The sequence below is a fragment of the Felis catus genome, chromosome F2, assembly GCF_018350175.1.
Source record: "Felis catus isolate Fca126 chromosome F2, F.catus_Fca126_mat1.0, whole genome shotgun sequence".
NCBI classification, from domain to species: Eukaryota; Metazoa; Chordata; class Mammalia; order Carnivora; family Felidae; genus Felis; species Felis catus.
This window is the reverse complement of record NC_058385.1, coordinates 74,760,660-74,900,919: the sequence shown is the minus strand read 5'-3', so window position 1 is coordinate 74,900,919 and position 140,260 is coordinate 74,760,660. Positions and strand designations below refer to the sequence as shown.

Here is a 140,260-nt window from a genome sequence, read left to right as displayed (position 1 = left end):
TTTCTAAAACCTTCTACTCCTGCTTGACCACTTCCTTACCATTAAAAAAGCTGCGTATTGTTCTCCAGGCCCGGTTTTCCTTCCAGAACACAGTTCCAGCTAAGAGGGCAATGGGTTTTTTGGAAGATTTTCTGCTGTTTGTTCCTGGCCCATCTCGTTATTCTTGTTCCGGGTGATTTCCAACCCTCCCCTCACAGAATCCAGAGGCTGGAGAGAAGGATAGTAGCCACGGGGTCATTTGGGTCCATTTAAAAGGGTGACTCTTTTTAAAGGTTGATGATTTGAGAAAGAAGAATGTTGCTCTGTGCCGCAGGGGTGCCTGTGACTAATTAATTTTTGACAAGCCCAAAACTGCAGGGTCGAGTGAAAATATCTCTCATAAAAATTTTGGTGCAAAGAGGAAGAAAGAAACAGCATTTAGCAAAGACCCACTTTAGCAAAGACCAGCACGGTGCCAGCCATGGCATCGGTGCTTGACATACATTGTTTTATTGAATCCTCTCAATATGCGCCCATTTCATCGGTGGGAGAACTGAGCCCCAGAGAAGCATATGTGTTTCCCAAGATTGTGTGATTTATTTTTGGGACAGAGAGAGACAGAGCATGAATGGGGGAGGGGCAGAGAGAGAGGGAGACACAGAATCGGAAGCAGGCTCCAGGCTCCGAGCCATCAGCCCAGAGCCTGACGCGGGGCTCGAACTCACGGACCGCAAGTCGGACGCTCAACCGACTGCGCCACCCAGGCGCCCCTGTGTGATTATCACATAACAGGAGCAGGGTTAAAGGCTCATTGCTCTGTTCCCCACGTCTGTGCCCTGTCTACCGATTGTATCCAAGCTGGCGGGGCAGTCAGGGAGAAAGTGTCCAGAGAAGGTCTGCCCTCCGAAGTTAGCAATGGATGGGGCCTCAGTCAACCTCTCTGGGCTACGGTTTCTATCCTTGCCTGCTGTGAGGCTGGGTTTCCCAGGTGCTTTCACGGAAAGAATCTTGCTCAGGTCGTAGACAAGTCCTTGCTCTCTTTGGATCTTACTTTCTACATTCCGGGTGAAGTTTTCCAATTGCGTTCCTTGGAAGTCCTGAAGCACCACGGATCCTGCAGTGGGGCTCGAGGTAGAGGAAGTGGGGCGGGTTTCTGGCCAGGTTCCCCCTTTTACCTTCCACCAGAATAATTCCACGTTGGTTGGTTTGCGTATGAAGGCTACATGAGGTTCTTACGAAGGAAGAGACCCATTGCTACGTAAGGATGAACGAATGAACGAATGAATGAATGAATAAGTGATTAAAACAATGACTACAAAACCCAATGATTATGGAAGCTCTAAGGCCTCATCTCCCTCGAGTGCACTGGCCAGAAGTATCGTTCACCAAAGGTCTTTGTACGACGGTGGTGTCAAGGGTGTAATGTGTCCATCCAAAGCCAACGCCTGCTGTGGACTTGTGGTGCCCAAATGTACCAACAATCGAGTTACTATCCCGCTGCTTAGCCTCCTGGGGGGTCGTTCAGGGTGCTTCACGGTCTGTAAAGTACGTTCATACACACGCTTGCACGGTGACGCATGGTCAGTTCTACCGAGGTCGGGAGCCTCGTGGTAGACGATTTGGAAAGTTCCATTGTAATGGCCCCAGATTCTTGATAACATACTCACGCCAGCTCCTTCGAGCCTCTGGAGACTTCCATTTGCCCTTCAAGGTCACTTCAAGCGCCACCTTCTCCGGGAAGACGCACACACTCCCTTCGTCTTCTGGAGCCGACTTTGACCCTGGTGGAGCGTGTTCCAAGTGACGTGGCAGTTTAGCTGCTACTCATCCTCCTTCCTCCTGTACCATGACCATCACAAGAGCTCATGGCTCAGTTAACACCTGAGGAGATGAAGAATGAATGAAAAATGAACAAGCAAGGGCACAGGTACCCAGCTTCTAATATTAGCTAAGCTCTACCTCTGTGATTTCTTGAGTAAAATCAGTCCCACCCTCACGCTCACCCCATGTCACGTCCACGTGCCTGCAACTGTACCAGGTGCAAGGGACACAGTGGGGACAGGAAAGGCAAGACCCAGTCCTCACGGCGTCTCCACGTTGCTTGTACAGTCAGAGCCCCCGTCACACAGAACGGTCAGTACAAACACTGGTGTTTGCTTCTCGAAATCTCTGTGAAGACCGGGACCATGTCTTGCGTAGCTTCGTTACCCCCACACCCAGCTCAACGCCTGGCGAACATCAGGCACTCAGTGAATGTTCGGTGAATAGATGTGACCCCTCGCAAGCCAGGGGCCTCTTCCCGCCCCTGTTTCTGGGTCATCCCCAGGAGCTAGGACTAAACCGTAAACGCATTTCCTCATATTCCAGGAATCCCAGGCATTGGGGTTTCCTGAACAAGGCATTTCCTGAACAAGGCAAACTTGCATTCTTCGAGACGTACAGTATCGCCCTCCAGGCCGGGGCCTTGATAAAGCCCTCCCCGCGAGCCTGCACGAGTGTTTTCCTGCACACGCATGCACATACACCATTTGGAAACACTGTTCACTTTACGGCACAACATAAACACGATTTCATGCCACGAAAACAAAACAGAAATGCATCTTTTCCTTCTGTCAGCTCTGCCCTGGACGCCACCGAGGCAGTGAGGTGGGTGGCAGGAAGCTTATTAGCCCAGGAATCTGCTTGGCCGCCCCTTAGCGGCAAGAGCCCAGAGGAGTCACCTCGTCTTTCTGAGCCACCCTCTGTGGACCTTCAAGTCAGAATGAGGACGAATAGAGAACCACATTCCGGTTACTCACTCACCTTCGCTGGTAGTTTTGCCCAGAGAAGCGAGGGCCAGGGCCAAGGTCATAAAGGCAGGCAGGGGAGTCCAGGATGAATAGGGAGCAAGGCACCCCAGAAGTGAGGGGGAATAGCAAAGTGCCCCGCCTGTTCGTCTGTTTGCTTGTTTGTGGCAGGGGGAGCGTCTAGGAGTCAGACAAATCTCGGGCGAATCCAATTCCTGTCTTCTACTGGCTGTGTGTCCTTAGGTAAGTCGCTTCGGCATTTTGGGTCTCACTTTCGTCATCTGCAAAATGGAAACAATAATGCTCTATCTGACCTCAGGATCTATCACTGTTAGGTGCCTCCTTCCTGCCGTGGCTTACATCCTTACCTCTCTGGTTTCGTCTGCGGTGGCCAGAACAGCTCATCAAGGGTGTCAACAGTGAGCTCGAAGCATGGTGTAACACCCTCTCGAGTGGCTAAAATGTAAAAGGCAAAGTTATTAGTCGTCAGGAGGTACGGAGCAGTTGGAGCTCTTGGCCTGGCAACATCTACAAACGTAGAACACATGCCTATCCCTTAATGAAGCAACTCCACTCCGGGATATGTTTACCCAGACACATGCTTGAATACTCATAGAAACACTGCTCATCACTGGGAGTCACCCAGATCCCAACCACGGTAGAATGAGTAAGTACATGAATGGTGGCACCTTCCTCCCATGCAGTATGACACGGCACTGAGAGCACAGCCTCTATGACTACACACGACAGCACAGAGGAATCTCACAAACATCATGTTGAAAAGGAAGCCGGAGACGAAAGTAGGCACGGGCATGCATGATTCCATCTATATAAAGCCCAGAAACATTGCAAGTGGGTGTTGGGACATTGGTGGAGAGTAGTTAGTGGAAGTGATATGGCAGCAAAGCTTCCGGAAGAGCTGACCATGACCTGCTGCTTTACCTGTTTGCAGATTCTGCGGGTATGTGAAAGTTCACTCACTATGTGAGAGCTCATTCCGTCATATGTATACTTAGGGTGAATACATTTTCTGTGTGTTTGTGGATACTTTATTATTTAAAGAAAGAGAGAAGGGAGAAAAGAGAGGGAGACAAAGGTGGGAAGGTGGGAGGAAGGAAGGGAAAAGGGAAGAATGGAAGGAGGGAAAGAGGGAGGAAGGGCGGGGGTAGGAGGGAAGGAAAGAAGGAAGGAAGGAAGGAAGGAAGGAAGGGAGGAGGGAAGGAAGGAAGAAAAGAAGGAAGGAAGGAAGGAAGGAAGGAAGGAAGGAAGGAAGGAAGGAGCAAAGGAACGAAGGAACGAAGGAACGAAGGACAAACATTTCTTTCAAAGGAACAGCAGTATGGCTTACAGCTGACCTTTCAACAAAAATGATGCAAGCCAGAAGACAATGGAATGACACCCTCAAATTCCAGAAGAAATCACCAACTAGAATTCTATATGGGCAGTAGAAATCGATTTTGAAAAATGAAAATGGAATTTTTCAGAGAAGCCAGAAGAGAAGGAAATACCGGATAATGATCGTTCTTTGGGTTAGAAGCAAACGGTCCCAGGGAGAAGCATGGAGGTGTGGGGACCCTGGCGAGGGCAAACAGAGCTGAGTAAGGACCTCATGGCATGGAGCAATCATTGCCATGTTTGGTGGGTTTTAAAAGGTATGCCAAGTCAAAAAGCAACACACACACACACACATGCACACACACACACACTTACATGCACACACACATGCACACACATAGGCAGGTACACACCCCAAGGATGGGAGCCAGGCTAGCAGTGCCCGTGGGGCTGGTGAGAATTCAGTGAGAAAACACCCAAGCAATTCTTCACACTCTGTGGGGATGAGGCCGTGATGCTCAGAGAGGCCAGGGCATTGGCCCAGGGTCACACAGCAGCAAGGGGCAGAGGGGAAAGACCCCCCACTGCTTCCGGGTCTGCCTGTCTCCCCACCCCAGCTCCTCCTCAGGCCTCAGCCGCCTCTTCTGGTTCAGTTCACACCCTCCTAGGAGGCTTTCGTTGGCCTGTCGGCTCTGACACCTGTCGGGGCACAGAGTTGATACATTTTTACATAAATCTTTCACGTTTTTCTTGCCGCGATGGAGATGAGCCAGACCTTCAGCCCCGCCTCCAATCTGCTTCTCTGTTTCTTCCGTCACTCGTCTTCCATATAAAAGTGTTGCGTATCGGACAGAAGTCATCGCAAATAGAAGTTTCTATTTCATCCTTCTCCATCTTACCTGGAGTGGAGAGGTGGTGGTCCGGGAGACTCCATATCCTTACCCTGTCACAGTTGTACTTATGGCTCAGTCTCACTTTCTCCAGTGGCCCCCCCAGTGACTGCGGTGGGGGGTAGGGGTTCAATGCGGGGTCCCTAGAGCTAGATCGCCCTTAGGCACCGTCTTGGGCCTCTGTCCCTCATTTCTTTGCCTGTAAAATGAGGCAAACCGTAGGGCTGGTGGGAGGGTCAAATGAGATTATCTAGATTAACCATGTAGCAAAGGGCAAAAAATACTAAATGTGTTGTGATGGTGGTTACTGTTTTCCAGGTAATTCTCCGAGCTCTTTTTGCGCGTGGTTTTATTTCATCCTGTGGAGTCTGGATTCTCTGCTGCATCGTACGATTAAGGAAGCTGATGCTCAGGGGGGCTTGTGTCCCATGACCCAGGTCAAAGACCTAGCCTCCTAGCTGTCACACGGGAGCAGGCGGAGGGCCGTTAAACCACAGACTGCAGACCCCATGACCCAGGATTCTGATTCGGTAGCTCTGGGGCAGGGCCCAACAATTTGTACTTCTAACCAATTCTCAGGTGCAAATCCAGGAGCTAGGATTTTTTTTACAAAAAAGTTTAATGTTTATTTTTATTTTTTTTTTAATTTTTTTTCAACGTTTATTTATTTTTGGGACAGAGAGAGACAGAGCATGAACGGGGGAGGGGCAGAGAGAGAGGGAGACACAGAATCGGAAACAGGCTCCAGGCTCCGAGCCATCAGCCCAGAGCCCGACGCGGGGCTCGAACTCACGGACCGCGAGATCGTGACCTGGCTGAAGTCGGACGCTTAACCGACTGCGCCACCCAGGCGCCCCAAAAGTTTAATGTTTATTTTTATTTTTGAGAGAGAGTGGGACAGGGGCAGAGACAGAGAGGGAGACACAGAATCGGAAGCAGGCTCCAGGCTCGGAGCGGTCAGCACGGAACCCGACGCGGGGCTCGAACCCACGAACCGTGAGACCGTGACCCAAGCTGAAGTCGGACGCTTAACCGACTGAGCCCCCCGGGCGCCCCTGAAGTGAGGGAATCCTGCAGAAGCGAAGCTTCCATCCCTCTCCATCCGCCTGCAGCTGGCACGACGCCCGCCTGTCCGAGCAGGAGCTCTGGGGCCACCTCTTGCGTACTGTGACCAAACCCAGCTCCGTGCCCGCCCCGGTGGCAAATCGCCTCTCCCGCCACTTGGCCACCGTGTCTCCCAGCGTCCTCATCAGGCCCTAAACCCGCCCCCTCAGGGCAAGAGCATCGGTGCTTGTCACAGGCAGACCTCTCAAAATGAGAAGAAGAAACCTTGTCCTTGGAAGGTCTCTGCGAAGGTCAGCTGGTACGAAACCAGTGGTTCTCAAAGTTCGGCCGCGCGGCACACCACGCGTGGAGAGTAAACCAAGATGCCCGTGCTCAGATTCAGGCCCAATTGGTCCAGGGTAGGGCCAGGGTATCAGCCCCTGTGGGGTCGAGCTGGCTTGTGGATCTCCTCCTCTTCTCCTGGTGGGATTGTCTGGGTGCCCCACGTCCCCCTCTGCTCACATCGTTCTGTCCGCAAATATGCTTGTGTCTCAGCCGAAATATCAGTGAGCTGAGCGGTGACTGGCCCTGTCCCCTTGGTCAAAGCCGAGGGCAGTCAGCGAGGAGCCGAGGAGGAGGGGTGTCGTTACAGCCGGCCGGCAAAAGCCCCCCCCACCCCGCCGCCGTCCTCCCCGACAATCCATTCTAGAACCGTTTCCCCGCATGCTGCCCCTTCCCCACCCCCGGCACCACCGTGGAGCTGAGCCTGCCCCACCACAACCTGCCACAGAGTAAAAAGTAGAGTCTGGGATTCCGGCAAACCTGGGTCTGCTCAGAAGTCGGGTTGGGACAGTCACCGCCCCGCTCCGAGCCACAGCTGTCTCGCCTGTCACGTGAACGCACAGTTCCTGCCACCCGGGACTATCGTGGAGTTCACGTGCCACAGGGGCAGGTGCTCAGGGAATGCCAGGGACTTCCCCTCGTCTTGTCTGACAACCTGTGAGGTGACCTCACGGAAGTGGGCCGCTTCTCAGAGAGTGAAACGACTCTCTACAGCTTTCCCTTGGGGGACAAAAATACGAGTCGCTCCGAGAGCAACGAAGGCAGCTTGAAGCTCTCATTCTTCCATAATGAGTCTCCTGTGGGCACTCACAGCATTACAGTGACTGAAGGGCCAATCCAGGTCTCCCATTGAACAGACAGGAAAACTGAGGTCCGGGGAGAAAAATAGCAAAGCTTGGACGAAGGTACACGTCTCTCGACTGTCAGGGGAATGCCTTTTCGCGTCACCTCACCGTCTTCCTTTCCTGCCAACGTGCTCTCAAAGCTCCCACCCAGTCGGGCAGCAAATCAAACCCAGCCCAGCAAGTGTTTTGAAAGTCCTATGATGTCGTCTAGGGACTGAGGATTCCGGTCTAATCGGAACGGATCTTCACACACATCCCAGGCTGTCACCCGTCAGCTCGGTGGCCTTGGAGAAGCCACCCACCTCCTCCACCCGCCTTCCTTCCCCTCTGCAAAATGGGCACGGTGATAATTACCTCACAGAATTGTTGCAAGCATTTACTAAAATACCGCGTGGATAAAGGGCTTAGCCTAGAACCCAGCTGACTACCGGAAGTACCACACGATAGACGCTGGTGGGGTTATCATGTGGTTGGGGCCGGGCCAGGCACCGAGGTGCTGGGAGGGGTTAAACACGGGCATGGTCTCCTCCTTCTGGGGATTTACGATAACAGGCTAAGATGTCACGTTGGGGAGAACTCAAAGAACAAATGTCAGGGAGAGGGTGACGAAGTGACTTTGTATGAGATAGGGAGCAGGAGAGAGTTTACAAGACAGGAAAATGGAGAGAAACATAGATAGGGTTGGCCTCCGACGGAAATGAAATGTGCATGTGACATCTTTTATTTTCTTACTTAAAAAAAATGCACGGCATCCGATATTAGATGCATTTCAAAGTAGTTCCCTTGGGAGGTGGATGCGCTCCTCATTTTACAGAATAGAGAGAGAATACGGGCAGAGGAGCGAAGGGACTTACCCAGAGCCACACTGTTAGACACTCTCAGGGCTTTTTGTGTGTGGTTTGGTTTTGTTTTTAGTGAAAAAGGAACATTTATTGCTACCTTTTAGTTTTTCTGATACATTTTTTCCCATGGAAGTGAAATTCACATACTACACAAGTAACCGTGTTGTTTAAAATGTACAATTCAGTGATGTTTATTGCATTCACAACCTTGTGCCGTCACCACCTCTGTCTGGTTCCAAAACATCTTTCCCACACAAACTAAAATCTCTTACCCATTAAACAGTTACTCCTTACTTCTTCCTCCCCTCATTCCTGGCAGCTTCCCATCTGGGTTCCGTACGAATGCATTCACCTGCTCCAGATTGCTCATATAAATGGAATCAAACTTTCACTTCACGTATTGTTTTCCGGACTTATCCATGTGGTAACAGGTGTCAGAACCTCTCTGTGGCCGACCGATACTCCGCTGTGTGCGCATGCCACGATTTGTTCAGCCGCTCAGCCACTGACACGGGTCTGGTTGCGTCCGTCTTTTGGTCATTGTGGGTAATGCTGTTATAGGGGCGCCTGGGTGGCTCAGTCGATGAAGCCTCCGACTCTTGATTTCGGCTCGGGTCACGATCTCACAGTTCATGGGATCGAGCCCCGCGTCCGGCTCTGCACTGAGAGTGCAGAGCCTGCTCGGGAGTCCCTCTCTCCGCCCTTCCCCTGCTCATTCTCCCTCTCTCAAAAAAATAAATAAATAAACTTAAAAAACATAATGCTGCTACAAATATTCATGTATAAGCATTGGTTTGAATCCTTGCTTTTGAAACTCTACCTAAGAGCTGAATTGCTGGGTCATGTACCAATCCCATGTGTACCTTTTTGCATTCCCACCAGCAAGGTCCAAAGGGTTCCGGTTTCTCCATATGCTTATCAACACTTGCCACTTTCCTTTTTTTTTTTTTTTTTTTTTTAATTTTTATCATCATCCTAATGGGTGTAAAGTGGTATTTCATTGGGATTTTTAATTGCATTTCCCAAACACCTGATGCCACTGAGCACCTGTTCATGCGCGCATTTGCCATTTGTGTACCCTTTTTTTTTTTCAACATTTTTATTTATTTTTGGGACAGAGAGAGACAGAGCATGAACGGGGGAGGGGCAGAGAGAGAGGGAGACACAGAATCGGAAACAGGCTCCAGGCTCTGAGCCATCAGCCCAGAGCCTGACGCGGGGCTCGAACTCACGGACCGCGAGATCGTGACCTGGCTGAAGTCGGACGCTTAATCGACTGCGCCACCCAGGCGCCCCACCCTTTTTTTTTTTTTTTTAAAGAAACAGCGATTCATATGCTTTGCCCACTTTCTAATTGTGCTGTTTGTCTTTTCTCATGTGTTACGTTGCAAAAATCCTCTCTCTCTTTTGGAGACCAGACCCTCATCAGATAGATGGTTTGCAGATATTTGCCCCATTCTGTGCGTTGTCTTTTGGCTTTGTTGATCATGTCCTTTCATGCACAGTTTTGCATTGGAAGAAGTGCATTCAATGCTTTCTTTTGTTGCTGGGGCTTGTGACGTCCCCAGGGGTGATGTGAAGCCCTGGTCCTCTAGCAGGCCATCGAGGGCCCTCCCGCTGCACGCTGGCAGCTTTCCCAGGGGCAGTGAGAGATGCTTGCACTTGAGGTGAAATGAACCAGGTCAGGAGGCAGTAGGAAGCCACCAATGAGCGAGGCCTGTGAAGGGCAGTTCAAGGTCAGGGGTGGAGGCCCTGTGGTAGTCTCCTTCCTCTCTGCACAGCTGGAATGGCCACGTGGGGCTTAGCTGTAGCTGCCTAAAGGCCTGTGCCGCAAGAGGGGTTTGGAAAGGCCCCACCCCAACACGAGGCCCCACCCCAACACGAGGGGACCTTCAAACAGAGCAAGGAACTGGGGCAACCAACTGGGGAGATGGTGACAGCAAGGGAGGGGAGGGGCAGGAGAGGAAGAAAGGGAGAGAGGGACATCCAAGCTGCGGCCAGAGTGAGAACAGATGTTGGAAAAGAAGTTGCTTTTCCAGGGGTGCCTGGGTGGCTCAGTCAGTTAAGTGTCCAACTTTTGACCTCCACACTGGGCTCCAACTCAGGGAGACTTGATGTAGGCTTAGGTCATGATCTCACGGTTAGTGAGTTCGAGGCCCGAATTGGGCTAAGCACTGTCAGTGGTGTGAGAATACGCCCACTGACACAATCAAAGGAGGGACGCAGAGACTCGGAGCAGAGCAAAGCGAGGCTTTAATCGACATCTTGCAAGAGCGAGGGGGTGTCTGACGGACAGGCTCACCCTGGGCAGTTACAGCAGGCAATTTGTCTTCTAGCAGGCAAGTCCCTCCCCCGATTTCTCATTGGCTGAGTCCTGTAGTGGGAAGTCCCTCCCCTGGTTCCTCACTGGCTGAGTACTACAGAGGTAAGTCCCTCCCCCAACTTCTCATTGGCTGAGTACTACAGAGGTTACAGCCTGACCCGAAAGTCAGGTAGGCTTACATAAGGCAAAAAGCAGTCTGACTGGAACAAATGTACATTTCTTGTGGTGACACAGAGACTTCAGTTCTTTGGCCCATGCTCATTGCAAAGCCTGCAAAAATCAGCCTGAGAAACAGAAAGGGGAAGAAGAACCAAGAAGCAAAGTGTCTAAGGGTTTGGGACTCCATTGGTGGGGGGGGAGGGGTGGGGGGAGGTGGGGGTGGGGTCTTACATATTTCCATTCAGGTTGTGAACCTATTGTTAACTAGACAGCACAGCTTTTATTTGGTATTTCTGAAAATGGGTCATCTCATTTCTCACAGTGGGGAGCCTGCTTGGGATTCTCTCCCTCCCTTGCTCGTGTGCTCTCCCCCTCAAAATAAATACACTTGAAAGAAAGAAAGAAAGAGAGAGAGAAAGGAGGAAGGAAAGGGAGGAGGAAGGAAAGGAGGAAAGAAAGGAAGAAGGATAGAAAAGAACAGAGAGGAGAGGAGAGAAAAAAGAAAACAAAGGAAAGGAAAGGAAAGGAAAGGAAAGGAAAGGAAAGGAAAGGAAAAGAGAAGAGAAGAGAGAAAAGAAAAGAAAAAGAAAAGAAAAGAGAAAAGAAAAAGAAAAGAAAAGGAAAGAAAAGAAAAGAAGAAAAGAAAAGGAAAAGAAAAGAAAAGAAAGGAAAGGAAAAGAAAAAAGAAAAGGAAAGAAAATAAAAGGAAAGAAAAGAAAAAGAAAAAAAAGAAAAGAAAAGAAAAGAAGAAAAGGAAAAGAAAAAGAAAAAATGAAAGAAAAGAGAAAAGAAAAAAACCCTGCTTTCCAAACTGTCAAGCCTGAAGCCCACACTCCACCGTGGGCACTCCGGGCTGGGGGCACCCTGAGGGTACTTGCAGTGAGAGCTGGCCCGTGAGAATAGTTTCAGGCTCAGATACATGTATGCATGTGCTGAGTGTCTTTACACACGTGACCTCATTTACTCCTTCCAGCCTTTCTGTGGAAGGTTTATTTTTCTCTCCTTCATAAGTGAGGAAACGGAGACTCTCAGAGCGAAGACAATTTGCCAAAGACCCCGTTACAGACAAGAAACAGACTACATGCGGACGCTCACGTCCTGCTCCCTAGCGTGGGGCTCTTTTTGCTGTGACTCAGCTATGAACACAGTCACAGAGCGACCCTACGTGAAGCCTAGAGGTCACTTTAAGTCAGGGCCAGCAGTGCACGTGGGATGTGGCGCAGAGAGCCTCGCTACTTGGAGCGAGGTCCAGAGTCCAGAGGTCCGGCCGCATCGGCACCCCCTGGGAGCTGGTCAGAAACGCGGCGTCTCAGACCCTGCCCCAGACCTGCTGGCTGAGCAGCCGCGTTTTTCACCAGACCCCTGGGTGATCTGTCTGTACATAACAGTTTGGGAAACATCTGTCTAGGGCTATCGTTTCAGACTTCCAAGAAGAAGTTTTACTATTAGAAATAAGGATAATAGCTCGAGTTGTCGTAACTAGGCTCGGCCTCCTGGTCCAGCCACAGACAGGTCCAGAGTTTTCAAAATATCACGTGGCCGGAAAAGCTTATAACTGCTTTATCAGCCAACGGCTGACCTCAGAACCTTTGGCAAGACAAAATGTTCTGCGCTCTCAGTGAGATCAATATTGCATTTCTGGTGATGTATTTATCTCGTTACCATTTCTGACATATATTATGTAAAACCGCCCCTCTTGTTTCTGCTTTCATTGGTTTATTTGAATTTCTGACTTACCTTGATCCCAGACTACGTGGACGCTTACGCAACAACTCAGATGAGTCTCCCTCCGTGTCTCTGGTGGCCCCATGGCGGCCTTGGCTCCTGCCCTCATCTCAGAGATAACAGAGCTGTGTCCCGCCCCGATACTCTAGTAAGCAATTATGGGATCCAGCACTGGCTGAGTCCTTACTGCCTTCTGTTCTTTGAGGCTTTTCTGGACTTGACTGTGGTCCTTTCCAGACCTTCTTTCCCAACCTCACTGCGTTTAAAGAATGCTGGGAGAAAGGAGGCACCCGGCTCAGAACATACGCAGCTAATACTGAGCAGACTCTTCCTCCCCTCTCCATGGTGGGGGTGGGGCTGGGGAGAGCTGGCAGCTCAGGACCCAGGATGGGACCCAAGGAGTCAACGAGGGAAGGTGGAGGTCAGAAGAGAACGGCACTAAAAACCCAGGGCTCTAGGGTCAGTCAGAACTGAGACAGGATCCTGTTCTGCCTCTTATTTGCTGGGTGACGTTGGGTAAATTTACTTACCCCTCTGAGTTCCCCTGACCTCATTCATAAAGTGGGGATGATCCGACTTCTAGGAGTTAAATTAAATGTAAGTAGAATACTGGATCCCAGGCCTGTCATGTACACTCAATAAAAGGGAGCTGTATTTTGAGTCTAGAGTACGTCATCGAGGGACAGAGCCGACAAATGTCACGAATCTTCCAGTATTTAAAACACAAACAATCACATACACAATCATGTTTTCCTGTGTAAAATTCGAGAAAGGTTAACTGAAAACTTAAAAAGCAGGGGTGCCTGGGTGGCTCAGTGGTTAAGTGTCCAGCTTTGGCTCAGGTCATGATCTCACGGTTCAGGAGTTCGAGGCCCACATTGGGCTCTGTGCTGACAGGGTGGAGGCCTGCTTCGGATTCTCTGTCCCCCTTTCTCTCTGCTCCTCCCCTGTTTGTGTTCTCTCTCAAAAATAAATAAACATTAAAAAAACATTTTTTTTAGAGAATTTGAGAAAAGTTTGCTGACCTGGATCAGAGAACAGTCCTGGGAACATCCGCCTTATCAAGTGTGTCCTACGTGTCCAGTGGCCTTCCCAGATGGTCTTGCTTAATCTTCCCAGTCAACAGACCCAGCGAGACACCCATCATCGTCCTGTTTTACTGATGAGCAAATGGGGGCTTGGAAAGCTTAAACAATCAGACCAGGATCACAAAGCTAATGCGTGGCTATTCCTGCACTAAACACCCCACTTCTCTAAATCGATCTCTTTACTGTGAACCTTCTGCATTGATTTGACAAGAGTCAAAACCAAGAAAGGAAAATCCTCAAATGCCAAGGATCCACTCAACAGCCCGAAGGAGTTGGGGAGATCCAGGCTTGAGGCCCTGGCAAGGAGGGCCGAAGTCAGCTAAGCCAGGAGTGCAAAAGGTCTGGGTCAACCAAGGAGAGATCTGTTCAGCTGCCAGAACATACGGTTCTATAGGTTGTGCACTGCACAAAAAAAGATGAGCAGAGGCTGAAATCCAAATCACCCTCTTCTGGCCAAATGTGTTCTCTGCGGCAAGACTAGACCTGTCAAAATCAAGGGGGAATTTCCTTCTCGAAAAGCGATCACCCATTTCCCTGAGGGGTGGGGTTGTACTCACCCATCAGTCTCTAACTGCATAGAGACTCCATGTAAGCTAGCAACGTCCCGACTGTGTCTGAGGATTTGGAGGGACCCAGGTCTGAGTGGTCTTGAAGAGAGAGCCATCTTTACCTTTAAAGCACAGAGAAAGAGAAAGCAAGTACCATTCCTGGGGTTTTACAGACGGGGGTCCCAAGGCTCGAGGCGGGCCAGGTGACTCGGTGGTGGTAAAATCTGGAGCAGAACTGACCCTCGGGTTTGGCAGTCTTTCCTCTGAGGCCTGCAGTCTCTGAGGGCATATCTCGAAATGCAGAAATTAGACCGAGGGGCGTCGAAGGCGGGGCTGCAGGATGGCCCCGTGTCTTCATAACTTCTTGGAAACACAGTTCCCTGTGGTAGGAGTTTCTCAAATGCTTTACAAATGGTCATCATATTATTGACGATGACATCCAGTAGGTACCTGGTGGAAAAAAATAGCGGCAAAGGCAGCAATAAATTGGGGCAATTTTCTAGTCAACATCTATTTTCCAACAGAGTGCTACATTTCAAAGGTCTTTTTTCAATCCCTGTACGTTTCGAGCTGGGGGCAGTGTATTTTGGGGGCAAGGGAATAGATATTTACATCAAGCACGCGGAGACCGGGATGTGCCTGGGTGCGGCCCCTTCTGGACGGAGATGCACTGCGTGTACAAGGTCACTGAGCTTTACGCAGAAGGTCGGTGCACTTTGCAGAAGTCGTGCCCTATATAAGGGCAAACGTTCCTTCTCTGTGTCTTTCCGCCATGGGCCTTCCAGAGGCCTCGGCGGATTTCACCCTCATGCTACTCCTGAGGGATGATTAACGGGTTGGTAGAGCAGATTAGGCGCGATGCTCTGCAAACCCTTGGTCACCACGGAGGCGGCGAATCCACCTCCTGTCCTATCTGCCCCTTGCCCCTTGCCCCACCCCTCCACTCCCAGCCCTGCTTAGCCTGCGTGTGACACTAATTGCAGCGGGTGCCTTTGTGTGCTGATGACCTGAACAACTGGCCGGCTGCAGGTGCATCAGCGTGGACTGCGTCTGGAGACCTCCAGGGCCCCACTTGTCCTGTGCTGGCAGGCCTCTATGCTGGGGGGCGGGGGAGCTTGGGCGGGTCCCTCCTGGTGGTGTGAAATGTTCCATTGCAGACCCGGCGAAGCAGTCCTGAAACTATTTTAAACCCCAGCGGGAAGGAGGGGCAGGCCTACTATTTCCATGCTAGTTACTTGAGATTGCTGCCTCTTAAACCTGGAAAATACAGCGTGTGTGCGGGTACCTGTGTGTTTACATCTATGTAAGACGGGGGGTGGGGGGTGGGGGGTGGGGGGTGGGGGGGAGTGGAGGGAGAATGTAGAAGGCAAGCACCCGAAATTTCTTTGATCTTGGAGCCTGCCTGCCTCCTTTTTCTGCTGCCTTGTGAGTCTGGGCAAAGGACACAGACAAACGTGTATTCATTAAAAAACGCCTCTCGAGTGGCTAATTTGTGCAGGGATTTGGAAGAACCGGCATGATGAGCCCAGAAATGAGGGCAGAGCCGCGCGCTCTTCGCGAGCCGCCGGTCTTTCTTTGCCTTTTCCCCACTTCTGTGTTTATTGCGGGGGAAAATGCTGGCTGAATTGAGCGGCGCGCAGAAAGGCTAGAAGATAATCCCTCTCCGCTGTGTTCCCTTGGAGATCCAAACAGGCACACACAGGTCTAACCAAGTCAAATCCTAAGTTGCCAAGTCAGTACTGCGCTCCTGCTATGCACCCGAAAAGACAGGATTGCGTTGTTCCCTGGTTTATGCAACAGGCATTTATCCGCGAAGCCCCTGCCCTTGTCCGAGACCCTGAGCGGCGCCCAGGGCACTTAGGAACAGGTGGACCCAAAAGCTCCCCCCTCGCATAACCCAGTGGGAGGAGAGACACATACTGTGATAAATATAACACAGCGTGCTCCCTCCCCAGGCTCTTGCAAAGTGAGGGAGGGACAGGAGGTATCTGCTGGGCGGCGCCTGGTTCATGTTGCAAACTGATCTCAGCTGCAGTTCAGAAGTTCAGAAGGCGGAAGGGAAGAAAATGGGCATTAACTGAACTCGTCTATGTTCCTGGCATTGATGCGTTTCCCACACAATGTGCAGCGTCCCTCCTAAGACCCTTGTGAAGGAACAGTTTCTTCCCCTAAGCCTGCAGATAAGGACACAGAGGCCCAGAGATGACGGTAACTCGTTCAAGGTCAGAGAACTAGAATGTAGCAGATCGGGTTTGCAGTGCATTTTCCCTGGCACCAGCAGAAGGGCATAGGGTGGGAAGGGGTCAGTAGGGGTGGGGAGGTCGGCTGGGTAGAACATTCCACACAGAGTTTGCACTTTATCTTCCAGGCAAGATCCCAGCTTGGCAGCTTGGCAGACCCCAGGGGGGGGCCAAATGCGGGTCAAGCTGAGCATCACCTAGCATCGAGGAGAGAGAAGTGCACAGTATCACCTGTACAGCCACAGGCCTGTGTGACATGGGGCGAGTTATTAACTTCCCTGAGCCGCGTTTTTCTCGTCTGTGAAATAGACAAAACCCGTGTCCATTTCATACCAGTTCCCATCTCCCAGGGCTGCTGGAGGGACCCAGGGAGCTGCACAGGTTACCCTGCATTGAGCTGTGCCCTGAATGGCAGAAACCATAATTTATGTTAACAATTCTACTGGAGATGCGGCACCTATCTTGTGCTTTTTCCAAATGATCAAATGCCTTCAGTGCTTCGTTGATCTGTGTCGCCATCGGGTAAAGAAGGGAAGTATTTGTCAGCTACGGATGCCATCTTGAGGCAGGGGCATCGTTTATAAATTGAGCACAAAACCTTCTTTGACCACTCAGAAGTCAGGGAATGAGGAGAACTCACTTTCTTGACCCTCCATGAGTTTACATTTCCAGGGGTGTGGCCCTGATGTCACCCATTTACAGATGGCTCCCATGAAGTCTGCACGGGGCTTTGTCTCCGTGGCTGGCTTCCAGATGGTTAAAAGTTTCTTCCTCTCCAGTGTTGTTTGAAAAGCACCCCGAGGTCGCTGCAAAAGCTAGATACTTCTTTTTGTTCTCCCATCAGCCGTTGTGTAATCTTGGATGCGTGCCCTGTCTGTTCATTAGCTGATCTGATATTCATAATATCACATTTAATAAATGGAAAAGCAATAGAAATTAAGAGACCTGCCCCAAATTACAGAGACAATTAGCTTAAGGATAAATAGGAATGAGGAAAATACGACAGATGGGGAAGTCCTGGCCGGATCTGGATGGTCAAGAGGATTCGACACCTGCTGGGCAGGTGTATCAGACACCCTCCCCCCACCCCCAGCACACAGCCCAGCTCCTCAGAGCCTCCCTCTCCACACCCTGGAACCCTCCATGCGTTCCCACGGCAGCTCAGCCCCTCCCACCATGACAAGCTTCTCCCGGGGTCTCTGCTGCTTCCAAGGTGGGATTCCTAGAGCCCGGGCATGACCAGCATCCTTGGCCCAGGAAGTGCTGGTGAGTGGATGACCCATGAGGCCAGACCTGCGATGGATGAGAAGTGGAAGGAAGTCAGTGAACTCGCTCCCCTCCCTCCGCCCCCCCCCCCGCCCCCCAGTCTGCTCCCTGGTGCAGCAGTTCCGAGCCTCTTAGAGACTGTCCTGGTGATAAAACAATACCAAGTGGTGCCCCCCTCCCCATCACATACCCCCCACTGTGTTCCACTCCCTCCCAACTGGCCTCCCCTTTTCTCTCTCCAGCTTCTTTGGAAATCTCTCTCCTAGAGTAACGTAATAACGAGCAAGCTTTTCCTCAGCCTTTGCTCGGTGGGATTCGAAGAGAAAGTGATTTCGCTCTCATTATTATTAATTAGGATAGCTAAAAGGCAGGAGGAGGCAGAGTGTGACAGAGAGAGGGGGAGAGGGGGTGCCCTTGGCAGTGGGTGGGTGTTAAAGAAGGATCATGCACATTCCAGGAGCGGACACAGTGCTTCCTTGCACAGACTTTGCAGCCGGCCCCCCTGGGTTTGCGCACCTCTCTCGTCAGTTACAAGCCTCCGAACCTTCAGTTTCCTCATCTGGAAACTGCAGGTGAAAATAATTCTGATGTCACAGGGGTCTGCAAATATTAAGAGTACTGATATTTGCCAATGGGGTGCCTGGGTGGCTGGCTCAGTGGCTTAAGTGTCTGACTCTTGATTTCGGCTCAGGTCATGATCTCATGGTTCATGAGATGGACCCCCAGGTTGGGCTCTGTGCTGACAGTGTGGAGCCTTCTTGGGATTCTTTCTCTCTCTCTCTCTCTCTTTCTCTCTCAGCCTCCCCCCCTCCCCCCATCTCTCTCTCTCTTTCTCAAAATAAATAAATAAACTTAAAAAAAGAGTACTGATATTTGCCAACCACCTTACAGCAGCGTCTGATATGTTGTAAGTATCATTTACGCATTTATTAAACATACCAGTCAATGAACGACTCTCCCTTGACTTTGCCTGCAGGACTCTGAGGAAGTCAGGGAGTTTCTCTGAACCACAGAGAAAATAAAATGAACGGTTTGAATTAATAAAGGGCTTGGCCAGTTCTGGCCCTCCATTTTCTAAAGAGACCCCGGGCACTAATGTGAATCCGGCATCGGTTGTGGGTCAGGGAAGGTCTTAAGATCTTACATATAAATGGTCTTCAGATTTATATAAATCATGCCGTAATTAAGCCTCACAAGAGGTCTGTGAAGTTATGGTGAGTTCCCTGTATTTACCGACGAGAAAGAGAAGGCTCAGAGAGGCTAAGTGACTTGTGCACAGTGACGGAGTGAGCTGTCAGTACGCAAACTTGGGTTGTCTGGAAGCCCCACCACAGGGTACGGGTCTAGGGAAAAAGTGAGACTGTAGAGATCAAAGCTTGGCTGTTCAAGATGTGGCTGAAGGGCTGGATGCTTTCCTGGAAACAGATGATTGAATGGGCGTCTTTCGGCGTGCTCCACGGCTCATGGTTGAAAGGGTGACAGCCTCCCAGGGGTCTGGGACAGAGGTGTGAGGGGTGGATTGGTGGGCGCGCTCTGACGCAGGGTCTAGGTAAGGAAAGGAACACGTTGGGATCAGAACTCACGCATGTGTCTCTCCATCCGCCAGGTCAAGGGCACCTTGCACGTGGTGGGTGCCCAGCCCTGGTTTGCACGTGGCTACTTCTTTCCCAGAAGTTTTGGACAGAGGCATCTTTGCTTTGGGTTTAAAATTTTTCTTAAAGAGGGGGCGCCTGGGTGGCTCAGTCCGTTAAGCGGCCGACTTCGGCTCCAGTCATGATCTCGCGGTTCTTGAGTTCGAGCCCGGCGTCGGGATCTGTGCTGACGGCTCGGAGCCTGGAGCCTGCTTCCGATTCTGTGTCTCCCCCTCTCTGCCCCTCCCCTGCTTATGTTCTGTCTCCTTCTGACTCAAAAATAAATAAAAACATAAAAAAAATTTTTTAATACCAAAAAGTTTTTTAAAAATTAAGTTTATTTATTTTTGAGAAAGAGAGAGAGAGAGTGAGTGAGCAGGGGAAGGGCAAAGAGAGAATCCCAAGCAGGCTCCACACTGCCAGCACAGAGCCCAACGTGGAACTCGAACCCACAAGTAGTAAGATCGTGACCTGAGCTGAAACGGAGAGTCGGAGGTTTAACCGCGTGGGCCACCCAGGCTCCCCAGAGCCCTTCTATTTTGTACACAAATAAATAAAAATGGGAAAAAGTGGAAGTTGTATTTTGAGGTTTTGATTATTATTATTATTCTATTATTGTTACGAGACAACGTTTGCACAATTGAAAACTATTTGAGTTTTTAAAAATGTTTTAATATGAAAATCGGTAAAAAACCCATTTTTCCTTAGATCTTTCAATTCAACTTCTAAGTCTCTTTTAACATAGACTATATTTTAATAGCTACTTTCAAGGAGTCTCTTGTTTAGAGAACCCTAAATAACTTCACACAATGGGCCCAGATAACAACTGGGTTTGTTAAATCCTCTCCATTGCTTCAACCGATGTGACAAAAGCCTGCCTAAGTATTTCAAACATCTAGTGAAGCAGTAATTCAACTTATAACCAAGGGTGAGACTCTCGGATTCTTCCGAACAGCCAAACTTGGCACACTTTCTAATTAAAAAAAAAAAAAAAAAAACTTTCCCAATGAAAATTTACAAGTCTAAATTACCTCACTGCTCAGTTACATTTTAATTGGCATGATCAGACTAATCTGACTCTAATGTATCAAAACCTTTTTCTTTTTTTTTAATTATACCACATACTTCAAATACCCGCCATATGCTGATTTCCCCCCAGACTTGACTTCTGGGATTTCCTTTCTCTTCACTCCGCAGAATACATTCTGAACTTTGCCAGGGCAGAAGTGTTCGGCACCAGGAGAAGAAACAAGTTGTTTTAACATCACAAGCAAGTCCCGACCTAAACTTATGAAATTATCGACCAGAGATTTCTGGCCAGAACACAGGGGCTGAGGGACAAGGATGATTTTTTTTTTTTTTTTTCTTCACGACAGTTGGCAGGTTCAGGCTTTTCTAGTCGCTATGGCAACTAGCAACTCCAAGCCCACACTGTGCACCTGAGATTAGTTTCTGCGCTCTTGCCCCTGGATCTAAGTTGAATGATCTAACCTCTTCTAACCTGGCAGCACAGACTGCTAATTGTCCCCGAATACGTGTGTCGCACAGTGTGTGTCCCAATATAAGGACTACGTTTACCGGTGTCCCCTGCAGCTAGGCAGCTGGGAGACGGAAGTGGAAGTCCTGGGGACAATCTGTAGAATGAACTTAAAGGGAAAGGGCATGTTCTTATCTCCTTCTGGATGCCTGGAATAAAGATTTGATGTCTGGAGCTGGGGCAGCCAGCTTGGACCAGGAAATCAAGTTGGGGAGGATGGTGTGCTCTACGGTGAAGCAATGAACTGGCTGAGCCTGCGTCCCTGACCCTGTACAATGCTACACCAACCTTGTGTGCCAGGACTTAGGAAAGGGAAAAACTAACTTCTACCCAGTGAAGCCATTGTAATTTGGGGTTTTCCCCTGTCGAACCTAATCCTAACTGCTAGATACTACTGCCTGATTTGCGTAGGTGAAATTCTGGATCCTCCCCCCCCGGAGGGGATTCTTCACCAGTCAGCTATTTGACTGCCCGATGGAATTCTGCCTTCTCCCGTGTCCGGTTGTAGACCACAGTCCTAGGGCACCCCAAGTGATTTACATGATTTTACCAAATGGATGCCCCAAATCGGTAGCAGGTGTCATATCTCTTAAAGCTGAGGCTATAGCTCCCAACCCAACGCCACGGTAGATTGGGCTGCCCCCAGAATCATTAAATGCAGATCGTTAAATGCAAGAAGCTAACATTAATTTATATTTTATGAGTCTGTAGTTGAAAATACATAAGTGAGCACCAAAATACCGAGTAAATCAATAGACGCGAAAATAACAATAGTTAACGTACTGTGCACTTACTGTGTGCATGGCTAATAACCACCCTATTTATCCTAGAGGGTGAAGTCTATCGTTATCCTCAGTTTAGACATAAGGAAGCTGTGGCCACATGTTTTCCCCAAGCTCAGCCGTGGAGTCGCACCCCATAAACTAAGTGATAGAGGTGTTCCCAACCGTGTTCAGTCTCTGTACTGTTTTAAGGATCCGGCCAGAGAGAGAATAAAAGATGCACGCATGTTTGGTCTCAAGGAAAGTTAGGGCGTTCAACTACAAAAAATACAAAGGAATGATTTCAGGGCTTCTTTGTAATTTCTCCGCAACATTTACGGCACAACATTACGGCATCATCTTTATTCTACCTCAATGTAGAAACCTATCCCAAATTTGGGTGTTGGCTTGCTTTCTACTGAGAAAAGTAACTTGCTCTCCTTTGGCGGGGGGGGGGGGGGGGGGAGGGCGCTGGGGGGAGGGCATGGGGCAGAGGGACACTGAGAATTTCAAGGCCGCCACCATGGGCATGTAGTTTCAAGAAGAGAGAATTACAGGGCTTTCTTCCCCCAGAGATGCAGTTGGCCTGGCAGAACCCTGATATTTGGCAGCTCCTGTGCTGAGTACTTTTCCATTCTCATCTATAAAACATTTGCAGGAATGTTGACAAGTATAATATGCATAAGAAAGATACTTAAATTAATAATGGCCATCATTTATTGAATGCTTACTAAGTATCTGGCACCGAACTACTAATTTTGTATATATAACCTGTCTCCTTAAAACAACTCTGGGGGCCAGGTACCATCTGCCCATTCTGCAGACAAAAACCGGAAGGCTCGTGGGTCCAGAGCCCCCCGCCCCCGGCCCCGCCTGCTTTTTCCCCCACAAGCAGGCAGGCTGCTTGCTTCCCAGTCTGCCTTTCACTCAGTTTCCCAGGTTAAGGTGCTGGAGCCTGAAGTTTCTTTTCCGGAACGAAAGGGTTAACCTGGGGGGCCCTGACGGATTTCACACCCAGTAACTGCATTCTGCTTGTTTTGACGTTGCTCAGAAATCAAATCATCGAAGAAACGTCACAGAACAAAAGGTTTCCTGCCGCAAGGACCCTTAAGATGATCTAAGCCAGCAGTTTCAATCCCGGGAACAGTTTGTCCAAACGGCAATTCAAGCGGAAGGACACGCACAACGTAAGCCATCTTTGTGAGCGCCCTCTTACCCTTTGTTGCACCTTCTTTGGAAAGAACGCCCATCATGATAATTAATCGCTGATCCTGTAACACCCCCGGTATCCACCCGTGCCACGAATATTTGCTATATGGATTAATGGAGGTGGGTAGCCAAGGTGCAATCCCCCTGAGGTATGACAGAGCCCAGTTTGAAAACATGGCTCTACCTCAACCTCCTGAGCGTACAGACAAGAAAGTTGAGGCCAGAAAAAGGAAACTGTCCAAAGTCAGGTGGCCGCAAAGTCGCAAGAGCCGGGACTCGGGGCCAGAACATCCTATCAGGAAGACTTTGTCCCTGGTCCCTTTGGAATTTATGGTTGAGCGGCTGAGCGGGGTGCTGTCCACGCGGTCCTTGTAGCTGTATTACGGAAGGAAGCTGTTTCAAAAGGCAGATTCCTGGACCCCACTGCAAGGCAAGTGAATTTCGAGTCTCTGGGAGTAGGACCCAGGAATCTGAGCTTAGAATAAGCCTCCTGGAGTCATCCCTGTAGGCAGTGAACTTGGAGAAATAGACCTTACGGGTTCCTTGTCGGGCTCCAGGAGGTAATTGGAGACGTAGCCATGATCCTTCTCCTGCTTGAGGCCAGAATGAAGAGCCGCTGACCTGGGGGGGGGGGGGGGTTACCTATAGTTACGTTCTTGAACGATTGATTTATTCCATAACCATTTATTGACCATCACCACGTCCTCGGGGCTCCGACCTTGTCCCTCTTCATTTTCTACAACATCCCCAGGTGACCTCATCCACACCAGGTCCCCACCACCACCCGTTGTCTGTGAATCTAGTCCTGCAACCCAGTCCTGAACATACTACAACCTGCAGCCTGCCAACGCCTGCAACCCATCCCCTCCCTTGTGTCTGCACGGGCTCGTGATGGGGAGCGCAGAGCACAAAGATGAGGCTATGTTACTTCGGAAGCGAGGTCATAAAGGGCATATGGCTTCTACCCGGTTCCCCTGGGATGCTCCGTCTCAACATCTAGCCTCTATGGCCACGTGGAGGTGCTCTGGCCGACTGAGTTTCGTCTTCAAGTCAACTCATCCCCGATCCCAGACCCACGAGTGAAGAAGCCTCCAGACTCCAACCTCAGCCATTCAAGGTACTCTCAGCTTCCCAGACACATGGGGCAGAGATAAGCCCACCCTGCAGGGTTCCATCCAAATTCCTCACCCCCAGAACCCATGATCAAACGCAGGTAGGAACGGCCGTCTCATGCCTCTAGCTTTGGGGATGTTGTGTTACGCAGGGTTGGTAACCAGAGTCAGCGGCAAATGAAAAGTCCTGCAAAAAACCGAAATGGGACATGTGAAAACGGTTCCTTTCTCCTTCCGCAGTCCGAGGTGCTGTAGTTTAGAGATGGTCACCATCCACTGAGTGTCAATTATTTTTGCAGTTGGGTTACAAATAATAATAAAAAAAATCTCAGGGCGCCTGGGTGGCTCAGTCGGTTAAGCGTCCGACTTCAGCTCAGGTCATGATCTCACGGTTCGTGAGTTCGAGCCCCGTGTCCGGCTCTGTGCTGACAGCTCAGGACCTGGAGCCTGCTTCGGACTCTGTGTCTCCCTCTCCGTCTGCCCCTCCCCCACTGGCACTCTGTCTCGCTTGCTCTCAAAAATAAACAAACGTTAGTCACTTTTTTTTTTTTTTTAATAAAAACAATCTCATTATGGTACCTTCGAGAAACCGGGCTGAGCATGGTTAAACGTTCTCCCTCACCAAACAAGGGATCTGAGGGAAGATGTTACCAACCCTGAACCCGTTGTGAGGCCTTCGGGGATCAAAGGTTTATCTGTCAACCTATCATGCTTCTGCCGGCCTCGCCATGGGTGTTGCCTGCCCAGATGTCTCACTTCTGCTCCTTTCTCAGGTCAGACCCCTGGCCTCTGCTGGATTCCCGGAACGAACATGCCCTCCAGTCTGGACACCCCAGTGCTGGCCTCCCAAGGCTGGAGTGGTCTGGCCAGCATGCAAATGTCGCCGCGTCCCCGTTGCCTCTGCCTGGTGTGTGAAGTCTCGGAGCCTCTGCCAGCATCCAGAGCGAAGTCCACAGTCTGCTCCACCCGGCTTAGCAGGTGGTATGTGAACCGGATGGGCTCACGTCTCCTGCACACCGCACCCACCCCCCTGCTCTCACCTAGTTCTCCCTGAGATCCCTGGACACCTGTCCCCCAGGAGCTGCCCTCCGGTGGAGGAGGTCATGGGGAAGACGTGACTGCCGGCTGACCCGAGAGCTGACCCCGGGGAAGTGGAGGGCCTTCTCCCCCTCCCCTGTCCTGGGAATGTACATGCAGTCTCTCCCACACCGTTCCCACAGAGGGAGCCGTCTTTAGGGACAGGGGTTGTGGAGACCACCTCGATGGCGTATATGACCGAACCTCACAAAGGCCTCTCTCTAAACTTTTAAGATTCTAGAAGGTGGGTTCAGGTATCTATTCATCTTGAGGTACTCAAGATCAGGCTTGTAAGTAAGTTCTCTTGCTTATTCAACTTGCCAACATGGAGTGACCCGCCTCTGTCTTCGGTCTCTCCCTGTCTTCTGTGCGTGCGGTCAGTTTCAGACTACACTCCAAATGCTCCCGGGTTTGTGAACCAGCATCCTCTAACTGACCTCACTACACCCACCTGTTAGCCTGTCACAGCGCTGCCCCAACGTGGTGAAATCCCAAGCATGGTCAGTCCCCTGCCAAACTGTGGGCTCCTGGTGGGTGGGGACCGTGTTGTGCCCACCTCCACGTCCCCAGCATTTAGCACAGTATGTGGTGAATTAAGGTGGGCCCCAAGTGCCCAGTGACTGCTGTCCTTACAAAAGGAGGAGGCATGCACTCACACAGTCACACACACACGCACACGCGCACACACACACACACACACACACACACACACACACAGAGCCATGTGAAGGGATCATCTACAAGCCAAGGAAGGCCGAAGATTGCCAGGAGCCACCAGAAGCTGGGAGAAAGGCACAGGCCAGATTCTCGCTCAGAGCTCCCAAAAGGAGCCCATCCAGCGGAAACTTTGATTTCAGACTTCTGGCCTCCTGAGCTGTGAGAAAATACACGTCTGCTGTGTGGGGCCCCCGGCTCGCGGTAATTTGTTATGGTAGCATCCAGGAGGGCTGGACCCAGTGTCTACGATGTGGAGGAGGCATGGTTCTTTAAGGGTTCTGCAGCCCGGAACGGCAAAAGCTCTGAGGATACAGTGATCAGTGCTAAGAAGCAGAGTTCCCTCATCCCAGGCCTTGCATTAGACCTCTGGATGTCTAGGCTCAGAAGTTTGGATTGGCATCCTTAGACAATGGCAGCCATTGAAGATTTAAGGGTTTTGAGCTTGGGAATGCCTTGGGGGCAGTGAAGGGACTTTGGGGGAGAAAGGAACCTGGCTGTAGCTGTGTATGGTTCTCAAGCATCTGGCAGCAAGTAATAGAACCATGACCTAAAGTGGCTTAAACAAAATAATTGTTCTAATACAACAGAAAGTCTAGAGGTAGGCTTCAGGAACGGTGTGATCAGGGCTCTGGATCTACTTAGCTTCAGTTTGTCTCCCCTCATGGGTACAAGATGTCGTCCAGAGAAACTTGAGTTAAAAATACCTTCGTGTTCACGTCCAGTTGGAAATAAAGAGAAGCTTCCCAGGCCTTAGTCTTAAGGACTCTTTTCCTAGAAAACACAAATATATTTCTTTGTCTTCTTGATCCAAACAGGGATTAAATCTATGTATTCCTGAGCCAAATTCTGGCAAAGAGATTAGTGCGGTCGTGATTGGACAAGATTAATCAGCTGCCTTAGCATGGATGTTGGGTCTAACATGTGTGAATAGTGTAAAGCGTTGTGATTCTGCGAAATAGTTCTGCTGACTCAAATGCCCCCAAGATTCCCAGAACTGGAAGGGGGCTTAAGCGTTATGAGTCCTGCAGTCCCCGTAATGCAAAACGTGTAGCTCTCCCTCCACGTGCTTACTCTTCAGGTGGGCACTTGCTGCCTGGGCAGCCCATTCACCGCTGGGCTGTTGACCCAGGACCCGGTGAAGCCTGCCAGTCAGATTCCTCTTCTGGAAAAGCTAAAATCCGGAATAGATGAACGGTGGAAAGTGAAACTGTGAAACAAGAAGGACTGTTTTGACAGCTGCCCCGCCGTACAGGGGCCGGGGCCGCAGACACCAGGAACATTTCAGGGCAGAGCCTAGGACTTAGCAGAAGGAGACCGTGGGCAGGGATGGCACAGAGCAGAGAGGGGGCAAGAGCAGGGAGAGAAAGCGGAGGGAGGGAAAGAGGGACAGAGCCAGAGCCGGGAAGCCTGGCTGTGTCTCTCCTTCCGGCTTCTGTCAGTACATCCCCCTATTACCTCTTTTTATCGTAAGGGAAGTTGGGGCCCCAAAACCGTGGTAAGTAAAACCCTGCCCAAAACAAACGGCCACGTGCCCAGCAGCTCTGAACTCACCGCTGACAAGCCGGGCTGCCCTTTTCTGCCCAATCACCCAGATAGCATCAGGGCCCATTAGGATCCCTCCTTTCTGATGTGTGAAGAAAGGGGGCGGGGAGAGGATGAAATCAATTTCCTTCACCATTATTACCCGGAGCTTTGCAGTTGCTCTGAACACACGGGGGCGGGAGGGGGGTGAGCATTACATCAATGTCAGGGCTCCCTGGGGGGACTCACTGTGCAGACACTCCCAGTAATGACTATGGCGGCTGTACTAGGCAGGGCATGTTAGGAGACACTCGGGATGACAACGAGGAATGCCCTCACACACACCCCTGACACATAGCCCCGGAGGATGTGGGCTCCCCGAAAGGTCCGAGGGCCTCGCAAGTGCTGCCTCCATGGAATAGAGGACAAACCCGAGAGGGGGAGAGGCCCTGTCTGTCACCTGGTAAGAAATAACATTGCAACACAACTGAGGCGGGCGAGAAAAAGCCTGGCCGGGTTAACCCCTCCGAGACCGAGAGCGGGAAAAGGTGCAGCTGATGGAAATCTTTTTCGAGATAAGGTGATGATACATGCATGCTTCACCATAGAGTCACTTAATTAGGAATTTCCATTTTACTGTGGAGTCACCGGCGGGAACTGCCAAGGACCTAGGGCTGAAATTAAGAGCTGTCTTTGGTTCTTGGCTGCAAAGCTGGATGTTTGGGGGCCACTTACTTGCTCAATCTGGTCGTCGCTCCAGATTCACCTAGGATAAAATGGCGCAGTCTTAATTACTAATTCTTCAATTTTCTAGTGGTGAATTTTCGCACTCTCTCCTCCTCCTGTTTTTCAACCTGCTCCTTTTCTACTTCTCTATGCTCTGAATAGCTCCCTTTTCCTCCTCCAAGGCTGAAAAGTCTCCTGGACCACCCTTTACCCATCCCCCCCCCCATTGCGAGTAAGGGCCCCCGCCAGAGGGCCCCGCATCCATGAAAGCCAACTTTCACTGGGTACTTACTATATGATAAGCTTAGTTGTAACTGTTCAACATGGATGGATTCACTCGTTTATTAGAACAACCTTATGGGATAGACAGCAATCAGTCCCATTTTCACAGAAGAGGAAACTGAGGCACAGGGCTACCTAAGATCACACATCCAGTAGGTGCAAGACAAGACTGGAAGCATTAAGTCCCATCCAGCCCCTGGTCTGAAGCACACTCCGATGAATGACGTGCTAGGGAGCTATCTCCACTGCAAAAGGCTGACCTCTCCAAGGGAAGAAATGGAAGCCAGAACAATTAAGCGCCCCTTAGGCCACGCTGCGCCTCTGTCCTCTGAGCATTGCTCAGAGAAGTTACAAAGGAGGTAAAATCCCCGTAAGGGGATAAAAGCTGTACAATCACACGTTTTTAATGCCTCTTAAACCTGACGTCCAGCATTTAGTCTCTAAGACTGTCAAGTCCGTCACTGAGCAAGAAGTCTCCACTGCCCTCACTTCCCTATAAAGGAGAAACGGCAAAAGCCCCACAAACCTGAGTCCCACAGGGGGTCCGGTCCCAGAAGCCCCAGTCCCAGGTCGCCGTGGGACCTGCCCCTGCCTGGTGTCCCGCTGCCTGGCGCTCACCCTGCCCTGGACCGCGGTGCAGCCTCCGCATCTGGGAGGAAAAAACTGCGGCGGGCAGGCGAGCCGGGGCGGGGACCGCGCCGCGGTGGCTGCTCTGCGGCTCGGAACGGGGCCCAGGCTCGGGCCTTACCAGGGCCCCAGCCCCGCCGCGCTCCTCCCCTCCCCCTCCCTCAATCCCACCTCGAGTCCCGCGCCCTTAAAGGAAGTCCATGGCTTTGCCCGGTCACCAACAGGGTGTCGGCCGGCCCCTTCTGTGCTACGGTGCGGCCGACTTGGGCTCTTCAGGACACCGCCACGTCCTCTGGGTGGGCGCCCGTCGCCTCCTCCCCGGGGTTGACCCCACGGGTCTCCGGGCGATTCTTCCCTAGTCTTTCCAGCCCGTGGGCGGCGGCGGCGGCGGCGGCGGCGGCGCGGAGTGTCGCGGAGCTGTCCCCGCAGAGCCCTCCCGGGGCGGCGATCCGGTCCCCGCGCCGCCTCCGGCGTCTCCCCAGCCTGGCCTCCGCCGAGCCGGCTGCGGTCCACGTGGCTCCGGAGCTCGCAGGAAGCCCCGAGCGAGCCGAAAGCCGAGCCGAGAGAGGGCGGAGGGGGCGCGGGAGGAGGGGGGGGGGAGCGGGCCTGGGGGGCGGGCACTGGGCGGAGGAAGGGGAGGGCCGCGCGCAGCCCAGGCGCCCGCCCCGCTCCGGCGCGCCCCGCTCCCGGCCCCGGCCGGCCAGGGAAGCGGCCCCTCCCCGGCCGCCCGCCGGCCCCTCCCGTTACACCCGGGGGAAGGTGTTCCCGAGACCGCTCCCATCCTCACCCCGCCTCCCCGCTTCCCCGGCTCCAGCCTCCGCCGGCGGAGCTCCACTATGCCAGACAGTTTCGACACTTTGCAAAGACAAAGACCAGAGGGAGGAGGAAGAGGAGGACAGGGAGGGCGAGGAGGAGGAGGGAGAGGAGGACGGCGCGATGTGAGCCGGGAAGGGGGCCAGTGCTCGGGACAACCCCCCCTTTAGTCTCCCCGGAGCCCCTCATCTCCAAAGCCGCCGAAACTCCAGCGTGTCTCCGGCTGCGGTGAGTGAGCGCGCCGAGCCCAGCGCGGCCGGGGTGAGCGGGGGGCTGCGTCCGCCGGAGTTGGGGCAGTTTCGAGTGTGTTCTCCAAGTGGAGGGGCGGTTGCCCGGAGCCGGGAACAGAAGTGGTCGGGAGGGGTCTAGGAGGGCTTGACAGTGGAAGTGGGACTGTAGACCCCGGGCGCCCAGGGGAAGACACGCGTAGGGAGACCCCCCTTCCTTAGCCACGGCGACACCGGGGTCTTCGGGAGAGGGAGGAGGTCCGGGAGGAGGCCGGGGCTCCGGGATCTTTTGCCGTTATTGGAAGAGCTGCTGGGACCTCAGCGGGGAGCCTGCGCCAGGTCTGGGGCAGCGGTCCCCGGGGTGGCCCCAGTGACATTGCACCGGCGCCAGGCTGGAATCTCCCTGGTCCGGGCCGCCAGAGGGCGAAGCCGCCAGCGGGGCCGCCGGTGGGATGAGTCCCCTCGGGGTGGCTGGCTCCGGGGCTTTCGAGTGGAGCGAGGGGCGCGGGGGCCCGCGGAGGCCGCCGGTGATCCGGTCGAGCTGCGGCGGGACAGTGTACGGATCGAGCGTCCAAATCCGCTGCGAGCAGGAGCACATCCGGGAGTTGGCCGTCGCCCCCGGGGACGCCGCCGGCCCACGTTACTCCGGAGACGACCGAGAAGTTGGCGCCCGGGACGCGGCAGCTGGACGTGGCGTGGTGGGCAGGGAGGTATCGGGTGGGTGCAGGGGAGCGTGGCGGGGGTGGTGCGGGTGGCAACTCGAAACTCCGGAGTCCGCCCCAACCCCGTTAGGCGCCGCAGCTGCAGCGAAAAAATCTGACAAAAGTTAGCAACTTGTCTGCGTCTCGTGGGTGTGTGACCTGCGCGGGGCAGGGGCCGCTGTTTGGGAGAGCGCAGGGCCAGGGCAGCGGTGACCCTCGGGCGGAGCGCCCGGATGGGGCTACGGCTAGATTCGGAATCCGGACCGTGGCGCAACTTTGAGCTCCTCCTTTTCGCTGAGCCTGAGTGTGTTTGAGCGTGACCTTGCGGGAGGAAGCGCGGCTGAACTTGAGATGGGGGTTGAGGCTGCGCCCGGGCTGCCTTCAACGTGCCCCGCGGCCCGGTCTCTGGGGACGGGCGTCTGCAGCGTCTGGGTTCCGATCGGCGGCTGGAGCCCGGAGTCCTTCCAGCCTGCTACCCGAAGGTCTCGGTCAGCGCCTGCCACTCGCAGGGCTCGGTGGGGGCGCTCGGCAGGCGGACACGTGCGCGCCCAGAAGTGCGCGAGTGGTGGGGGCTGGGCGGGTCACTGCGTCTCACGGGCTCTGTATGTCCCGCAGAGGGAACCGGCTTCGTCCCTGAGGGCAGCGACCACTTTGCCGAGGGGCCGCATCAGGCAACCGCCTGGCTCTCACGTGTCCCACCTCTAGGGACTCCTGGCTCCTTCTGGCTCACCACCCTCGCGGGTCCCCTCGCCACGAGGATTTGGGCCGAGATGTCCCCTAGGGAGACAGCGAGCGCCCACCGCCGCTAAGGCTGAGCGTGTGTGTTTGGCTGGGGGGGGGGGAGGGGGAGGGGTGGAGGAGTGCGGGGAGAAGGAGATTAGCAGAGAACGAGGTTGTCCAGGAGCGGTAGCCACCGCGCCTGACACACAGTAGGGACTAAGGCTGTTTGAAAAGGCCTCTAGGTGGAAATGTGCTGGCAGGGGCCGGAATGTCCCCTTCTCGCCTTCCCCTCCCCATTTCTACCACCGAATTTACGTTCATCCCCCTAACAAAGGCTTTTAGGCCTCTAGGCGTGCCTTGAGCACCTACTACGCGCGGGGTTCAAAACTGGGCTGTTTAGAAGCTGAGGGCGGAGCCGCCTGGTGTTCCTTCCCTGGAGCTGCGTAAGGGCGCCCAGGCGGTTCGCAAAAGGCAAGGCGCACTGCCCCCTGCAGGCTGCTACGGAGACTGCTGCTTGTGTCCGAGGTGGGGAAGGGGCGCCAGTGACGGCACCTTGCCTGGGCTCCTTGGAGGTACCTTCCTGCACCTCTTCTTCCTTCCCCCAAAGCCATGGCCTGGCTGTTTTCTAAAATTCCGCAGTTGGCTGGAAAGATCGACCAGAGTTCACCATTCCAGCACACTCCCACCCTCCCCGTAGATCCCAGGTCTTTCATCATCTCCGTCTCTGACCTTCGAGCCTGAGACTTGGAGCTCCCAGAATCTCAGTTTTCATATCTGTAAAATGGGGTCATCACTATTACTTTACAAATGTGTTGCACAGAGTTACATAAAATTGTGCGAATACGTGTGCACGTGTGGATATACGCATTCACGCATTCACACTACATCTGCATATCCACATACAGTGACTCAAAGTCTGGGGAGAGGAATCCCATCTTCCAAAATATTTAGTTTTGCTGAACAAATAAATAACAGAACGAGTAGGGGGCCCCTTCCTCTGCCTTTGAACACCTCCACAAGCCTGGCAATGTACTGTCCCTGCATTTTGCCAGTCCAGCCTTTACCACCGGGGCAAGGCGAGGGCCTGGGCCGGAGCAGGATCTTCCCCTCACCTCACTGGGTGGGCAGGCCTGCGGAGGCCTCTTGAGCCCTTGGCTGACGGAGAAAACAGGAAGTGTTGCCAGAAGAAATGGCAGAGGGTTTTTTTTTCTGTTTTGTTTTTTTCTTAGGGGGTGTGGATTCTGCTCAGTGTGGCTCTGAGTAGCCCGCTTGCTGACCTCAGGCCTGTGTTCCCTTTCCGGGGGCAGGCTAGGCATTCCCCCAGCTGGACATACCAGCAACGCTCTGACATCAGGGACTTCCACAGAATCGGCTGTCTGGAGCCTTTGGTCCCCTAGGTATGGTGGGGTGGGTCCGTCTTTGGGCCTGGCAGCGAGGGCTCCTTGCAGATCCTGGAGCCTCAGGGATGTGAGGGGCTCTGTCTCCCCTCTGCACCAAGCAACCCCTAGGCCAGGATATCTCCTGGGGGCAAGTTCTCAGCCGCACCCTCCGCCCCCAGGAAGGGGTGCCTTTGAACCTCCTGGTCAGCTCACCTAGCTTGAGTCCTTTGCTGTGTGTGGCAAGCTGCTGACTCAGAGGAGTTATATTTGGACAGGGCTTTGCCTTACGGGATCTAGACCTTAACCCTCTCCCCAGGCTCCCTCCCACACCATGAAAAGCAACCAAAGTAAAGTAAAACAAATCCACCAGTGATCTCCTTATCCAGCTTCCCAATAAATCCTATATACACAAAGGACAAGCACCACCCTCCCGTGGAAGAGCTGGCCTGGTCACAGAGAATTCTAGAATAAGGCTCACATGCCCTTTGTTAAGTTGTGGACCACACGTGTAATCTTCGCTCCCCCCTTGCAGACCTAAGGCTCTGAGAGCGCTCTTCTCTAATTTGGGCACAGGAGCCCAAGCTTGGGCCCCAGAGGAAGTCCCAGAGCCAGTGCGCAATTGCTTTGTAATTTGGCACCCGTCTGTTCCAGGCTCTGGTCTCAGTTTCACTCTCTGCAAAATGAGAGGCTTGGAGTTCTGCTGACATGGCCTTGGGGCCGTTAAAGGCTTTCTTCATGAAGACAGCCTGTGCCCTGCTTGTTTTTTGCTCCAGCACCGTCCTCAGAACTTTCCGGGCATTCCTGGCATCACAGACAACAGGGCCACCCCGTGCAATGACGCCTCCTTACTCACTGCGAGTGCTCCAGACTCCCAGAGCCCACGCCCGCTTGGTGAAGTCATTCGTCAGCAATTCTCAGCACCGGACATTGAGAGACGCCCCAGAAGTTTCAGACTCCGGGGTCTGAAACTGGGCAGAGCCGAGGTGGCATTTTGAGGGAGCCCCGATGATGTGTATTGCAAACAGGGACCTGGTGACTTCACCAGGACCAATAGGGTTCCCACTCGAGCTGAAAATGTTCATAGAAGTCATTTTGTTCAATATTTTCATATTAATTCAAAAATACTGAAGCCCAGAGGGGAAATCAGGGGACCCTGAGTGACAGAGCTGATCTAGAAACCAGTTGGTCTCATAAACTCCAAATAGGTGAGTGCCCTGTGTTTTCCCTTCCCCCTACCCCCATTCTTTTCCCTGCACTGAAGTCCTTGTTTCCCTCTTGGAAACCCAACATTCCTTGGGAAGCCTGAGGTTTGACTGTTTCTTGGGTCTTGTTGGGTGGATTGTTTTGATTTCCGTTGATCCAACATTTATTAGGAACTTAACTGTGTTCTACTCACCATGCAAGATGCTGGAAATAGAGAGTGGTAAGAACTCTGATCGACCCTTGTTACCATCCCCCAGAGGTCACCGCGTGGCGGGGAGGCGCACGGGTGCACTTGAAGAGTTTGTGGCAGTATGGTTTGCACGGGGCGGGAGCACGCATGTGCCGAGGGAGGGCTGGGACAGAGAAGGGAGTAGATTCCTGTGCCTTGCGGGACCCACAGGGAAGAATTCACTGGGGAGTCAAAGCCCGAATAACTAGGGAAGTCACACCGCAGGAGAGCGAAGGTAGTTTCTTGCCTGCCTAGAACTGGTATCTAATTAACATGGTGTGCGCCTAGTGAGCCCAAGAAAAGTGAAGTGAAATAAAATAACAGGCCGGATGTAGGTCTGTTCCGCGTGGTTCTGCAGAGGTGAGGGAGCTGGGATTTCAGGGCTTCAGTGATTGGGCTCCGTTCCTGCAGTAGGCGTCGATTTCTGGTTTGCTTGGGTGGGATTCATCATTGCCGCTCAGCCAGAATGCAGGTCCCTGAATTGAGATCTTCCAAGGGTTACGGGCACTGCAGTGATGGCCTGTCAAATAGAAAGTGGCTGCTTTGCTTTCGCTTCAAGAAAATACAATTCTGTGCTTTATTTCTCATCCTTGTCCTTAAACTTGATGTCAGAATTCCATGGCTGCGTCGAGAGAGGGGGTTTTAAAAGGCGTGGCAGGCAGGTGGGGGACGGTGCCCAGGTTTTCAGGCACATGACCACATCTAATTGTGTGAGCTCAGGCAGGCCCTGCACCTCGGGGGCTAGGGTTCAAGTGCAGGTGGGTTATCTCAGGACGCACGGTGAGGATTAAAGATCCTGCATGGAAGAGTGCCTGATGCCCCAGCTAAGAGCCTGTGCGGGCGGGTGAGCACAGGAGGTGCTGCTTTCTGGAGGCACCGAATTCAAACAGAGCACTTGGGAAATAAAGGAGTTGACTGAAGGCGGAAAGTTCTGGAAAGCTCATGGAAAAACACTTGACGTACAAGGCTGGTGTTGATGTTAAACGGTTTGTTAATAGCCCCCATTGGAAGAAGCAAGGCCAGACGATGAGGTTACAGGAACAGTGTGCTTTTCTCATTCCTGTGGGTTGTGAAAATAAAAAAATAAAAAAAAAAAACTTTGAAAGTTTTTTTATCCCTAGGGCTTGACACGGGGAATTACCAGGAGCTGGAATATGGGGTGGGGTGGGGGGAGGGCGGTGGGGAAGTGCACGGGTGGGGGTGCGCCGTGCCCTGAGCCCTTCCTGCGTGGCCTGACAGGCTCAGCCGGCAGGTGCGACCTGTGTCAAAGTTGAACACACGCCGAGTGGCCTCGGTCTGTCGGGGTTAACGCTGGGACGAGTGTTGGAGACAGGACTTTGGTGTCAGGATATTTCTTACAGAGTCAAGTGGATCCAGGCGGGGCAACCCCTGGCCTAGGACTCAGGACTCCTAGCTCCTGGGCCTTATCCCATACCGCTGGTTCCCGGCCGAGGACTTAGGTCCATCACCGGACCTCTTGGAGTCTCCTGTTTCCTCAACTGGTAGATGGCCGTCTAGAATTCCCACCCTGCGTGGGACAATTGGGAGGTGCCCCCAGCAGGAAGCCTTGAACTTGCCTTATTGATAATAAATAGAGTCACATCTGCTTTTTAGTAAGCACTTAGGGTGTGCCCGGTACAGCGGCAGGTATTTTGAACAGAGAAGGATTCTGGGTCCCAGTAGCAAACACGCACTCATACACTGAGTGGTGGGTTTACCTGAGCCCAGTTACCACCCCCCCACCGTCTCCTACCCACCCCCCTCGCCCCCCAAGAGGCAGACGGAGGGATGGGTGAGGGGCCCTGGGAGTGTGGCATAGGAGCTGCTAGAAGCCTCTGAAGAAAGCCTGTCTCTTCCACCTGGCAGGGAAGAGCCTGGGAGATAACACTGCCATCTTGCCGAGTCCTGCCTGCCTTCCACAATCCTTGGGGCACCAGGAGCTGAGCCCAGCCAGCAGCCAGAGGCCAGAGAGTTCCTTACTGGGGCCTCTCAGGAGCAGGACCGCCCCGGAGGGTGATCTTGCACTCACCTGCCTTCTCATTTGATTCTGCAGCAGCCGGGGGCGGGGGTGGTCACAAGATTCCCAAAGGACAGAAGCCGGAGGCAGGAGGGGAACTCCCTTACTCCAGGCCCTACCTCTGGGGCAAGCCGGACTTTTAACCCTTGTTCTCTAGTCCCCTAGTAAGATAAAAGAATCAAGTGTAAGATACTATTGGGGCACCCAGGTGGCTTAGTGGGTTAAGCACCCGACTTCGGCTTATCACGATCCCAAGGTTCGTGAGTTCGAGCCCCGTGTCCCAGACCCCGCTTCAGATTCTGTGTCTCCTTCTCTCTGTTTCCTGTTCTCTTTCTCTCTCTCTCAAGAATAAATACACTTTCTTTTTTTAAAGTGCAAGATATTACTATGAAGACCTTTGGGACTTCTGTAGCATCTTTGAAAGAAGCAGAGTAGCCTCAGAATTAAGGTTTTGGTCTGAGGCTTATCACTTACTTCTCAAGGATCATGTTACTTACCTTGTCTGGGTCTCAGTTTCCTCTTCTGTCATGGGGATGATACTCCGTAGAGTTGATGCGAAAAATCAAAGAGTCACTCAACAAATGTTAGCTTTTGTGAACAAAGGTCAAGGTTCAGACATGTGGTTTTGGGGTTGGTGGTGATTCCTCCTGTCCTTTTAAGCCTATGTGATATTCAGATAATACTGTTTGCATGTTTTTATCTTAAAAGTTTTTTCCTTCCAAAAACATCCGGGGATGTTCTTCTGACTCTGCGTATGTGTATGTGTGTACGTATTTTTTTCTCCTGTAAAATATTTAGAAGTTCTCTAACCAAGTCTGATTCTGGAGCCCTTAAGAGAATAAAAAATGACAAGTTAAACAGCCTCAGTCATCCAGAGGTGAGCAGGAAAGGACATTCGTTCCAAATTATTTGGTGGAATTAAAAAAGAGATTGCTAATGACTTTTGGTAGGTCCGCATTTGGGTATGCAAAAAAAAAAAAAAAAATCTTTTTTTTTTTAATTCCACCAGCGACCTTCAAAAAAGAAATCAAACCCAAATGGATATCATTGTGATAGATTTTGCTACATTAAAAAAAAAAAATCCGTTTGAGTCCACATTGAACTAACAGACCAGAGTGGCTAAAAATTCCCTTCATGAATATTTACTTAGCAGAGGGCTCTTGAGAAAAACCCAACCGAAAAAGAAAAAAAAAAAAAAAAGAAAAAAAAAAACCCAAAGCAAACCCAAGCTTCTTCTCTAACTGAGAGGGTGGAATGACTCCAAAATATTGTTTCATGCTCAAAAAGCCTACAACAACTCCACATGAAAGACGAAAATCCATCTAATTGGGCATTTACCTTTTCAGAAATAAAAGGCTCAGTGGAAAGAAAAGAAAAGGAAAGAAGAAAAGAAAACCTCTTTCCTTGGAAGACTAGACTGGAGCCCAAAATAAATCCCTCGAATCGCTTGGCCCAGTGATGCGGGGCCTCGTTCCCCCTCCGTTTCTTTATTGTGCTATTGCGGTAATGGGCTAAGAGAGCTGCTAGCGGTGTGGGAGCTGAAATACCTCTTGAAACCCCTGACCTCTGCGTTCACAGCCATTGGCATCTGCAGCCCTGACCTTATTTGGACTCCATTGCAGCTCCTCTAGCTGCTACCCTGGGATTAGGGTCCTGCCCAGGTTGCAGAGGAAGTGACTTACCCAAGGTCACACGGTCTCTGCAGGCAGATCTCCCATGTGCCCACAGTTACCGACGTGCAAAGCGGGTGGCTCCTGGGAAGGCATAAGCCCACGCCTCCGACACACAACAGCACCAGACAGTGGCCTGGCTGCCCCCTCACTCATCTAACTCAGCCCATCGCTCACAGCCCCCACCCCCGCCCCTCCCACCTTGAATGGTTCAGATGAGTCCGGTGGCCTGGTCAACACAAGGGCATGTGAGCAAAGGCAGATCCCTCGGGTTCCCACGTGCCCGGGGTCTGCCATCAGCTCCTCCACGTTGGCGGGGCCAGGATGCAAACTTGTCATCAGCGACTTGACCCTTCCTTTGATACTGCTTTCCTAGTCTTTATAAAGCAGCCCCATAAAGTCACTGCTTGTATTTCCCCCCTACTCCCGTTTTACAGATGTGGAAACTGAGGCTCCGCGAAGTGAAGCCGCTTGCCCGAAGTCCCACAGCTAGAAAAGTGGCAATTCCTAACTGCTCCGTTTCTGCCCGAAGCCCAAGATCTCAGGCCTCATGTTGTGTAATTCCCAGGATCATCTGGTGTCTCTACATCGGGGGGGCCGGCAAGGGTAGAAATAGACTCCCTCAGAGGTGCAGATATAGAGCACATCGCACGGACATCTGTCCCCAAGCCCGCCCAAGCTGCGTGCCATCCCACCCAATGGCCACGGCAAAGGGACCCAGGTTCCGTAGCCTCTTCTTTGGCGGGAGGGCGGTCCTGATTGTCCTCTGCACGCTGTGTCCCAACGGGTGGGGCTCCAAGGTTTTTTCCCTGCTTCACCATTTGGTGCCGGCTGGATGGGTTTATCGAGCTAACCTTGATAGACTTGCCGGATTTTTCTGCCTCCGTGTCGGACCCTGTGTTGCTGATGGCAAGCACCCTTCCTTTGGGTTGTACTCATACATTGAATTCTGAGATCCCCATGGTGCCTGGGGATTGAGGAAGGTCTGGGAGCCCGCGGGGGTCGGAGACAGGGCTGGGAGCAGCAGGAAGGCTTAATATGAAGCTTGTCACCAGGCATGCAGACCCACCCAGCTCCCCAGGCAGGTGTCTTTGAGCGACCTGCTCCAAGTAAAATGATTAGTAGAAGTTGCTGTTGCAACACTGGAAAATTCCCTTTTAATAACATCTTCACAATGGAGAGAAAGGCCCGGTGTTGTTCTCCTGTCTCGAAAACACCGTTAATCCTACCACCTGGTGGAGAGTCTGATGAATAAAGACCTTTGCTTGGGAAACATACGAGCGGCCACAAATAAGAATGTCCTTGTGGGGGGTATTCCTGGTTGTAGCTAAAGCAAAATCTTAGATTTGAGACCTCAGTCTTCCGGCAAAAAAAGGAAAGTAAAATGAAAAAGGCGAGATTAGAAGCCAGCGAGGTGGTGCTCCCCCACCTACCAGAAATTTCCAGTGAAAATCACGCCTTTCGGAGTGGTTTGAAGAATTGGTTCCGACGTAGTTTTTCTGTCTCTACCGATGACAGGGAACAAACTGAACTAAGCAAAAACTATCTGTGAACTCTAGGATCATACAAATTAAACTGATGTCTCTACCAGGCCAAACGTCCGAACAAGGTGAAAGAATTTACTGGCCCCGGAGATAGCTTTGAAGGGCAGAATATCTCCGCATCGTTGGGAATCTGCCCTGGGGTGAAGTAAAGGAGGTTTCTCCTTTTCTCTGAGCAGGAGCCACAGTGTCAGAAGCTGTGACGGGTTCCGGAGCCGGGGCCCGGGGGGGGGTGGGGGGTGGGGGGGGAGGAAGGTGTGTTTGAGTAGATTGAATGATAACACATTACAGCCGTTGCACGTTTATAGAGCATGAAACAAGAAGGAATTGTAAAATCCCAGCATTTGCAAAGAGGCTTAGCAGTGCCCTTGTTTAACCTTCCCCTATTCCAAGATTTCAATTATTCATCTACTGAGTCATTCATTGATTCGCTCAATAAAGGTACTGGCTCTGCCGCGTCTTAGCTGTGTGACCTTGAGCGAGTTGCCTAACCTCTCTGTGCCTCCATTCCTCATCAATAAAATATGGGTAATAGTACCCACCTCCCAGTAGGTACTAAACGAGCACTAAATGAGTTGGTACTTAGTGTTTAGAACGGTGCCCTGCAGAGTGCCCACTCGAAGTGCTTGCTTTGGTCGTCATGATCCTTGTTCAAGTGTAGAAACCCCTTGCACGGTGTCCCGGGAATTGTTTCCTCCCTTCCACCCTCCCCTGTGGTTGTTCTGTGTCTGCTCGAACACCGCTAGCGATAGACGAGATCCGTGCCCCACGCAGTGACCCTTTGCTCTCTGGTCACCTCTATGGATTAGGAAGCTCTTTGCCACACAGACCTTCCAGCCGTGGAGGGCTTCCTGGAGGAGGTGACGGGGTGCAGCTCTGGGGCTGTCCGAATTTAAGGCTGAGAAGTGGTCTGGGCTTATGAAGCTTGGGGGTGGCACTGGACCCCGGAGGCACCTAAGACTTTGACATGACATTTTAGATATTCCCTGCCCCCTACTTCACAGCTAAGCAGACAGAGGGCCAACCTGTGTGATTCCTCAGCCCGTTAGCGGGCAAAGCCGGGGCGGGAAGCCAGCCCGCAGTTCACAGCTGCCAAGTCCTGCCTTTACCGCTGGGTTTCTGCCCGACTTGGGAAGCTCGGGGTGTCCTAGAGAGCGAGCCTCCCTTGTCCTCCCCAGGCCAGCAGCCAGGGACCCCAGCGGCCGGGTCTCCTACGTGACCCCCTGCGCCAAACCCTCTCTGCTGCTCTGTTGGCACAGTGCTTACACCACAGCCTCCCAGACCACCCCTGCCCACGGGCTCCTGTAGACCTCCCTCTGAGCAAGGCTGGGTTGCATTTTGTGAATTCTGGCGGCCGTCTGCCCTTTTATCCCTCCGGAGTTTCTGCTCAGGAAATACCGCGTTCTGGACATTTCGGGCTCATTTAACGTTCTAACCAGGGCTCTGCGGTCATTATTGTTATCAGTGTTTTGACAGTTGGGAAAGCTGAGGTTCATTAAAGTTGGCCGTTGGGCCTAAGGTCCCCCAGGTTGAGTCGAGCGGGGGTTGGGGGGGGCTGTTACACCCCCCCCATCTCGCGTCACCAGATCCTGCTGTGACACACCCACGTGGCAGACGTTTCCTGGGTCCAGTGTGTCTGGTCTGACCGCCCGCACTCACACACCCCTGCCAACCTGCCCCCCACCTCCCTTCCCTTCCCTTTGTTCTGAAGAATCAGATAAGAGGCCAAAAGAACAAAGCCCCCCCTCCCCCCCACTTCACCAAGCCATATTTCAAAGGGCTATAAATAGGACGGTTAATGGTGGCACTCCAGGTCACATTCAGCTCGGACAGACTCTGAGTGACGCCAGCCCTGTCCTCTGGCTCAAGGTTTCCATGGTCGGCACAACTTTGCTTTCTTCACTTCCTTCCCTTTTTCTTTCTCCCCCCCACCCCCGCCCTCCTTCTTTCCCCTCGTCCACAAACTGTTGTTCACAAGTACATAGTTGTGCCTCCCTAATTAGGCCGCCGTTGCCTGGAAAACAGACCCAGGCGTCTTATTTCACAATCCCTCCTAGATCTGAGCGCGATTCTGGGCGGTACAGAGAAGCCGGGAGGCCCAGAGGAGGCTGCTAGGCCTCCAGCGTCTGTCTCCCTGCTCTGAAGGCGAATTCAGGTTCCCCAGCGAGGAAGGCCGAGGGGACACCTCCGGGAAGGCCTGGGGCCGGAGGGGGCGGCGAGGGCCAGGAGAACACGGGCTCCGGGGCAGAGTGTGGGGGCCACCGTTTGTCATCTCTGAGACTGGGGCAGGTGACTTCCATGTCCGAGCCTCGGTCTTCCCAAGGGTGCTCTGTGGCCGCACCACCCATCTTCCTGGCTGGGAGTTGGGCTCAACAGAACAGGAGAGGACGGGGCATGGGGGAAAGCCCCAGAGAACAGACAGTCTTGAAGCTGGAAGACGGTGGGATCTGGTGACAGTGGCAGTGAGGGTGGAGAGAGCCAGCGCCCAGGGGACCTCATGGAGGAACCCCGAGACGGAAGCAGGGCACCCCCCCCCCTTCGTGTGCTTGGAGGAAGCGGGTTGTAAGAGAGGAAAATGGCAAGATTGCGGTTTGGGGGTTCTGAGCAACCTTCAATTTTTCATAGTGAGGTACGACCGAGGTTTCTTTACCTGCTTCTAGAAAGAGGCGTAGCCAGACCTGCGTTGTTGGAAAACCAACTGACTGAGGCTCGCGGCGGATGGGAGGGAGGGGCCCGGTGCTCGCGGGAGTGACGGCCAGCCGTGTTTGGGGTGTTTGCCTCGGGTGAGAAGTTCCCACGTGTTTATTTCTCTGGGCTTGGAGAACAGACTGAACTCGGTGCTGAGAACCAGAAGCTGAAGCCGCTGCAGAGCTGGGCGCCACCGATGATGTTAGGGAGCCCAGAGCAGAGGGGCAGGCCAGTGAGCCGCCCCAGCCTCCCCCCGCCCCCGCCAGCTCACACATCTGTGGGGTGTGAGGTGGGGAGACGACCTTCTAGAGCCCAGCCTGGCCAGAAGGCGAGGAGACGGGTCTGTGTACGAGGCGACCCTGACTTTGAATTGCACCTCTGCCCCTTGCCGAACCTGCGGCCTTGGGCAAACGACCTAATGCTTTCAGAGCGTCAGTTTCCACATCTTTGAAATGGGGGTCAGCCTGCCCCCGGCCACCAGAGGACTGCTGCGCAGACCGAAGGAAATCACGCGCACAGGCTGCTTAGCCCGCTGCTGGCCTCGTCGTCCACATCCGTCCATTCGCTGTGGGTAATCATAACGTCTCCCCGAAGCTGCCAGACCAGCGCCTGGCCTCCGAATTCAGAAATCCACTGGGTCGGAGAAACCGCCCCCAGCTGAAGCCCTGTCAGAGGGGGAGGGGACGCATGAGAGGACAGCCCTCCCAGGACAAGCGTGTGTACTTCCTGCCGGGTACAGTGCCCTTCCTGCCAGCCCGCCAGGCCGAGCCGGCTTCCTCAGCCCCTGGGCCGCGAGACGGGGGACACGGCTGCCTCAGGAAGGGGCCGCTCAACTCCTCTACCCTGGAGCCGGCCCAGGCACCCGTGGCTCCCCTGCCCTGCACCCTGCTCCCAGCTGGCCAGCAGCCCTGCTCTGGGTACCCGGCTCCTACTCCAGGCGTTTCTGGGTCGTCTCACTGCCCAGCTTCTGATCCGTCCCTGCACCTGCCTACATCTGGGTCGCCCGTCCCCGTGGCAGACAGATCTGGCCGTCTCTGTGTTCATCGCACTCTCCACGGTCGTGATCATCGTGTTCCGGACAGGAACTCGGATTAAGAAACCACCCACTTGTGCGCTGACAGGCTCCCCCTGGGGTGCAGGGTGGCGCGGCTGCCCGCTGTGTGCCCGCACCCCTCCCCACTGGGCGGGCTCCTCACGGGCACAACCCAAGAGTGTGCTGTGGTCCCTGCCAGGGCCGAGCAGCGAGCTCGACGGGCGCACCGGAGGCTCAGTGAGTGCCATCGTGAACTACGCCGTGCTAGGCAGGGTAGGAATTGGCTTATCACTCGGCCTCCGGTCTTGACTGCGGCCTTGAACGAGTTGCTTAGCCTCTTCAAGCCGCCAGGTACTCGTCCGCAAAATGATGCAAATAATAGTTCACATGACATCCTTGTGAAGATTAGCAGAGCGTTGGAGAACACAGGGCTTAGTTTGGGAAAGTGCCCGTGGGCCATTACAAGTGGTCTCGGAGGCGCTCACTACTGCGAGTTTTACTTCATTGCCGTTGTTGTTAAAGCGATTTCATGTTGCTTTTTATCCGCTTGTTTCGCAGTAGAGCCTTGCAAAGTAGCGGAAGCAGGTGCGGTGTCCGTTTTACTAAGGAGCAAACTAAGGCTCAGAGAAAGGCCGTTTGTCTACAGTCACGCAGCCTGGCTTGACCGGCCTCTCCTGGTCTGTCGCACCTCCGGCAGCAAGGCACATTATTTTGGAGTATGACATGGCCACCGGCCTCTGGGAACAGACTCCTGTACCTTCAAAGGGCAGCAATATTACTCAGCGGGGCCCAGTGTTCACAGTTATCCGGATCATCACTTCTCGCGTGGAGGAGAAAGCCATGATTTATTAAGCAAACCGGCCGCCCTCCTCCAGGGGTGATGCAGAGTTTTGCCTCCAGCCCCCTCCTCTGCTCCCCAAAGAAACAAAATCAGAGAACAAAACCCCCTGACGAGATGTATCGTGTTCTATTGCATGATGGGAAGGAACGTCAAAAAGAACGTCAGGGGGCTCGCCGATGGTGATGCTGTTAAGGGTAAAGAAGGAATGACTTATGGGCCCTCATCTCCCACGTAGCAGATAGAGTTGGTGGACGTGTTTCTTGCTTCCAGATCTCCTGGTTTAAACCCAGCATTTGGCTTCTGAGGGCCTGGGCCGGGAGCGGCTACCAGTTGGATGGATAGAAATGAAAGGGCGAAGGCCTGGGAGAGGAAGGGTAGGGAAGCACGTGGAAGGGTAGGGAAGCACGTGGAACGTAGGGAGATGCAGGAGGGCAGGGTGCTGCGGGAAGAGAGCCACCTCGGAAGAGGTTTTCGGGGCGCGTGTTGAAAAGCAAAGGCCAGGAGAATCTCCGTGCATAATAGCTAGGCTGCTCCCTGGGACCAGCAGGTGCAGAGTGGGGTAGTTACCTTCTCTGCGCGCTTAGCGCCCCCAGTTGTGTGTCAGGAGCTGAGACACGGAGGCCACGGAAGGTGGGCGACACCTGGGGGACAGCTGTAGTTTGGAAAAGCCGCGCAGTTGCAAGCTCGCCAGGTCGGGGCCAGGAATCCCGCGCAAACGAACGAAGGTAGGCACAGCAAGCCGCGGGTGCCCGACGGCAAGGTGGCTACCCCAGCTTGGAGTGTGGAAGGGAGCACGTTAAAGAAAACATCTCGGACGGGTGACACGTGAATGTTTCTGTTCGTTCTCTCACTCAGGAAACAGGAACTGACTTTGTCCCACGCGGTAAGCCGCGTGCCAGGTGGTGGTGGCGGAATGACATGTAGCACGGGCACACCTGTGACCCCAGGGAGTTATCAGGCCAGTGGCGCATGCTGTTTGGGAGCGCAGGGAATTCTGGGCAGCGGCGGGGACTGGCCTCGTCGAGGCGGCCGGCAAAGCTGTCCCTGGGAAAGGCCGTCGATACTGAAATCCAGAGAGCGTGTGGACAGCACAGAGGGAAAGAGGGCGCTGCCAGCTGGTGATGGGAGGGAGGAAGGTCGGGGTTGCAATTTACACGGATCCCTCCGGGGGCTGCCAAGAGCAGGGAAAGGCATCAGAGGAGGTGGGAAAGGCAGGTCCCGTCAGGAGGCCGGGGCAGTGAGCAGCTCACCTTAATTCTTCTTTCAGACAACAGGGGCTGAAAAGAAAAGTTCCATCCCGGGCGCTTGCACTTGCTGTGACACTGAGCCCCAACTGCTGTGGCTCGGGCCACTTCGCGTGTCGTCCGTGGCCACATCCCGCCCCCTCAGCGAGCTCCAAATAGAATCTATTTATTGTCAACACCAGGCGCCTTTAGACAAATCGTGGGTCAGTCTGTAACTAAATCCTGTTGACCTTACATCGAAAATAGCTCTTGAACCTCCCATATCTCCTTTATCCCACAGCCCTGCCTTAGTTCTGGCCCTCCTCCTCTCTGGGAATCACCCACACAGGCCGATCTTTCGTTTTATTATCGTGATGGTTAAAGAAAAAAAAAATGAAACCCAAGTTAGTTAACATATAGTGTAATAGTGATTTCAGGAGTAGAGTTCAGTGATTCGTCTCTCACATATAGCAACCCCAGTGTTCATCCCAGCAAGTGCCCTCCTCAATGCCCATCCCCCATTGACCTGTCTTTGTAAGTTGCAAGTTGATCGTGTTTTATGACCGTTGCCGGCAGTGTAAAGCTTACTTAGTGATTGCATCCGTGAGCTTTCCCTGCGTAACAAGCAGCTCCAAACCTTAGTGCCTTAAACAGCAAACACTTGTTATCTCTCCTGAATCTGTGGGTTGACTGGATGCTCCTTGTGGTCCTAGCAGCTTGGCTGGGACTCAGTGACGTGGTCCACGCACTGGGGGGGGGGGGGGAGCTGGGCTGGCTGGCATGCCTGGGGCCTCTCCCATGGTGTTTGTCCTCCTCCAGGGGACCAGCTCAGGGGCCAGTGTGGCCCCAGAGTGATTCCTAGCAGCGAGGAAGGGGAAGTTTTGGGCACAAGCGCCTTTGAAGCTTTTCGTCTTTTGTTATTGGCTCACTGGCTAAAGCAAGTGACATGGCCAAGTTCGGATTCAGAGGGTGGAGAAGTGGACCTCAATTCACGTGGGGAGAGGGAGCAAAACCACTCTGCAAAGGAGCGTGCGTACACGGTGGCCGGAGCAGATGGGAGGGGCCGTTACCGGACGCACGTGTCCTGGCGGCTAAGAGGAGGACAGTAGAACCAGACAGAATGGGGGTGTCCCCTTGGGGGCCGCCCTCTACCCCTTACTGCCTTTGTCATCTTGCTCAGGGTTGCTCCCAGGAGCTCTCCCAGCTCCAGCTGCCCATCCATTGAATGGGAATGATCCTGGAGATCCCAGGGATTTCGTGAGACAACGTGTGGTCGGTACATCTCTCAGTGCTTGGGGCACAGTAGGAACTCAACTGAGGGTCTCTGTTCTTACTCAAGGGTGAGGCCTTCCCAAACCATCTCCCACCCGGCCTCCCCGGTGCATCCTAGCCCTGATCTCACATACATTTTTCTTTTATCGTCTTCCTCAGAGACCCTTTCCCCAACCCTGTTCTTTTTGCCAAAAGGCGTTTCACTTGAACAAGGAGCAGCTGAAACGACCCATCTGGCCTCCTACTGGGTTGGTCATTTCTCCCTTCGCTCTGCCAAATATCATTCACGTCCTTGTATCGTGTTGCCATGAGATGCTTATTTATTTTTCTGTCCTCTCCACCAGCCTGAGCTTCTTAAAGGTGTGAACTATGGTTTACTCACCTTTCTCTGGTGCTTGGCTGTGTGCACTGAACGGGATAGGTGTTTCTTTCAAAAAAATACTTGATGTATAAATCACTGGGCGGGTGTGTGGGGCAATGGGCAAGTGGCTTTTAATCGTCCTGAGTCATTTTCGAAAGACCACGAATGAGCAAAATGTCAAAAATGACTTCAGCTTTTCTCCTCTTCCTCTTCCCTTCCAGTTGGGACCGTTTTCAGACTCCACCTTTCTGACCCGGAAATGCCAGAAGTGATCATCATCGCCAGGGGCTGTGGCGAGCAAACGTTTTGAGCTTTGTGGCCAGGACCGGAAGTGGACATTCCCTGGGCATACTTAGGTAAATGACTGCCCTCTTCCCCTTGCATGAGTGAGAGGTATTGTCTTTTCTGGTTTCTTCCGTAGAATAATCTTGAGTCGCGGAGGAGAGATGTCTTGTCTTGATCTCTTTATAATTTGGCCTGCCCTCCCCGGGGACATTCCGTTAAGAGGGAAGGCTTTCTCCTAAAGGGAAAAATGTAGGACCGTGAGGATGTCAAGTGACCTCTTTTTCTTGAAAGGAAAGCCTTCTGTGTTTTTATTAAGCAAGTACTTAAAAGCTGGATTGGGAACAGCCTCGTATGACCAATGCCTGCCATCTCAAAGAAGGTCTGTGCTGGAGCGAGCATCAGCAAACAACTATGACCCACAGGACAAAACTGGCCTGGCCATTTTTTATAAATAAAGTTTTATGGGTACCCAGCCACACTCCTTCCTCTGTTCAAGTATGTCTGTGGTTGCTGTCACAGCACACCAGCAGTGGTGACAGAGGCTGTGTGGCCTGAGAGCCTGAAATATTTAGTCTGGTCCTTAATGGAAAAAGCGTGCCAGGCCCTGGACTAGAGTTAAGCTGTCCGCAGGTAGCCACTCCATATACAGCTATTTAAATGTGCATTCGTTAAACTTAAACAAAATTAAAAATTCAGCCCTCACTCAACACTGACCACATTTCAAGTGCCCAGTAGCCACATGTGACCCATGGCTACCATTTTGGACTGTGCACATTGAGAACGTTTCCATCAGTGAGGAAGGCGGGCTTGGGGAAACTTTGATCGCCCTGCCCTGGGCTGTCTCTCTTCGACCTGCCAATGTTTAACTCAGCTTGGATATCATGGCAGCCACTGTGGAAGAAGGAAGGTTGGTGCATGTATTTGCGTGTGTGTGGCTGTTCTATATGATTATTGGTGAGGACATCTATATCTGTGTCTACCTGCCTTGTCTATAAACATGGAATTACTTTTAAAATTTCTTTGGACAGCCAGCCTGTGGTTGCTGTATATAATTCCATGTAAAAACTAAGCCGCTTGGACCTTAGGATTTATCGGTTTTATATATACAAATAGGTTGATACAAATATGAGCCTATCTGTGGTCGTAGGAAGGTCAGACACAGTATGGGGTCTCCTGAAAAGGGGAAGAAGCAATGGCCATAGTGTCTCCATAGGCTGAAGATAGGGGCAAGGGAGGTGAGAAATGAAGAGAGGAGGAAAATGAGCTAAAGGTATGATTTCTGTGAGTCTTGAGAGAATGAGGAGTGATGGGGACAAAAGATGATAGGGAAAGGACTGTGGGTTTACTTTTAAAGAACGTGTTACACACATTAATGATGATTGGGACCTTATCACATCCCAGAAATGGTCTGAGCACAGAAGACCCTTGGGGAGAAGCTTGGACTTGGCAATAGTCCCGCCATCTTGGATGGGTCAGGACTGGGGGTATAATAGGAGGTTCCTCTTATCGAATAAGGCAGTGCAGTGCAGAATAAGAGGCCCAGTCACTGAGATGCCCAGTGTTTACGGATGGGTCTGAAGAGGGAACAGAAAAGAAACCCTAGGTATCCCGGAGGTCTATAGGCAAAGGCCCTAGGTTGTGTCTTTAGGAGCTGGGCTTAGTCGACCTTGGGTTGCCCAGGAACTAGCAAGAACAAAGCAGAGATTCGGACGATGGCAAAAGATTGAATTGATATGTGTCCGTATGTGTAGATCTGAATGGGCCCTACCTCTCTTCTCTTGGTTGGTTTTCAAACTCAGCACCGTTGCAGGTGAGGGCTGGAAGCACCTGAAACGGGTGTTTCCATAACGGACCTTCAGACGATGGAGTTGAATGCAGATATGAAGTAATTAGAAGTCACAGTAAGAAAAGGTATTGAGTTTTGTGTAGTTAGTATCAAGCACATCAGGGATAACAGGGGTGATGGTGATGATATTGACAGTGATAATATCATCTATCCATTTTCAGCTTATTATGTGCTGGGTACACTGTTCTGGTAACAATAATATTATAAGAGTTTCAGATTATTGTGCTAAGCACTATATTCACTTTTTCTCAGTATGTGAACCCAGGGTATTCTTTTCAATTGATTTTTTTTTCAATTACTTTGTCTTGATATAATTGCAAATTTACAGATAAATTGCAAAAAACAGCCCCCAAAGATTCCCGGGGACCATTCACTCGGATTCCTTAAGTGTTAACATTTTAGGGGGCGCCTGGGTGGCACAGTCGGTTAAGCGTCCGACTTCAGCCAGGTCACGATCTCGCGGTCCGTGAGTTCGAGCCCCGCGTCAGGCTCTGGGCTGATGGCTCGGAGCCTGGAGCCTGTTTCCGATTCTGTGTCTCCCTCTCTCTCTGCCCCTCCCCCGTTCATGCTCTGTCTCTCTCTCTGTCCCAAAAAAAATAAATAAACGTTGAAAAAAAAATTAAAAAAAAAAAACATTTTATTATTTTTGTTCTATCCTTTCCTGTCTCCATTTTTCCCTAAAATCAGAAAATTCTTACAATGACGATACAACTGAGGCAGAAACTTAACATTGACTTGCTACTATTATCTGATCCTTAGGCCTTATTCAGATTTCAGCACTTGCCCTCTGCGAGGTCCTTCATAGCAAAAGAAAGCCCATTTGGTATGTGCCCTTCTTGGAAAACTTCCTTAGTCTTACATTTCGTGACATTTTTGACATGTTCAAGCCAATTATTTTTCAGACTCTCCCTCAGTGTTTGATGCTCCCTCGTGATCCGATTTAGATTTTATGCTTTTGCCAGGCATCCCACAGAGCTCGTGGGGTGTCCTGAAGGCCTCACATTGGAAGGCTGATGCTGGGCTGTCCCATTCCTGCATTGTTGGCTTTATCAGTTGGTTAAGGATGGAATCAGCAGTTGGTCAAGGAGCCTTGGATCCTTTCGGTGGAGAATGGCATCTAGAAATATCCTCTGGTCACAAGATGTGTCCATTGCTACTGAGGGAGCATTGCCTCTAGGCCCTCTGAGCAGGCAGAGCTGAGAAATGGGCAGTGTGTGTGTGTGTGTGTGTGTGTGCACGTGTATACATATAGATTTGTCATACATATACACACATCCGTATTTATAGACGTGTGTATACACATCTGTATATACACCCGTATACGTCATATGTATGTGAATATCCATACATAGGTACATCATCGAGATCGTTTCTAAATCAACTGATGTATTAAAAACACCACGAGTGCACACGGGAGATGCTGGCTACAACGTTCTTGATATCCACATCTGTCTTCCTGACGCTGAACAGTCACCCAGGCCCAGTGCCAATACCACAGACCATCCCATTTATTAAACTATGGATCAGGCCCTGTTCCAAACTCTTCCCTTACCGTGACCGCTCATAACAGCCCAGTGGCCCACGTACGGATGAGGAAACGAGAAAGGAGAATTAACTTACGCAAAGCGACACGGCTGGTAAATGTGGCAAGTTTACAGCGGGTGCCTGTTTGCCTGTTGGCACTGGACCAGATGGCCGGGGGAGACCCCGCTGCCTCGGATGAAAAGCCGAGCCAAAGGCGGGGCAAGTGTTCGTCCCCGTGGATCCAAGACCGCTGACACCCAGAGCAGCAGGAAGGCCACAGCACGGTGGTGGTCACTTCCTTCACTCCCCAGGAAATGTTTACAGGCGGCGTCCCTGACGGAGTCGCGAAACACACAACAGGGTGTGCAGAGATGCACATGGGCGCAGGAGCGTGCAGCCGTGGGGGACTGTGTGTATGTGTGCACGAGCGTTTTCGTGGGGGGAGGGGTGTTGTGTGGCTGCTCTCCTGGGCTTGCAAAGACCTTGATCAGGTTGAGGGTGTGAATGCGGAAGTGGGCGTCTCCGGGGGCGAGGGCATTTCCTGTCTTGCAGTAGGGGTATTCCTGGCCCAGTTGCTTAAGCTCAGAGGCTTTTGTATCCCTAGCTCCCAGCAGGACGATTGTAGGTTGTGAATTTGACGAATGCCAGTGTGAATAGCGTGTGCGTTAACAACGATGCCTGAGCTCTTTCTATGTGCCAGGCGCTGTCCTGGGCAGACAAAGGGAGCTCACGTTCTAGCAGAGAGTGGGGAAGAGGAAGAGACTGGCAGTAAGCAGGCACCTAACCATGCGGGCGGCAGGGCGGGGGGACAGGTGGGACAAGTGTAGGATGCTGGTCCAGGAGGAGCTGTCGGTGGAACCCAGTGACACCGCCCAGAGGAGAGCACAACAGTGAAGGTGAGGAGGCCCCCGATCAGAGGACCCACGGGGACTCCTCCCTGGCGTTCGCTCTGGAAAGCCAGGCCCGTTTGCTCCAGTGTATCTTTTCAGGCTCGAAGAGCCATGTAAGTGGGCATTATCCCTCAGGACTCAAGCATTTCCTCCAAAAACATAAATGTTATCAGCGGGCCCAGAGGCGGACTGGAGGCGAAGGCAGCCTCACTAGATAAGAGGCAGTGTTGGTGGTCAGAGATACGTACAGCAGTGAGACCCAGATGGAATTTCTATTGCTGATAACCTTTAAGAGAAGAGCAACGGTTGGGGAACAGGGGCTGTTCCCCTGGAAGAGAGGAGACCCGGGGGCCCCGGCTTTGAGCCTCTGAAGACTGGCCAGCACCTTGTACCCGACGATTTTAAGGAGGGCGTCCTAGCGGAGTGAGTGGAATTAGCAGAGAGGTTTCGGTTCGGGCTGTGTTTTTCCTTCCTTCTCATCCATGCGTTCGTTCGTTCATGCATGCATGCATTCATTCATTCATTCATTCATGCAGCAGAGGCTCTGGGTCCCTGGCACTATGCCAAGCACCCAGCCGGGGTGACGGGTGGGGAGGGAGGACAAAAGGGGAAGACGAGAGCTCTGTCCCTTGAGATATTAATACTTTCATGGGAGAAGCAGACAAATGAACAAGTCAAGAGTGTGCGCACTTTCAGTTTGGAGTGTGGGGAGGCCTGAAGCTAAAACAATTTGGGAGTTCTCTTTGAGAAATAACGATACGAATTATGAGTTGCAAGTGAAAGACAAGCCCCAGCTAAGTGGGATGCTGCCAGGGGCTGGGGCTTAAGCTTCCCGGGGCCGGGACCTCCTGCGGCGTGGGTGAGAGTGCTCTCTCTCCCGGGGTACCCGGAGCACAGGGGGTGCCTTACAGCAGGAGGCTGGACAGAGCTCGGCGGAAAGGCTGGGTCCTTAGGTCCCCCAAGCCCTTGTTCTTGGGCTACTCCGTTAGGGCTAAAGACCTTTCTCTTCTTAGACTTTCAAAGGCAATTTCCTTGCCATCTACAAGGGATCTGTCTACCTTATGATCCCACTTCCAGGACTGTGTTCTAAGGAATCACCTGAACTTCACGCCAGAAGGTCTGACTGCGGGTCACGTGCTCTTCTAAGAGCCCTGCGCATTGACACGTTTAACCCCCCCACAGCCACCCTGGGGGGCTCCCTGCTCTGTTTCACCAGAGATGGGACCAGACCGAGGCACAGAGTGGCTGGGTAACTTAACCGCGGATGCACAGCTGCCAGCAGGTGCGGGAGCTGGGCCTTCAAGCCACGTGGTCGGCCTCTGGAGCCCAGTCCGCTTGCTGTGGTGCCTGTCCAGCCATGATCCTCGCTGCCTGAGTCCTCTATAGCAGCGCATCAGAGACAGCCCGAGTGGCCAAGGTTAGGAGAAGGGCCAAAGTACGGTCCCAGAGCTCGTGGATCGTGGATTGATGCACGCAAGGAGCTTTAGCGACAGACACGTCCCAGGGCTTGATTGCAGGTGCGGAGGTGGAACACAGAGAAAAGGAGGGTAGACGTTAACTGCGTGTTAACAGTGCTTGAAACTCCCTCTCAGCTTCCCGCCCCCCCACCCCCCGTCCTTCCTGGACAGGCTCATTCGCAGGTAGTTTCTGAGTGCCCGACACTGGAGACGCAGCGGTAAGGACCTGAGACCTGGTTTCTGCTCTCATGCCGCTTACAGGGCAGGCTTCTGCTCTCTCCCTCTGCTCGCACTTGTTCCTGGCACATTGCACGGCGTATCTTCCCGCGGCCCCCATAGATCCCTCACTGGTCCTGGTGCCCTTGGAACCAGTGTCTCCCTGCACCTGTTACCTCGCTTGTAAAACGGAGCTGGGGACCCACACACCCTCTGGCCCTGGGAGCGCACACTCCTTACAGTTGTTGAGGGAGGTGCACTTTGCAGGCATCATTAGTATCTTCTAGAAAGGTCAGGCACCCACAGCTGAGACCGGCGCAGTTGCAGCAGCGCATGGGCCTCCCTGGGTGCTCAAAGATCCAGTTCTGGTCGACAGCTAGGCTGGAAGGGGGGAAGCAACAAGCCACAAGCCTCACCCCAAGCTCGCTGCGACCCCGCACCTGCCAGCCGCGGGTCCTTAACCCGCTGAGCCTCGTCGTTCCCTTGAGAAGATGCGGCTGGTCCCGCCCGGCAGGCGAGGTGGACCCCACAGGGATATGAACGCTCCGAGGGTTCGCTGGAATAGATCTCAGGGTGGATTGGGCCTGGCGCCTCCTCCGTCTGTCTCTCTGCGGCTCTGTGACCCGGATGCCCGTTTGTAAGGAAGACAGTGGTGCACCCACCTGCACCTATCGGGGTAAGAGGGTGCGCACAAAGCGGGGCACGGTGCCTGGCCCGTGACCAGTGCTGACCCCTCACGTCTGTGGTTATTCATAGCTGAGCCAGAGCGGGGTGAGCCGTGAGGCTGTAGCAGAATTTCTTCCACGGGAGGGTGGACGTTCTGGGGTAACCACTGCGGCCAGGCCCCGTGACCTTGATAGTACTCGTGCCACAAGAAGGGGGGCCACCAGATGCGTGGAAGTCTTCTATGTGATTCTGGAAGCCAAGCCCCCAGATTGAGTTGGCCTCAAATGACTGATGTTTATTCCACTCGTGCCCGGATGGCAAACACTTGGGTATTGACCAATAACCTTTGTTCCTAAAGGGCATTCAGTCATGTCCTCCCTCTTTTCAGTGTCCACATCCCTAATGGCCCTGGGACAGAGTCCAAATTCCACAGCAGGACACAGCTCACCATGACCTGGGCCCCACCTGGGACCCCGGCCTTATCACTGCCCCACCCCACCTTCTATGAACCACAGAGTAATTTCAAGAATACTATTAAGAGTATTAGAATGTTTTTTTTTCAATGTTTATTTATTTTTGAGAGAGGCAGAATACAAGCAGGCGAGGGGCAGAGAGAGAGGCGGACACAGAATCCGAAGAAGGCTCCAGGCTCTGAGCTGTCTGCACAGAGCCCGACGCGGGGCTCGAACTCACGAACCCTGACATCATGACCTGAGCCCAAGTCGGACGCTTGGCCTACCGAGCCACCCAGGCGCCCTTGAGTGTAGGCTGGTAAGACAGATAGTCTGAGTCTAAGTCACACTTAACTTGGGTACTGTACCATATTGGGCAGGCCACTTAACCTGTCTTGATCTGCATTTCCTTATCTGCAGAATGGACACAGTAGATGTCAGTGATGCGAGCATTAAATATGTTAATATATATAAAAACGCTTAAGACCCTTCTGGACACAGCAGTGCTAACTGCCCGTGCTGTGTGTCAAGTACCGTTCTGTGTCAGTCTTAGCCTTCAGACTGGCTGGGGCGCTCCCCTGGGCCCTGCTGCTCCTAGTGAGCCCCTGGGGACATTGCCCCTGACCAGAGTCAGTGTTGTGGCCCGGCGGCCCTCTTCTCGTTAGGATTGCAAATACCTCTCAGCAGCAACTGTGGGGAAACCTTGGGAAACAATAGGGTTTATTATTTACTAATGCTTGAGGGTACACAGCACCACCCGGGGACACACGGCCAGGTCACCAGGAGAGAGAGGGACAGAGAAGGAGTTCTGCCTTTATTGGGGTTGAGGGTAGGGCGCTACGTTGGTGCAGCTTTCCTCTTTATTGATGAGTTTATTTATTTATTTATTTTTTAATTTTTTTTTAACGTTTATTTATTTTTGAGACAGAGAAAGACAGAGCATGAACAGGGGAGGGGCAGAGAGAGAGGGAGACACAGAATCGGAAACGGGCTCCAGGCTCTGAGCTGTCAGCACAGAGCCCGACGCGGGGCTCGAACTCACGGATCATGAGGTCATGACCTGAGCCGAAGTGGGACACTTAAGCGACTGAGCCACCCAGGAGCCCCTATTGATGAGTTTAAAACGTAGAAGCAGGAATTAGGGCACGGGAGGGGAAAAGTGGGGTCTCTGGAGCCTTCAGTTACATAGGCACCCAAGGCTTTCTAAAAGCGGAACTTGATGGGTGGGGCGGCCTGCTGTTTATCAGGTTCTGTAGCTGGCCTTGCATTTCTTTGAGACAGATGTCTTTAAAGCGTTTAGGCAATCAGAGCTTAACAACAGGTGCCATCACAATCGAAAAAGCTAGTTGTCAGGTACTTGAACTACAGATAGTAGACACAGATGTGGCTATGGCTATGGATACACGTATGCAGATATAGATATATTCTATGTTTATCCTAAATAAATTCACTCTACATGCAGCCTCCGGGACTTGGAACTCGCGGTTTGCATATGCACATCTCTCCACCTAGAACACCCTTCTCTTTGTACCTTCTTTTTTTTTTTTAATTTTTTCAACGTTTATTCATTTTTTTTTTTTTTGCGAGACAGAGAGAGACAGAGTATGAATGGGCGAGGGGCAGAGAGAGAGAGAGAGGGAGAGAGGGGGATAACAGAATCCGAAGCAGGCTCCAGGCTCTGAACTGGCAGCACAGAGCCTGACGCGGGGCTCAAACTCACAGACTGTGAGATCATGACCTGAGCCGAAGTCGGATGCTTAATTTTGACAGAGCCACCCAGGCGCCCCCTCTTTGTACCTTCTTGTTTAAATCCTCCCTCTTCAGAACTCAAGGGTCACCCCTTCTGGAAATCCTTCCCCCTAGCCTGTCCCACATCCTCCCCCTGGGTCCCCAGGAATACCCCTGTATGTTTCTTGACCACATTGCCTGCCCTGCATGGCCTGTGCATGTTTTCCCCGTTAGATTGGCAGCTCCTTGGGGAACAGGACTGTGATTCGCTCTTCACGGGGACTTAACTGAAAACCCACCCGTGCCGGGCACGTCTCTGTGTCTGCAGGGCCGAGAATGGATACGTGAAGGCAGGCACAGGTGACCACTTGTGCCGGGCGCACAGAACCAGCCCCAGCTGCCGGTTTGAAAAACATGTGGTACAGCTAGGTGACCCCCCTCTGGGCTACTCACAGGCTTGGGTGCCCTTGGGGATTATTTCTCTCTTCTTCAGTACCCCCCGGGGATCAACCAGCCCTCCACACTTCTTGTGACTTCTGCTTCCAGCTTTCGGAGTCCTGGAAATGAGGGATCTCACATCTGGGGGCTCAGTGGTCCTTTAACTTTGGGATTAGCCGCTATTTCTGTGCTGCCTACAGCTCAGCCTGTTTGCCAGCACGAAGAGCTGCTGGTTATAGATGTGCATGCCTCAGGTTAAGTTAAGCAAACACACCTGCCGCAATAGCCAAGTGTACTTTCTGCTCTGCGTAATGGGGAGGAGGAAGGAGGACGTGGGAAGGAACCAAAGCCAGCCCGTCCGAAATCCATTTGGCAGGCACCGTCTTGCGGACCGTGTAAGTCCCAGGGCTATGCCACCGTGTTGCTCAACAGTCTTCACGTAGGCACTTCCTCGCGGGCCCTGAAAATGTCCTCTGTGTTGGGAGATTGGCCATCAGGAAAAGAGAAGGAAGGGGAGGCTTTGGGGCAGGAGGGATGGATGCGTTCATCCTGTTGGTTGAATAGAGTGGAATTGGCTCTCTGCACTTCAAAAGCACAGCAGATGTACAGTCACTTAACTGGAACCTCCTTGAGGGCAGGGGCCATGTCCTTCCCTGTTGCGTCGTCCATAATTGGATGGGGTTGGGGGCCTCTCAGGGGGCGCTTCTGGAGTTGACACGAACAATCGTCGCATTGTGTGGTTGTGTAGTGTTTCATCAAGTGGTAGTACTGTATGGCTTCACCATTTCTTTTGTTTTAATGTTTATTTATCTATATTTAGAGAGAGTGCGCACATGAGTGCAAGTGGGGGAGAAGCAGAGGGGGGCAGAATCCCAAGCAGGCTCCGTGCTGATCTCTAGAACCGTGAGATCATGACCTGCGCCGAAATCAAGATTTGGACGTTTAACCGAGGAAGCCACCCAGGCGCCCCAAGCGTTTCTGTTACTGCATATTTCTGTAGAATACATGCATATAATATATATGTGTGTGTGTATATATATATATATATGTATGTATATTATATATGTAATACATCATTATCATCATCATGGTTATAAATAATATTTCGGTGAGCATCTTTATGCTTTTAGCATTTTCCTTCATTTGAACTATTCTCTTCAGATAAGTTCCTAGGACAAAGATCCTGAAAATGTGTTTGCCACCTGTTACCAGCTGTGACTTTGTTTCGGAACAAAGAGAGGAAGGCAGACTGGGGGACAAGAGCTGAAAGCCCATCCCTGCTGGGGCTAGGGAAAACCAGGGCCTGGAGGCAGCAGGAATGGGGTCTGGGGTTGGCAAGGGGGTCTCCTTTCGGCTGGGCTCTGTGTCCAGGTCCCGGAGGAAGGGGGGAGGGGAGGAGATGCAAATGAGGAGACAGGAAGTCCAGACAGAGAAACCTGCTTCTGGTAGGAGAGAGAGCGGGTCCTGGGGCCCCTCCTTTCTTGGGAGCCGTGTGCCCCATGATGGGGGAAGGGAGGGCGCTCTGGGCCATGTGCAGGTGGGACTGGAGCTTGTGAGGTGCCTGGTTCATTTGTAAAACTGGGGTGTCGGTAATTCACAGGGAGAAATGTATTTCTGCTGCACAAACAGAGATCCTGACATTCTGGGCACCTGCGACATCTGCAAACCCTTTGCTCTGGTTTCTGGGCACTGTGGGCTTCAGGACATTTGTGGAACTCCGGGGTTTGAAGGTTCCACGAGTCTTGAAGCTCAGAGTGCCATTGGCCTGGGAGGGGCACAGCATGCCCACATACCGTGGAAACCGGGGCGGGGGGGGGGGGTCGGAATTCCAGAATCCCCTGGGAATCCAGAGAGCTCTGGCTCCAAAGTCATCCCTCTGAAATAAAAATAGTCAAGAAAGACGAAGAATGCACGGGAACGCACCCACAGCAGGAAGAGGCATATTGGCTGTCATAGCATCTGGGGGAGCCTTCAGGAATTTTGCACGTAGGGGCCTGGGTTGCTCTACATCCTGCACGGACAGTCCTTCATGGGCAGGAAGGGTCGGCCTGTCCCAACTGCCAAGTGCAGCCTCCCCAGGACCCTGCGGGATGCTGGCGTGGGGCAGCGTGGCATGGTCCATGGTTTATAAGCTGCCTGTGTTCAGACTCCTTTTCATTAAGGACTCCTTAAACACTACTGATGGTCCCAAAGAGCATTTGTTTACGTGGCTTATATCTGTTTTTTCTTTTTTTTAAGTCTTTATTTATTTATTTTGAGAGAGTGCACAAGCAGGGGAGGGGCAGAGAGAGAGGGAGAGAATCCCAAGCAGGCCCTGAGCTGGCAGGGGTCAATTCCATGAACCATGAGATCGAGACCTGAGCCAAGATCAAGAGTCGGACACTTAACCGACTGAGCCACCCAGGCGTCCCAACATGGCCAATGTCTGTTAATATGTTCCAGGTTGGTTATTAAAAATTGAGCTGTGCTTTTCATATGTATTCCTTCATTTAAAAATAACAATAATAGGGGCACCTGGGTCGCTCTGTGGGCGAAGCATCCGACTTCAGCTCAGGTCATGATCTCATGGTGCATGAGTTTGGGCCCCGCGTCGGGCTCTGTGCTGACAGCTCAGAGCCTGGAGCTGCCTTCAGATTCTGTGCCTCCCTCTTTCTCTGCCCCTCCCCTGCTTGCACTCCGTCTCTCTCTTCTTCAGTGTCTTAAACGAAAGCAGCTGGGTTCTCCTCTCTGCTTCTGCATTTGATCTGTGGTAAAATTCCTGTCACTCACCTCTGGGAAACTCCCCTGTACCTTTGTGAGAGTGGGAAAAGGAAATGACATCTTAATATTATTATGAAAATGGTTTGGCATCATGAACTCCCTGGAAGGGCCTCAGTGACCCCCAGCGGTCCCGGGAACATAGTATGAGAAGTGTGGGTGCAGAGGTTAAGAGTATAGCTTTTCAAGCAGGCTGCCATGGGAGGGAGGCTCTCACATCCCAGGTCCACTTGGAACCAGCTGAGTGACCTTAGAGAAGATACTTGACTTTTCTGTGCCTCACTTCCATCCTCTATAAAATGGGACAATAGGACCCATTTCACAGGATTGATATGGAAATTAAGCAGTGCCAGGCACATATTAAATACTTCGTGTGCTATATAACTTGGTGCACATATACATATACATGCTATATGTGTGTATATATCTATATACTGTACATGAACATGCATACATTTGTGTGTATACTATATATAACACGTATCATATACATACTGAAGCCAATAAAGTATTTTTAAAGATACTACAACAAAAGTCACACACTTCAAATTTTTCTTTAGTGTTGATTTATTTTTGAGAGAGAGAGAGAGACAGAGCCCAAGTGGGGGAGGGGCAGAGAGAGAGGAAGACACAGAATCCGAAGCAGGTTCCAGGCCCTGAGCTGTCAGCACAGAGCGTGATACGGGGCTCGAACTCACAAAGTGTGAGATCGTGACCTGAGCCGAAGTCCGACACACAACTGACCAAGCCACCCAAGCGCCCCCAAAGTCGCCCATTTCACATCATTTCTAAGAATCGGAATTTTAAACACAGCCATTTCTTAAGGCGGTATTTCGGTCCCCTTACCGGGGTGAGGGACCCTTTGGGCACAGCCATGGTTGGGCACAGGGAGCGCCCCACGGAGCGGAACCATAAGTGCAGGACCCAGATGAGAGGTCAGCTGTGCAGCCCTGAGGCCGGCAGACTTACGCCTCCTTTTCTCTTCGTCTGTTTGCTGGTGACGCAACCGTCTTCATTTGGCCGCCCAATTGAAAACATCTGACCACTGGGCAGGACAGAAATCAAAGCAAGCGACTGAAGTTCCCGGCCCAGGGATTTCCTGAACCCCCCGCCTGTACCTGATGGATAGCACCGTGCTCAGTCGGGGGCGCCTCGCAGGCTGGGAGCCTTGTCCCAAAATACTTTTCTCTGGAAGTTCACGGTGTGAGCCTTACCAAGGCATATGCATCCCGTTAGCCTTTGGAAATACGCGCGTAGGTTCAAAAAAATGAAAAGATAAAAGGTTGGCTTGGATTGTGTCCCCATTGCGTCGCACCTGTGTGAAGGCATCAGGGAGGTTTCGCCCTGAGATTGCTGCTCCCCACTCTGGCTCATTCATTAATTCAATTAACAAGTATCCACCGAATGCTTCCCCGTGCCAGGTGGGCTTCAGAGAGCTGGGAATGCCTCCGTCAACAAGCAATCCCTTGTGGCGGAGGGGACCTCTGATAAAACTCCAAAGTTGGGAAATGGAGTCTCATGTTTGCAGGAGGGTGAGAAGTGCTCAGAGGGAGTCATCAGAACGCTGCCGGTAGAGGGTGGCTGGGGCTGGCCACGCTCCAGAGGCTTGGAGGAGGGGAGAGCCTTGTCCATGTGTCCCCATGGGACACCATGTGTCCCCATGGGGGACAGCCATCGTCAGACCCTAAGGGGGCAGGAGCATACCTGGGGAATCTGAGTGGCAGACACCCTGGGGAGCCCCTGCAGAGCGAGTGAGTGGCTGGCAGATGGTCAGGGAGGAAGCGGGAAGGCCCGCCGTAGTGGCCTCCCTGGCCTTCGGGTGACCAACATCTCCAACTGTGACACCGTGCTTCTCAATGGACCGCAGTGACCTCCTATGGCTAATTCCCTAAGTTATTCAGATCACAACCTTGCCTCCTCTGGGAAACCACTCCTGTACCCATCTCGGGGCCCGGACCCCTCCTCTGGGCGCCCATGACATCCCACGCGGGCCTCTAGCCTCCTGTCCCCCAACTTCAGGCGCAAGTTAATCTGCCTGCCCATTGGTCTTCCCGTCAGCTGGGTCCTTCAGTTGTTTGCCTGCCAAGTGGTCCTGAATTTCATGACCTCCTGCCCCTGTTGAGGAGCACCACCACCGGCCCTCTAACATCGGACCCGCTAGGGCCCCCTGGGACCCTTCTCATCCTGTCTTCAAATGGAGCTGCTTCGGAACTCCGCTCGCGTTCTCCCCGGACCCCTCCCGGGCGCTCAGCCCGTGCTGCCTGGCATTTGCCTGTCGGATTCCTCTGGGAGATGCTAAATTCTACGGGGCAGGACGGGGTCCACGTCTGAAAGGGTGGCCTGCACTCCATGTGTGTTGCCTGCCCTGCGGCTGGAGAGCCGGGAAGTCCTTCACTGCCTGCTCTGGTCCGTCAGGATGGGGACTGGCTGCTCAGGGTCTGCCCCAGAGGCTTTGGTGCCTGGTTCCCGAACACCTGTCGCCCCCTCCACCTGCCCCGTACGTACGTCCAGCTCAGCACCTGCAGGGTCCATGTGTCCTCACGTGAGCCGTTCCTCTGCCAAGAGCCCCCCGCCGCCCCCCGCCATTTCTTCACCCAGCAAGTGTGTCTGCCCAGCTCCTGCCATCCCTGGAAAACTCACCGATGCCCCATCTGCTTTAGTGCTGGCCCCTGCCCCTCTGTTCCCAGTGGCACACCGTCCTCTTACCATGGTGGCTGAGGGGCTATAACGTGCCAGAGGGATTCATGCGGCCCCACGCTTGCAGGGGCAGCAGATTTGATCTTTAAAGGGCCAGATAGTAAATATTTTCGGCTTTGTGGGCCAGATGGTCTCTGGTGTGATGGTTCAGATCCTGCAGTGGCAGAGCAAAAGCAGCCGCAGGCATTGCGTAAGGTGAAGGGGGGTATCGCTGTCTTCGTTTACAAAAACAGAAGCCAGGCTTGACCCGGGGATTGTGGTTTACTGACCCTCGGTCTCGACTCCATCTAGGCTGTAGAGGGAAACAGCTGGATTCGCCTGTATGATGCACCGTATGCTGATTTTTGTGTCCCCCCCCCCCCCCACCGCCACCGCTGGATCTGGGCTCTTTGGGAATGCAGGTTGGGTTGAACGGAGCTTTGCACCCTCAGTGACCAGCACGGTGCCCGGCACAGGGCAGGCAGCTGGGATACGCGAGTGGGTCGGTGAGCCAGGGGATGACTGTGTCACAGGTACTGAGTCTAGTCCTCTGGGCTAGACCCGCGCCTTCCCTCCAGGCGTCTAAGCCGCCCCCCCCCCCGGTCCCCTGCCGTGGACACTCAACTAAATCCCCCTTCTCCAGGGGCACTATTTCTGGAATGATTTTATTGAGCTCCGGGTGGGGATGGGCACAGTCCTCTGGAGGTCGCCCTAGGAGGATTCTACTCAGCCCTCTAGACCCTGACATCTGGGAATGCCTCTCTTCTGGAAGCCAGTGGACAAACCCACAGATCTGTCCAGCCTTGACCAGGGCCCCCCTGGATTGACCTATCCGCAGAGCTGAGATGGGGGTTCGGGCAGGTAGAGCTTCCTATGTGCTGTTAGTCCCTGGAAAGGAGGCACCAAGCTGTGAGCCCCACCAGCGGGCGAGCTGTTTCCTTCCCACACCGCGATTGTCCCGGGCTCTGCGTGGGCCTTGAGTCCCCACGTACACTGAGGCAGAGCCCCGTGTGCCCCCCCCACACACACACACACTATCTCATTTAATCGTCATACCAGCCTATGCCCTGGGTAGTATCATCCTCATTTTATTTGGGGGAGACCGAGTCACGGAGAAGTAACTTGCCCGAGCTCCCATAATCCAGGGGCAGAGGGAACCACGTGGATCAAACAAGCTGCCGCTCCAGCTGCCGACACCACCGCACAGAGAACTGAAGCGATCTGCCCACGATCACACAGCATTTGTAGTAGAGGCAAGATTGAAAGCTGGGTGATCCGATTTCTAATCCGGTGTTTTATCCACAAGTCCGAACCCCTTCTTTGGCTTTTGACCTGCAAGTCAACAGAGCCAAGGTGCCTCTCTCCCCCTAGAGTAAAACAACCTCTCACCGCATCCTTGGCTAAGAAGCCACCCCTTCTCCTGGGGCTGACAGTGCAAACACACACCTGAGTTGGCCAGGATGCGTGTCCCGGGCCTGGGATCAGCCGGATCTGGGTTCAAGAATCAGTACTCAGGGGGGCTTGGGCAAGTCGGCTGGCCTCTCTGACCTTCTGTTTTCTCATCTGGAACCGGGGGCTGCATGGCCCACGTTGGCCGAGGTGCTCTGAGAACTGAGCGTGGTGATGTGTCCCAGTGCCCCCCTCCCCCCCGACCCGTCACCGCGCCTCCGTTCCCGGGAGATGTGGCCTCCTGTCTCCGCTTCCTCACTTATTCCCAAAGCTCCTTCACCCCGTCTGCACCGGGGAACTGCAGCACAGCCTGCCCACGGCATTCAGCTGCCAAACTTCAGCCCACGACCGCCTGTGAGTGACCACTCTGACCTCTGACCTCTGACCTCATCCCCGGCAGTGCTGCAAGTCCAGGAAACCACGCCGGGCTGTTTCCACCCCGGGGGCCATGGCAGCTCCCTTTTTCGTTCTTGCCCTGTCATCGCAGGCTTTGACAGTGGTTTCTCTGTGCCCGGAAGTCCCAGTATTCTCTCCGTTTCTCCCTGACGCGGAATTATATATCAGGAACCCACAGCGATTAGGCTCCTGGCCCCTCAGTGGATGCCTTTTTCTCTGGAGACGGATGTCTGGGTAAAAAGGAAGACATTAGGGGCGCCCGGGTGGCTCAGTCGGCTGAGAGTCCGACCCCGGCTCAGGCCGTGATCTTGCGGTTCGTGCGTTCGAGCCCCGCGTCGGGCTCTGTGCTGACAGCTCGGAGCCTGCAGCCCGCTTCCGATTCTGTGTCTCCCCCTCTCTCTGCCCCTCCCCGTCTCATGCTCTGTCTCTCTCTGTGTCTGAGTAATAAATCAATGTTAAAAAAATTAAAAGTAAATAAAATAGAAAGGAAGACATTAGCTGGTTGAAGCCAACTATATGCTTAGACAGACCCTTTAATGAGACCTCCACAGGGATGTGCTGGCTCTGGATGTGGGGAGGCTTAATGTCTTCATCAACCAAGTCTTCTAGAACAATCTACAGGAACCCGGACCCTGGGTGCTGGCTGGGGAATGAATGATGGCAGAGTGAACAGCACGGGTGGGGGTGTCTGGTGTCCAGGAGACTCCAGGGCTGGACAGAGCTGTCAGCTCAGGAGCCCAGGCCCGGGGTTTGCGTCCCGGCTGTGCCGCTTCCAGGCTGGGCGACCTCGGACAAGTTCTTAAGCTCTCTGTGCTGCAGATTTGCATCTGAAAAAATTGGGATGAGTAAAACGTGTTCAACTCTCATTCAAGAGAGGTATTTTTTTGAGTGGTCAGCGATGCCTTACCTGGGGACAGCCCTGGCCCCACCGCAGGCCTTCGGGAGGTCCCGGGAATCCCACGAGAGTAGACTGTGCATTTGACACGGAGCAGGGAGCGGGTCTGGCCGTGCGGATCTCTGCCGATGGCCCGTCTCTTCTAAGTGCTCTGCGTGAACTCTTGGCCCCTCCAGATGCGGCTTGGAGGCAGGTGTCAGTTTCAGGGCACAGAGATGCTGAGATCCTTGCCCAGGGGTCCCGGCAAAGATTTGTCAGGGCCAGATTCAGATGCCGGTGACTTGGCCCTGACTCCACGCGCTCACCCACCAGGCCTTGCTGCCTCTTGGTGTGTGGGGAGAAACAGTCTTGCACCCGTACGGGTTGTTGTGACCCGACGCGTGCTATGACAGAGGCGTGCCTGGGGGACGGGCTCTGTTAGTCTTTTGGCTAACGCAGGTCTAGATTCCAGGCTCCTCCTCTGTCGTGTTAGGAGGCGTCAAGGATCCCCCAGGAAGGGCTGTGCCCCACCATCCTCCCGCTCTGTGCAGCCCCCCTTTAGTCTGGCCGGAAGCAGAAGGCCCCAGAGTGGGGGGGAGAAGGGGGGAAGACGGGAGGGGGGGAGACCATGGAGGAGGGGGGTTGCACAGCACAGACCCATCTGTTTGGAATCAGACGGGCACTGAGCACAGTTGGCCAGAAACCGGTTCTATTTGGCCAGAAAGCAGCGTGGAAACATTCTGCCAAATCTCGAAGCACAGCCAGCTCCCCTGAGTGGCGTCCTCCTGGTCTCTTGGTCTCTTTGCTGTAATGCCCATTTCCCAGCAGTGTCCACGCGGAACCCGGGGACCTCCGGTTCGCACACGAAGCCTGGTTTCCTAGCGGGGGCCGCCTAGCAAGGCGCGTGGCCGTTGAATGCCTTCCTGGCGAGGACTTGAACCCAGGCTTGTGGATGCCGGTGCTTGGATCCGGGGTCAGCTGTGCTGTGGGGTAGAGCGCTTCGGGTCGGAAGGCACGAGTCCCATTCCCTGCTCTGTCCCCCGACCAGCTGTGTGGCCTCATGCAAGTGGGACGACCTCTCTGAGCCAGACCTTCGGCTATGACGTACCGTACGTGATGTGATACATTCCCGCAGGGAGGGTACAAGGAGATCCAGCCACAGTGAGCCTGTGTCAGAGCTTTCAGACTCCAGGAGGGACCTGTCTGCATGCCTCAGTGACAAACACTCAGTGATTAGTGCCACTAATCCACAGGCTCTTCAGCTGGGCGGTGTGAGGCTGAACGGAGCCCTGGGGAGCGTGGGAGTCGGGGACAGTCTCCCCGTGCCCTCAATCCTGGGAGCCGTTTGTGTTATTCTTATTCTTTTTTAATTTTAAAAAATTTTGCTGGGTCTGCATTGTCACACGCCCATTACCTTCCATCCCTTGCCGGCTTTCTTTATTGCTTCCTATTTTTCCTTCCTCGCTTTGGGCCTAAGCCTCTGGAAATGAAATCCCAAATCCCTGGGAGGCTTTCTTGTTAAATCGAGCCCTTGGGAGAGCTCTAGGTCAAGGTTCTGGGGAGACTCCAGCCCAGCATTGGGCTGCTAGAGAAGGTTTTAAAGGTGCCATTATTTTTTAGGGTTTGTTTTATTTTGTTTTGTTTTGTTTCTGGTACTCTTATTAAAGTAGCCATGACCACTGAAGAAAATCCTGAAAATAGGGAAAAGTGTAATGGCCCCGAGGGTAGGGAAGGGGGCAGATAACTCATGGAGCCCTCTTTCCAGAAAGTACCTACGTTAGCATTGTATTTCCTTTCCCTGTATTTTTGGCTCCTGTATTGTTGAGACTATAATTCTGATTCTGATATCATTTCTTTTGTTTGTTTTTTTTTTCCGATTTAACAGCATGGCAGATGTTTTCCTGTGTTATTTTGAATTCTTCTTCAACGTTATTAATGATGCAGACTTTTCCGTCATATAATGGGTATTTGAACATATGAGGTTGCCCTTAATAGTTTCTTTAATGTGGAGCACGTTGGCACTCTCTGGCATTTTGCTATTAAAAATAACCTGGTGGGGCTCCTGGGTGGCTCAGTCCGTTAAGCATCCGACTTCGGCTCAGGTCATGGTCTCACGGTTCGTGAGTTCGAGCCCCGCATCGGGCTCTGTGCCGACAACTCGGAGCCTGGAGCCTGCTTCGGATTCTGTGTCTCCCTCTCTCTCTGCCCCTTCGCCGCTCATGCTCTGTCTCTCTCTGTCTCTCAAAAATGAATAAGCATTAACATTTTTTTAAAAAAATAACATGGGGATAAGCCTCTTGGGCACAAACTTGTGCACATCAAGCCATTTCCTGGAGGGGAATTACAGAGTGGAAGCAAGAACGCTTTTGGGGCCTCTGATGCCCCACATGAATGGCCTTTTGTCACAGACAGAAGGCTGACGTCTGGCAGAGCTAACGGGAACACAGCCGCCTCTGCAGGGGGCTCGCGTTGCCCCGGAAGGGGGTTCAGAACCCATGCGCTCCCTACTGCCGGGGAAGGTACCCGGTGGGCCAGGCTCAACACCTTTTCTTGAAGAGGCTCTAGGAGCTGTGATGATCCAGGTTAAGTTCCTTAAAGCTGGAATGACTAGCAGCACTTGGAAGGCAGAAGTGTCCGTGCACAGAAGGTTCTGTGATGCTGGAATAGGTTTGCCCCCAGCAAGACGGAGCTCAGCATAGAACGTGCTCAGCACCCCCACCCCCATGGTGCGTGCTCCTTGCGGGGCCCCTGTCTTCCGTCTTCGCCACCGGCCTCTGCACTTCTGACCCAGAATGCCTTTCCTTCTTTGCTGATTCTCTGGAGCACCTGGGATCTAAGCTGCTTCGTGCACAAGCCTTCCCTGCTGTGGTCCCACCGCGTGGAACGTTACATTACGTGGCACACAGCAGGTGCTCAGTACCCAGGTACTGAATGAGTCAATGGTGAGTGGGGGAGAGTATAAAGACCTTCTCAGAGGTCCCGAAGCAACAATACTTGACCACATTCATTTGCTGGATTCTTTTTTTTCAATGTGTATTTATTTTTGAGAGAGAGAGAATCCGAAGCAGGCTCCGGGCTCCGAGCCGTCAGCACGGAGCCCGACGCGGGGCTCAAACTCCTGAACCATGAGATCACAACCTGGACAGAAGTTGGGTGCTGAACCGACTGAGCCACCCAGGCGCCCGCACTTCTTGGAATCTTAAATATGTGCCCGGCCTCCAATCCCGGACACGCCCCAGGTCGCCCGACGAGCTGTTTCTGTCAACGTCCCGTGTGTTTCCTGACTCCTGACACCTTGACGTTATCACAAAAACTTTTTCCTCATTTTTGTTTTATCTATGAACCGGAAGTTTTCTCCCTGTGACACATGTGAGAACATTCTGGAATGTGCTTAATGGTTTCCTCCATACTTTGGCTAGCTCTCTAATCCCACCCTGGAGTGCAGTGACCGGGGCCGAGAGCGTGCCTACGTGAGACTTGCCCCAGGACTGTGGATGGTCCCTAGAATGGCCGACCCGCCCACCTTCCCATTCGCTGGGCATGAGGCTCCGTGTCTGCACGCACCAGAGATGCTCGGCATCACAGCGCCTGCTAATGTTTTGCCAGGCTCAGAGGCATCAAGGGCTGCCTCGTCCTGTCTGCGTTTGCATTTCTTGGATCGCTAGCGAGGACCCTGACTTCTGTCCCTGCCTTGCCCTCGACCCGGCCCCTCACCACCCCCGGCCCCCAGGATCACTCTGTCTTCTGCGTGTCCTTCACAGTAAAGATAGACGCTTGCCCCTTCCGCAGGCTCTGGTCTCTGGCCTCCCCTCTCTCTGCTCCTCACGCTTCCAGAAAAGCAGGTTGAGATCCTGTTTACAAATCCAGTCCGGGGCTCTCACACCGCTGGGATCAAGGTCTGTGTGCAACCTGCACCGAGGGCCTTAGCCTCTCTGAGCCTCGGAGTCCTCCCGTGCAAACCAAGTATTAAAAACAGCACCTCGGGGCGCCTGGGTGGCGCAGTCGGTTAAGCGTCCGACTTCAGCTCAGGTCATGATCTCACGGTCTGTGAGTTCGAGCCCCGCGTCGGGCTCTGGGCTGATGGCTCAGAGCCTGGAGCCTGTTTCCGATTCTGTGTCTCCCTCTCTCTCTGCCCCTCCTCTGTTCATGCTCTGTCTCTCTCTGTCCAAAAAAAAAACAACAAAAAAACAAAAAACAAAAACAGCACCTCCTGGGAGAGTTTTGGTTTTTTTTTTTTTTTTGAGAAGTCGGAGATATTATTTGCCCGCAGTTTAGCACCTCATACAGCCGAGTCCTTGGTAGCTGTTGGGTATCAGAGTCCTGGCGATCGTGCATTGTCATTACCTGTTGACGCGACTGGCCTCCACAGCCTGAGAGGACTCCAGGGTGGGGCTGCTGTCACCGCATCTTATATTTTCAGCTCCCGACAGTGCTGGGCAAACAGCAAGACAGTAATGACGGGTTGGTCTAGATGTCATTTTAAAGTCCCTTCCAACCCTGAAATTCTATGATCAGAAAATTACCCGGGAAAAAGCCTTCCTTCCTAAGGTTTCTCAATGGGGCTTTATTACACGCCGCAGGTAATTATAGAGGCCGCGGCAGGAGCTCTGCGTGGCCTGAAGGCTGCCCGGTGCATTTCAAGGGCTATCATCTTTCCGCTGACCGGGGGACTGGAATCCTGGCAAAGGCAAGGGCCTCTCCCTTCACAGGGCCGTGAGAGGCAGCCCCGGAGGACCCAGCCTCAAGCTGGCAGTCCTCCACTCCCTTCCCCGGGGGCTGGCAGGGCGGCCTCTGGTGGCGTGTGAATATCAGGAAAGTCATGGAAAGCAGAAGCAGAGGAGGCCTTTGGAACCTCCGGTCCTGGGGGCACGGTCTCCCAGGTCCACAGGGGCCACGTGGATAATACCGATGGATAAAGAGGCCCGGGTAAGCGGTAGGGAGTAGTGGGGTCTGTGGCAAACTGGCACACTGACCAGGTTCTGACCAAAGGAGATGGCCACTGCTTAGCCCCGGGGAAACGGGAGTGCCAGCATCCTGGATCTTTTGTCCTCTTGCCGAGGAAGCCAGAGGTCCAGATTTTTATGGACAGTTTTCTGATTTTTAAAAGTTATAGCGAGGGGTGCCTGGGTGGCTCAGTCGGTTGAGTGTCCGACTTCGGCTCGGGTCATGATCTCGCGGTTTGTGCGTTCGAGCCCCGCGTCGGGCTCTGTGCCGACAGCTCAGAGCCTGGAGCCTGCTTCGGATTCTGTATCTCCCTCTGTCTCTGCTCCTCCCCTGCTTGCGCTCTGTCTCTCTGTCTCTCTCTCTCTCTCAAAAATAAACATTAAAAAAATTTTGTTTTAAAGTTACACCTAATTCAGGGGCACCCGAGTGGCTTAGTTTGTCGAGCGTCTGAATCGACTTCAGCTCAGGTCGTGATCTCCCGGTATGGGATGTGGGCTTGAGCCCCGTGTCGGGCTCTGTGCTGGCTGTGCAGAGCCTGCTTGGGATTCCCTCTCTCCCTCTCTCCCTGCTCCTTCCCGTCCCCACAATAAATAAGTAAACTTAAAAAATAAGTGACAGCTCATTCAACATCTTGTCGATTGCTGTAAGGCACAGACAAAACATGCCAGGGGGCAGCACTTTCCATGCCCTGTGATTTAACACAAGATTTGACAGATTGGGAAACTGAGGCTCAGAATTGGGGAACTTGCCAGAGGTCCCCTCAAGTGGTGACCCCGAGGGACGTAAAGCACGGTCCTTTGAGGCTTAGTGCTGGCATGTTGCCCACCACCCTTTCCCCCGGGCAGGCCCTGAAGCCCAGAGAAGCAAAGGGACTTTCTCTAAGTCACACAGCTTTGTGATGGCAGAGTCTGGAGTAGGCCTGGGCCTTCTGAGCCTGCAGGAACCTGTCCAGCCACTGTGCGGCCAGAGACGATCCTGGAACGGTGTTGGCAAAAAAACTTGGCCCGGAGCTTGGCATGGGGCCAAGCTGAGCCCCAGTCAGTGGTCTGAGCAGGGCCAGTCAGTGGTCAGCGGCTGGCCCGCCAATGAGCAGTAACGGTAAGGTACCACCTTGCCCGGAGCAGAGGGCAGTTTGTGGGTAGTTTGTAGGCTTGCTGAGCTAATGGACTCAACCCCGAGAGTGCAGAGAACGTCTCTGGCCTCTCCTGAAGCGTCTCTCCAACCAAGTGCCTGGAGTCTGATCGAAGGACATGTCCTTTCCCTGAACTGGCATCCTCAGATGTGAAGTTTCGGACAGAGTGGGAGATGTCTATTCTCCTCTGTGGCCAGCCCCATGGCCTAGGAGAATGAACCTGGGCTTGCAGTTATGAGAGTAATGAGCCAGTTCTAGCTCACCGCGTCCCGACTGTGACACTGGCTGGCCATTTTAATAATTGTTGCCCTGCTGACGTCCCAGAGCGATTTATCGTGAGAGTGTAGTCCAGCCGATGGGTCCAGATTGCCAAGGAAAATGCTAGAGAAATGTAAATTATTTTCGGCCTCAAATTCCTTTTGAGCTGGGGTGGGAATGCTAGGGAGGAGTCAGAGCATCCGGCAGGTGCAAAGGCCCTGAGGCAGGAATGAACTTGGGGACTTCAAGAGCAGATATGGAGTTGGCAGGACTGGAACAGAGAGATCAGGGGAGAACGTGTAAGGCAAAGCAGAGAGAGGTGACCCACGGACTGTCAGGAACAAGGGGAGGTCTCTGGAGGGAGGATCCAGCCGGCTGGCATCTCACGGGAAGGTGAGCTCCTCACCACCCTCCGAGGCACAGCTTTCTACTGAGGCCTGGGCAGGAGAACAGAGAGGTCCAGAAACTGGAGAAAACACAGTAGGGCTGGGGAGAAGGATCACCCCAAAGACATCAAGGAAGCGGGGTGGATCCTCTGGTCTGTGAAGTATGAGTAGGGCTTGGACTGAAGACAAGGCCCACAGCCCCGAACTGGCAAGGCCAGGAACCCGGTGGACCTTGAGGGTCTTAGCAAGACAGACCCGTGTCATGTCTGGACCCTGTGTGTCCACCTGTGCCCTGAGATCGCAGGACCACACGGCCCCCCGCCCCCCGCCATTCCTTCCAGCCTCATTCATTTGCCCAGAGGTCCCTGCCGCAGGACAGAATCTCACTGCCTGAGAATCCAGGAGTCTGAGGAGCCTCCCGGGATCCCTCCACTTCTGCCGTGAGAAGGCAGTGTGGTTCCGGTCCCACGGAGCTGGCAGGGGGGGGGAAGGCAGGGACCCCCCAGAAGGAGACTGGGCAGCTGTTAGAAGGAAGAAGGGCAGCCACAGGTGGTCCCTCCTTTCTTGACCCCTGGCCATTTGCTTCTCTTCCACAGCACGCGTCCGCCCTGTGCGCCCTGCGGGGGTCACAATAGAGGGCCGGCGGATGTGGCTCTGGGGGGCGCCCTGAGCTAGTCGGTGACCCCCGAAACCACAACGAAACACACACATTCCCTGTTGCCCGGGAGCAGGAGGGGGTCACACGAAGAATGAACTAGGGCTTGGTCAGGCGTGTTCTTTGTTCTTGAGTCCTGAGATTCCAATACCGTAAGAAACGGCATCTGTCTGTTATTTGTATCACTTTGATTGTTCGTGCACCAGAGCTTGCTACTCTTTGTAGCTGACGGGTCACTTGCATTTCTCCTGAGCTGTTTTGCCTTTCTCGTCCTTCCCCCACTTTAAAAACTAGGCGTGTGTATGTCTGTGTGTGTGTTCTTAGTTTGTAAGAGCTCTTTATATATTACGATCAGCCAGGTGCCACACATATGTTTCTGGTTTGCCTTTATTTTTCTCTGTTGTTCAGGGTATTTAATCCCATAGACGGCTTTTTCTTTCAAGGGCCAGGCAGTAAATACTCTAGGCTTTGAGGGCCGTAGCCGTTCGGTCACTGCTCCTTACCTGTCATTGTAGCACAAAAACCATCCCACGCAATATGGAAATAAACGTGCACGGCTGTGTCCCGATAAAACTTTATTTACATGAATAGAGGGCCAGGCTGTCGTTCACCAACTGCTGCCTTACGGAAGTTTCCATTTCTAATATGCTCCCTCTTTTCCTTTGTGTAAATACGGAATTTTATGCGGAACAGAGAACTTCCCCACTTCAAGGTTAAGTGAAGGGGGGAAACTAGAAGAAGGAAAAAGTACTCACAAGTGGTTAAGAGCAAAATGCCCCATGAGTGATTCATTCTGGCAGTTGGTTCAAGACAAGGCATCCTGGACGTCCTGGCCCGAATCTGCACGTTGGACATCCCAAGTCCCTGGGGGAAGTGAGGGAGGCCGCCGCTATAGACGAGGCACAGGGCGGGGTCAAGGCCAGAGGCATCGAGACGCGAGCAGCGTGGGCCAGAGTGGAGGATGGCTCTCGAGGGGTTTCCTGTGCCCTGCATGCCCTGTGGCCTCCTCTCTGACCTTTGTTCTCACCCCCGACCTTGATTTTCAAGTGTGTTCTCAGGGGACACTCCTGTCCAGCCAGTTAGTCCTGGGTAGCCCCCATGGGACCCCAAGCGAGGGTCCCCAACTTCCCCAGAAGCGACGAGTCCCCTTTGCTCCCTCTCCTCCCCCACCCCCCCCAGATCTGGACCCTCCTACAGACTGAGTTGTCAGCCTGATGGTAAAGAATCACACGTGGGTTTTACGCCACGCCAGAGGAGACTGCTCTAGACTTGTCTTCGGATCCTTTCTTGTAGGGATTCTTCTACCCAGCGCTGCCTGCAGGAGACAGCTTGCCTGTCAAAAATTTTAATTAAAAACTCAAAAGCCCCAGCAGGTTCTGCAAAGGGCCAGTGGAGAGATGCATTTGCTTGTCCGGATTTGCGGGGTCCAGTGGCTTTTCTCCTCCTTCCCTCCCAGCTTCCCTCCCCTGCTCACCCTTGGCTTGGGTGGCCTCAGGGCACCCTGAGGACAGGACGCTTGGGTTTGAGTCTCCAAGTGCGCTCACAGAGAGACCCTTTACCTGTCTGCACCTTGACGGATGCTCCTTAAGAATGCAAGTGATCGGGGCACCCCGGTGGCTCAGTCGGTTAAGCGTCAGTCTCTTGATTTCGGCTCGGGTCATGATCTCACGGTTCGTGAGACCGAGCTCTGCCTCGGGTTCTGTGCTGATGGTCCAGAGCCTGTTTGGGATTCTCTCTCTCTGCCCCTCCCCTACTCATGCTCTGTCTCCCTCTCTCTCAAAATAAATAAACATTTTTTTAAGCCTAAAAAAAAATGGGCATGATTACATGTAACAAGGTCTGTGGTCTATAGCCCAGGGGAAGGGAGACGACTTTTAAGTGCCGTGTCACCATCAGCGTCAGCCCCGGAGCCTGGCATTCTGGATTCAGGTACTGACATTGCCATCTACTGGCCATGTGACCTTGGACGAGTGACTTCACCTCTCTGTGCTTGCCCAAAGGGGAAGTGACACGAGGCCCCTAATACTAGGTTGTTTGGAAGACGAAATGGCTTAATCCACATAAAGCGTTTGAAACTGTGCACATGTGAGTCGTTGCTAAACGTTACCTGCTAAGTACCTAGTAGGTGTTCACAGTCGCCCTTCTGTGTTTCCATTATATTCTTGTTCACTGTTTCCCCAGGGACTTAGAGGTTCCCTGCACGTCTCCCTCCCCCTACACCGGCTAATGAAAGCCCCACACCCGGATAACTTGCCTCTCCATCCTTCACGGGCCTCGGCTTGCTGAGAATTTTCAGAAGGTGTTTGCTGCTCTTTTCAAAACCCCGGAGATGAGTATTTACTGCCCAAATGTGCAAGTACATCGAAGGGATTTAATTCGGGCACTGGGTAAGAACGCTGGAGACTCAAAGAGGGAGAGTGGCGAGGGTTTCGCTCCTCTGCCCTCTGTCCGCTGTGACCGATCACTTAGATTCCTAGTGGAAAAGTCAGTGGTTGTTACGGAGAATTGCACAGTGTGAGGACTTCGGAAGAAGGAACTGGGGGCTGGCCTTCTCAGACTCCTGCTCCATCCCGTCCCCCACCCTGGGCAGAGGAGAACCTCCCCCCCCAAGCCCAAGCACACACACTGTCGGTGGTGATGAGACCAGATACCCGTGCCCAGCCTGCCGAGTCTGCGAGCCGCCTTCACTCCTCTGTGTCATGGCTACCGGCGTGCCCATTTTCCGGACGAAGAGACTGAGGCCCCAGAGGCTTTCAGTACTGGTTTCAGGCTGGCTGGCAGGCAAGCGGCAGAACCCGCTTCAGAGAGCAGCGAACCCCTTCGAAAACCCACCCTCTTGCCTCCACTCGTCTCCGAGTTGAGCACATCTTCCCCCACGCCTCCCGCAGCCGCGTTTCATTTGATGTGGGATGAGATGGAAGGACAATGAAATATTTATCGGCCTCGTGTCTGATGGGCGCCTTCACATGAAAGCCCAGAGAAGCCGCGTGGGAAGTGGAGCTGGCACTTGTCGAAATAATCCGGCGTGAAAGGTGGCGTTGGCCTGGGGGCCCCGGTGGTGTTCGCTGTGGCCTGCTGTTTGATGTGATCTGGAAGCTTCAAGAAGGGGGGGGGGGGTGCTGCCTTGTTCGCCCTTGAGTCCCCAGCATCCAAAACAGAGCCTGGCACATTCTGGGCCCCGATGAGTCTTCGCTAAATGACCGAGGGCATCTGGTTGCTCATTATGAAGCCAAGGGTTTGGACCAGGCGGTTGCCGAAGAGATCCCTCGCTCTTGCAGAGTTCTCTGAACTTGAAAACATTTCACTCGTGCAGCTTCCTCTTACTGACGGTTGTGGCTCAGGCCAGCTTTATGCAGGGATCTCCGTTCCCTCCCAGCAGAGCCTGAGGCAGGCGTTCGGCTGTGTGTGGATTACCAAGGAGGTGCTCCAGGAGAAGGGGGGGCGGTGAGGGGGACAGGACAGAGCAGGGTGGGGGAGAGAAGCTGAGCAGGGCTGTGCCTCCAGCTGTAGTCAACCCTTAGCTGACTCCACGGGACCCCTGAGCACAAAGCGCGCTCACAATAGGGTGGGTTCCACACTGAGCCAAAGGATGCCAGCATCCTGTAACCCCGGGCACCTCCGTCATTGTCCGGGCGCTGCCCGGGGGGGAAGGGGACCAGGGTGTGGTCGCCTCCCAGGGAGGGCAGCTCCCGTCCAACCGGGCTGATCCCCTGGAGCCAACGGTCACAGCAGCTGAGGGGCGAATGGCCATTCAGGCTGGTGCCAATACCGTCTGCTCTATGGGGACACAGAGCCGTCCAAGTAGCCCGACCCTGGCTGAGAAATGCAAACTGAAACCTGCCTTTCCAGCTGAAGGGACTCTGGAGGTCACTGGGAGTAATCTGCAACCTAAGGAAAGCCCAGCATCTCTTGGTTACCAGCTCCTGCCCCTCGGTGCCACTCAGGTTTCCTGCTTGTCCTCTAGGCCAGCCCAGAGAAGAAGATTTTCTTTTCCTCGTGTCCCTACTGTGCGCCACAAACCGGGAGCTTTGCACGGCTCGTCTCACTTAACTCTCTCGATAACCCTGCGACGTGGGTCTTATAATGCCGGCGTCTGCCCGGCCTAAGCCCTGGCTCTTGAGGTAAAACATCTGGCCCGAGGCCTTACAGCCAGCGGTGCAGAATGTCACCTCCCTCTTCTGGGCCAGAGCCTGTGATCTCTCTTTGCGCTGCCTCCGTGAGCTTGGGTTGGGGGAGAAGAGGCATCCCTCTGTCTACAATCTTCTAAGGCTCCCACTCGCCTCTGGCGTAAGGCAAGGCCTCTGGGCCCGGCTTCCCAGGCCCCTCTGGGTTTTGCCACCTTCCCACCTATTCCGTCGCCCCCCTCATGTTGCCTGCCACCACCCTCAACTGTGGTGGGGGGGGGTGGGGACTGGCATTCGCTCACTACCTGAAAACGTTAGCTCTTGGTTAGGGAGCCCTCACCGTAGGCCCAGGCTGGGTATACTTTGTACGGGTTATCTTGTGAAATCCTTGCGAGAACCCGTGAACTCAGCCCTGTGTCTCTGGCCTTACAGATGAGGAAGAGGGGCCCAAAGAGGTGAAGTAACTTGCTCAAATGCTCCTGGCCAGTAAGTAGTAGAATCAGGGATTGAACCCCAAACCCTGTGCTCTTATCTACTAGACCAGGGCCCGCCAAGAGAACTTTCCCGGCAATGGAAATGGTCCAGATCTGTACTGTCCAGTCTAGTAGCCACCCACCACATGGGGCCGTTGCCTCCTGGATATTTGGCTAATACAACTGAGGAGCTAAATTTTACATTTCATTTGGTTTTAATGAGAAGTAGCCACGTGTGGCCAGCAGCTATAAAGAACTGAGGAGATCCGGAGGCGTTACTCGACTTGCTAGCTAAGACCTTAGCTGGATGCCAGATGCCGGCGGAAGACATGAGTTTCCTGGATCAGAGACAAAGGACTTTGTTACTCACAGCACAGCCCAGAGCCTGAGCTTCATGTTGGCCTCATTTCCCCTGGCTTTGCTTCGCGGATGAGGAACCATGATCTTTTAGAACGGGCTGCAAGCAGAACTCCCCGACTTTTCCCCTGGAGGGGGGAACATTATGATATTTCTCCAGACAGACACCCTCCCCCTACCTTCCATTCCCTATACATCCTTGAAAAGCTAGCCCAGAACAGAAGCTGCCAGTAATTCTGCTTCTAAGAGACATAGATGCACAAGACACCATGAGGGACTGTCTCTCAACAGGAGCTGCTGTGTTGGGGGTGCAGCTCTAAACCACCTGTGTGACTACGCTGAGAAACTCCACGTGTGTTCCATCATTCGCTACCCTCCAGGAGCCTATGCCGTTGGCCTCAGTTTCCCCATTTTTCAGGCGAATCAACTGAAGCTCACTTGAGTTGTCCTCCCTGAAATTTCCAATTACGGCCTCTTCTACTCTTACTCATTGTCAGCTCTGCCCTCCCGCCCTCCCCCTCCCCGCCCCCCGCAAAACAAAAACAAAAACAAAAGCAAAAACGTGAAACGTTTGTTCTCCTTGCTCCCTTTCAAAACTTGACCCTACAGGACTCTGGAATTCCTTTCCTCTTGTGCCTTGTCACATTCTTCCCATCTCTCTAGATCCGGGGCCAGGGCTGCCTCCTCCCTGAAGCCCTCCCTGCCCAGCACAGTCCGTGTCTTCTCTAACATAGAGCACCCGGTCCCATGCTCTTGACAGGCAGTGGTCTGTTGCCTATTGGGAGGCTTGGGGGAACACAGACCAGTGAACAGGGACCCTCAAAAGAACAACTCTAGCAACCACCGACTCCTGTTGTATGGCCTGCCATGTATTCACAGCTGACGGCCTCACCACCTGTTCCAGGATCCGGGATCTGTGAACAGGATTGACTTTCCCAGAAAGAGAAGGGGGTGTTTTGAAGTGACTCAAAGGAAAGCTTGTTGAATCAGTGTTGAGTTTTGGTAAATCCACCCACGAGGATAGAGACACTTGACATTTGCCTTCCAAGCCGGCATGAGGAATGAGTCTCATTTCTTCCTAAATGAGCAGGAGGCGGTGGAATGATGCCTGAGCTGCTCTCGGGAGACCAAAGTTCTGGTCCAAGTTCTGATGCTAACCAGCTGTATGACCTTGGGGAAGACACTCCCCTTTCTGGGCCTTAGTTTCTCATCTGTGAGTGAGAGAAAAGGAGCCAGCCCTTCAAGGTACCTTTCTACCCTTCTTTCCAACCCATGCTTCCCCCACAACTCTGGGCCTGGGAGAGAGCCCAGCTTCCCCTTCACAAGACCCAAGGGCCTCCCTGCTCCTTCCTTATCCAACCTCCTGCTGCCTCCTTGAGGAGGACCAGGCTCTGGGCATCCTCTGGTAGAATGTAGACCTCCACACTGGCTGGTCAAGGGGGCGCTAAAGGATGCACTGAAAAAGGAGCACTTGATCTGAACCCAGCCGTGTTTCTTTAGCTTTAACACATCACACGCATCCTCCTTGACCACCATAGTGAGCCCTTCCTAGGTCAGGCACTACGCTGAGGACTTGATATCCTCTCTCGCAGACTCTTTGCGTCAACCTCAGGATGTCGGTACTATTATTATCCCCGTTTTGCCACTGAGGAAACCGAGGCGCAGGGAAGTGAATGCCAAAGAGCTGGCGAATGGCAGAGCCTGTGCTGGAAGTCAGATCTCCTGAGCTCCTACTCCATTCTTACACATTGGATGTTGGTTGGTTGCAGATAGAATAATTGCAAACCGAGCCCTACATGTGTCAGCTTTGCTGCATAACAAGCAATCCCTAAATCTCAGTGACTTTCAACAAATGCTTATTTCTTGTTCACATTACAAGTAGACTGTGGGTCCGTTGCAGGCCGGCTGTGGCTCAACAATGTTCCTTGAGTTTTCTCTAAGGCCTGGGCCAAAGGCAGTCATTATCTAGGGTGTGCCACGCTCATGCTAGAACTGAAAAAAAAAAAAACAGATAATCAAATTTATTATTATTATTAGAGAGAGAGAGAGAGAGAGAGAGAGTGCAAGTGGGGAAGAGGGGCAGAAGGAGAGAGAATCTCAAGCATTTTTTATGCTCAGTGCAGAGCCCAACATGGGGTTTGGTCCCATGACCCTGGGACCGTGACCTGAGCTGAAACCAAGAGTCCGACGCTCAACCGACTGCGCCACCCAGGTGCCCCCGCATAATCAAACTTAAGCCTTCTGCCAAGAGATGGCACACTTCCTATCTGTTGACATCCCAGTGGCCAAAGCAAGAGAGCTGACCAAACCGAACATCAAAGCAGGGGGGAGGTATAGTCTTCTCACAGTGAAAGTAGGGACCGAGGAGGCAGGAAATACGTATTTGTGTAACGCCGTTGGCCGTAAACTGCTGGGCTCTGCAGCCAGACGCGTAGGTCTGACCCCTGGCTCTACCATTTAGTAGCTGAGTGGCCTTCCGGAAGGTACTTCTCCTCCTCATGCCCCAGCTTCCTCATCTGTAAAATGGGCATGATAATTACAGCCCTGCGTGAGTCTCCTGGGGCTGCCATAACAGAGTTCTACGGCTGGGTGTCGTAAACAACGAAAACTTATTTTCTCTTTCTCACTTGGGCTAGAAGTCCAAGATCGAGTTGCCGTCAAAGGTGGTGTCTCGTGAGACTTCTCTTCCCAGCTTGTAGATGGCCATCTTTCTGCTGTGTCCTTGCTGGTCTTTCTTTACGTGTGCACTGTGAGTGCATTTCAGGGTCTCTTCTTTTTCTTTCTTTCTTTTTTTTTTTTTAATTTTTTAATGTTTATTTATTTTTGAGACAGGGAGAGACAGAGCATGAACGGGGGAGGGTCAGAGAGAAAGGGAGACACAGAATCTGAAACAGGCTCCAGGCTCTGAGCTGTCAGCACAGAGCCCGACGCGAGGCTCAAACTCACGGACCGCGAGATCATGACCTGAGCCGAAGTCGGACGCTTAACCGACAGAGCCACCCAGGCACCCTAGTCTCTTCTTTTTCTTACAAGGATGCTGGTCTGTGGGACTAGGGCCCCAATCGTATGACCGCATCTCCCCTTAATTACCTCCCTATAGGCTTTGTCTCCAAATAACAGCCCCGTTGGCAGGGGCGGGGGGTGAGGGGGCGGGTAGGGCTTCACAAGAAAGCGCTGAATAGGAGCCGGGTTGCCATCCGTGCTTGGTTGTCGCTTGGCCCGAACTGTACTGATGGGGCATTTCTCTGCCATGGTGACTCCTCATTCCATTCGTCTTTATGTCCTTGTCACCTGTCCCAATTCCCTGGCACAAACTAGGTGCTCAGAGAAGACATTTTTTGTCATCCTGTGGTGAAGCAGGAAGCAGTTAATGGGAGCCCCCCAGGTTTGGGGGAGCCCTGGGTGTTGCTCACCTGCTGTGGCTTGAGGCACGTCCTTGTCTTATGCCAACCGGGATCTACCACATCAAGACGGATGTTTTGCAAATGGCAAGACTTCACTCCTTTTTTATGGCCGAATAGTATTCCATTGCATAGATACACCATATCTTCTTTACCCGTTCATCTGTTGATGGATACTAAGGCTGCCTCCATAACTTAGCTACTGTAGATAATGCCGCGCTGGGTAATATATGGGACTGTTGAATCGCTGTATTGTATGCCTGGAACCAACATAATGCTGTGTGCTAACTCTACTGGAATTTAAACAAACAAACAAAAAATAAGAAAATGGCCCAAGTTCTCTCCAGCAAAATCTCAGTAGATTTTCATTTTCTTGTGGCCTTTGGTGCCTACACTAAGGTGATTGGGCAATGTTCAAAACAGGAATTGACTCCGAGAGATTCTTTTTACAAAGATGCTGTTGTAAACCCCCAAGTGGCAGTAATTCTCCAAGCCCTCTGCCACAGATACTGTCCCCCACCAAGAAAGCACCATAATGACCCTGCACAACAGGGCTGGATGTGGATGGGCATCAGGAGAACTCACTTGCACAGCTTTGTGTCCAGGGAAGTTTCTGGGTCTTGTTTATGAGTTTGGGTATTTGTCTTGAGTAGCCATTCATAGAACCACCAGGCTCAGAGTCTCCTCTTGGGATTCAGTGGCAACACTCCAAACTCCGTGTTTGTCTCTTATTCCTAATACATATGTGGCCTTGCTTAGGGATGCATGTGTCTGAGGCTGTGTGTTTAACAGAGGGATCCACCAGCTAAGGAGAAAATGATCAAAAGACATGGGGACAGCCTGCCTTTCCAAGTCCTCTGCTTGATGTGGCTCAGCTCAGCTCAGCAGTGTTGGGGCAGATGGTGCCATGTGCCTCCTCCCAGCTCACTGCTAATTAATTATTGGCACAACGAATAAGTCTGTGCGTGTTGACTCTCGCAGGCTCAATTTCCTCATCTGGGAAACGGGATCAATGACACTTCCCATAAGATGTGTCGCATCTGGCCCAGAGTAGATGGTGACGGTGAATGGTGATGGAGATGAGAGCAGTGATGATGATGATGGTGATAGTGTTGGCGATGATGCTGCTGATGGTGATGATGTTGATGGAGACGGTGATGATGTTGTTGATGGAGATGGTGATGATGATGTTGATGGAGGTGATAGTGGTGATGATGTTGATGGAGGTGATGGTGGTGATGATGGTGATGATGATGTTGATGGAGATGGTGATGTTGATGTTGATGGTGATGTTGATGGAGATGGTGATGGTGATGATGATGTTGATGGTGATGATGTTGATGTTGATGATGATGTTGATGGAGATGGCGATGGTGATGTTGATGTTGATGATGATGTTGATGGAGATGGTGATGGTGATGTTGATGGAGGTGATAGTAGTGATGATGTTGATGGAGATGGTGGTGGTGATGATGGTGATATTGATGGTGATGGAGATGGTGATGGTGATGATGATGTTGATAGTGATGTTGTTGATGTTGATAGTGATGTTGTTGATGTTGATGATGATGTTGATGGAGATGGTGATGTTGATGGAGATGGTGATGGTGATGGTGATGATGATGTTGATGTTGATGATATGTTGATGGAGATGGTGATGGTGATGTTGATGGAGGTGATAGTGGTGATGATGTTGATGGAGATGGTGATGGTGATGATGGTGATGTTGATGGTGATGGAGATGGTGATGGTGATGATGATGTTGATGGTGATGTTGTTGATGTTGATGATGATGCTGATGTTGATGATGATGTTGATGATGATGTTGATGTTGATGTTGATGGAGATGGTGATGTTGATGGAGATGGTGGTGGTGATGATGGTGATGTTGATGGTGATGGAGATGGTGATGGTGATGATGATGTTGATGGTGATGTTGTTGATGATGATGATGCTGATGTTGATGATGTTGTTGATGTTGATGATGATGTTGATGTTGATGATGATGTTGGTGGAGATGATGATGTTGATGGAGATGGTGATGGTGATGGTGATGATGATGCTGATGTTGATGATGATGTTGATGGAGATGGTGATGGTGATGATGTTGATGGTGATGATGTTGATGTTGATGATGATGTTGATGGAGATGGTGATGGTGATGTTGATGGAGGTGATGGTGGTAATGATGGTGATGGTGATGGTAATGGTGATATGATGATGGTAATGATATGATAATGATAAAGATATAATGGTGATGCCACTGCTGTTGATATGATGGTGATGAAGATATGATGATGGTGATGGTGAAGATGATGTTGAAGATATGACGATGATGATGGAGATGATATTGATGGTGGTGATGATGGCGATGGTGATGTTGGTGGTGGTGGTGATGGTGATTATGATGATGGCAGCTTTTCCCATAGAGAGGACTTACTGTATGCCAGGCATAGTTTAAACACTTCATATATGTTGGCCTTCTTAATCTTTTAAGCAAGCCGGGAGCTAGACACTGTCATTCTCCCCACTTTACAGATCAGGAAACTGAGGCATGGTGGAAAAGTGACTCACTGAAAGATACACAGCTAGCCGCTGCCCTGATGGCCTTGAAGCTCATCCAGTGTTAGTTATGCAAGACTATGTCCCCCGCCCAATGCTCCCCGACCTGTGGCAGGAAAAAGGGTGCAAACAACACACGCTGCTTATTCTAGAAAGTAATTACTTCGAATTAAACTATTGTGTACTTTCTAAAAATTTTCCTTTCATGTTGTTTCCATGGAGAGTCAAACAGAGGCAGGACCGCCCATCCTGGGCACTGACTCCCGCTGGCCGGAGCGGCCGCTCTGTAATATTAACATCCATGGGCCTCTGGGTCATCCACTGTTGACCTGCAGAGGTCAGTGAGCTCAGATCCACGGGCGCAGGTGCGTTCAGGTGAGAGGGAGAGAAACAAGCCCAGGTGGTCTTGACTATTCCGAAAGTTCTTTTCTTGCTTGCCTTGGCAGGCACACGTACTAAAATTGGAATGCTATAGAAAGTTCTCTTCATCCCCACTCCCAGAGGGAAAGCATTTTGCATGCCTCACAGGTGACGAGAGCCGCGACAGCGAGCGGCTGAAGCTACTGCAAGCTGAGGGCTTAGTATTAATACCATGGGGAGAGCTGGGGCGGGATTTTCATCTGTCCTTATTACTGTTTTGGGAGCCTCCCCCCCCCCCCCAGCACTTAGGAAAAAAGCCAGAACAACAATAATACTTCCTGAGTCTCAGATTCAAGTAACCTCTCCCTTTACAAAATGCCCAGCTGTCTGATTCCTGCCAGTTAGAACATTCCAGAGTCAGACCCTCCTCCCCCCGCCCCCCACGTGAGCCGGGACTTGCCACCAGCCCGGTTGCAGGTGCCACCTGCACGGGCCTCTCTCTTCCCGTCATGGGGGAACAATAGCTTCCAGTCCCGCGCCGCCCCTCCCCGCTCCTGTGGCCCCACCAAGCCACTCCGCGCGTCTGAGCCTCAGTTTCCTCCCAGGTCCGACGGGAGGCCGGAGCTGCCTCGGGGACTGCGCGTGCAACCGTGAGGTTGCACAGGTTGTGTGGAGTGGCTGACCCTGCCGGGTGCACAGGACATCTCCAAATTAGGCACACCCCGGCCCCTGGTCTCCGATCTAGGGCAGGAAGTGGCCTCAGAGACCGCGCAGTACACAGCGTTCGTTTACATTTTGGAGCACAGAGCCTCCCCACTCAGTGCTCCCGGCTCTGACCCCGCGCTCTGCTGGTGACTCTTCTCTTTCACTACCAGTGGGCCTGACAGGGCTCTGCCCTCAGAATAGCACTCCCTATTTACTCTGGGTGTGTGAGCTTAGCTTGTTGCTGGCACAGTCTGGAGAGATCTTCCCGCCTTCTCCCTGCGGTAAGTCTGAGTACTTTTCTTTTCTGTTTTTCAGATGAAGAAGCCGAGGCTCAGAGAGGTTGAGGCACTCCCCCCGAGATCACACAGCTGGTGAGTGGCTGGAACTTGAGCCCAGCTCTCTGTGACTCCAGAGCCTGTGCTGTTAATTGCTTGCTTTCTCTGTCTTAAACTGCGTTGAAATGGTTGTCCCCCGGCAGCCAAGGGTGGGAGACCTGTGACCCGGTTAGTGTCGTAGGCACTCTCCTGGTGCCTCCTACAGAGCACAGTAGGCCCTCCAGACATACAGGATGTTTTGAAGGGGATCCTTTCTAATCCCGCGCGGTGGGGCAGTGTTCAGGGAACCGGACGCTCATCGAATCACTGGAAAGTTCTGCTTAACCAAGGGCTTCCCCTTTTTGCTACGTTTAAATGCCCCAAGTCACCAACGCGTGCGGCGTGAGAAATGCATTCTGCGCCCCGTCATAAAGCATGTCTTACATTTCATGTGCAGACTGTACCTATAGACCATTTTGACCGTGGAGGTGTCTTTGTGATTCAGAAAGTACGATCCTTGACTTCACAGTGGGAAGGAGGGCAGGACAGGTGGTGGAAGTGGGGTCCAGCACCGGGCTGACACCAGCCCAGGCCCCCAGCGCCCTCATCCCACACCCAAGCAGGTGCACTGCCAAGGGCTAACCTCCCCCAGCCTTTTCTGCACCCTCAGTGTGATTCTGACCATCTCCGCTTTACGGTCCTGCTACTTCTCACGCTCCCCCCCTCTCCCATCACCAAGAGTGCCCGTCTTCGTTTCCTCATCCTTGACGCCCACTCTCTTGTTTTCAGAAGGTTTCCTAGAACCTGCTTCTGAAAAATCTTTGAGAATGAACAAGCCCCACTTAGTAACGTGACCGCAGTTGAACCGCCTGATTTGGTCTCCTAAGTCCTCAGAGAAAACTCTAGGGTAGGGGTAGAGGTGGGTGTGATGTTGGTTTTCAAGTCATCTTCGGGGTGGTGGGGAGGCCCCAGCGTCCGGGCTGGGCCCCGCCCCCCTCAACTGGAAAATCTGCTTCAGTAGTTAGTTTCTGCCCGGGTAAGATTCTAGCTTAAACAAAATCCGGAAACCACGACCTCACTAACGTCCTCGTCCAGAAGTCCGGAAAGCTGGTTCTAGGTCTGGTTCCGCCACGTTGCACTGGGTGAATTTCGCCAAGTCCTTTACCTTCACTGGGCCTCAGTTTGTCCATCCGTACAGTGGGGTCCTTGTGGTTTCTGCCCAGAGCGGCAGTGAGTCTTTGATGATGCTCATGCAGCCGCTTGTGCTCCTGAGTTGACAAGGAAAAGCCCATCGGGGCAGGGGACTGACTGAGAAAGGGGTGATACGTGATGAAAACAGCCCCACCCTCCATGGGTACCCTGGTTGGGACAAATCCAGAGTCACACGCACTCCCGGGGGGAGCGAACCCCCCTCCATCTGACATCCCAGTACTCCGTGGAAGTCACTCTGAGGCTGCGGGCTCTCTGGGAACCAGACCCGTGGGCCCCCTGGTAGGGCCGGGTGCCCCTCCCATGCCGTGAGCCCCACATCCTGCCCCGCCACAGAGGACCCCAGGAGGCAGGATGCACACTTGCTCGCCACAGCTCTCGCTGCCTGCACAGATGTAGAGTGCGGTTTTGTAGTATTTTTGGCTTTATTGTTTTTGCAAAAGCCAGAGGAAGTCTGTAGGCGGAGCTCTGCCTCCCGTCCCCGAAGGTGACTGGTCTGCTCGGTCCAGGGCCAACAGAGCTCAGATCGGAGAGGGCACCCGCCCTGAGCCGGACACTTGCCCTGGGCCATCCGTGGGCCACCCTGCCTTGAGGATGTCACTGTCCCCATCCCATTTTCCATAGGAGGACACTGAGGCCCAGAAATGACCCAGAACTCCCCCTCCCCCACCACCTCCCACTCTACACAAACCCAAAGGGACCTCTGCTCGCTGAGCTCTGAGCACTTTGCATCCTGTGTGCGGCCCGCACATATTGAGAGCCCACCGCTGTTCTCAGTATGGGGGACACAGCAGTAAAGGACGCAGGTGAGGTCCCTGCCCCCCCCCCCCAGTGGGGGAAGAGAGACAAATAGAGAAGGAATACCGTGTACAGTGAAGTGTCATTTTGTGACTGAGTCTGCAAAGGGAAATGTAGCTAAGCAAGGGAGCACTGACAGCGATGCGATTTTGGGGGGATCAGGGAAGGCCCCTCCAGGGAGGGCATGTGGGCAGAACCATGAATGCAGCCAGAGAGCAAGCTGTGTGGATTCTAGGCTAAGAATTTTCTAGGCGGGGCAGGAAGGGTGGCAGGTGCAAAGGCCCTGGGGCAGGGAATGTGACTGTTGTACCAGAACACTCTTCGACCCTCCGTATGTTTGCCTCCCCACTCTCCCACCAACACAGCTACTAGTCTCTGTCGTCTCCTCCATCCGTCACCTCCAAGTGTCTGCAGGGGTGAGGTAGGGGGTCATGGCTATGTAGCAAAAAAAAAAAAAAAAGAGAGAAGAAAAAAGACAAGAAGAAGAAATCAAACAGGATTGAGTGGAGCAGAAGAAAAATGTAGATCTAATAGGAAATGACTCATCTGATTCCTTAACCCGTTTTGTACAGTTCATTCTTGGTTGACATTTGAAGTAGCTTCATATTCGGTATGGGGGTGGGGGGCGGGCAGAAGCAGACCCACCTGTGGCCCGGCACGGCCATCAGCAGGCTGTAATCTTGGGCAGCTTCCAGTCCCGCCCGGAGGTCCCTTCTTCTGCCATCTTGGTTGGTAATGACACCTGTCTGGCACCTGCTGAAGCAGCTCACGGGCAGGGTGTGCTGGAAGGGACGTGTTTGGAGAGTTAGGGACCACGGGTTCAAGTCTTGCTGCCACCACAGACGCCTGTACAGCCTCGGACAAGTCACGTCCCTGAGCCTTGCTTTCCCTACCTGGAAAAGGAAGCAGAGAGGTAGGGCCCTCCCTCCGTTCCTCTGTGATCCCGAAATGCCACAAGCCTTTGCCTCCGAGGCAGGCGGCAGTCAGGCATCGGGACAGAACCTTCCAGCAGCTCCCTTTTGATTTTGTGAGCCTGGAACTCTCAGCAGAGGGATGCCCAGTGTCGGGGGCACGACCTCGGTGATCCTGCCTCGGGCATTCAGATAAGAGCCTCAAGCAGTCCTCGCCTCTCTCTGGTGTGGGGCCTGTGGCTGTGGAACCAGAAATTCATTTCTAGGAGCAGAGGAACGTCTCTCTTTCCCTGGGACCCAGAAGGACTTATTAAAGTGTTCCATTAACTGAAGCTCATTCAGCTGGAAAAAGAATAATCAGACAGCAGTTCTGCCTGGTTACTGGCCTGTGAACTCCTTGAACGTTTCCCAGAAGGAACGCTCAACAAGCCCCCGTATGGGGGCGCCTGGGTGGCTCAGTCGGTTAAGCATCTGACTCTCGATTTCAGCTCAGATCATGGTCTCACAGTTTGTGGGATCGAGTCCCACCTTGTGCTGTGTGTTGACAGTCCGGAGCCTGCTTGGGATTTTCCCTCTCCTTTTCCCTCTCTGTGCCTCCCCCACGCTCGCTCTCTCTCTCTCCCTCTAGATAAATGAATAAACTTAAAAATAAAAATAAAAATAAAAACTCCCGTGTGTAAGAGAGCCCAGCCCTTCCTGCTTCCTCCCTGACGAGCAGTCAGCGTGGGAGTTGACCAGCAAGGCTGTTATTGTTCGGCCCATGAAACAGGCCCATCTGCCCATGAAACAGGCCCCCATACGGGTACGGTGCCAGAGATACAGAAGTAAATGAGACACGGGCTGTGCTCTCAGTGACCGTTCGGGCTCAGCCTGACCACTTTCCTCGCTCGGTCGAACTCCAGACACTTCGTGGCTGAGCTGACTCTGAAGGTCACAAAGATGTAAACATTTGAGCAACTTTCACCTGTCAGTGTTATCTGTTCTCCACAATGCCTGCGCCGAATTCATTGGCTTAGCCTTCTTCAGTCAAATCAATTTTCTTTTGGTTCCTTCCTTCCAACACATCCTTGTCTCACGTGAATTTGGGGGGGAAGGGAAGTGGCCAGAAAGTTGCTCGTGGGCAGCGAGGCACTTAACAAGGGCATTTTACTGGTTATAAAGTTCAGGATTTTGTAGCAAACGGTAAGCAAACCCTCTTTTGGTCCCAGACTACCTCAGGTCGTGCAATTGGTTGCTGCAAACATAACCCTGAAAAGCAACCCAGATAAAGGACTGGTCAGGGCTTTGCATTCTGAGCCCACCCAGTAAGACGTGTGGGAATGCACGAGACCCTTGGAGGACTGTCTCTTGACAATAGGGTGGCACAGAAAAAGTCTGGATTTGATCCCGAGGTCTAACACCTACTAACTGTGAGATTGTGCAAATTCCAACTGTTCAGTGTCTTTTAGCCCCAGTTTTATTATCTGTAAGATGGGATAATAGCTACCTTTCAGGTGATCGTTCACGATGATGTAAGATCGCTGTTGTAGGAACATGACGGGGAACAAAACGGAGTCTGAGCTCAAGGACCCTAATTGCATGGAGAACCTTTTCAGCTATCCATAAGCATGTAACGTTGGAAAACAGAGGTGGGCGAGGTGCAGAGGGTGATAGACGGCGTGATTCAGGGGTGCAGAAGGTTCAGAGAGAGTCTCTCTGACGAGCTGACACGGGACCCAGCATCCCGAGTTAAGTGGTGGGTGTCGTCCTGTCTGTGGGAGGAGCATCCGGGCAGGGCACACAGGCTGTGCACGGGTCCTGGGCTTGTCATCTTGCAAGGGGGCATGGGGCTGGGGAGCACAGTGGGCAAAGGGAAGGCGTGGAGAGTGGGGTCGGAAAGTAGGCAAGGACCAGTTCTAGGAGGATCTCGCAGGCGTCGAGGGGCATGGGGGAGCAGGAGAGCATGTTCGGTCCGGGGTTTGCTTTTTATCGCCGCCCATTAACTGAGCAGCTAGTCTGTTACCGTTGCTTGGATCGCGGCAGGCGCCGCGAGGCTCCTGGGTGTGGACGAGGGCCTGTTATGAATGGGAGAGATCTCACACCTCTTCTGCCCAGAGCCCGGGCTCAGAGTTTTTCCTTCTGAATTTGGGGGCAGGATGATAGCTCGGTCAATGCTCACAGATGCTGAGCTCCCAAAACAGGAGGGAGTGAAGGTTCTTGGGGCCGGGTCCAGGCCAAAGCTTACCAGAAGTCCCTTATCTCGCCACGCCTGGCTACCTATCTGGAAAAGAGGGAGAAGATTAGCAGCCGGGCACGTTGTGAGAGCCTCGTAAATAGAAGTTGAACCTAAAGACCATGTGCTTATTATCTGCATTAGCAAGAATATCGTATTCGAGGCAAGTTCTGCTCAGAGACTGAGACTGTCTCTGCCAATAATTTAACACGGCTTCACTGAGGGAGTTCTAATTTATAATAGTAATATTTCACAAGCCAGTAGGATAGAGGATGATGTCTCTTAATAAGCCATTAAAGAAATAACATACTCCAAACCAGTGATGGATTACACTGTTGTTCCAGGCACAGGGGCGATGGGAGGAATAGAGTCCAAATTCAGTTGAGGTGCACCTTGCTAGGAGCTGGTTGTCTGTGGAGTCAGGCCTTCCAAGCACCAGCTGCCGGCTTGGGTCCCTCGATGCCGGGGCACATAGCTCACGGTGAGGGCACCGGTGTTGACAGGCGAGGTGGGCTCCTCCAAAGGTCCAGGGACAGCTGGTCCAGGGGCTGCTCCGTAGTGGCCCAGGGACAGCTCTGTGGCTCGCACCCCTGCCCACGAGGAGAAGCCTCGCCAAGGCAGAAACAGATGTCCCTTCTCCTCCTGAGACGGCTGCCGGGTTAATGCCACGGCCAACTGGGAATGGCCCGGCCAAGGCAGGAGCAAGTGTCTCAAGATTTCCGGAGAGTTCCTTAGGTCAGCAAAGAGGAGCCTTGCCCGGACCAAACACTCAGTGAGTCCTCGCAATTCTTGATATTTAACGTTTAATACTTCTTTTTTTTTAATGTTTATTTTTAAGAGACAGAGAGACAGAGCGTGAGCCGGGGAGGGGCAGAGAGAGAGGGAGACACGGAATCGGAAGCAGGCTCCAGGCTCCGAGCTGTCAGCCCAGAGCCTGACGCGGGGCTGGAACTCATGAACCGCGAGATCATGACCTGAGCCGAAGTCGGACGCTTGACCGACTGAGCCACCCAGGCGTCCCTTTGGTATTTGAAGTTTAAATGCCCATCATGTCATAGCCACCGCTCCGTTAGGCTTTTATCGCCAAGCCCCCAGCAACTTGGGCACTGCGTGAGCTCCCGCGTGCTTACGGCCAGCAGATGTGAATGACAGCGTCCTGGCACGGCTTTCTCGGTGGAAGGCAACCCACCCTGAGGTCAAAAGAGCTTTGCTGAAATCATAAGGAGGTGGGTTTGAAACCATAACACGCCGATACACAGCAGAGAGGAAGCAAACCCATCCTGATAGCTCCTCTTTCCAGGTTTTTGATGATTATTCCTTTTCTCTATGGATCATAGAAATGTTTGCTATGAAGCTGTGGTCCACAACATACACACACACACACACACACACACACACACACACACACACACATGCAAAATCCACCCGGTAGTGTCTTCCCCAGTAAAGGACAGTGTTGGTCACTCACTGGGATGGGGAAGGAGAAGGTGTAAAGGGTCAGGACCCCAGAAGGCCAAAGACAAGTATGAACGGAAGCCTGTGGGACAGCCCCTCTCCAGACACACCAAGGCAAGGAAGGCTTCCCGAGGTCCCCCAGCTGGCAGAATCTTCGGGCTGGCACTTTGGGTCACCATTCCTGCCCCGTGCTGTGTATGTTCCGCTACGCCCAGAATCGTGCCGGGCCCCCCCCCCCTGCTGTCCAGCCTTGGTCTCTCTGAGACCCCGGGATGGCCGCCAGCCTTTTCAAAGTCCGTCTCTCACCGCTGCCCTGGAGGAGATGAAAGGACACCTGTTTGAAAGCAAATTGGGCAGAACAAGAAAGGGCTGTGAAAGGTGCTGTGTTCCCTGAGTGGGAAGCCCTTTGATGGGCAGCCGGGGACGAGCCGTGCAGTGTCCCGCCCCCAGGACTCAGCAGAGACACAGATGGGGGGTGGGCGGGGGACTCCCAGTGTTGAATGCCCACCTGGCGCCCCGGCCGCAAGGGCGTTCTCTGTCCTGTGGGTCAGCGAGGCTCGCTTGTCCCCTCTCTCCTGCCCTGCCTGCCTCCTCCACGGATAGAGGGTGAGTGGCAGCTGTGTGCACCTTGTGGGGGGTCAGGGGGAGTAGGGCGGAGTGGAGACAGTCCCCCCGCCTGTGTGGACGCACCCTCAGGGGAGGTGATGGGCTCTGTCACCTGAAGGGCAGATACTTAGCTCGAGAAGCTCCGGGTTTGTGGCTGCGCTTGCTTGGGTCACCTTTGGGCTTCACGTTTCTGAAATGTACGACTCTGGGCCAAGCGGCTTAACCTCCCTGGTCGTCCGTTTTCTCATCCGCAAAATGGACATCTGAACGGATTCAGTGAGTTAACAGGAAAAGAACTCTCAGACCAGCTTGTCGAGCTGCCCTTGGCACCAAGTTGATGCCTGCTCTCTAGAGGGTCAATACAGAGCAGCGACCACATGGGCTAACGGCCCCCATGGGGGCCGCCGTCCCCTCACCGTCCCGTGCCGCTCCCTGAGAAGCCGTGAGGCATGTGCTGTTGCTGTTTTGGTTCTGCGCCCAAGGGCAGGGCATGGCTGAGCGTGGCCAAGTGGCTTGTCCGAGGTCGCACGGCTGAGCAGGATTTGGAGCTGCTTCCTACGTGGCATCTAGACCTGAGGTCTCTGGCTCCACCCACTGTTGGCCACGCGAGTGGCCCCGAGTAGGTCCCCTGACCTGTGTGCGCCCGTGTGGCCCACAGGTGCCGCAGGATGAGGCGTCTTCATGATGGCCGATGACGCGAGGCGGGAAGCGATGACAAGAGGAGAGAGCCAGCTGGGTGTTCCCCGTCCCCAGCGTCTCCCTACGCGGTTTCAAATACGAACACCACAGGGTGTGGCATCGCGGCAGGCACAGGACACACAGCACAGGCTTTGAGTCCAGGTCGGATCTGGGGCCCAGCCTTTGCTGGCTGCCCTTGAGCACGTGCCCTCAGCCTTCAAGGTGAAACACCATCGCTCTGCCGGGCTGTTGCGAAGATTGAATGAGCCCCAGCAGAGACGTGCAACCGGCTACCGGCACACGTCGCGGACGTCAGCAGCAGGTGTCCGGGCCTCCTTCCCGACCTGCATTCGCGTGGATTTCTCCGCGACTCACCAGCTCCGGGACGCCAAGGCTAGTATCTCATCCCCTGCCCTGGCTGCTCCCGGCTGTGGGGACGCCTCCCCCACCTTCCCACCGTGTGCCGGGTCACCCCCGGCCTCTGTGCCCTACTCTCTGGACCTCTGCTGCCCCCGGCTGCCCAGTGCCGTTGGACTCTTGCGTTGAGCCTCACCAGTGCTGCCTGGTTTCAGCTGCGCCGAAGGCCCTCCAGCCCACGACGTGACCCTCGCCCACCTGCTCCAGGCACCTGTGTTCCCAGTCCTCCCCGTGAGCTGCTCCGAACTCCCTTGTCAACGGGGCAAGATGTCCCCCCAACCCCCAGTGCGGGCTCAGGGTAGGGGACCCGTACAGATGACTTGGGCCCAGCGTGCTGTGGAATTGAATGGGTGGCCCTTCCTGATGACAGCTGCCCTTCCTCTCCTCCCCAGTGGGGCTCTGGGGGGGCTAAGGCAGGACAGCTGTATCCCAGTGACCCCACTGGCCACCCTGAAACCCCTCAACCCTTGTTTTCTGGGGATGGTTCGTGCCAGGCTCGTGCTTGCCTAGGGCTCCTGCCCGTCTCCGAACCCCGGTGGATGCTGGGCTCCTCTTGCCCTACTGGCCGCTGGGTTTATCCTGTAGTCTGAATCCCCATTCTGGATGTCACTGGAGATCGTCACCTTAACTCTTTCAGGAGCCTTCGTGATGCCCCTGCACATTAAGAGTTAAAAAAATCTCTCCTTGGAAGTCGGAGCCCGGGAGGAACGTTATCTCTTCAAGCTACCTACCTGTCAGCTGTCTAAACCTTCCCGCCAAACCCGCCAGGACTCCACCTGTCAGGTACCCAGGAGCCCTATAGAACCAGCGACAGACCCCCGAGGTGGGGCTGGGGCGGGGGTCTCAGAGTCCTGAATAGTCTTTCCTTTCTCGGGACTTCTGCACCACCTAGATCGGGAGATCTCTTTCTTTCTGGGGGCAGGCGTGAGCCTCGACGTGCAGCCCCAACCGTGTTACATGCTCTGCACGTTGCGTGGCTGTCTTCAGACTCTGAATTGAGCACGGCTCAGTCTACACGCATAAGAAGATTTGCGGATTTGCATTCCTTTTGTGCGGCTGAAAATATGAAAATATATCCACTCCTTCTCGTCTGACCCTAATCCCGCTTAATCGTGTTTCTCACGGGCACGTCTCCAAACGTCCCATTCTGAACCACTGTTTGTGCTCCAAGGACTCTGTGTTTTCCCCTCCAGCCGCCCCCCAGCGAAGGAGCAGGCAAGAGTTATCAGGGTAAGGAGAGGAGGATTTCCAACCGCAAGAAGGGGGCTCTCCCGACCTGTCAGCACCGCCTGGGTGTGGGGGACCCGGGGGAACCGTCGAGTCAGCGCGGGAAGGAGCGGGGAGACTCAGGCCCCAAAGGAGATGAGCTTCCGAAGCCACCAAGATAGAGACAGGGCTCATCTTCAGTCTCCGGGGACGCCGTGTGCACCCCATGCAGTCTCGTTTCCATATGCCAGTTGCATCACTGCTGTGTGCTGCTCACCAACCATCAGTGCCTCCCAATGCCTTTATCTCAAGTCTACATTCCAAAAGACTTAGCCCCCCACCCCACCCGCCCACCGCAGCCACTCAGAAGGGCGCCCTGATTTCCGTAACTGCGTGAGATGCCCCCATCACCACCGCCGCCGCTCCAGCCGCCGTGCACTTTTTGGGACCCCACCCTCTCCACCCTCCTCGGTCTCCGTGGACACCTCCTCCATGGAGCCTCCCTTCTTTCTCCGGTTGTCATCAGCCCAGCACTTCCAAGTCACCGGGGCCCTTGGGCATGTGGAGCAGAGAGTTATATCTATGAATTGCCATGTGCGGGATCCCAGTCTGGCCTCGCCGTCTGGAGGTGAAGAGAGACAGTCCCCCTGGTGTGGGCAGTAAAGTACAGGTGTCCCCGCAGGTAAGAGGCCCCGTGAGAGGCTGGGCAGAGCAGCACTGAAGAGAAGAGAGGCCTCGGGCGTCAGCCCCGCCCTTCCTAGCCCTGTGACCTTGAGACAGTATCCTAAGGCCGAGGGCCTCAACTGTCCCGTCTGCAAAATGGTACTGATAGTCGTACCTTTCCCAAAGGGCCTGGAACTGCCTCTCTCACACCCTGGCTTCCCTAAGAAGCCATGCAGTCTTGGGAAAGCTTAGCGTCTCAGAGCCTAACTACCCCCACCCCTGCAAAGCGGAGTGGAGGGTACCTGCCCCCAGAGAGCCGCTGGGCACCTTGCCAGGGGTCCAGCAGGAAAACGTGTCAGATATCGACGCTGCGGGCCAGGCTGACTGTGCGTGGATAAGATGGGGAGGCAGCTGAGGCAGCCAAGCCAATCCCGAGATATGGAGGAGACATCCCCGGGGGCCACGGCAAAACAATGAGGATTCTCTCCGAGAGTTTGATGTTGGGGTGTGACCGAAGTCGGGGGGCCGGCGGATGGGAGAGGCAGGTGAACCGTTGGCAGAGAAGGGCTCCGGAATGGGTGGGGGGCAAGCTGCAGTCACCACCTAGAACAGCCTGGGGTTGGAGGGGCCTGGCCCTGTGGCTGGCCTGCAGCAGCCGCATTTTCCTAGAGGAGGCAGTGTTGGGGAGCCCGCTGGGGCCCTGGGTGTGTTAGAGTGCCCCCTAATGGGACCTGGAATGTGGGGAGCCTGGAGCCTGAGGGGAGCCCGGGGGCTCTGGCTCTGTCCTGGCCATAGGCCATCTCCGCAGAAGACCTCCCAATGGGTGAGTTCCTGGGCAGCAGTGGGAACGGGGTTGGGAAGGTTCCAGAAAGATCAGCTACCCAAGGTAGGAGGGTTGCCAAGGCTCTGGGCATCCAGCTGGCCCCAACCAGCCCTTCACGCGAATCCTCTGAGGTTGCCAGGGCTGTTCCTAGAAGTGGGGGGCAGGGCCGCCCGTGGGGCACCTCCTGGGGCTGTTGGTACAGGACCGGCCGGGGTGGGGGTGGGGGGCTGCACCTGCCAGCAGGACGCAGTGCACTCCACGTGGGCCACTGAGGGCGGCTTGAGGGAAGGGTTATTTACCAGGATGTGGTCTGGGGTAGAGGGACCGCAGGGCGGTGCTGTCCCCAGGGATGGAAACAGTGGGGGGTTTCCAGCTCTAGGGCTGAGGGGGTGAGAGGTTAAGGACGGAGATGTTGCCGAGATCCCAAGACAGAGCTGGTGGACGCACGGAGGGGCCGGAGCCCCGAATCTCTGCCCCCTGTCCCTCCAGTCTCCTGCCTGTGTTCGTTCCCCTGGGCCAAACCCACAGGAAGCCAGCCGGAGTGGGAGCCCATAGATGCGGGCCCTAAGACCCGCCCCCCGGGCGCAAAGCACGTGGGGAAGGTGGAAGAGACATCTGGAGGGAAAGCCCGGACGCCCAGCTCTGCGCCTGAACCCCCAGAAGGCCTGGGTGCACGCGTCCTGTGCTCCCTGGCCTGCAGGGCCGAGAGGGGATGGCCGTTCCGTCAGCCCCGATTTGGCCTCCTTGCAGCGGGACTTAGGCAAGCCTGGACCTCCCTGAGCCTGGTCTGGAAGCCTCACTGTGTCAAACCCTGCAGGGGCTTCCTGCGACTCCTGGGATGTCGCCCCAGCCCTTGGGCCCGGCCCACGCCCGCCCTCCAGCTCCGTTTTGCATCTTGCGCTCTGGGTTTCTGTTCTGCGTGGCCTTCTCTCTTTCAGTTCCTTCCGACTCACCTGCTCTCCCCGAGACACCTTTCGCACCTGCAGCTTCCCCAGTCCGGAGGCTCTTGTCTTCTCTGCCTAGTTACCCATCTGTCATGGAAGCCTCAGGCTTCCTTTATTTGTTTGTGTGTCTGTTTGTCTAGAGCAAGAGTGGGGGAGAAGGGCAGAGGGAGAGAGAGAGAGAATCTCAAGCACGCTCTGCACTGAGCCCCTATGCAGGGCTCAGTCCCACGACCCTGGGATCGTGACCTGAGCCAAAACTCAAGAGCTGCATGCTCAACTGACTGAGCCACCCAGGCGCCTCTCCCTGGCACAGCTTTGAGACAAAATGCCTTCTCCGGGAAGCCTCCGCTTTTGCACTGAAGGCCTTCAACTGATTAGATGAGGCCCACCACGTTCTGGAGGCTGATCTTCTTTATTTAAAGTCAAATTGACGATAGATGGCGGCCACGTCTCTAAACCGCCCTCCCAACGACGCCGAGGCTCATGTTTTGACCGGGCAACTGGGCGCCATGGCCTAGCTGAGCGGACGCACAGAGTTGAACCACCACCCCTTTTCACAGTTCCCTGGGTGATTCCTTGGTAATGGCAGCCTCCGCCCCACTCTGTAATGTTAAGTTCCAGGAGGGCGAGGATGAAGGTCATTGGCTTTCCCGAACCGTTGGTTTGACCGGCACGTAACAGAGCTGCGGCCACATGGCCTGTGCCCAGTTATTGTTGCATAAGAGAATCCGAGGGGGAGACGGGATCTGCACGGCAGGTGGCGGGGTGCAAATCGGAGTGAGGCGTCCGGTCCGCACAGGGCGCTCCCTCCATCTGAACCCCACCCCTCCCCCAACAACGCATGCTTGTTTGGTTTCTCAAACGTGTGATGACACCAGGGCGGGGTGAAATCTCCCTGATGTTAATGTTGGTAACGACTGGCATTTACTGAGGGTCAGGATCATTCTGGACGCTTTCTATATCCTTAAACCCTTAGCACCGATTCTGATCCCTGGTACATAGTCAGCGTTCTGGGTAACGTTTTCGTAACGTGGGGGCGACCCGTCCCTTGGGGAAGTGGCTGTCCACGCTGACCTCGTGTGCGTTATTTTTTTTCTCTCTTCACTGAGTCTGGGGTGTGCAGGGGCTGCATCATTGTCCCGTTGTACAGATGGGGCACTCAGGCCCAGGGGTGTGGAGTCACCTGAAGTCCTGAGGTGACTCAGTGTCACTGCCGGACTGCAGGGCTCCTGCCCCAGAGGGGGGGGGGGGCGTCTCCGTTGTCCTCTGTCCTCTGGGAAGCCCAGAGAGGGGAGAGAGGCCTCAAGGTGAGCACAGTTGCTGGCCGGGTTCATCGGGCCTGGTTTTTACTCCGGAAAGAGAGAAATAGCCACACCCTACCCCGCGTGTCGGGGAGCCTGTCGTGACCCCCATTTGCCTCTGCGTGCCCGGGGCCACCACTCAGGCCTCCGCTCGTCGTGGCCCGGTTCCTCCCGGCTGAGTTTGTGCAGGGAACGGTTGTAGCTTGGCTGGTCGGTCCTTCCTGCCCCAGGGGAGGGGAGAGGCTTGGGGCCGGTCCAGGCCCTGCCGGGTTGTGGGGATACAGCTGCCAGCTTTGTTGGTGACTCAGAGTGGGTGGAGAGGAGCTGGAGCGAGTCCCCCAGGGAGAGAACCAAACAAGCAGGGAGGTCTCGCTCTCTCCCCTGCCCGGCGGGGCCTCTCACCCTCCCCTGCACCCCCCACACCAGGCTCAGGGCAGGGCAGACCCCTGGGCGCCACCCGCCGGGCTCTGCCTGCCCCTTCACCACCCACCAGTGGACGGTCTGAGGCAGGTGACCTGACTGCTGCGAGCCTCTGTTCCCACCTCGGAAAGATGGAGATGATACCCCGTCCCGGCAGCAGGAGGGTCGTGGGCTCGGGCAGTTTGACCTGCCGTCCTGCTTAGAATAGGGTCCGGCAGAGAGAACGCCTCCTTCCTGTTAAACCACCTCAGAGGCAGGGCTGGATTTTACCCCCCATTTACAGACGGCAGACTGGAAGCTCAGGCAGCCCACGTAATGTCCCTGGGGTCACCGTCCCAGGGGCTCAGGTTCGGATTTTCCTGCATGGCCTCGCCCCTGGTTGCAGCAGCTGGACCACCTGGGCCTCTTCTGGCTCTTTCCCTGCTTGGGCTCAGCCCGCAACACCTTCCGAGCTCCTTTCGTCAGCGCAGCTGCACGAACAGAGCCCTTCTGTCTCCGGAACCAGGCACGTCTGGGAATCTGGGGCCTGGCTCTCCTCTGAGCTCTGGTGCCATTGCCCTGTGTCATTGGACGAGTCATTTCCCCTCTGCGAGCTCAGCCTCTACATCTGTCAGAAGAAGTGGGGCAGAGATGTAAGGTGGGGTGTAGTCCGTGCAAGAAAACGGAACCCACTGAAGGAATAAACCCTAAAGTCCAGAGAGCACTCGGGATGTGCTTGGGCGCCGCTCTAAGCCATTGACCTGCATTGACTCCTGTTTTTCTCGGTCCAGCCCTGAGAGGTAGGTTCCATGCTTATCCCCACACTATAGGGGAAGACAGACAGAAGTTTTAAGCAGGCGGGTTGGATTCGCGGGATCTGGTGCTTGCAAAGTTGTTGGAAAGGTGACAGGAGCACAGTCCTTGGGTATTTTGGCCCTTCTCCTCCAGGCCGAGGTCCAGAGGCCAGGAAACTACAGGAAGTCAGGCAAAATCTGCAGCCCGGAAGTGAGGGAGGCAGGTGGTTCGGGGCCCAAGGTTCAGACCGCGAAGCAGCACCCATCCCTGTGGGAAGGAGGATGGTCCTGCCTCCCTTTTGCCCGTCCAACTACTACTGGCCCGAATCTCAACCCCATCCGGAGCCCTACAGGCAGGGGAAGCTGGGAAATGTGGTTCCCAAACTTTCAGGGCCTGGGGGGACACTGAGGAGGGAGGAAAGAGTCCTCACTCCAGCGGACTGGACCCAGCCTAGCGGGCCGTGCAAACAGCAGGATGCCCTCGCGTGTGGACAAGGTTGATGCTCTACAGATTAACCTTTGCACAGAGAGTTGGGGCTGTGTGGACTCCCTATACTTTGCTGGCTGCTAGCCCCTTCGTGGCTTTGGGACCCCTTCCCTGCAGGTCCTCGGGGGTCGTGGCCAGTAGAATAGGGAGCAGCCCTTTAAGGAATGGGCATCATGAATGCAGCAAGCTGGAAGCATCATTTTCATGATGCCCCCGGGGTTGTTCATGCCCGATTTCATTTGTTCTTTTAAATAAGCCTTCCAGGAGGGCAAACCAGGGGTTCTGTTGGATTTTTTTTTTTAATAAATGAAGGCCTGAACCTTAGGGAGGGCAGAGAATTGATGTTTATAATGTACCGCCTCTGTGCGAGACCGGCTGATCGCTTCTATGCGCGTCCTTTTAAATCTACCACAGCCCTCCTGTGTGGGCACTATTAGTCCTGCTTCTTGGATCCAGAAACTAGTATCAGAGCAACAAAGTGCCTTTCCCATGAGCACACGACCAGGAATAGGAGGAATTCTCAAGAGCACACGAGCAGGAATGGAAGGAATCGGGATTCGAACCCAGGTCTGTCTGTGTCGTTCTTCCGACAGCTGTTGACCATGAGTCACTAGCAGGTGCCTCACAGAACCAGACGAGGTGGATTCCAAGTGTCCAGTGAACAGGCCGGGGCTGGGTAGCAGTTCAGGGGAGAAGGGATCTTCTTTGCTAGAAGTGATGGGACCCTTCACCAGCTAGTTCCTGTTTCATGCCACCCTGGGCCCCCAGGCGAAGCCGCCGGGACCCCCGAAGGCCAGGACGTTAGTGGGAGCCAGTTTCCAATGACCCAAAGCCTTGTGGACGCTAAGTTCCCGTAACCGCTCGTCATGCTCTCGGGGTGGGTTGAGCTGGGAAGTCCTCCTCTCTGTGCATCCTGAAGCTGGTGTGTGCGGAGGCCAAGTGAAAGCAGATGGAACCGGGGAAGGGGGTGGCAGACGAGAGAGGCAGCCGTGGCCCTCCACCTGTCCATCTGCCCACCCCGCTGGTATGAGGCGATACAATCTGTGTGGCACCCCTGGGGCTTCTTTGGGCCCCACCCCCTCTTCCAGGTTTGCCAAGCACCTGATGCACCCAGGAAGCTGTGCCAGGCACCAGGCATCAGAGAGGCAGAGGAAAGACTGTGGCCTCCACTTGCAGCTGTGGAGGAAGCTTGTAGACCATTTCTCCCACCGAGGACTATCAAAGCCGGATGAGACAGAAATCCGGCTCTTTGAGGGGCACCTGAGTGGCTCAGTCGGTTAAGCGTCCGACTTCGGCTCAGGTCGTGATCTCACAGCTCGTGAGTTTGAGCCCCGCATCGGGTTCTGTGCTGACAGCTCGGAGCCTGGAGCCTGCTTCGGATTCTGTGTCCCCCCTGCCAAATATAAATGAACATTTTTAAAAAATAAAAAAAAAAAAGAAATCCAGCTCTTTGAAGGTGTTAAGAGAGCAGCCAAGGCAGCCGGGACTTGAGAGAGGAAGATCGAGAGAGAAGGGAGAAGAAGGGCTTGAGTCTTACATCCTGCGGCCTTCCTGCCTGAGGGACGTGCTGGCTCGTAGGAGGCTCCAGAGACAAGCAGAGAACAACAGCTCCGTGTTGGGCCGTCTCACAAGGCTGGGAGTAAAACTAATTAAATTAAAAATGGAACTCGGGACCACCAGGTCAGCCCAACCCTAAGTGACCAAGAACCTAGAGCAAAAGGAACCAGAGAGAAAAGAGGGATCGTCCTGCACCTTTTCTTCCTACCAAGGCATTTACCAGTATTTCAGTTGCACGGGACCAGACCCCGAGAAACCAAGCCGAAAACAGCAGCCGAGAGGTTAAAAGGCTGGACCCCGCTTTTGATAACCTCACAGTACAGGGGAGACAGAAATCGGAGGTGAGAGCAGGCAAGGAGGAGGGGCCTCGGTAGACATCCCCGCTATCCTTTGAGAAGGGCCTCTGAGTGAGGGCAAACCAGAAATGACCAGTCACTGTGAAAACTAGAGCGTGGCCCCACTCATCCCAGTCACCAACTGGAACAAAGTCTCTGCTCACGTTCCTCTCCGAATAAGGACAGCCTGTTCCAGGGCCTCTGTGCTTTTGGCACATACAGTATGCACAGTTACCAGGCATGCCGGGAGACAGAACCAAATGATGGAAGAGAAATAAAGAGAGAAAACGGACAATAGAAGTAGACCCACATGTTCTCCAAATGTCACAAGGGACAGACATGTTGGTCTTTAAAATAACTGTGGTGAATAATTGCAGGACGATAGACAAGAGGGGGAATATCACCTGAAGAAAACAAGAACCCATAAAAGTTTGGCTCAGATGGAAATTCTAGAACTGAAAAATACAATAACTGAAATGAATGCAATACCTAATTCAAAGACATTAGATGCAGAGGGAGAGGGCATGGCAAGGTAGTATGTGTCTCAAGAAATTGGAAAGACAACAGATTTCAAGCCCAAAGAAAGGACAAGAAAGGAGGTAATGAAGATGAGAGCAGGTGTTGATGAAATAGAGGAGTAGCTGTAGCTGTAGAGAAAGATCTAGAAGGAGCAGCAGAAGGCAGGGGCGGAGTGCTGGCTCTGCCACCATCTCTCTGTGTGACCTTAGACGAGTCGCTTGCCTTCTCTGAGCCTCAGTTTCCCATGTCAGGAAAATAAGCATGATTATCCATTTGGCCCGGTTGTGTGGGGATCCACACGGAGGGGGGTCCACACGGAGGGCAGCACTGCACTTCTTCACGCGACGTGCTGATGTACCCACCCATCGACTCGCCCCCTTGGTCATTTCACTGGCAACTTTCCTGCAGGGGCTTTGCGGAGAGCCAGGGGCATCCCAGCCTTGGGGGATCTGTGCACCGCGGCAGGCGTGAACGGAACAGAAACCCGTGCGGTTCATTCACCAGGCTTTCCAAGCATTTAAAACAGCTCATCTGTCAGTGGCTGGTCATCGCCAGCCTCTCCCTGTTGCCAGAGAGGTTTATCCTTGCTCAGCACCCTCTTGAGGGAAATCGTGACTTTCTGGATCCTTGAAAAGGTGCTAACGTGTGTCACCATGGTGCCAGTGGCCCCTTTAGACTGTCACATACACGTTCTCCGTGCCTCCTCCAGTACAGGCATACCGAGAGTTCAGTTCAGCGCGATTCAGCGGATATCGTAACAAAGTGAGTCAAATGAGTTTTCTGGAGCGTACAGAAGTTCTACTTCCACCGGGGGAGTCTGTTATGTGTGCAGTAGCATTATGCCTTAAAAAATCAAGGTGCATACCTTAACGTAGAAATCCTTTTCTGTTAAAAAGTGCTAACCCTCATTGGAGCTTTCAGCCCGCCGTAATCACTGATCACGGGCCATCTTAACAAATCTAATAGTGAAAAAGGTTGAAATATCGCGAGGATGGCCAAAATGTCACGCAGAGATGCGACGTGAGTGAACACTGTTGGGAAACGGCACCGATAGGCTGGCGAGGCACAGGGATGCCGCTGTCCAATTCGTAAGAGACGCGGTATCTGCAAAGTGCGACTAAAGGGAGCGGGCTCGTCCTCCAGCACGTGGCTGAGAGGTGCCCGTCACTCTGCAGGCGGGCCAGGGGGCCGTGTCCCCGGGGGAGGTGTGGCCGGCCTCCCTCGCCACACGCTTGGCGCGCGCGGAGGTCTCAGGCCCGTGGCATCTTGGTCCGGGTTCTGCTCCCGGGAGCAGGGCTGGCTTTCGCCCGTGCGTCACAGGCTGCGTCACTTACTGGAGTACAGGGCAGTCATGCTTCCCTTGTTTCTTCCCCGGGGCTGGGGAAGGGGTGGAAGGGTGTTCTCGCTTTTCCATCGCCGTGCACGCGAGGGCTTTGGAAAGCACTCACTGATGCTGGCACAGAAGGTCTCTGCTGGGATGGGATCTGCGCGAGCGCTCTGGGCTCGGAGATGTGGCTACCGGGACTTGCTGAGTGGACGGGAGGAGGGTGTTGTGGTTCCCCTGCTTCTGCGGCCCAGCCTTGCCCTCTGTTCCCCCCCTCACTCCAGCCCAGCATCAGCTCAGAGCATGAATATCTGTCCCATGGAGCCAGGACCTTGTAGGGACCCTGACAGCCCATTCAGAACTTTATTTGATCTGTGCGGTCCAACAGTCCTCTATTTGAGTGACCCTGTCTCTGCCCTTGGTGTCGGCGGGTCCCCATGTCACTCTGAGCAAACTTAGCCTTTCTAGTGGCTTCCACAGCCCCGTGCTCTCCACCCCACCCTCACACATGCCTGTTCCTCTCCTCCACATCGATCCGGGTGGACCAGCCTCCTTTCTCCCAAAGGCACCAGGGCCTTGCATCTGCCTGGGAACCTCCCACCTTAGACTCTTTCTTGATGTGTCCCAACCACCTATCCCAGAGCCTGGAGCATCGCAGAGCCCTAGAAAATATGCAGTGCGTGGATCAGATGACTGGACAAGCCTTGCCTGGGTGACAGCCCAGCAAAGTGGAAAGAATCTGTGATACCAGCCCCATTTTCCAGTTGAAGAAACGGTTCAGGGAGGGCAGGTGACTTGTTCACGGCCACACAGCAAACGGGCGGTACAGCCTGGTTGAGAATCAGCATCTTCTGCTTCTCCATCTGTGCTTTTCTGCCCAGCTCTCCCCTCTGGATGGTTGGCCCTTGTCTTTCCCGGCATCTGCTTCGGCGTTCCTTTTGTGCCGTGTGTGTGTGCGCCCGGTGACGGGGACCCAACGGCGAGTGAGACTGAGTTCCCGTCCTCGTGGGGCTCCCGGCCCAGGGAGGAGACAGATGAGTAAACAGGACCCCCGGAGTGGAGCCAGATGCTGTGGAAGCCAGAGAGGAGGCTGCTCCTGCCGGGAGGAGGCAGGCCTTCTTCCAGGAGGCAGCACCAGCTGATCCCTGAAGAACGAGTAGGAGTCCGGCAGGGCGGGATGGTCTTTCCGCACAGTGGGGTCAGCCTGGGCAGGAGCCCAAAGGCAGGGACAGCTCTGACCTGTGGATCAGTCGCACTGCTTCAAGCAAGAAGCAATCCGCTTTACAAAATAAAGGGGCTTTGTTACCTGTCTCATGTCACGCAGATGTTGAGGCGGAGGGGGGACTGCGGGTAAGGCTGGACCGGGTTCAGCACCACCTGCCCCGGTCCTGCTCAGCCCTCGCCTTCGTCCACTCGCGCCATTAAACCGGCCAGCACGACCTTGACTTTTGTGTCCAAAAATCAAACGGCCAGAGCAAGATCAAGTTTCTTCGCCTCCTGCAAGTCAGGGGGCTTCAGTCTGACTGGAGGACTTAGCACACATACCCATCCATCCCTGGGCCGAGAGGGCCGGGAATCCCCTGCCAGCCAAGTCAAATCCGAGCCCGCCCTTGACGGTAAGCAGGTTAATCTAACTCAAGTGACAGAGCTGCTTCTTCCTGGAAGAGCCGGCCGGGGCGGTGGGGGGGGGGGGGGGGGGATCGCCGGAAGGGACAACTCTGGACACCCGTAGGTCACCAGGACAAGTGGGGTTGTTTTGAACAGTGACAAGTGGTGCACTGGGCAAATCAAGATGTCCCCTTGCCCGCTGGGCTGAAGATCGGGAAGGTCGTAGAGGGCGGTAGCACATTGGAGCCCTGGATGTCTCCAGGAATGCGCTATGGATTTAATCTGATTTTTGCCCCCCCCCCTTTTTTCTATAGTAATCAATAGCCCTCCAACCGTTACTTTCCTAGAAAAAAAAATGTACCTGTGGCATCTACACATTGAGGATGGGGAGGAACTGACCCGACGGAGATTGGGGCTGGGGCAGGGGACACATGCTAAGCAAAGACCAGAGTCAGCAAGCTCAGGTGAAGAGGTGTGACCGCCATAAGGTCAGGGACGTCCGGGGGCTTGTGCTATGCATATCCGAGGAGTCCCCGTTGGCTTCCTTTGATGAGATCTGCTCTCCCTTTCGGTGCACCCTTCCAGCCGAAGACCAGTTGCCAGATAGCGTATCGCTTCCCGAGCAGAGTCCTCGATCCTGGAACTCCCCTCCCCGCGCGTGGAATCAGAGGGGTGTGGATTTGGATTCAGGACCTGCTTCCTCTTTTCCCCATGACCTGGGGGGGGCCATGTGGTCTCTTTGAGCCTGTTTATTCTGAGGACAAAACGGGGAACCCCTGTTTGTCTGGCAGTACGCTTTGAGGACTCTTGGACGAGATAGGTACGCAGGAATGATCGACCATCGCGTCCGGCTTTTAGTGGATCGTCCAAGAATCCTCATTCAATCATGCGCGGAAAGAGGAAAAGGAAAACTGAACAGTCACCTAACAGATCCCAGAAGCTCAGCCTGTCGCATTTTACCTTACCTTTCTAACCACTTCTGAGTGGGCGTGTCGTTTTCCCATTTCACAGAAGAGGAAACTGAGGGCCGGGAAGACTGACGGACTTCCCAAGACCACAGGGCTGGTAAACCAGAACTTGAACCTGGGCTGTCGAAAGCCTGCTTCGTAGGGCTGAGGCTGACCGGCAGAGGGTGCGTGCCGGGGTGCGCGGAAGCGTAGAATTGTTGTTGAATTCAGAATCCAAAGGAGAGTGAAGGAGCAAGAAAGGAGCCCGTGCGTAGCAGTCTCTGGGTGCCTGGCGCTGTTCGTGCATCGTTGACTCATTTCACAGACTTCGGTTGAACGCTTACCTGTACAAGGCTCTGGCTGCAGGAGGGATGGCGGGGTGGGGGGGGGCAACTTCTGTGTCCCTTAGCAACCTGGTGGAATAGGCGCCAACATCCCGTTAGCCCCAGGCACACCCCGAGGCTCAAGACGGGGAGTAAACCCTCCGTAGCCTCCCACCTCTTGGCTTGACAACAGAGTGGGAGATCACGGAGCTCATCCTGGAGGAGGTGAGGAGACAGAGATGGGTTTTTAAAACAAGCTAATGCGATTTCACCCTGTTTTCTTCCTCCTTTTCCGTGCAGGTGACAGACGGCCCTCAGTGCCTTCGTCAAGCAGGCTGCTTAATGGTGACAGCGTGGGAAAGACCGGGTTGTAATTAAGTGTCAGCACACATCATCCCTTCCGGAGGACGGTGGCAAAGACACCTTCCCTCTCTCCTGCACCGTGACCCTTCCTTTGAGGTCCTCACCACCCTCCCCCCTCCGAGAGTCCCTGCATCTGTCACAAAGATTAATTGCCCCTCAACCCCTTTGGATGGGAACGGAAATCATATTATTAAGTTTGATTAAAGCTTCGAGAGACACTATTGGCTGTTTAAGGACTGCTGACCAAGCCGCCTGCTTATCTCCTGGAAAGACAGATTATATGCAAGGGGAATCAACCTCACCCCGAGTGGTCACTTAGCCGCCGGCCGTCACAGGGTGATGTCCGGCACACTGGGGTGGCCGCTGGCCCGCGGGAGCGAAGTTGGCCGCAGTCCCCCTGGGAGTCCCCGCCTCGCCTTGTGACCGAGCCTCCGTCTCTGGGATTTTTCTTCCGCGTCCCCCCCCCCCCCCCGCTCCCAGGCGTGATTTCCTCCAGCCCGTCCCCTGGGAGGCGTCCTTCCGGACAGAGCAGAAATGGTGACCGTGAGGAAAAGGACCCTCAAAGTGCTTACCCTCCTCGTCCTCTTCATCTTCCTCACCTCCTTCTTCCTGAACTACTCCCACACCATGGTGGCCACCACCTGGTTCCCCAAGCAGATGGTCGTCGAGCTGTCCGAGAACTTCAAGAAGTTCATGAAGTACGCGCACAGGCCCTGCACGTGCGCCCGCTGCATCGGGCAGCAGAGGGTCTCGCCCTGGTTCGACGAGAGGTTCAACCGGTCCATGCAGCCGCTGCTCACGGCCCAGAACGCGCTCCTGGAGGAGGACACCTACAGCTGGTGGCTGGTGAGAGCCGGGGACTGGGTGTGGGTCCGGACTGGGCAGGGGCTGGGCCCCCAGGGGGCCCCGCCAGGCTCCCATTCATTCACCCAACAACTATTGGTCGGGGACCCGCGACGCGTAGATCAGAGCAGAGCGTTCTGCGTTCGCTTCCTGTGTCTGCATAGACGGCTGCCCCAAACTGGGTGGTTTGAAACAGCAGACACATCACGCCAGGCTCAGCCGCCATCTTCACACGACCCTCCCCTCTGGGTCTCTCTGGGTCTCTGGTCTCTCTCTCTCTGCCTTTCTGTCTAAGGCCACCTGTTACTTGGTTCAGGGGCCTCTAAGTCCAGGATGCTCGTTCATGACCCTTTTCCACAAGGGCCCCTTCACAAGTTCGGGAGCTGGGACGTGGTCATAACGTTTGTGCAGGGCCACCGCTCCGCCCGCTAGATATCGAGATGCAAAAAAGAGACACAGTCCCTACTCTCCTGGAACTCTGTTCTGGCCGAGAGAGACAGATCCGAGACGGAGAAGCCAAGCTCAGGGGGAAGTGCCCTGAGGAAGACCAGAGGAGGTTTGTGAGAGAAGCTGGGGGCCAGGGGGCTCTGTCATGGGGCTGTCGGGGAAGGTCTCTGAGGAGGCAGGACTTGAGCTAAGCCCCAGAGGTAGAGGAGGCGCCGGCCACGGAAGGGTCTGGAGAACGTGCCGGAGTCACTGGCAGCAGCAAGCACAGGGGCCCTGGGGTGGCGCCCGCTGGGTGTGCTGGCCTGGAGGTGGGTGGCACCACAGTGAGGCATCAGGTTTGTTCTGTGTGCACCAGGGAGCCTCCGTGGATCTTAGCCAGGGGCGTCCGCGATCCGGTCTAGTGGTCTGAAAGGTTATTCCGGGTGTTGAGCCCCAAAGTGGATTGAAGGGGAGTAAGAAATAATTCCTCCCTTGGAGATTCCTTGGGCACTTCCTGTATGCCAAGCGCCAGCATATGGAGATGGAAAAGTCTTCCCTTTCTTGGGTTGCAGGAGTGGCAAGGGAGGAGACGGACAGCCGCACGCCAGGGCGATAGAGCGGTACTTGGGAGGGAGCGCAGGAGATACACAGGTGCAGAGGAGGGGCGTCAAACCCCACCCTGGGTCTGGGGCTGTCGGAGGAGACCGTGGCCACGCTCATCATAAAAGATTCAGAGAGGTTGTCCGGGTGGGGACTGGAGGAAGGGCTCTCCAGGCAGAGGGACCGTTTGGTGCATCGGCCTAGTGGCGTGAGAAAGACCGGTGGGGTTGCTGGAGGCATAGAGCGTCCTGGCTAAAATCCGAATGCGAATGGGGGGGGTGGGGTGTGAGCCATGAGGCCATTGACATTAGCTCATGAAGGCCTTCATGTATCCTGTTATGAAGTGGAGTTGAGTGAAGGCTGAGAAAACCAGGGGGGGCTTCCTGTAAGAAGCCGACTTTCCCTTTCAGCAACTCTTTTTTTTTTTTCTTTCTTCTTTCTTTTTTTTTTTTTTTTTTTCGTTTTTTGTCTATTTTTGGGAGAGAGCGCACGGGGCAGGGGAGAGGCAGAGAGAGAGGGAGACAGGATCCGAAGCAGGGTCTGTGCTCACAGCATAAAGCCCGACATGGGGCTCGAACTCACAAGCTGTGAGATCATGACCTGAGCCAAAATCAGATGCTTAACTGACTGAGCCACCCAGGCGCCCCTCTTTAAGCACCTCTTGCACTCCGGGAGCTTGTGGTCCATTTGGACAGCTGAGAAGAGGCTGAAATGACTCAGAAGAAGTGAATCGGAATGCCTGGGCCAAGCCTTGGTTCACTCACCGAGCTGTGTTGATCACGTCAGTGTGCAGGTCCTGGGGTGCGTTCCGGGGAGGTGACAGAACAGAGCAGGCAGGGTCTACACCCCCTCGAAGATTCCAGAGTCTGGTAAAGGAGGCAGTGGACCAAAGCTTGGCCAGGCAGGGTTTCGCCCTCACACTCTTGACACTTGGGCCTGGATACCTCTTTGTTTCTGGGACTGTCGAGCACATCGTAAGACGTTTGGCACAAGTGTCCCTGGCCTCTACCCACTAAATGCCAGCCTCACCCGTCCCCCAGCTGTGAGAACCAAAACGTCTCCAGATGTTACCAGATGACCCTGGCAGGGAGCTTCTAGAGTGGACAGCCAGGACGGTATTCATCGACCTCCTTCCCTAAGGCCCTCAGGGAGGGCAGTTTCTAAAATTCGCAGGCTGGGCCGAGCCCAGAATGTACAAAAAGGTGTAAGGAAACCACACCGGTTTCTCGCTATACCCTAGGTATCTTCACAGAACATGCTCTGTGCCTTCTAGACTTAGAAATCAGGGCGTAGCGTCACGGTCCCTGGGTTTTGCTCCTGACGTTCTAGGTCTTACCAAGAGTGCTTTTGCGTGAACCTCTTCATCTCGCCGAGTCTCAGACTGAGGTTATACCGGCCGCCTTGCCCACGTTCTCTACGACACGGCAAACGTTAGCTGCTAACATTTCTTTAAAAAAATTTTTTTTAATGTTTATTTATTTTTGAGACAGAGAGAGACAGAGCATGAATGGGAGAGGGTCAGAGAGAGAGGGAGACACAGAATCGGAAGCAGGCTCCAGGCTCTGAGCCGTCAGCACAGAGCCCGACGCGGGGCTCGAACTCACGGACCGCGAGATCGTGACCTGAGCCGAAGTCGGACGCCCAACCAACTGAGCCACCCAGGCGCCCCTAGCTGCTAACATTTCTATTTATTTATTTATTTTGCTGGCTGAATGGGCAAGTAGTAATGAATTTGCTTTCCGCCCCCCCCCCCCAGAGCTTATCAAGGCTGAACATTTTTCCAAGTGACTGTTAGCATTGTATCAAATTGTCCTCCCACGTCCCCACCCCCAGCTCTTATCTACAGCCCTTCTTTTTCTGCAGCTCAGCCCCTGGTGGCCACTTGGAAGAGATGGGCGCTGGGAAGAGGGACCCCCGGTGAACAGAAATCGATAGCAACGAGCCGGGCGTTAGAGCTTCCGGGTTCCTTGACAGGATGCGGGCCACATGTCTGGAGTGAAGAAGCAGGACACCACGTCTGACAGGCACCCCTGTTCTGTGGGTGGAGGCCCGGAATATTTGCAATCAAAAGCAGCTTAGGGATTCCAAGATGCGTCAGGGCTGGGCTTGTGGGCCCCCAGACAGCCGGGGCAAAATGTCCCTGATGGATCCAGACCCAGGGCTCCAACCACAGAGCCCCCGCCTTTAAAATGTCGTGAGCCCAGCTGCGGGGCGCTCGGCTGGCAGGGAGCCAGCGGAGGGTGGCTCACACCGTGTGACTCCCACACTCGCCGCGTCCCAGACCCCTCGGAGCCCGGCGTGGAGCCAATGGCTGGAGTCGACACTTCCAGCTCGGTCCGTACCCAGGGAGCACCCAGCCAGGCGAGGCCACTCAGCCACCAGTGGGGGACCCGGGCCCACAGACCCTTCGTCCCTCCTTGCCCAGGGTTTTGGGAAAGTGTGGAGGATGTGATGTCGGGGCCCGGGGCCGACCAGCCGAGCCGGGGGGACTCTGAGGCCAGAACTGTGGGGTCCTGCGTCTCTGAGCTTCAAGGTCCCCGTGGGCCTCAGGGGCCTCCCGGCAGGTGAAAAACACAAGGCAGATGTAGCCCCGACGGGAGCAGGAAGACCGGGGCAATCGCACAGGGTCCCCCTCGGGCTTGGTACCCGCCCCCCATCTGCCTGCCCGGTGACCTTCTCCTCCTGCCTCTGTCCCAGACACCCTGTGTCCCGGCCACATTTCCACTCCTGAGACAGGCCACACGGTGTTGGGCCCTCCCGCTCCGTGGGGCCTGGGGTCCTGCCCCAACCACAGGAGACGTCTATTCTGCCCCGATCATTGTGCTCAGTGCACTTGATAATTGCAGCCCCCATCCAATGCCAAGTGCCACTGTGGCCAAGCTTTCCAGGCACTGCCCTCCAGCCCCCCGACTTCACCACAGCCCGGGAGGTCATCTTACCTCCGTTTCTCACTGGTGAGGCTCACCTCACTGGTGAGGGGCACAGTGGCATCACATTCTAGTGCCTAAGCCCTGGAGCCAGGCCCGGGTACTCATATCTTGGGGGGCCCTGGGGAACCCACTCCACCTCACCGCACCTCAGTTTTCTCATCTGTAAAATGGGTGCCTCGTATCACCTTTCTCGTAGGATGGTTATGGGAAATAAATGAGAAAACGCCTATGAAGATCTCAGCGCAGCGCCCGGCGTGTAAGAGGAGCCACAGAATGTGTGGGGGGCGCCTGGGTGGCCCAGTCGGTTGAGCTTTCTGACTCTTGGTTTCGCGGTTCAGGTCGCGATCTTGCAGTTCGAGAGTTCAGGCTCTGCGTCAGGTGCAGAACCTGCTTGGGATTCTTTGTCTCGCTTGCTCTCTCTCTGCCTCTCCCTCTAAATAAATAAATAAATAAATAAATAAATAAATAAATACACAAACTTAAGAAAAAAACAAAAAAACAATGCTTGCCCCCACCTATGATGGGCTTTCAAAGTCCGGCAAAAGTCCCTGCTCTAACCTGCCCACGCCACACGGCATCGAGCACATGATGGGGGCTCAGCAGCGATGGGTCCCATGGGTGTGTGAACGTGTGTCGACCCTGGTAGAGGACATTCACGTATTCAGCAAGCACAGCAAAGGCACACGGAGCAGGCTACCGAATGTCACACCTGTGCTTGTGGCTCGGATGCCGAGGGGGCCGGACAGACAAGCCCACAACAGCTGCGGGTCACACGACGCCTGTGCTGAGGGACCCGAGGTTCCCAGCACATGCATAAGGGCCAGGACCAATATCGTGGGGGGTTGTGGGAGGCCGTGGGAGGCCTCCCAGGTGCCGCAGGGCAGGCTGGACCGGGAAGGAGGAGCAGGGTTCACTGGACGGAGAAGGAAGGAGGGATGGGAGGAGAGGGTGCCTCTTTGCAGCACACACGGGGGCTTGCGACAGGGGGCACAGAAGGCCAGACATCACGCCTCCAGGCTGGACTGTCTGTGCTGTGGTTCACGCCCCCAAGATCCCCGTGGGATCACGTGCAAGGGCACGTGCAGTGAGGGAGGCTCTGCCAGACTGTGCTCCGAGCATGAGTGTGCCCAGGATGTGCGCCTCCCTGTCCCAGCTCGCCGAGGGGGATCCCGCAGTGGAGACGGCGTGCCCGGCCCTCCCTCGCTGTGGACAGCGCCCGCCCCTCGCAGACGCATCCCGGACTTGGCCTCTGCTTTCCGGCCCCGCCCTGAGTCGCATGCGTTTCCCCGTCCACAGTTGGCAGGTGCCTCCGGAGCACGGACTGGATGCAGACAAGGATACTGGGAAACTCCTCAGGACGAGCGAGGGGGGGAGGGTGAACTTTGAATGCAACGTTCTCTCCGACGCGCAAGTCAGCACCTGGTAGCGCCCTTCCTGTTACTTACAAAAGGCAGGGAGACGCGACAGACTGTTCCTTCCCAAGGAGGACAGGAGCAGGGACGCAGCACTGAGTGCCCTGCCCCGACTGACCCAGCTGGCCGGTGGGTGATTTCGGATTCTAATCTGCAGAAACACAGCCCGTCTTTCCTCCCCCAAGTTCTTCCCGGCTGTGCGGCTGACGCGCCCAAGGGCCTGGCCCCTTCCCTTCTCGGGGCCTCGGGGTCTCCAGCGCTGCCAGGAAAGCCCTGCAGCGGACCCCGAGTTGCTGACGTGGGGCCATGTGCCGCCTGTGCGTGGCCAGCGGCGTGATTCTAGGTGATGCGAGGGCGTCAGACGCGAGGGTTCCAGAATCGCGCATCTCAGAGCGAGGAAGGGAGTCCCCTGTCATTCTCTCGCTGGGTCTGCAGTCGCGAGGACTTGAACCTGACCCGATGTTTCCTTTTGCACTTCAACACCTGCCGGCTTTCCTTCTAACGGAGGATGGGCATCTTGCCCGGGGCAAGCAACCGAATGAGCCCAAATGAAATAACGTTATTTTGTTTTGATTGTTTTCTGCAATTACTTTCTTCTTCTTCTTCTTCTTCTTCTTCTTCTTCTCCTCCTCCTTCTCCTTCTTCTCCGGCCAAGTAATCCTTGCTGTCCCTTTGTGGTGGGGATGTGAGAGTTCCTTTTAAAATGAACTTACTTTTTTTTTTTTTTCCTGCAATGAGTCATGAATGATGAGTAAGTCAGTAATAGCCGGGCTCAAGAGGATGCTGTGCTGTGCTCCCGAGTCACGTCCCCTGCCGGCTTCAAGCCCCGGGGCCTCCGAGGCAAAGCACGCACCCATGTGATATACTAGGTGCTCAGTCAATACTGCTGAGCGCTGGATTGAAGAATGCCACGTCACCCCTGAATCCCACAGACCGTGCCAGACTCCCCCGAGGTAATGACACAATGTGAGGACGCTGGTCCTGAGCGTGTCTTCGCAGTGCTGGGCGCAAAGGGGCCCTTCCCGGGTGGGGCCGTTTATGGAGGCTCCTGAAGGAGAGCTTGGCTGGGGCCCTCTGCCCGTCCCAGCATTGCCGGGGAGCGGTTGGAAATGCAGGTTCCTGGGCCCAGCCCAGCCCTACTGAGTCGGGCTCCTTGATTCGGGAGCTTCCCAGGAGATCTTATCAGAAGCAGGTGTTTAACCTGGAGACGATTCTGTTTTACTGTGTTGAAATGTACCTAAGAGTATTTACTACCTTAACCATAAGGTAAGCTTACAATTCAGTGGCTTTAAGCACATTCCCACTGTTGTGTAACCCTCACCACCACCTATAGCCAGCATTTTTTCACCGTGTCCCCCAAACCCTGCTCCTGTTAAACCCTAACTCCTCTTCCTCCTCCCCCGGCCCCGGGCAACCACCATTCTGCCTTCTGTCGCTATGGATCTGACCCCTCTGTATTTGTCTTCTTGTGTCCGGCTTACTTCACCAAGCATGGGTTTCCAAGGCCCCCCCCCCCCATGCTGTAGCGTCTATCAAAATTCCCTTCTTTTTTGTGACCCGAGTGGTGTTCCACACCTGCCCTATCCGTTCACCTGTCCGTGGACATTCGGCTTGCGTCCGCTTCACAGCTGCTGTGAATCATGCTGCTGTGAACAGCAGGGTGTCTGCTCGTGACCCTGCTCTCTGTTCTTTTGAGGACGTGCTTTGGGATGGGATTGCGGACTTCCGTGGTAGTTCTGTGTTTGTTATGCGCGGTGGCCACCCCATTTTGCATTCCCCGCCAACGGCGTATGTGGGTTCCAGTTTCTCCATATCCTCACCAACAGTTGTTATTTTCTTTCTCTGTGTTTTATGTATTATAACCCTCCTAGGGGGTGTGTGTGCTGAGCGGTCCCGGTCTTATCGCCCATGGCAGGTGCGGAGGACGGGCTGGGGGTTTTAACTAAAGGAGCCATCTGGGCTTACCGACGGGCCTCTCCTTCAGAGATCTGATTCCTTCCGTCACAGGGCGGTGGGGGCCTGCGTGTGCCTCTGAATCTCCCTATGTGCCCCGTCACTAATGTGCTGGACAACGGCCAAAGCAATCTCTAACCTCTCCTTTCTTTCCCAGTCACTGCCCGGGGCCTGGAGCCGGGAGAGGCTGGTGGGACTCACCCCGCAGCCACCTCCCCCAAGCCCAGGGGCTGGGCTTTCCCGAGGTCTAGGTTCCAAGGGTCTGAGACAGGGGCCGTGTTGTGGGAGAGACTTTACATTCGGTTTCTAAAAGCCTGGGTTCAAATCCTGGTTTGGATTTGGGACATGTGGTTCCACCAGGCTGGGCCCCAGAACATCCTTCTCACCGACGTTCCAGTGTGGTGTGATATATACACAGCGACATGGTGACAGAGTCCGATGGGATGCTCCTTAGGAAATATCTCCAGGTTCTACCAGGAGTGAGGAAGTCAGAAGTCTCGAGCTTGGTCTTAAAGGGTGAAAGCGATTTGCCAGGCAGACATCGGAGGCCTTGATGCATCCAGCAAAGGGCTAGTTTCTCGGTCTTGCTGGAGCCCAGTGGTCCCTGGTGGGTGGGGGGTGGGGAGTGGTCAGGAGGAGGAAGGGGGCAGAGGCGGGGGTGGTGGGCACGGAGGGTCACCTGACCTTTCTCTCATGTGGCTTTCTCATATTACCGGGTCTCGATGCCTCAGTGGCTGGCAGAGTAGCTCGCACACAGTAGGTGCTCAATAAACATTTGTGGAATATGAGTGAGTGATCTTTCCCACCTCCCTGAGGGGTTCCTGGGCTTCCGGAGAGAGCTGTCTGAGCCTCCTCAGTCTCCAGGTGCCCAGCAAAAAGGAAGGTGCCAGGGAGGGACCCAGTGAGCACAGGGGGGAGCTAGGGGCCCAGTGAGCACAGGGGGGAGCTAGGGGCCCAGTGAGCACAGGGGGGAGCTAGGGGCCCAGTGAGCACAGAGGGAAGGGGCTCCGGGCCCAGTGAGCACAGCAGGGAGGGGCTTGGGGCCCAGTGAGCACAGGGGGCAGCTTGGGGCCCAGTGAGCACAGCGGGGAGGGGCTTGGGGCCCAGTGAGCACAGGGAGGAGCTCTGGGCCCAGTAAGCACAGGGAGAAGCTCTGGGCCCAGTGAGCACAGGGGGGAGCTAGGGGCCCAGTGAGCACAGGGGGCAGCTTGGGGCCCAGTGAGCACAGGGTGGGGGAGCTCTGGGCCCAGTGAGCACAGGGAGGAGCTCTGGGCCCAGTGAGCACAGGGGGGAGCTCTGGGCCCAGTGAGCACAGGGGGAAGCTAGGGGCCCAGTGAGCACAGGGGGCAGCTTGGGGCCCAGTGAGCACAGGGGGGGGAGCTCTGGGCCCAGTGAGCACAGGGAGGAGCTCTGGGCCCAGTGAGCACAGCGGGGAGCTCTGGGCCCAGTGAGCACAGGGGGCAGCTAGGGGCCCAGTGAGCACAGGGGGCAGCTTGGGGCCCAGTGAGCACAGCGGGGAGGGTCTTGGGGCCCAGCAGCCGGCTGGGTGAGCAGCGGCCAGAGGCAGCACAGCTGGGCTGACCTGTCTCCTTCCGTCCTCGGCCCGCAGAGGCTCCAGCGGGAAAAGCAACCCAATAACCTGAACGATACCATCAAGGAGCTGTTCCAGGTGGTGCCTGGGAACGTGGACCCCCTGCTGGAGAAGAAGTCGGGGGGCTGCCGGCGCTGTGCCGTGGTGGGCAACTCCGGGAACCTGAGGGAGTCCTGGTACGGGCCTCAGATAGACGGCCACGACTTCGTGCTGAGGTGAGCGCCCGTCCCCTTAGCTGCTAGAGGCGCCTCGGCCCAGGGTCAGGAGGTCGAGACACCCCAGTCCTGGCATGGCCGGGCTCCCCCGCGGACCCTAGGCCCCCCCCCCCGCGGGCCTCAGTTTCCCCAGCCGTGCATCGTGGGAGGGAAGCGGACGAGCAGCGCCTCTCTGGACCCAGATGGGAAACGACTCGCGGGAGGAAGCCAGCGGGGCCGGGAGCTTGGCACGGAGACGCCTGGCGAGAGGGCAAGGTTTATTTGAAGACTCCCGTTTAATCTTGAAAACTCAGTCCCGTTTTGCAGTCGAGGCCGTAATAAAACCGCATGTCTTTAATGTAAATTCGTTTCCCCGTCACCGAGTAAAAACAGATCCTCCAGGAAGACGTGTATCCTGGGTTTCTTGTCATAATCTCCACCACACTGTGCGCTCGGGCCCCCGGGGTCACGAGCGCCTCAGCGCGAGGACAGGCAGCGGGGGCCTGCTGCTCCCCAGGGGCCTTCTAGAACAGTCTCCCGTTTCCGTGGCCTCTGCGTTTATGCCCTTAGACCCCTCGCCTGGCTTCTGGGAGCCTCAGTGTGCCCGGCGTGCAGCAGGAATATTCGGTGAGGGGGAGCGGGTCAGACAAACCTGACTTGGAGCCTGCCACCCGGAAGCTGTGTGTCCTGAGACAAATTCTTTGCCTTCGGGTTTCTTCCGCCGGAAAATAGGGCCACAGGATGCCTCCCAGGTGTGGTTGTCATTACCATTAAGGTGTTAACGAGGTGCCTTGAGGGGCCAGGGTGGTGCCTTGTGCTTCCTAGGTCATCAGCAGAGACGATGGTCAGGCTCGCGTGAGGTCGTAAAAGAGAAACGGAGAGAAAACGAACTACGCAAGCTTTTGCGCTGCGTCTTAACGACTTGAGTCCCTTTTCCAGCTCGGGAAGCTGGGGCCCAGCCACGGAGGGTGAGGCACCAGAGGTGACATCACAGGCTTGTGGAGCTAAGGCTGACCCGTGCCCGTGGGATGCGACGCGTGACCTTCTGTCCCTTGTCCCCCAGGATGAACAAGGCCCCCACAGCGGGCTTTGAGGCCGACGTCGGGAGCAAGACCACGCACCATCTGGTGTACCCCGAGAGCTTCAGGGAGCTGGGGGAGAACGTCAGCATGGTCCTGGTCCCCTTCAAGACCACCGACCTGGAGTGGGTGGTCAGTGCCACCACCACGGGCACCATCTCCCAGTGAGTCCCCTGGGGGGCTGGGGTGGAGAGGCCCCTCCCCTCCCCTCCCCTCCCCTCCCCTCCCCTCCCCTCCCCCAAAGAGGGATCAGGGGCCTGCCCTGAGCATGCTGTCCTAGCTTGAGAGCCAGTCTCGGGTTCCTAGCTCCCTCCCTCTTCCTTAAAGGAAGTGGCTTCACTGTCCTCAAGGCCAGAAGCCTCCTTGTCTGAGGACCAGCCAGCAAGCCTGCCGGATTGGGGTGCAGGAAGCCCGGGGCCGCCCTCCCAGGAGGGCCCTGAGGGAAGCGGGCTCAAGCAGGGGAGGAGCGAGGGGGCCAGGCCTGGGCTCGGCTGCCCTCCCACCCTGTCCCCGTTAAATGGACATGAGGCCAGGTGGCGGGGCGTTTACACCTTCACCTTGGGGCACACGTAACCTTGCAGATGGAAAGGGGGCGTTCGTGGGGCTCATCGGCCAGCGCCCTAGCCGTGGCAATGTGCGCTCTGGCCTCTGCTGCGCTCTGTGGTGTGGGGACTTGGAGAAAGTCGCCCCCCGCCCCCCACCTTTCTGGGGGAAAGGCGGCGGTTTGAAAGTTCCTGAATTAGCCACGAGCGCCCTCTGGTGTCTACAGTGGGCCACTGCTGCAGGGGGACGGGGCTGTGGCGGGGAGGCCGCATCTCTCCCTCCCTCTCCAGTGTCCCCCAGCCAGAGCTGCATGCAGGCAGTCTGCCCCCCCCCCCCGCCCCCGCATTAACCGCTCTTTCTCCCCTTGCAGCACCTACGTCCCTGTCCCCGCGAAGATCAAAGTGAAAAAGAATAAGGTGAGTCGAACTCGGCCCCTTCTCCTCTGAGCTCAGGCTCGTTTCGAAGGAGCTGTACGAGGCTGGAGAGCACCACCTCCCCCCTCTGCCGGCGCCTGGCTGCAGAGAGCCCTTGGGCCCCCCGGGCCCGCGGAGGCCGTAGCCCCCACTCAGCTCCCCTGCTCCACAAACACCGGGAAAGTGTCCCCGAGTGGGGGTCCCGGACCAGCAGCGTCACTGGGGTCCTGTCACAGCTGCAGAGACTCAGACCCACCCCAGACCTGCTGAATCAGACACTCTAAGAGGAGGGAGGGGGCAGCGATCCGGCCTTTTACCAGCCCTCCAGGGATGCTGATGCCGGCTGCTCTTTGAGACCCAGCGCTGTGTGGCGTGAGCTTCTCAAAGCCAGACCTCCCCTCCTGCCTCCATAGCTCCATCGTCCCCAGGGGGCCCCTGGTAGGGGGGTTGGCCAAGACGTGGGCAAAGGGCGGAAGGATGGAAGAAGTGAAGTGTCCACCCCACTGGTCCTTTGCATATGCTGTCCTCTTCAGATGGTGAGGTCAAGATCAGAGAGGTCGAGTAACTTGCTCAGGAACACACAGCCAGTGTGGTATGGCTGGACCCGGGCCTCCAGCCCCTACCATTTGCACGGGTGCGCTGCCCAGGGAACGGGGGGAGCCCTATGTGGGCCCAGTGGGTACATGGGAAAGCCTCTCAGAGATGGCAGTCCCTTGAGGCCTGGCTGACTGATGACCGGAGACCTGCACGGTCCTCTGTTCTAGTCCATTCCCGGGGGCTGGCCTTAGGCTTCGTGGACATGCATTCCCTCTACCACCTGAGACGTCCCCTTCGCTGTCCTCGAAGCAGCCGTGGGGGTGGAGTCAAGGGCAGGTCTGATACCAGGCACCTCCCAGCTTGGCCACCCTGGCTGTGTGACACCGGGCACATCACCTAGGCTCTCTGAGCGCGGTTTCCTCATCTATAACACGAGGAGAGGGAACGCTAGCGCGTGGGGTCATGTCGTGGCACAGAGATCATGCGACGGGTGGGCGGCTCAGCCCCTGCGTTTTCCTGCCCCGTGACAGAGGCGTCCCTGACCCCGCCGCATGCTGTTTCCTGGAACCTCCCTGGCCTGATGTGAATGTTACCGGAAGCCCTCTTCTCAGCCAGCCTTCTCCCCGCCCCCACCCCCGTACTTTATTGCCTTTCTGCTTCGTTTCTCTCCACGGCTCCATAGTTGTGTTCTGTCTAGCACTCTCTGCCTCCGTGGTTAGGCCACCGCCGGTCCTTCCCACTAGGAGGGAAGGCCCACGAGGGCAGGGCTGCTGGCTCTGTTCGCTGCTCTGTCCCCCACGGCCACGGCCGTGTGGGGCACCCAGCAGGTGCTCACGAGGGGCCCTGTCCTCTCCCCGCAGATCCTGATCTATCATCCGGCCTTCATCAAATACGTCTTTGACAACTGGCTGCAGGGCCACGGGCGATACCCATCCACCGGCATTCTGTCCGTCATCTTCTCACTGCACATCTGCGATGAGGTACACCCGCCCCCCGTGCCTGCCAGGCCGCCCCACCCCGGGGGGAGCCCCTCATTCCGCGTTTCTCTGAGCGTCCGGGAGTGCGTCTGCAGTCAGGCTGACCCCCGGCCTCACCCGGGCCCCGACGTAGCTCTTCTCCCAGAAGCTCCCCGTTCCTTATCTCTACGCTCTGGGCATTCCCGAGAACGTTGGCAGGGGCAAGGGTTCTGGCTCGCTCTGTGCAGGCTCCGGAGGCCGAGTCACAGCTGGCGGGTGGAGGCTCGGATCTGGGGGCAGAATAATGGAGCAGGTCGTAACGGGGGAGAGCTGGGGTCTCGATCCCGGCCGCTCTTAGAATCGTCCCCAGAGCTAAATCCCAGCACCCGGACCACGCCCGGGCCCGTGTTCGCCAGAATTTCTGAAGGTGGAAACCAGGCACCCAGGGCTTCCACTCTTCACCGACACTGAGAACCAGTGATCTTGCCAAGTGCGTGTTGTGTTTCCCTTCGTGGGTCTGCCTGACCATCCGCCAAGCCATGTTGATTTGGGGTGCTCACTGCCACCCCGGGCAGAGGAGCAGGGGGGCCACAACACCTACACCCTTCTTCCTCCCCAGCCCTGTGTCAGGCGGGGCCATCAGAGGTCACATGCAGCCGTCCCCGCCCCTGCCCCACCTGGATCCTGGGGGACATCCGGGGAGGGGGGAGGGGCTGTTCTGTCACCACCCTCCCCGTGAACCCGCACTGTCGCCAGAAGCCTGGGCTGTCTCTCCCAGAAGCCTCCTCTTGTCCTCACCTCCACCCGGCTGCCTCAGAAATGCTACTCCCTTCTCTTCCCTCCTGCCCCGGGGCCGCTGTGGCCCCGCTGGCCTTCACAAGAAAGCTGTGCTGGCCAGCTGGCCACAGAGGTATCTCCTGCCCCGGTGGGGCCCCACCCCCCAAATCTGCCCTCCCCGCTGCCGCAGCCCAGATAGCATTTCCTCTCCCTGGAGGGCATGTTCCTTCCTGGACATCTTCAACGCCTCCCCCGAGACCCAATTCAAGTGTCACCTGCTATCTCAGATCCCTTGCGTCCTTGGCCCTGCCGTCCTCTGTGCCGCGGGAGCCCTGACGTTAGCCCCCGTCCTCACTGGTGCTTGTGGTAAGTCACAGGCTCCAAGGTCTGAGACCTGACTCCTGAGTCCCTGATTTCCCCAGCACCCACCCAGGTGGCCCCGGTGATGAACTCTGATGTATTTATCGCAGTGCTTGGCACAGAGTAAGTGCTCAGTAAATGCTGGTCACGTGTGGGAAAGGCCCCCCTGGCCACTGGCCAGTGAGGGCTCCTGAACCGCATGGATATTAGCCTCAGGGAAGAAAGAGTTCAGCACCTACCACCTGCCTCAACGCGGTCATTCTTCTTGGCCCATTTTCCGGATGAGGGACGCGAGGCTCAGAATAGCGGTTTGGCGCTCGCTGGCTCCGCCAGGCAGAGCTGGGAGCCCTGCTGGCAACTCCACTCCCCCTCCCCAGTCCCAGGAGCCTCCCTCTGAGAAGAGGCTGTCCTGCCCCGGCACCCTCGGGGCCACCCACGCGCTGGCCTCCCGTAGTGCCTTCTGGCGTTACACTTGACTTTTACAGAACTCGCTTTTGCTTCCCTGAGCCCCTGGGAGTTCCAGTAAGGAACCGGACGGGTTCCACGGAGAAGGGTTTCTAGGAGTCTTGGGAAGCATTGCCTACAGACTCGGGAGATGCCTGTAGGCTCCCCTTCTTAGAGGTTCTACCTGTGGCCCTGCCGTCTGGTTCTGACCTTTGCTTTGCCCCCGCAGGTAGACTTGTACGGCTTTGGGGCAGACAGCAAGGGGAACTGGCATCACTACTGGGAGAACAACCCATCGGCGGGGGCTTTTCGCAAGACCGGGGTGCACGATGGAGACTTTGAGTCCAACGTGACGGCCACCTTGGCGTCCATCAATAAAATCCGGATATTCAAGGGGAGATGACGCTGCAAAGGAGAACTGAGGCACGCCTCTCTGTGTCCAGCCCCAGCCTCTCGCTGGGGCCGTTCTGTCCTGGGAGCTTTGAGGGCCAGCCTCGGGGGTGGGGGCGTTCAGGTGCCCCTCGCGGCCTCCCGCGAGCCAACATGTGGCAGCGTCTGCTCAGCAAGGGCCCCGAGCCCCGCCGGGTCTGTGTCGGAAGTCTCAGAACTGGTCTTAGATGGAGAGGGCCCCTCACTGCTGTCCCGGAGCTGGAGGGAGGTGGGGAGATGCGGGGGAGGGTCCAGTCTCCAAACACCGAGGTCCCTTTGGCTTCTGGGGAGGGGGCAGATACTTGGGACTCTGTGTTCTAAAGGAAAGGACAGTTTTCCGGGACGGATGGGCGGAGACTTTTCCTCTGCCCGGGGACCCAGGGAAGACCTCAGGACAGAGCCGTGTTGGACCATGTGGACACTGGGGGCAAGATGGCGCCTTTCTCTGCACGATGCCCGGCCCCTCCTTCACTCGGCTCGACAACGCCCCGCCCCCGCCCCGCCCCCCCCCCCCCCCCCCCCCCCCCCCCCCCCCGCTGTCGTCCCAAAGCTCATTTACGGTGGCCGGAGAGGCTCCCCGCCCCGAAGGCCTTCACAGACTCGTGGCAGAGCGTTTCAGGCCCCGGCAGATGTCTTCTTCCGCAGCCGATGTCCCTGGAGCGATGGATCTTTGTGGCTGTAACCGTGGCTGAGAGCAGATCTGACCACTTCCGCGTGCCTTTGTGTCTGGGGAGAAACACGCGCATTGGCCGAAACAAGGCAAAAGCCTTGACTCGGGAGAGGGGACCCCCCCCAGCAATGCCGCCCCCTTGCCCTGTAGCTCGGGGGCATCTTTTCTAGTTTCCTGAGGCCGCGCCTGAGTTGGAGCAGAGCTGGGATGACGGGCGGTGCTGTCCAGAGGCGTGTCAGCCGCGGAACATCATTCTTGCTTACATTCACAGACCGTTGGATGTGGCGCCCATGACCTTCCAAGGCCACGCGTATGACCTCCACCAGCCGGCACTTTCCCCAGGAAACCCACGCTCTGGGCCACGTCCCTGCTGGCCACCTGCACGGTGTCCTGAGGGCTGCAGGGCCATCCCAGGAACATGAGTTTCAGAGCGGGAGAAGACATACCTCATTCTCTCCCTCCCGGGCTGCTCTGATCTTTCCTCTTCAGCCTTCCTGATTATTTATTGATTTATTCTTTTAACTCCGCTGACGTCGTGTGCACTTTGTGGCTCTGTGGCCGGTCCTGACGGCTTAATTGAGCTTGTTCTTGCTTCGCCTGGCAGCCGGGGAGTGGGGGAGCTTGAATCTAGGTTCTTGGGGAGCTTCAGACTCTGGGTGGGGGGCGTCTAGGGCTTGGGGGCTTGCCGGTGGGCAGATCCCAGGGTTTCAGGTTGGCAGCTTTGCGGGGTGCTCCGTACCTCCTTCCCTTCGGCCCCACCTTCCTTCCTCGCCATTGCGGATTGGATTCGGTCTCGGGCTAAGAATCTCCAAAACCCAGCGGGACTCCCTTGGGGCCGGGTGGGGAGTGGGGTCACACGTATAGGAGGACAGTGATTGTTGGCTCTAGTTACTGACCCTTAATCAGAAAAACCGCTTTTCCTGTTGAGAGCGTTTGCTAACAGGCCATGCCACCTTGAGGAGGCGTGACAGCTTCCTGGGGGAGCGTGAGGCATGCCAGTCTCGGAAGCCACGGGGCCTGTCTCCTGCGCTCTCGAGGCTCTCTGGCAAGCCCCGTTCTCCCGGCTGCAGCCTCTCCCTCTACAAACAGGGAAGGAAGCATGTTGTCAGCTCCGGGGCCACAGGTGGTATTAGGCAGTTCCCAGGGGTCCCCAGAAATGGCATGCCGCGTTTGTCTCCCCCCAAGCCCGTGCATATGAGCATCGTCACCGGGAGAGATTCCTTAGCCTTTATTAGATTCTCAGAGATTCAGAATACAAAATGTGATGTATAAAAAAAAAAAAAAAAAAAAAAAAAACCAAAAAACACACGACGTGTGCCCGTTTTAAAGTCCTCCAAAGCATGAGACTCTCGTGACCGGTGAAGGCTCATCAGTCACTGTGAGGTCGTCATCTTGATCATCCACGCTCAGAGACTAGAGCAGGCATCTGTCGATTGGCTGATTGAGCCCAGGGACAGCCCTTGAGAACCGTGGCCACTGAGACAGGGAGCAGGGTGGACTCCCGAGCTCTTCCTGGGTCCATACAGGGGTGACAGGTTCAGTGCGTGCAGTCGGCTCCTGGGCGTTGCTGAGTCAGAACAGGTCCCCGTGGGGAGGAGGCGCAGGCTGTCTGGCCCGGCTGCCCGGTCCTGGCCGTCTCACCCTCCCGCTAGGCCCGTTCAAGCCCGCCTGCCTTCCCATTTAACAGACCAGAAAAGCAGGACCCGGGGAAGGGAAGCGACTTGCAAAAGTGAGCCAACAATCGTGACAGCACGAGTCAACCATTTCGAGCAAAACCAGGAAATCGTCGGCTCTCTGTTTAAAACATCCTGAGGTGGGCTTTCCCAGCTGGGTTCCATCCAGCATCTCAGAGAACTGTGATGGGGGTGGGCCTCTGCCTTCTCCCCACCTGGCTCGTCCCCAGGCTTCCCATGGTGGCCCTGGCAAGCCCTGGTGTCTGCCTTTTGCCGCCATCCCCCCAGTAGGGGAGAAACCTTGCTCCTCCCAGTGCCCCAGCACACGTTTGTGTTCATTGGCTTGGCGAAGGGGTCTAAACCCAATGCGCTCCAATCATTGGGCCTGGGATCGAATGCGCTGATTGGCTTAAGCCAGTTAGCGTCTCTACCCGGGGTAAGGATGGCTGAGAATTGGGCAAGACTGTTTCCCACAGAGCATTGAGCGTGCTGTGGGCGGGACAACGAGAAACCCCCAGCCAGAGGAGGCTCTCGAGTGTCCACCCCGCTCACTGTTGGACTCCCAGCCCAGGGCTCTGCCAGGTCCCCAGGCACAGGGCTCCTGGGAGGCCAGCCCCGGGCCCCAGGCATGGAGCAGAGGTGTCCCCGCCCTCAGTCATCAGTGCTGAGCCTAAAGCCAGAAAGATGGGGGCTGAGGAGGAAGAGAGATCTCGGCGCTCTCTCCAACCCCCAGTGAGCCAGGAGCCACCTCCTGCAAAACCAGCACCTGCTTCCACAGGCCCCCCTGGAGCCCCTGCCCTTACCCCCTCCCCCCGTCAAGGCACAAAGCAGGGCAGGTTTGTAGCGTCTGGCCCCCAGAGCCATCGGGCAGAAAAGAAAGTTCTTAAACCCATGCCTTTTGAGACTCTGGCTTCAGCGGGTGTCGTCGGGCAACCCCCACGGGCTGTGCTCAGTGGGAGAAGCCAGATACAAGAAAACAGGGCTTAAAATAGGGAAGCCAGACAAGAAGGTGGGGAGGGCGATTCTTGTAAGTGCCGGGGGCAGGAAGGGCTGGGCCTCTGGGTCAAGGGTGGAGTGGAGTCACAGAGAGTATTTCGAGCCGTGGCCTCTGCTTTAAGTGTTCTTGTCAAGGCAGCCCGAACGCAAAAACGGGAAACAGAAAAGAGCTCACCGTCCCCCACATGGGGAGCACCAGAAACGCTTCCTCCAGGGAAGGACAAGCCCCGAGTGGCCGCTGTCCAGCGACAGATGGCCGGCCGCTGGCCACGTGCCATCAGGAGCCAGCAGCTGCCCCTGTGCCACCCCCCTGCCGCCCCCCAGAGCTCGGGGTTATCACTGTGTCCATCACGGACATCTGGTTGGAAGCAGACATGCCCACAGGCCATGTGGTCTGGGAGACGGAGTCAGCTTTCCGCTTTCTCGTCCTGAAGAACCTCCGCCTCTGGGGCACAGAGAGGAGAAGGTGCTGTGGCAGGAGGGGCAGAGACCCCCCCCCCAAAGTGGCGTTCACAGCTGGCATCCGGGCATTAGCAGCTTCCTTGCTCATTAGACGAGCGGCAATGTGCTTCCCACAAGCGTCCAGCCCACCCCCCCCCCCACTTTCCCTCTCAGCCCGTCAGAGACCTGCGCTGGTGTTGAACTTGACCCCCTGGCTCAGCCGCGCTCATTGGGCAGAACTCCCATTTGTGTCCACCTGCGGATGGCCGTGACCCCGACGCCAGCTCTAACCTGCCACCTCTCCCCCCCCCCCGAAGGTGAGCGCCCTCCCCAGCCGCGTCAGCACGTCGCTGAACTCCCGTCCAAGCCAAAGTTTCCCGAGCGCTTTCCGCTCCTTGCGGTCTCGTTTGGTTCCTTGTCGTCGTCGTAAAATTTGCTTTCTGTTCCCTCTCGCCTCGTGTTTGTTTTGTAGCCGAGCGCTAATCTGGATGCATTTGGAATGAAGTTAGCCAGAGTCCGCCTTCCTCAGCCTTTGCTCTGTTTTATTTATTGTTGGACATTTCCAATGATCCAAATCAAAGTGAATTAAAAAAAAAAGCTATTTTATCGTTTGGGTGTGTTTGTGGTGTTTCTGGGCGGGGGCGGGGCATGCCTTCATGTTGCCCCCCGCCCCACAGCTTCCGGTCAGGGGTTCTGCTCCGGCCTAAAAACGCCCCAGTGGCTCACCGGCTGAGGGTCTCCTGACTCTGCGTCCGTCCCTACCAAGTGCCCAGAGGTTCGGGAAGCAGAGCGTTAGCCTCTCAAATGCCACCGTGACTCTCCCTGCTGTGTGACTATGGCGAACCACCTCACCTCTCTTACCCTCCGCTGCCCCATCCGCCAAATGGACTTGACCATGCCAGCCGTCAGAAGGGGTGTGAGGTCAAGAATAAAAATCACTCAGGAGGCCCACCCGAGGAGATCTGCGGCTTCAGGCAGTTGCTGAATGAGATAGCCTTGGCCGGGGCCAAGGGTGGGCGAGGTAGGGTTCATCTCTTCCCAATAAACAGGTACATCCGTGGATGAATCCCAAGTTTGATCCAAAGTCAGCACAAGTCTCTGACTTTGTGAATAGTCCAGAAACCCAGTCGTGGGGTTCTATAATGTAAAATTAGTGTAAATGGTGATAGTCCCCAATTCGTGTCGGCTCTCACAACGGCCTGCTGGGCATGAACTTGACTTCTCAAAGCGGTCCTGGGGAGCTGGTGCCTGGTTCCCGGGTTTCCATGTTTGCAAACAGGTGCAGAGTTAAAGCCAGACGAGGGCAAGGGTGGCGTTCAAAGCAAGTGTTCCCTCTGAAGGTCCGGGGCTCCCTGTCACTCTGCTGCCTCCCCAGGGGACATCTCCCAGGCTGGGACGTTAGGGACGTCTTCCCAAAATTCTTTGGGAAGTTTGTGGTGAACTTCGGAAAGCAGCTCTCAGAGGCAGGAGGGGACAGAGAGGAACACAGGTGTCCTGGAGTCGGACTGCCTGCGTTCCTACTTAGCTGTGCGAGTTTGGGCATGTCCCTGAACCTCTCTGTGCCCGAGCTCCTTGTGGATAAAGTCTGGGTGAGGGGGTACCTACCCTAGAAACACGCTTGAGAATTAAATGAGTGAATGCACACCGACAGGCTAAGAAGAGAATCTAGTGCCCAGGGAGCCTCCTGTAAATGTCAGCTGTTATTAAAGTCGTGAGGAGACGGGGCTCCTGGGTGGCTGGGTCAGTTAAGTGTCCAACTTCGGCTCAGGTCGTGATCTCGAGGTCCGTGAGTTCGAGTCCCACGTCGGGCTCTGTGCCCACCGCTCAGAGCCTGGAGCCTGTTTCAGATTCTGTGTCTCCCTCTCTCTCTGCCCCTCCCCCGTTCATGCTCTGTCTCTCTCTGTCTCAAAAATAAACACACGTTAAAAAAAAAAATTAAAGTCGTGAGGAGAGAAGGAGATGCCAGCAAAACCGTGAGGGCCCCTGGGGCACCCAGTCCGATTTCTTCTGCCCCCTCTCCTGCCCCGCCCCTGCCGGGGGCTTTTGTGCTGCTTTCTTTCCAAGTGGTTTCTTCAACTCTTAACATTCCCTTTCCTTGTTCCCATCACTTGGCTAGCCTCACCCCATCAGGGCCCCGCTCTCAGGTATTGTTAACATGCGGCCCGCTCCCTCCACTGAGACCCGGCCTCCCCCAAGTTCCCACCTGGGCGAGCTCCCATTATAGCTGCAATGTGGGAAAGGGGCCACCAGGTGGCGACACGGTCAGCCGGGTGGGCGCTCATCCACCCAGTCCCAGGCCCAGGGGCAAAGCCTAGGAAGGGGTAGGAATTAGCTAGGACCCTCCACGGGGAGCCCTGAGGACCTGACAACGTTTCTTCAGGACCCTCGGGCACCTGCCCAGACACAGAGGACAAGAGCCAGAGCCTTCCAGGCCCAGTGCTGTTCACCCCCCACGCCTCCCACAAACGTAAGTCTTCCAGGATTGGGTGTTGGGGACCCTGGGAAGGTCCCCCAGACACACCCCTCATGCGGCGCCAAACACACGCTTGGCTGCTCAGCAAAGAGCTCCTGGAACCAAAAAGAAGTTCCTGGGAAGAGGCGTTCTACGTGCTTCTGATTTTAAAACGTGAGGACTTTTAAATACATGCACTGATTGAGAAGAGATGAACCCCACCTCAACAATCATGTTTTCCACACGTGCCACTCCCTTTTTAAAATTCTTCCTTTTGGGGCGCCTGGGTGGCTCAGTCGGTTGAGCGTCCGGCTTCGGCTCAGGTCATGATCTCACAGTCCGTGAGTTCGAGCCCGGCGTCGGGCTCTGTGCTGACCCCTCAGAGCCTGGAGCCTGCTTCAGATTCTGTGTCTCCCTCTCCCTCTGCCCCTCTCCTGCTCATGCTCTGCCTCTCTCTGTCTCAAAAATAAATAAAAACATTAAAAATAATAATAATAAAAAAATAAAAATAAAATTCTTCCTTTTTCGTTACTGTTGACGTCCCGCAGTGTTTGGGGGGACAAGTCTGCCTCAAAAGTCATTTTGCCCCCGTGTCCGTGAGGAAGTGCCTAGGAAGTGTGCCTGTCCTGTAAGACACAGCGTCACCCAGCAAGGTGGAGGGTGTCCCCGCTTCCTCTGGTGCCCGGCCCACGGGGGACCCCCTCAGCTGTCCTCACCACGCCTTAGGAAGCTGGTTTACCTACACCAGGATTCACTACAGGTCGCGTCACAAAAGGAAATGTTCTGTGTATTCAGAGCCAAGTGAGGTCCAGGTCATGGGAGGTCCAGGGCACCTTTGCTGTAGGGGCCCGGTGAGGAAATGTCCCCCAGTGATTCCAGGGTCCCTCTGCACCTGCTGGGGAAGGACCCGCCTCTGTCTCTGCTTCTGCTTCGTTCACTGATGCAACAACACCTGCCAAGTAGAGGCATCCCCAGGGCCCGGGTTCTGTCACCCCAATTCACGATCTCCATCCGTGGGATGATGCTGACAGATTCACCTGCCCCTGTCGCTCCCCTCCCTCTAAGCACTCCCCCTCCCAGACCTGCCCAAGCCCTGGAGCCCCATAGAATAAGGGGAAGCCCTTCTGATCGTCCTCAGCTGAAACACTGCGTCCTCACAGGATGGCTGAATCCCAGGTAACCTGCTTCTCAGAGATGCTGGCCGCCTGCCCCACCTGACGTCCCGTGAGCACACGGAATAATTCAGACACTGGCCGTACTCAACCACAACCCACTGCTACGGACCGGGTGATGTGCCCTACATTCCTATGTTGAAGTCCTGACCCCCAGGGTGATGCTGCTTGGAGGGGGGGCCTTTGGGAGGTGATCAGGTTTAGAGCAGGTCATGGGCGGGGCGGGGGGGGCGCATGATGAGGTAAAAACCGCAAGGCAGCTCAGGAAGCCACCGTCCTGCTCGGCTCTGGGAAGTGCGCCCTCCCCCGACGTCTCCCCATCTCCGGGCCTCCACGGGGCTCACTCTAGACTGGCAACCGGCAGGAGGCCGCATCTGGGGAGGAGATGGGCAAAAGACAACTGGAGTTTTTGCTGCGGTTCTAAGCCACGTCCTCCGATTCAGCCTGACCGCAGAGTACGAGTAGCAACAGGTTCCCGGATCAGTCTCTCTGTTAGCTCAGGCCTCACCGCGCCACAGTGGGACTGCGGCCCCGAGACCCCTGCCGCTTGAACACGGAGACTTGGACCTTGCCAGGTTATAGACCAGGGAGGCTGTGGGTCTGGATGAGAAACCACAGGAGGTGAGTGGGGAGGGTCTCGGGAGGAACAGGACAAGGGAGCTAGAAAGAACAGAGAGGCCACGGCTCCACGGGGCTGTGAGGTGTCCCCAAGGCCAGGAACAAGATGACTTCAGGGAGAAATGTGGCAGGAGCTGTTGGAACGGCCTTTGAGATGGAGCAGGTCTAGGTGATGGTGAGCCGGAAGGCGGAAAGGGGAAGTCGGGAGAGAGCAGACGTCCAGGGCCCAGGAGGGCAGGTGCTGTGTGTAAACAGGGACACTAGGGTCAGCGGGATAAGGGCACAAACTGGGCAGAAACACACTTACTGTAAAGTCCGCCAGGAATGAAGGAAAGGAGGCAGCAAGGTGGCAGGTGCCAGGAAACGGGACAGTGCTGGTAACCTCAGGGCAGGTGCAGAAAAAAAAAAAAAGTTTGGGGACAACGGGTGGGAGGGTGAAGTCCAGAAACATCCACGTGGACCCATAGGGACGCAGCGCTCACCCCAGATGCTGCTGCTGGGAGTGAGAGGAAAGTGACCATAGTCTGGGAGGGTAGCAGGGTCCTCAGGACTCTCAGGCATGCCTCACAGGTCAGGGCAGCGAGCCTGGCTCTTCGCAGGGCCAGGGCGCTCCCCGCGTGTGGCTGGCACACTTCCTGGAGCGCGGAAGACCGAAGCCAGGGGTTGCGATGGCTCTCGGCCGAGAACATCTTTTCTCAAGGCTTCCAGAAGGGATGCGTACCTAGTGGGAAAACTATCGCCTCGGAGGCCTGGACGCCCCGAGGGTGTCTGCAGGGCCGCGGATGTCCAGGGAGCCTTCCTGTGGGTACCCGTGACTTCCGAGAACTCCTTCCCCTCCGTGTTTTATAACATTTGAACTGGCTTTCCTGAAACTTTAACCGGAACAGGGAGCTCTGTGTGGTGTAGATCTGTAGATTGCTGGAAGGTCTCTCCCCCCACCGGAGGTCCCCCAAGAAGAGGGCTTGGTTGGATCAGAGACCTCCACAGGCCCCAAGGGTCCAAGACCCGGATCCAGACGTGGAGCTTCTCTGTGATGTGGGAATGAAGATTCCAGACTTGTCTGCCTCGGGGGATTGTGGGGGAAACTAACACACTTTAGGTTTACATGCATTTTGTTTGATAAGTACTCACCTAGGGCCACTGGGGGCTGGGGCTGGGGCAAGATGAGGTCTCTGCCATCCGAAGACCTCAGTCCAGTCGGGGGACAGGCAGGTAGCCAGACAGCGGCAACACCAGGAGAGGTGGGAGATTCTTAGTAATGACTATGGTTCCCTTCTGCACCCTGTTAATATGGGCTAAGTGCTTTGCCTACGTGAATTTCCTTGAATCCAGCATCAATTCTGCCAAGAAGTACCATCCCCCCAGGAGAGGAGAATTTAATGAGGAGACAGTCTCCGGGAGGTGAAGAAACTTGCCAGCAAGGAAGGGGTGCACCCAGGACTTTAAAAGCAAGGTACTGAGCTCATGAGTCCTGGGTGAGAATTAAACACCTCCGTTCGCCACAAGAGTGTGGGACCAGGGGACTGTCAGCTTTGTTCTAGACTGAAGCACTTTGGAGATGAGCCCCCAGGGGCTGGTCCCAGGTGGTAGAGCGGGTCCTGCCCTGGGAAAGCCCAAGCTGTCCAGAGGCTCCCCTTCTGACCCGCCAGGAGCGCTGGCCCGGCCACCTAGCAATGGTGGCCACCAGAGGGCGCAACGGACCCGCCTTCGGCAGGATTCCTTTCAACACTGCGTTTGGTTGGGAGCCAGACAGCAAGCAGTTGAAAAGCACATGAGAAAACACACACACACCCATGTGTAGGCTGCAGCCTCCCGGGGCTGATGACCGTGGGTCTGGGCTGCGGATACAGAGGCCCCAGGACAGCCTGGGGGTACGGACCATATCGATTCATTCGTCCACATTCGTTGAGTGCAGAGCTCCGTGACAGCCGTGGGCGGGCAGTCATTCCTGTGCTGTCCTGATGTAACCGTCTTGTGTTTCCAGTGGAGGTGGTCAAACCAGCCATGGGAAGACACCGTGACACGCGGCTACAGGAAGTCAGGGTTCCGTGGAGCACAGGGCCTGAGCGTGTCTAGGGAGATCAAGGGAGACTTCCTGGAGGAAGAGGCTGAGCCGTGAGGGGTAAGGAGGGTCACCCAAGCAACGGTGGGAGAGCATGCCAGGCAGAGGGACGAGCACGTGCAAAGGCCCAGAGGCGAGACAGGGTGTGGCACAATCACAGAGCGGCAGATGCTCCGTGACACGAGCTGATGGCTGAGACAGGACAGCAGTGAGTCAGAGACAGACAAGGCCGGGACTCAGGATGGGGAGCTCTGCACTCCCCAGCTCTGCACACCGTCCCGCTGCTGGCAGGGCTGGGGGAAGGGCTGGGGGGGGGGCGTCTCCCCAGTTGGACACTGAGCCCCTTGTGACCGAGACCATCCTGCATTCCCAGAAGTGAGCGGAAAGCCTGGTCCAGGAGCACAATGCACGTGTGAGGGATCGGAGAGGTTTGAATGGAACGGATGGGTAATGGTAACGCCCGAGTTTCCATTGCTCAGGCTTTGTCACGGCCAAGACTCGGTCAGGCTTCTAGGCACTCCCAGGCCTCAGGGTCCCCCGAGTGGGTGCGAGACACGGATCACCCTGAGGATGACCGGCTCCGTTATTCCACAAAGGGACGGTTTGCAATGCTCCTCTGTGAACCACCCAGGCATCCCCAAGGAGTTGAAAACTCCTGAAAGTGATGAATGGAATCTCTTACTGAAATATAAAGTCATTTCTCTTTCTCTGTGGAGGTCGGGGTGGGGGGGAGGGAGACAGAGAAGAAGAAGAAGAAGAAGAAGAAGAAGAAGAAGAAGGGGAAGGGGAAGAGGAGGAGGAGGAGGAGGAGGAGGGAGGGGGAGGGGGAAGAAAGAAAGAAATGAAGGCAGGAAGGGAACAAGAAAGAAAGAAGAACCCAGTAATTTGTTCTTCCTCTCCCTCCCTCTTCCTTGCAGGTGTATTTTAAGAGAGTTGCCATCACAGAGGATGATCTATTTTTACATTTTACTGGCTTGTTATTTTGCAACCATTAATTTCCACACTGAAATGTGCGAAAACTTCTTAGCAGAGTTTCTAGAATATAGTTAATGTCCAAAAGAAAAGAAAGAAAGAAAGAGGAGGAGGAGGAGGAGGAAGGAAGAAACAGAAGGAGGAAAAAAGGAGGAGGGAAGGAGAAGGGCAGATGGGGTGATACTAAATCTATCTATACATGACACTTTTTTATGTTTTTATTTTTTATTTTTTTTAATGTTTATTTTTGAGAGAGAGAGAGACAGAGCATGAACAGGGGAGGGTCAGAGAGAGGGAGACACAGAATCCGAAGCAGGCTCCAGGCTCCGAGCTCTCAGCACAGAGCCCGACGCGGGGCTCGAACTCACGGACCGTGAGATCATGACCTGAGCCGAAGTCGGACGCTTAACCGACTGAGCCACCCAGGCGCCCCACATGACCCTTTTTTAAAAAATTATTTCTAACTAGTATTAAAAATAAATTCTTTTTAAAAACCTACAGATTGGGAGAAATTATTTCCAAATCGCATACCTGATAATTTCCAGAATATATAAAGAATTCCCACAACTCAACAACAAAAAGGCAAGCAACCCAATTACCCGTTTAAAAACGGTCAAAGGATTTGAACGGACATTTCTCCAAAGAAGATACACAAACGGACAAGGCGCTCGTGAAAACATGCTCAACATCGTTAGGCGTCACTCTGATGAGATTCTGACTGCACACCCGGCAGGATGGCCGTGAACCAAAAAGTCAGAATGCGACACGCGCTGGCAAGGACGTGAAGAAATCAGACTCCGGGTGCCCCCGCTGGTGTGAATGCAAAATGGTACGCCCGCTGTGCCACACGGCTTGGTGGCTCCCCCAGAAGTTACACGGAATCACCATATGACCCAGTAATTCTACTCGTAGGGATGTGACCCCAGTAACCGAAAATAGGCATGCCAACACATGGATGTGAATGTTCTCAGCGGCACTATTCACAAGAGCCAATAGGTAGAAACGACCTAGGCGTCTCTCTACCTATAAGAGGGTAAATACATGTGAAGAAGAACCCCTTTTTATGGATGTGGAAACTAGGGGTCAGAGTGAATAAAAGGTTTGCCCCAAGTCTCTGGGGTCTTAGCAGCAGTGGAAAGATCAGAAGCTGATTCCTTGACTGTCCTGCTTCGGAGAGAACCCTAGGTCTGCATTGCTGGGCCCATGGCCAGAGGTCAGGGGGCTGGTCAGGTGACACCTCTGGTCACATTCTTCCACAGGCTGGACCCCCTGGGAAACCTAGTCTCAGCCCCCCCGCCCCTCCCACCAACCTCTGGCTTTTCTGGGCTCCTTGGCCCGGCCACACGGATTGCCTCCTCTCCTGCTTTTGTGCTGTTGGCCAGACTGGTAGGGAGCAGGCTTCTGGGCCCCTGGAAAGGCAGCTGCTGCCCTCTCGGCCTTGGTTGGAGGATGAATCGGCCCTTCCCTCCTCGCACCCCCCATCCTATGCCTCATCAGGCTTCTAGAGCCCCAGGACAGCCACCACGCTTATCTTACCAGAATTCTTTCTTTGCCTTTCTGTCTGCCTCGCTCCACGGGGAGCTCTCAATCAGACGCGTGTGAGCTCTCGTGCCCAGTGCGGTGCCTGGCGGTGAGCCGGTGCTCGATCGTGTGGGCCGAGTGAGGAAAAGGTATCGCTTTAAAAAATGCGGGATGGGGTGCACCCGGGTGGCTCAGTCCGTGGAGCGTCGGACTTCGGCTCGGGTCACGATCTTGCGTTTCCCGAGTTCGAGCCCCACATCGGGCTTGCTGCTGTCGGCACAGAGCCCGCTTCAGATCTTCTGTCCCCCTTTCTCTCTGCCCCTGCCTGGCTCATGCACAGTCTCTCAAAAAAAAAAAAAAAAATGCTGGATGGATGGACAGCCGGGTGAACAGAAGTGTTGAGACAGAATGGGAAGGAAAGGGGCCTCGGTCTGAAGGTCAGAGAGCAGGCTCCCCACCATTCCCGACTCGGCGGAGAAACACAGGACCCCCTGGCCCTTCTCCGACCCCATTTTTCTCATCTATAAAAGAAGAAGCTTGGATGACCTGATCCCCAAAGGCTCTTCCCGCGGTGATCCCCTCCGAGACTCCGAGCCTGTGGCCTCAGGTGGGATGGAGGGATGGACCCTCCCAAGGCCAAAGACTCAGGTCCACAGAGTGTTGGAGAGGTCAGGTGGAGGGATCAGCCTGGAGCGGAGGAGGATCAGCCTAGAACAGAGGCCACTTCGTGCTAAGGTTCAGGTGTGCCCAGGGGTACTGTGGTATTTGCCCGATTCTGCCTTCCTCCTCCAGGGTCAGTGCCCACGGTCCTCTCTGCTGTTTACAGCTCTCGCCTAGAGCTGGGAGCTGAGGCCACCAGCTCCGTGCTTAGGAAGGCGCGGTGACTTATCCAAGGCTCCCCCACCGATGGCATTGCTGTCTAGGCTTGGAAGGTCTCTGTTCAAATGACCCTGGAGAAGGAGCCCCATAGGTCTGGGTGCTCAGGAAGTCTTTGTTACCTGGGGGTAACAAAGGGGATCTCGTCTCTGGACTAAGACAGAGTTCCCTTTAAGGAGGTCGGTTCTCTGCAGTGCGTTCCCTCCACCCCCCGCCCCTGCCACTGTGATAGCTCTGACGTCAGTTCTGTACTAGCGACCTCCTTAAGATCTTTCCTGCCAGGGAAGGCAGCCCGAGTTGCCAATGAGACCCAGGGTATTGGCCTCTTGCCAACCTCTCCAGCCTTTTGTGTCTCGAATTGCCCCTTCTCCTCTCTTCCCCTCTGCCCCATGCCCTCCTGTCCCCCCCTCATCTCACCGTCATCCCCACTTGCTCTTCCCCCTCACACGCCTTTCCTGTGTTCTCCGTAAGACCCACTCCTCCTCAGTCCCGGTCCCTGCTGTCTCCTGTCCCCGCTGGGCTAATGACAGTACCCTGATCAGCGCTCAGGACAACTTGGTGAAATGGTGTGGTTCCTTGCCCCTCTCACCTCCCCGTCGCTCGGTACACAGAGACTTGTAACTTTGTACCCTGAGCGCTTAGCACACTGCCCTGCTTTGGGCTGGTTCTGTGATGTATATAATAACAGCCTGCACTTCTCGGGTGCCGAGGGTGGGCCAGGCACTGAACCAGGGCTTCACGTGGACGAACTCACTGGCCCTTCACATCCGTGGGCAGGCAGGGCTGCTCCTGGCCCATTACATATAGAAGCGGTCTGGAGCAGTGAACAATCCACACAACCGTACTGTAGACATCACCATCAGCAGCAGCAGCACCACCCCCACCTTCACCATCCTCCGCCCCGTTTTATAAATGAAGGGTAAGATGGATAAGAGAGTTTCAGGAACTTGCCCTAAGTCACAGAGCTAATAAATGCCAGAGCCAGGATTTGAATCGGCCATCTGGTTACAGGGTTCCAGCTCTGAACTCTTACGTTCTGCTGCTTTCTATCACGCTTGGCTGCCAACGTGTGTGTGGTGGGTATCGGAAGGAAAGATGTGATGCCTTTAGGAAGAGCAAGAATGAGAAGGTGTTTCAGGTACAGGCATCAGCAAAAGCCTGTGGGTGTAGATCAAGATGGCCCCCCTTCCGGACCCAGTGGACTGGGTGAATTGATGTCGCCCCTGGTTCTCTGACCTCCACCCTTCTCCCTACCTGCCCAGAGGGCCGGAGCACCTCCTGCTGATGTAGCAAAGACCTGACCCTGACACATACTTCCTGTGCGGCATTTGGGCACATTTCTTAATCTCTCGGAGGTTCAATGTCCTCATCTGCAAAATGTGGACAAGAATCGCGCCTTCCCCATAGTTTGGTTAAGGATTGAATGACATAATGCCTCTGAATTGCTTAACGTAGTTCCACAAACATTGCGAGGGATCAAGAAACGGTTGAAGAGGTCGAATATATATAGGTTTATTTATTTATTTTTGAGAGACAGAGAGAGAGAGAGCAGGGGAAGGGCAGAGAGAGAGGGAGAGAGAGAGAGAATCCCAATCGGGCTCCGCGCTGTCAGTGCAGAGCCTGACGTGGGGCTCGAACCCACAAAACAGTGAGATCATGACCTGAGCCGAAATCAAGAGTCAGACACTTAACCGGCTGAGCCACCCAGGCGTCCCTTGAATATATTTTTGGTAAGTATAGTATATTGAGTATATATAGTATATTGAGTATATTTTTGGTATAGTGACGACACTTTACCCTCTTCTACTCTGTCCCAGAGGACTGGCTCTCGCAAACTACATTTTCCAGGCCCACTGGCCCACGGGTGGGAGGCCCTGGCTGGGGGGGAGAGAGAGCAGGAGGAGGGAGGGAGCTATGGGGTTCCTCCCTCTGCTTTGGGCAGCATCTTTGAGGTGGCCTCATCCCTTCCCTGGTCCCAGCCCCAGCGAGACAGTCCCTGACAGGGTGCGAGCCCCAGGGGGGCAGCCTCAGCCCCTCACCCCCCGGTGTCAGCCCCTCCTCTCTCATCCCCCAGCCCAGGGAGAGATGCTGTCTGTGTTGCAAAGCTCCACGATGCCTCCAAGGGCCTCAGGAGTAGAGTTTGCCAGGATTAGTCAATTAAAAAAAACCAGGAAGTCCCGTTGAAGTTTCATTTCAGCCAGTCGACATGTCATATTTTAAGGGGAAGTATGCCCAGATATGCAGGGAACATACTTACGTGGAAAAACAAAAAGAAAATCCTTGTGCATCTGAAACGCACATCGAACCAGCCTTCCTGCGTTGCATCTGGTGACCCCGCACGTGAGTCCTCTCAATTCCTCAGACACCATCGCACCTGACTCTCCGTATTAATTGTCTCTGTTAAACTTCCCGATAAGGGCTCTTTTGTCGCCGGATCAGATGCCGAGGCCAGCGTGAGCCAAATGCGTGTTCCCTGGAATCCGAAAGCGACCCCCTTACCCCAGCCTTTTATTCACCTTGCAGCTCCCCGGGAGTTCAAAAAGGAACACAGAGTTTGAAACGGACGTTAATTGAGCAGACGTAAGTGCCAGGCACCGGAGCCCTTGGCAGAGATAAAACACTTTGCTCTCTTAATCGCTGGCGTCAGAACACCTCTCAAAGAGAAGTTCTGTTTAGGAAAATACCTTAACGAGCCACTCGGGGTGGAATCGGGGACCCCGAGGGCAAAGAAAACCAACAAAAGAAACGGCCTGTGCCAGGCTTCGGAAAAGGAGGGAAATCTTTTTTTGCCGCAGAGGGCGCGGAGGGCAGAGCTGTCCCAGTTGCCGTAGGACTGGAGGGCAGAGCTCTCTGGTAAAGGAAAACCCCAATTTTATGACGCCCAGAAATTCTGTCGGGGATTGGCACGGAGCGCAGGGCAGGCTGGCTTGTGTCTGCTCCACGGTGTCTGGGACGACTCAGTGGCACCTCTGTCTCCCCGTGAGGTAGCTGGAAACGTCGAGAGCCATCTGTGCCTGCCAGTTTGGTGGCCGATGTGGCCTCCCTCAGCTTGGACTGCTGAGCAGAGCGTCATCCATCAGGGCCATTCCGTGCCGTCTGGGCTTGTCCACGAAGGGAATAGGACTTCTTGCACGAAGCGCAGGGGTCCAAAAGCCAGTGTCCCGGTGGGCCGGGCAGAAGCTGGTCTCGGACCAGACTGACCTAGTCTCGGATATAAGGACCACTCCCTCCTTGCCCTGTCTGGGGGACGGGACTGCCCACAGTCGGGAGGCGGAGACGGACGGCTCCGGTGGAAGGGAGGGTGGTCAGGTCACATAACAGGAGAGCAGGCACAATGGGAGAGCTCGTCAACCGTGGAAAAAAGCGCCATCTGCCACAAGGAGGAAGAGGAGGAAGGGGGGAAAAGAAACCGGGAAACAAACGTGCGTTTAGAACAACATGTGGCCGGAAATGGAAGTGAAAGACGGGGGCGGGGAGACTTGGGCGGAGGAGTCGACGGGGAGGCCCTAGAAATTTCAACCGGGTCGCTGACTTCCATTGCTGCGGGGTCACGTCCCCGTCCTCTGCCTCCCACGCGCCTCAGTCAAGTACCCCGGGCCCACCCAGGGCCTGGGCCGGCGTGTGCCTGTGCGCGCTCGTTCGTGTGCACACAGAAAGGGATGGGGCTCCACGGGTGACGTGTCGCGATGCTAAGAAGATGGAATGAAGGCTCTCAGACTTCATGACCCGGCAGCAAGGACAGTGACAGGCCAGTAACTCTGAGCCCTTGAGCCCGAGTCGCCGGGAATTTGCAAAAAACTTGGGGTGGGCTTTGGGTTTGTCTAGAGTGCAGAACGGGGAGTCAGGCCGATTGGACTCACTCATTCGCTCGTCTGTTCTTTTGCCCAACAAGCTTGGGTCGTGCACCTGCGGTGTGTCAGAGACCGTGGTTGGAGCTGAGGCAGCAGCAGGGACAAGACAGCCCGGCTCTGCCGCACGGAGGGGACCTTTTAGCGAGATGGGCAGTGAACAGGTAAATACAAGTAAAATTAAAAAGCGAATAAATAAAACACAAAATAAGAATGTCCGTGTTGCCCAACGACCCCCAAACCTCAGCACCTCCCGCGATAGAAACTCGTGTCTCGTGCGCAGAGGGATTAGTGTGGGGGGGTTATCCGGTCTTCCCTGGTTTAGGGTGCAGGTCACTGTCGTGTGACATGACTCCCATCTGCTGGGACTTACCGGCCCCACAGCCAGGGACGGGGGAGGGAGGGGTGGGGAGCACGGAGGCCCGTGCAGAGGAGTTTCATACACCAGCGCTGGAAACAGCACAGCACTCCTGCCCAGGTGCCATTGCCAAGGGCGCGGTCCCGTGGCCACACCTCGCGGCAAGGAAGTGGGGAGGTGTGGTGGCCTGGGTGCCTGGGAGGAGGAGGAGCGTGACAAAGGGGACGAAGGAAAAAAACAAGGTATGGTGACAGCGGCCGGGGTAAGCGGGGAACCGTTCACACCATGCGGGCAAGTCAGGCCTGTCTGAAGAGACGGCACCTGAGCTAGGATCTAAAGGGCGACAGGTGCCCGGCGGTCCACGCCGCTGGGGACACGTGCCCCGCACAGAAAGGAAATCAAGGACAAGTCCCCGAAAGGGTGGCCAGATCGGTGCGTTCAAGGAGCTGGGGCGGCCAGTGTGGACAACCCGGGGTGAGGGTGGTGAGATGGCAGACCTCACATTCCCTGCAGGGCCCTCGAGGGAGCTTGATCTCAGCTTTAAGTGGCGCCAGGAGCCCCCGGGGGATTTCCAGCAGGGAAGTGCCTGAATCTGGGCTGCATTTTTCAGACATCTTATTCTCCTTCCAAAGGGCAAGGAGGCCTTTATGGGTATTTGAGTTATCTGAGTTACAGTTTACCGTGTCAACCCATCCTCATGATAGCTTTGGGGAGGAGACAGCGTTGACCCTTTTGTGCGAGGGGAAACGGAGGGTCAAAAGCAGCAATAATTTTCCCAAGGTCACTCGTGACCTTGGCATAGCCAACTATAGTTCCGGACCCAAGGCCAAGAGAGGAGTCATGGTTGAGGATAGAGGCCAAGGCTCAGTCAGGGCCCAAGGGTGGGGAAGTGCCCTCTGCCAGGAGGTGGACCTCTTCACCCTGAGGGACGGCCCCGTGGAAGGAGTAGATCATAATACCCGTTTCTCTCGGCCAGTGGGAAGGAAGCCTGGTGACCTTAGGGCACAGTGGCTGTCAGTGATCATTGCAAAGACAGCCAACTCACCATGCTCGGCTGAGGAATGGCCTCTCCCCAGAGATGTCTGTGCCCCATCCGCAGACGGTGGGAACATGTGACCTTACTTGGGAAGGGGATTCTGCAGGTACGGCTAAGTTAAGGGTCTTGAGGTATTCCTCTATCACGTGGCTGGGCCCACTGAAGTCGCAAGGGCACTTCTAAGAGGCCAGCAGGAGAGGCAGAGTCCCAGACAGAGACGTGACAACATCGTGGCCTGGGGCCCTGAGCCACGCAGTAGTGGGCAGCCTCTGGAAATCCGAGAGAACAAGCAAACGATTCTCCCCTGGAGCCCCCACCAGGAAGGTGGTCCTTGACTTGAGCCC

General features: G+C 54.7%; 1 protein-coding gene and 2 long non-coding RNA genes across 22 annotated transcripts; 2 read left to right on the top strand and 1 right to left on the bottom strand.

Moving 5' to 3' along the window:
* Window positions 1-21,250: 21,250 nt before the first annotated feature.
* LOC102901452 lies at window positions 21,251-29,182 on the bottom strand. Of its 18 annotated transcripts, none has more exons than XR_006592407.1 (7): window positions 27,996-28,777; window positions 27,713-27,743; window positions 27,008-27,080; window positions 26,528-26,663; window positions 26,161-26,227; window positions 23,739-23,849; window positions 21,251-23,171 (listed from the first exon to the last, which is right to left on the bottom strand). It is a non-coding gene; the product is annotated as an uncharacterized LOC102901452 (long non-coding RNA). The 18 variants fall into 18 exon arrangements; XR_006592411.1 differs by lacking the exon at window positions 27,008-27,080 and having other exon boundaries at window positions 27,996-28,057; window positions 28,512-28,777; XR_006592409.1 differs by having other exon boundaries at window positions 28,512-28,777.
* Window positions 22,396-26,205, top strand: LOC123383077. Its single transcript, XR_006592412.1, has 3 exons — window positions 22,396-22,528; window positions 23,302-23,667; window positions 24,436-26,205. It is a non-coding gene; the product is annotated as an uncharacterized LOC123383077 (long non-coding RNA).
* Window positions 29,183-29,292: 110 nt separating the features above from the next.
* On the top strand, window positions 29,293-125,612 carry ST3GAL1 (ST3 beta-galactoside alpha-2,3-sialyltransferase 1). Of its 3 annotated transcripts, XM_045050132.1 has the most exons (9): window positions 29,293-29,653; window positions 46,752-46,886; window positions 83,857-83,912; window positions 105,672-106,580; window positions 115,508-115,704; window positions 116,747-116,926; window positions 117,676-117,721; window positions 119,116-119,235; window positions 121,022-125,612. In XM_045050132.1, exons 4-9 carry the CDS (start codon window positions 106,269-106,271, stop codon window positions 121,193-121,195), a joined length of 1,029 nt encoding a protein of 342 aa, XP_044906067.1. In that variant the 5' UTR covers window positions 29,293-29,653; window positions 46,752-46,886; window positions 83,857-83,912; window positions 105,672-106,268; the 3' UTR covers window positions 121,196-125,612. The 3 variants fall into 3 exon arrangements, with proteins under 3 accessions (XP_044906067.1, XP_044906068.1, XP_044906069.1); XM_045050133.1 differs by lacking the exons at window positions 29,293-29,653; window positions 46,752-46,886 and adding an exon at window positions 83,617-83,761; XM_045050134.1 differs by lacking the exons at window positions 29,293-29,653; window positions 46,752-46,886; window positions 83,857-83,912 and adding an exon at window positions 100,192-104,109.
* Window positions 125,613-140,260: the final 14,648 nt, after the last annotated feature.

What these genes read in the sequence shown, in the direction of transcription:
- ST3GAL1 (XM_045050132.1), top strand. Translation starts at nt 106,269, where the DNA reads ATGGTGACCGTGAGGAAAAGGACCCTCAAAGTGCTTACCCTCCTCGTC. An exon ending in ACACCTACAGCTGGTGGCTG is followed by an intron (nt 106,581 to 115,507) that starts GTGAGAGCCGGG and finishes CTCGGCCCGCAG; the next exon opens with AGGCTCCAGCGGGAAAAGCA. An exon ending in TCAAAGTGAAAAAGAATAAG is followed by an intron (nt 117,722 to 119,115) that starts GTGAGTCGAACT and finishes CTCTCCCCGCAG; the next exon opens with ATCCTGATCTATCATCCGGC.